We start from the raw sequence: 121,896 nt of genomic DNA, 5'->3' as shown, positions 1-121,896 counted from the left end.
TTGTCATTTGATGACCTCGAGAGTGTATGAGCATGCGAATGACCAAAAGAGTGATCTAGAACGTGCAAGTACGTGAATAATTAATAGAGAGACATAGAAAGTTAAACCAGGGCAGTGAGCGACAAAAAATAGAGCGTGTGAGCATGTGCGAATGACCAAAAGATGGATTTAGCACACTCTCGAGATCCCTCCTCATAGGCGGAGATACACTTCAAAGTCTGGTGGGGTCCAAGCATGATCTGTATGATCAAAAGAGTGACCTAGATATTGTGTGAGCATCGGATCGGCCGAAGAGACACGGGGCCAAGCGGCTGATACCACAGGGTGGCGAATTCGAGGAGTGACTGGTCAAGAAGATTATACTAGGATGGGAGAAGAGCGGCAAAACTCGTGTACCCCATAAATCCGCTTTCGTACAGGGTCGTATGGGACGATCACCCCCTCGAAGACGGTAAAGTCAGAAGTATTCTAAATCTCCACCAACAACCGAAAGATGAGTTAGAATCGGAAAAACAAAACTCATCAAGACCTACCACGACGACCATGAAAAAATTAACAACAGCAACGAAGACACCAAGGAAACAACGGCAAGACGCTCAGAGTCGAGAAGTCAAGATGACAGAGACAAATTGCAGACACGAATTGCGTGTCATCAGCTCAATTTCATGACTCGTCAAAGCCATGACCAGAGAGAGAGAGAAAAAAAACAACAAAACAGAGAAGGTTTTTCACGTGGCAATCAATCCCAAGGTGATTGAAAGAGTTGATACGCCATGGTACAGAGAGAGAGAGAGGGTCGAGAAGTTACGCCACTGCCGAGAGAAGAACAAGAGACAAGGGTTTCTAACCACCTTCGCAGGCGCCATGTTTACAAGAATGTTCCCGGTCTGTTATTTTTAGAAGGTTTTTCAATTCCGAAGGGTGAGAGACTTTCTAAAAAAGACCACAGAAGCAATTTCACATTACTTACTCTCTCTCTCTCATTCTGTTTTCTTATTTTATGTGTCTTTGGTGCTTGCTGTTTGGCACTGACTGAGTAAGTGAGTGAGTGATACGTACGGCCGCCATTTTTTGTTCAGTAGGTCATGTGATTGTGTGACTCAGGGAAGAGATATCTCTTCACATTCTCCGAGTCTGTTTGAGTCGAAAGAGAAAGAAAGAAAGAAAAAAGAAAGAAAGAAAGAGCAGCAAGAGCGTGTCTTCCATCCAAGAGCCGATTCTCATCCACCGGCAGAACACGAAAAACCACGACACGCGGTTGACGATCGTCGTCAAGTTCCACAACCACCATCATATCTACTACACCACTGGATATATATTCGAAACGCCTTGTGTTTTTGTCTTTTTTGGACTTTAACAGGTGAGTCCCGTTTCTGTTGTTTGTTTTGGATGCGGTTCACACAATGGACTACTACTACACGCGCCTAGTAAACATTGCCTAACGAATTGATGCATGTCGGAAAGTGTTGTTGTGTATGTGCGTATATCGTGTGCAGCCTGAGAAAGTTCACGATGTCAGAATTTCTAATGTCCAACAGCATCTGGCTTGAATTATTAGATGATTCTAAATAAATTAGATCAAATTAACCTGCGTTGCGCACAACGTCCGTGCTAAATCAAGCGCCCAATTATATGCGCACAAGTCAATCGCCCCCAATCTTAATCGTCAATATAAATTGGAATTACATGATGGACCGCAATGAAGTAAGTATTACCAAATGGGTAAACTGTTTTTTTGGACATTGAACGCGTAGCTTTGTCTAGAAATGCACATGCACCATGAGCGATTGGGTCTTTCTTTCAAAGCGAGCACAACAACGGTCCTGTCGTTAGGAGCTATTCAAATAATACGTCAGACGGACAGACATGACCGCTGACCGCCCAGAGAGACCATCTTGGATGGTTAAGTAATACGTCAGCGGAACTCTGTCATTTTTGACCCCCTCCCCTCCCTTCTACCCTTGTCAACAAAATTAAGTGTGAACTGAGCTAGAGGTGTTGGCTGAGCCAAAACCTCCTAGACTGGTACTGGTCCCCAGAGACGCCGGAACATATGTGCTCATGTTGCTTAAGCAACATCAATCATTTGAATGGTATTGCTCAGCAGCACCAATCATCATTCAAATATAGCTCATACCCCCCCTCGGTTCGGGCGATGGGGGGGATTTACCAAAAACGAGACATTTTTGTTGAATGTGTGACGTATGGTCTTCATACATATCCAAGTGAACATCATGTTCATTACTCGAGCAATACCAAACATTTTTGAATTCCGGGGTCCCTGCTGGTTCCCATCTTGGAAATTTCTCTACTTGCTCTGGAGAGCACGTACGGACATAGTGGACCCTTGCTCCCGCAAACCTAAAAATTATACTGCCGAAAAGAATACTGTAAAAAGAATGTTGTTTTAATCAGTTTCTGTTAATTTAGAATGCTTTTTGAAAGATAGTAACTTAAAACTTCTCTGGAAGATTTACACCCTCCCAAATTACCAGTTCGTTCTACCAGTGTAACTCGGCCTTCCCTTCCCCCCCCAAAAATTGGCCTAATCCTCCAGATTTTCACCTCCGGCATGTAACCGTCGAGCTCCGATCTTGTTATAACCCATATCTGTAAAACTTACCAGAATCATGGAGCCCCTAGGCCAAGTGATGTTTTGAGGACCCTCTATCCGGTTGCAAGTACCAGAGGGACAATGTTATTTTACATACATACTTGTGCTTTCGGAAATTATAGGTAATTTCCCGATTTCGCATACCAAATTTATTACGTAATCATTATTCGAAACCACCCCGCCATTAAAAGGCAGCAAATGTGAAACTCCTCCCCCCCCCCTTTCCCCCATGGGTGCTGGCTGACGTAATACTTGAATGGCCCCTTATGGGAAATTTACTGCCGAATGAGTTGTGCCGGAATTGTGAGTGAGTGTGTGTGCGTACCTAAACAGTGCCTGAGTGCGTATCTAGTGTTGTGTCTGGTTTTTCGGTACTGCCATCTGTATTTCGAATTGAGAGAGAAGTGTAATGATTGGATATTTATATACCTGTTGCTCTCTGGGGCGAGTCTTTTTAACGTGGAGATCGGCTCGCATTCGCTTCTCGAAGAGCGATTGGGTCTAAGAACCTGGAATATTAAATTTAAATTCATGCTTTTGTGTCCAGGGCCTGGAGGATGGAAGGGGATGTTTGATGCTCCGGGCGCTGAACGAGTAAAGACGCTAGGTTTAAGCTTTGTTCGTTCAGGAGTACAGGGCAAGAAGCAGGGGATCCCAACCTATTCTGTTCGCCTGAACCTTTGTGCCAATAAGATGAAGTCTACGAACCCTTTGTGGCAATAAGATGAGGTCTATGGACGCCTTCGTAAAAAAAATGAAGGTCAAGGAGCCCCTTTACAAAATGATACTTGGTACATAGTGATTAAAAACAATGAGGATATAGTTTTCTCATCCAAGCTCAAGGACCCCAAATAACTTCCCAAAGAGTACGTAGATTCCTGGTTGAGAGCCCCCATGGGCGGAGATACGAGGGGGGTGTAGGGGCATTGCCCCCTCCCCCTAGCGTCAAAGGTGAAGTTGACTGATCTAATGCGTATATGAATTGACATCATCATCATCGTGGCCCCCAGAAATAATTACCGTGCCCCCCCCCCAGACTTCCAAGTCTATCTCCGCCTATGCATCCCCTCCCCCCCGTCCAAAGGCATTTATTCCAATGGGTCTTCTGACGGAATCTTTCCAGCTTAGTCCTGCCTGATTGATACGCGGAGACTGAAATTATCTCAAGTTGATTTCCTATCACACAGGGCGGCAACAAGGGGGATCTGGTGCCCCGGGCGTTGGAGCAGGAAGTGCGTCAAGTTTACTTTTTCCCGTTCAAATTTGCCGTGGGTGCCAAAATGTACACTGTCCCAGGGCGACAGAGTAACCTATAATTTTTAGTTGCGATTCTATTTCCTGGAAAAAGGTTTGTATTAAAATGAACTGAACTACACCGTCCGCAATTTTGGTTAACTGTTATGTTTACTCACTGTCGGTATCCTTTGTGGTACGATATGTGTTTGGTAACCTCAATCTGTAGCCCCCCCCCTCCTCCGCCTTTGTGTACGCCAGTGGACCGTCCCAATGTGATTGGAGGCGTTGAGAAAGCTAAATTTTGACGGTGGAATATTTAAGCCTATCTACAGGGTGTCCCAAAACTCATGGGCCAAACTTTAAGGGAAGGTAAAATACACATAAAAAGGAGATTTTTTTTTGGGTGGCAAGGTGGGATCGGGAACGAAAAGGGTTGGCGGGTAAACACGGATTGCTGAGGAAGTGAAAAAAAAAAGCTTTTTATTTATACATTAATAATTACAGTAAGTGCTCAAATGTACCACCACCAACATCGATTCAGGCCTGGTAGCGTCTAGCAAGTGATTGGCGTGCCCTTTCGAAGATGCCTGGTGTTTCACGAACAGTTGCAACAGTGACTGAAAGTTTTACTCAATGAGATCCTCTCATCAGAGTTAATTCCGCCAACACTTCCTTCAAAGTTTGACCCATGAGCTCAGGGACATCCTGTATGCGTTACTTGTTTCAGCTCTTTATAGATTAGGCTTAAATCAAGCCTTTCTTTCTGTTAACTTGTACGGGTTTTTGGCCCCACCAGTAAAGATGAAAAAATGTCCTCCTTTTTTGCAATGACCTATAGGTATTTGTCAATCATTACGATTCCCGCCACACTGTTGGATGCCCTCACGTCAAAGTGGCTCACCAGTCAGTGCCGTCTTAACGCATGGACCCACCCGGGCACGGCCCGGGGCCTCACAAAAATGAGAACCGGTTCAGATTTTCGACAATTCACCAGGTAGGGCCTCAGAAAAATCACTTGTCCCGGGGCCCATGATGCTCTTAAAACGGCCCTGCCACCAGTTTGAGTTTCTTATGAAATGGTCTGGCTTAAATTGGATGACACCCTGGGCTGATGCCTGTGCTTTCAATCCAGGTCCATCTCAACGTATCTGTATACCAGAAGTTCATGGAGTTTTACTTGATAATACGAAGTTTTACTGTGGTTAACTTCCAATTATGCGTTCAAGGATCCTAAAGATCAACGTAAGGTCTCCCGCGATATTTTTTTATAAAACGACCCTACTTTGAGCAGGCCGTCATTCAAAATAGCAGGGTTTAACCCTTTAAGAGCGCCATTGCAGAAATCACGAAATCCCCTATAAACTGCTATACTGTATATTTTCATGAAGTAATCTTTCTTTCAATTTTCAGCAAAGTGCAAAATAAGAGGGTTTTAGCAGAGAAGTATTTCGTGGAGAAATTAACTTTACAAAATATCATTTTTTTGTAATTTTCAAAATGTTTTTGCATTTTTTGGTAGTCAAAAGTGCATTAAACACATAAATATGTCCGCAAATCTTAATTTTTTTCATTAATTAATTTATTTATTTTGTGCAGAAATGATTCACTTCGTTCAGATTTTTTCAGACAAGATGATACAGGGCATGTTCATCGTCACATACACTTTTTTCCAGAATCTTATCGATGGGACTACCGATAAGATTCTGGAATACTATATACTATACTATAATACTATATAATAAATCACACTTTTCCCCGCTGGACTTTTCTTTCCTGGAAGCCATCTTAAAAACTCCCCGAAAGTTAAACTTCAAGTGCTGCCCTCTGATGAAAGCCTAAGAAGTTTATATCGACCGTACAACTAACTGAAAACTTACACAAACCTTCAAGTCAGGGCTTGATTCCCTGAGGTCGGAAGATAAAAATTCTACAGCCAGAAAAAGCAGCCCGCACATTTAGGGCACCAGGATCTGAAAAGAGATATTTGGAAAGTAATATTACTAGAGGCGTATTTATGGTTTTGCCGCCCTTCTCCCATTCTAGTCTAATTTCCTTCAATACCCTTTCCTCGAATTCGCCATCCTGTGCTAATGTTATAACCCGCACGGTATCCCCAAGTACGCTTTGTGTCTCTAACTCCCTCTTACGATCACTCGCACGCTTGCACATTCGCTTGGTCACTCGCATGCTTGCACATTCTTTTGGTCACTCGCATGCTTGCAACACTCTTTTGATTGCTCACTGACACGATTCCTTGCTTTGTCACTCTTTTGATTGCTCACTGAAATGGTTCCGGCTCCTTTTAAGATCCTTTACACCTTTACGCTCTTTTGTCACTTTGACTATTTGGTCATTCACATGCTTATACACACTCTGTCTAGATCCCTTTTTCGGCCATTGATATGCTTTCACACTCTTTAGGTCACTGCTTTAGTCATTCACAAGCTTGCACACTCGCTAAGCACCCCCCCCCCGTACATATATATATGTACCCACTGAATATTACTTCAATACATTTATTTTATGTGTGATTTTTGAGGCTTTGCGCGTCTTCAGTAAGACCCTATACGTACAAGCAGTACAATTCACAATATACAGGTTACTGCTTTGGTCATTCACAAGCTTGCACACGCTCTAGGTCACTCGCTGACCTGTTTCCTCGCTCTGTAGAAAATTCCTTCTGGTCGTTCACAAGATTGCTCACGTTCTAAGTCATCTTTTGCAAACTCACGTGCTTGCAAACATTCTGGGTTACTTTTTTAGTCACTCACTGACTTAGCCCTTAGATGTCTATGTTTAGAGTTGGATTTATTGAGGGTTACAAATTTTGCCGCCTTTCCCCCATTCTACTAATTTTCTTGGCCAATCATTTCTCAAATTTTCCCCTGTCCTGGGCTCGCTAAGCACCCCCCCCCCCCGTATATATATATACCCACTGAATGTTACTTCAATACATTTATTTTATGTGTGATTTTTGAGGCTTTCGCATCTTCAGTAAGTAAGGCCCTATAAGCAGTACAATTCACAATATATTTTTAAAAACGATTTTTCCAGCTCTTTTCAATACTTGTCATTAACTATGAAAAAAGCTCAATCGGGGTTAAAATGGCCTTACATAAAATAGGCCTTCAGTGAACAGAGAGGTATAAAATGAAAATTTTTCCTGTAAATTTTCTGAAATGACCAGAATGATTTGAAAATGCAGTGAAATCTCGATACAACGATAGTCGGCGGATCAAGAAAAATATTGTCGTAGAGAGGCTAGCAATATATCGATAGGTAGCATATAATATACGCTATCGTTATATCGATAGGTAGCATATAATATACGCTATCGTTATATCGAGAGGTAGCATATAATATACGCTATCGTTATATCGAGAGGTAGCATATAATATACGCTATCGTTATATCGAGAGGTAGCATATAATATACGCTATCGTTATATCGAGAGGTAGCATATAATATACGCTATCGTTATATCGAGAGGTAGCATATAATATACGCTATCGTTATATCGAGAGGTAGCATATAATATACGCTATCGTTATATCGAGAGGTAGCATATAATATACGCTATCGTTATATCGAATAATTATCGCCCGGTATCGTTAACCGGGCAATCCTGCAAAATTTTCGATAGATGCATCGTCAATCAGTTACTTCCATTTGACGTCGAGATGGGCCTAATCCCTCAGTTCAGTTTGGCTTCATTCCTGGCCGCTCCTTACCAGTGCAGCAGTTGATTTGTCATGATATATGGGAGAGTGCTATAGACTCTGGACAAGAGATGGATGTAATTTATGTCGATTTCCAAAAGGCATTTGATAAAGTAGACAGATTGCTACTACTGAGGAAGCTAGCTTGCATGGGGGTTCCGGATAAAGTTGTGAGGGTAATTCAAGAACTGCTGTCAGACAGAGTTCATCAGGTTCGCGTAGCCAGCGTGATGTCTAGAGAATGTCAGGTGCCGAGCGGAGTTGTCCAGGGATCGGTGTTAGGCCCGATCTTATTTACTTTGTACACTTACGATATTACTCAGGCTGTGTCACCCATCTCTCTATTGCAATTCGCTGATGACGTGAAGTTATTCTCTCCAGTGGGAAACACTAGGGGCCTAAGAATTGCACGCCAACAACTTTTCAAGTGGAGTTGTCAGTATAAGCTACCTATTTCATCATCAAAAAGGGGATCAATTCATTTAGGTAGACGCACCGATCCTTAATATTATCAACTAGGTAATGAAACGTTACAGCAATTGGATACATGCGTGGATTTAGGTATTGCGATTTCACTGATCATTATCATGGCATAGTCTGCAAAGCTAATAGAATTTCATATATGTTATATACGGCATACCCCGTAAGTGTGATCGCATACGTTGTCATATGCTTTCTGTGTGTACGTTCGCCCGACTCTGGAGTTCTGTTCGCAAGTATGGAGCCCTTACAAAATCAAGGGCATGAAGCTCCTCGAAAAGTCACAGAGATCGTTTACTAAACGAACACCAGGCATGAGCGGTCTATCTTGTTGTCAGAGACTTCAATTTCTGGGTTTGCACGCGCTGGAATGGCGTAGAATCGCTGCAGATCTGAAGATGTGCTACAAACTAGTTAACCAAACTGTTTATCTACCATCGAGAGAACCTTTCTTCGAGATCATAGACAGGCGAGTTGACCTACGTAGGCATCGCTTCCAAATAAGAATACTAACGCCAGAAGAGATTGCTTTTTCCACGGATACAGATGCCGCGTGGCGAGAATATGGAACAGTCTGCCATCAGAACTTCTATGCGCCTCCTACGCAAGATTTGTTTCCGCTATTGAGGATTTCGACCTGACTCCGTATGCGAAGTGCTTCCCGTTTTTTTTTTCTTCCAGTATAAGTGCATTTCATGCCTTCTGGGGTTATTGTAAATAAATAAGCATATATACATTATATACTATTGTTATATCAAGCAGTAGCATATAACGAGAGAAAACCTCTCTGCAACGATATTTTTTCCTTGAGCCGCAGACTATCGTTATATCGAGGTAGCACTGCATTTTCAAATCATTCTGGTTCCCTTTCAGACTCTGGTGTAACAAATGCGTGGCTTGCTTTTTTTCCTCACTGTATAATTTTTTCTTTTGACCTCAGTGAGTTAAGTCCTGACTTAAAGGATTGTGTAAGTCTTGAGTTAGAAATATGGTGAATATGAACTTTGGGGCCTTTCATATTAGGGGAGGGGGAAGGGTTCTGAACCATTCAGAAAACTGGATTTGGATGAGAAGGGAATTAAAATAAATGGAGAATTTCTCACTTATTTGCGTTTTGCCGACGGCATTGTTATTATCAGCAGTAATCCAGTCGAATTAGAAGAAATCATACAAGAACTAGCGAAGGCAGGTATTCAGGTGGGTTTGAAAATGAATCTGCAAAAGACTAAAAGTTATGTTCAACCCCTTTGCGTTGAAGAGGTCAATCTTGCTCAACAACACAGAGATAGAAGAAGTATAAAGCTATGTATACCTGGGACAAGAACTTACCATGGACAACGGAATCATTAATGAAATAAACAGAAGGATCAGGATCGGATGGAGCACTTTTGGCAAAACTGTGTAATTCTGAAGAGCCACATGCCATTATGCCTGAAAGAAAAGTGTTTAATCAGTGTGTGCTACCAGCACTGACTTAAGAAGCTGAAACATGGACACTCGCAAGCAAGACGATACAAAGGAATACACGGAAAGTTGTATGTTAGGCATTACGAGAAGAGCACTTGGATAAGGAAGCACACAAAGGTATATGATATCATGAAAAGAATTAAATGTTCAAAATGGAAATGGGCTGGATATATTGCAAGAAGACAAGACAACAGATGGACCACAAGTATTCTGGGTTGGTAGCCCCATGGTGTTAGACGTTCGAGAAGGGCGTCCCCACGCAAGATGGATCGACGGGATCCTAAAAGTGACCGGAGTCAACTGGATGGCAAAAGCATCAGACGGAGTAAAACGGAAAAATTCAGAGACCTTCATCCAGCATCGGATTGAAAATGGTTGATGATGGCGGATATTATTATCATCAGTTGCCTTCAAATTGATGCTGTTGTTGGCATCTGCCCTCACGGGGACACGAACCCCGGTCTCTCGTTTGCCGGACGAGTACTCTACCCACTAAGTTATGAAGACAGACAGAATTTTCTTTCCTTGGAGCGTGTGTATATGCTGAATGGCTCCGTGCAATGGACAGTGGCAACATTCTACTAATAGCTCGCAAATGACATCAGGCCCACCAGATGGCGGTATATGACGAAAGACGTCGCTCTCCCTTGTTAAAACGACAGATACAAGAAACTGGCTACGTGAGGAGATATCGATGTTTCAGGAAAAAGGAAAATTCATCTCTGCCCTCACGCGGTGGCCCTGATGTCATTTGCGAGCTATTAGTAGAATGTTGCCACCGTACATTGCATGGAGCCATTCAGGATATACATACGCTCCAAGGAGTGGAAATTCTGTCTTCATAGCTTAGTTGGTAGAGTACTCGTCCGCAAACGAGACCGGGGTTTGAGGGCAGAGATGAATTTTCCTTTCCTGAAACATCTATATTTCCTCACTTGGGCAGTTTCCTGTATCCGTCGGAGTATCGTTGTAGCGAAGTTCCACTATGTGAATTTTTACAAACGGCATAGACAATTTTATTGATTGCTCAACCTTGTTGGGAAGCAATTGAAGCTTGAACAGAAAGCCATCTTTGCCAGCGCATTCGCTATAGTTTTTAGACTCCAACAAGTTCCGGTACAATTTATGGAACAGCGAGTTTCGTTTTTGTATCATTCATTTGAACCTTCTACAGCTTTTCATTGGACAACGAGCGTCAGATCCGAAAGATGAGAAATCTTTCGCCACGTTCAAATCCAAGACTCTTTTATGGTGTAAAAAGTTTACACCAAACTTTTTAAATCACCATCAGCAGGAGTTAAGGATAAACATTCGTGTGGGAAGCCGGAAGCCTCGTTTATGGCCGTTGGCATGCGTTGAAGCCATTTACTCCCCCTACTTTACCCGTTCACATAATGTTTGTACACAAAGAGATATCATTCGTGTGCGCCTTTTTTAAACGGCCAAAGACCTCCTCAACGCTTGAGATAAGAGATAAGTGTTATCAGCAGGTCCTCCTCTTCCATAAATCTCTAAGGTTACCATAACGCGGAGTACGTACTTGTATCATGTCTTTCTGTATGGTGCTCGTAAATATCTCGTCTCTTTGTGGATGTTTACACGTGGAGCGAGAGGTTTTTTGCAGAGGTTCAAACGAACGAAAAGGAAATGCTTTTAACCACAGACCCTGTCTGGTGCGATACGAGCTGGTTATAAGTGGTTGTTGTTGTTTTGGGCCCGAGGATTCAGTTGAAAAAGGCCGCCCCCGTATATATCTGTCCATTACAACGTGTAAATATTTCATCCTTTCTCTTGTTCCCTTCAAATTTCTGAGCTCTGTTTTAAAAGGAGTAGTGTCAGTGGCTGTCGAGTTCGACGCCCTTTTTGTAGTGGGAGGTTATCCAACCCGCTGGATGATACACGGTCTCATTCAGGACCCGGAAAGCTGTTGGAAGTTTCAGCAAATATTCTACATCGCTAGGATCGTGATGAAACATTCGCTAATAGCAGGGGGGTTCTCGAACTGTGCCAACCTTTGTCAGGGGCGCCGCGGCAAAGGTTCTTCGAAGCGATTCTTTGTTAAACTGCTTTAGGAGCCGCTGATAAGCATTTATTAGGAAATGCGCTGCCAGTGGAAAGAGTGCGAGAATCCCTGGCCCAGAGATTTTTCTACAAACACATAGAGCAAAAATGCTCAACCCACGCATGGCCCGCGATCTCAAACCCAATTTTGTAAAAATGAACTAAGCGGCACTTCTCCGAATCACTAAGGGGGAGCCGTGGGATATAATAAAGATCACTTGAGTGACCGGCGGCACAATTATGGGATGACCGAGGTATACGTCTCACCTTTCCATTGAAAAATCATGCCGAAGAGGGGAATGGTTCCCTTTGCTGTTGTTTTTTATTAGTGTTTAAGTTCAGTTCTACGAAAAAAAACCACTTCAGGTCTTAAATCTACCCCAGAACTATCAACATGGCCTCCCATAAGGTTAGGGCTGATAGGGCTCCAGTCGTGGAGCCCGGGATGATCTTTATCATTTCGAATAAAAATTCACTTTACAGGAGCTCGGGGGGGGGGGGGCACGACTATCAAATACAGTAGAAGTCCGTTATAACGACAGATCACAATCACAGGAAAATTTTTTGTTATAACGGACTTCTCGTTATAAGCGGATATTTTCTGTAACATTAGCCCTTTGACAATCACCTTCAAATCAGTTATATCTTCGTTATATCAAGATCGTCGTTATAAGCCATACTTGTTATAACTTTCACTGAAATTTTAAAAAAATGTCCAACGTTTCATGCTACGTGCATCAACAGCGGGGCCGTACGCAGGATCGACCTCTGGGAGGCGGCGGAAAAATTGTTTTCCCGGAAATTTTGAGTTTTCACCCTTCAAAATGCATTTGAATTAACCGAAATTGGTTAGTATAGCATATATAAAGGGTATTTTTCTTTCGATATTTTAATTTTTTCACAGAAATATTAATTTTACTCCTAATTTTGGTCGGCTTGGGAGGGGGGAGAACACGGGCACTCTGTGTTCCCCCTCTCCCCGAGTACTCCTGTAATCAACAGTATCCTGAATATATAACCAAGTAAGTCCATCAAGTGACTGATTAGACCAGTGGTTCTTAACATGTTGGTTCCACGGACCCTTTGGCGTATTTGTGAAGGTTTCGGAAGTCTCTGAGGTTGGATGAGAAAACAATTTATTGTTGCTAAATATTATTCGGTAAAGGGGTCAGCGGCCTTCATTTCATTGGGAGTCCCTGGCGTTCACCTTATTGACACCAAGGGTCCGTGAAACACAAAAGTTTAAGAACCCCTGACCCTTAGACCTTTTAGTATTGAACCTCTTAGTTCAAATAAGGGAGTCATCAGAATATCTTCAGACTTTTAGTCAGAGTTATAAACTTAATCGGAGTACACTCAACAACCATCACTAAATTCATTTTGTGCTGAACAAAGAGCTCGTGAATCAAAGGTGTCGCACTTTTAGGAGAGCGCGGGTCACTTAATTAAGTGGTCTAGAGCAGTATTTTTCTACTGCCGGGCCATGTCATCAGTCTAACCGGCCCCATGAGTGAGATTAACTCTCTTCTCCGTTTTTCCTCATTCATTTTCCACAAAATTTGGTTCTGGATTTCGTGCAACAGACATCAGACATCAGATAACTACGGGGGGGGGGGGCCCAATTTGTAATTTGTCCCGCGGAGCCGTAGGCCGTAAATCAATGACTGTAAACCCTCTCCGCCATTCTACATATGGCCAGGCCTCCTTCTAACCAGAACATGGCCCACCACTCTGTCTCAACGAGGAGATATAAGCAGGTGGCCAAATACCTGAGCTATGCTGGGAAAACTTAGCCGTGTCCCAAAAAAATGACCAGGCCAGTATCGAATCCATTTATCGATACCAACGACCCCACTGAGATTCAAATCCAGAAAATCGTTAATTCAAACATGTGACCCATCCGCTGACCATTACAACAATATCGGTTTGAATCTAACCGAGAATCTTTGAATGAATGGTTTAAGGGCCGACCGAAATCCGTTCATCCGCCCAGTTCATTCTCGAACATTCTATTCATAGTCCCTTAATTGAGAATCGCTGATGAAAGTAAAGAAAGAATCGTCCTCGTGTGTGTGTGTAAATGTTTCCTTTTCCTTGGGGGAAAGGGAATAATGTGGAACATGGATGTGTTGTAAATAGCAACGCGACTAAGTTGAACGGAACGCCAAGAACGCGGCAAGAAGAAAGGAGTTCCAGTCGCGCAAGGACTCGCGTTCCAGAAATTTCAGGCCAATTGCACGTCGATCTTAATTGTCTGCTCCCGTTGGGGTGCCATTAACAGAGACATTTTCGAGGGTGGTAAAAGATATCTTTGTTGCTGATAATGACAGACAATCGGGGCCTTTCATTCACAGAAATAGAATGAAGAAGTGACAACTCTCTCTCTCTCAACGGAGACATTACCGTCCCTTTATGATTCTTCACGCTTTTCGCCGCTGAGAGTTCCTTAACCCGTGGCATCAAGGATTGATTGCTTTTAAATAGATTAATTCCATTTGGCCTTTCTGGGTCGCGGGCTTCCCGGCAGATGGCGCCACCGTGTGCCAAATTGCTGTCATTGGGCTACTTATTGATTGTACAAACGGTTTTGTGAAATCTAATTACCTGAACAGCACGACTTGGATGACTTTTGATAGCAAATAGAGAGGATCCTTTGATTTCAAATAGATTAATTCATTTGGCCTTTCTGAGTAGCGGGATTCGTGACAGATGCCGCCATCGTAGGCCGAATTTCTGTCATTGTGATACTGAATGCTCAAATAGTTTTGTGAAATCTATTTCTTTTCTTTCTTTCAAACCGAGCACAACTCAGGTCTATCACCATAAGCAATTTAATGTTACTATCTAGTGAGTTGTGCCGGAAGAGTGTGTGTGTGTGTGTGTGTGTGTGTGCGCGCGCGTACCTAACAGTCTGGGTGCGTATCTGCTGTTGCGTCTGATTTTTCTCTCTGTGCTGCCATCTATATTTCAGAAGTGAAATGAGTGAAGTGTAATGATTGAATATTTGTATTGTTTGTAGGTCTGTTGCTCTCTGTGGCGAGACTTTTTAAGGGGGAGATCCGCTCTCATTTGTGCCTTGAAGTTTTTTTTTTCAAACCGAGCACAACTTAGGTCTATCGCCATAGGCAATTTACTACCTAGTGAGTTGTGCCGGAAGTGTAAGTGTGTGTACCAAACAGTCTGAGTGCGTATCTAGTGTTGTGTATGATTTTTCAGTGCTACCCTCTATATAAGAATAGATGGCAGCACTGAAAAATCATGCCTTGAAGTTGAGAACCACAGAAAACCAACTTCACCACTGTGGCGACGGTGGGGCTCGTGTGAAATCTAATTACCTGAACAGCACGGCTTCGATGATTTTCGATAGGAACACTGGAGAGGATTCTTTGCTTTTAAATAGATTAATTCATTTGGCCTTTCTGGGTTGCGGGCTTCCCAACAGATAGCGCCATCGAAAATTTATAATCGTTAAACTTCTATGCTTTTCCTTGAAAATCATATCACCAAATCTGATCATCACTCAATCCCCAACGAATTTGAGACCTACTGGCCATGACCGGGCAGACCCTTAGATGTATGGCACACCATCTGTAGATGTTAGAAATACACTGAGATTCTTCGAACAGTTTTGTAAAACCAATTAGCCTCATCTGCATAGCTTGGACATAGTTTGAAAACAGATGAAGGATCCTGTAAATCATTCTCTTCTGCAGTTTTCTGTAGTGTTTGGATTATCAAATTCAACCATTAAATTTCATGAATCGACTGCAGAGGGCGCCGAAGAAAGAGTGAAGAGGATTATACTACACCTTGACATCACTTTTGCGGCTGCATGAACTTTCGTTCGGTTGTGAGGCAAGTGTTTACTTTTCAGTGTTACTTTTTTTAGCAATTGTTTATTTCACTCCTGTTGAAAATTCCCCCACGGTGCATCGACTGACAGAAGAAAGCCATTGTTGAGTTGAGCCAGCATGTAAGAAGAATTCGTACATTACTGAAAGTAAGTTTGGTCTTTTCTACGACAGCGACGTCTGGTACTACACGTTATTTGGAAGTGGCAAAAGTGCCATCTTGCGGTCAATTCAGTCTACCATATCGATAACCAAGTTAGATAGAAGAAAAATTCAAGCTACATTGCCGTTAATTATAACACATGTGTACATTGACGGTAGAAAAAATTAGTCTCGATTAAGATACAGTGACGAATGGCAGTTTCGGAATACAATTTTCACCTTGAACGAGAGCAGTCACGTGTTAATGAATAGCACCAACCCTAAATTATTCGTCAATACTAAAGCCTCAAAGAGAAATCTCAGTAAAAATCCGAAACATTTTAGGAGTGACGCCAGAACGCATACCACCAGAGGCGGATTTATGGCTTTGCTGCTTGTGAGCTACACAATTTTTAGGTCATTCTTGGTCACTCGTTTAGTCGTTCACTGACTTGGTCCATTGTTCTCTAGGTCACTCTACTGGTCACTCAATGACTAGGTGTTGGCTCTCTCTAAGTCACTGTTTTGGTCAATCACATGCTTGCATACTGTCTAGACCACTCGTTGATCAGTTAATGACTTGGCCCCTCGCTCTCAAGGCGGAGGTAGATTTATGTTTTTTATGGTGGGTTCTGATCTGGTTCCTTACTCCCTAAATCACTCTTTTGGTTACTCTCTGATCCGGTTCTTTGCACCCCAGGTCACTCTTTTCTTGGCCACTCACTGATCTGGTTCTTTGATCCCTTGGTCATTCTTTTGGTCACTCACATGTTTGCGAACTCGCTGGGTCACTAGCTTCGTTGCTCACTGGCCTAGTCTAACACTACCTATAACAGAAAGTCTCCGCACGAAGCTCGTGACGTCATTGAAGAAGGCCTCCTCATCTATAGCCATTAGATATAGCAGTCCGACCCATGCGCCATCTTTACCCTTTCTTGTAGTATATCCAATGGCTATAGGTGAGATAGCCTTCTTCAGTGACGTCACAAACTTCGTGCGGAGGCCTTCTTCTACAGGTGGTGTTGCCTAGTCCCCTCATCGGAGGCGGATTTATGGTGTTTCCGCCCGTGGGGCTCCTTTCTCCCACTGAATGAATTTTCTTGACCAACCATTCGTAAAATTTACCGACCCTCTGAATTTGCCGCCCTGGGTTACAGCCCGATAAGTCCCTTGTAAATACGCCTCTGATCAGGATAGAATTTTTACTTTTGAACGTGTACAGCCACATATACAAGCAGATATGTGGTATCTGCTATCTGTGGTAATCACTAACCCTTACATCATTCGCCAACTTTAAAAGTCCTACATGTCAAACAGAAATCTTCATAAAAATCCGAAAATTTTCACGAGTGATGCCAGAATCCTACCACGTCCCAAAAACCATAACCGTACAGAACGAGTTCTTTAGATATAAATTCGTTCCCCCCCATGGATTCACTACATCTTGGAGTCCCGGAAACGATTGTCTCCACCAAAGATATTCCTTTGACTCAAGGGTCTCTATTTTGAGGGTTCTTAACAATATTAGAGATGACGATGATGGTGGTGACGATGGCATCCTAAAAAGAGAGAGAGAGAGAGATAAAAATCCTAAGCAACGATCCAAAAAGATGGCGATGAAGATGGTTGGTTGGTGGTGGCATCATCATCTTTTATTCTTGTTGATTCTTTTGTGCGGGATGGAGCCAAGGTTCGTTCGCGAACGAAAGTGACTCATTGGGATTCTTTCAAGGACCCGTAACACATTCCAGCTGTTTCTTTTTGGGGGTCTGTGAGAGGTTGTTGTCGACACTTTTCAGCCAGACCTTGGGGGGAAAAGAAGCATATTCTACCGAAGATGCTGCCAAATTCTCTCTATGGTGTGTATGTGTGGTAAACAATATTATTTTCGAACGTCGCCGCCGGAATATTCGACGAGACACCTCCAGAAGGCGTCAATTCATTTTTTTTCCCCATTTGAATTCATAGATACCATTAATTTTGAACTGTTTGGCGAATAAAAATTTGCTTTCCTTTATTTCTTTTCAATTGGAATGTCGCCAAGAGTGGCCATTTTTGGGATAACTGATACGAGTTGTCTAAAGATAATTATAGGTAGAGAGTAGTGGCGTAATATTACGGGGAAGGGGACAATTTTGAGAGAGGGCTTGCCCATGGTGGAAATTTTGAGGAATGAGTGACTCTGTGACGAAAAAAAAGTAGAAGAATCAGAAAAAGGTTTGGCAAAATTTTTACAGGCCCCTGCCTAGAGAGCGAAAGACCAGTTCAAGTTCAGTGAGTGACCGAACGGGTGATCTAGAGAGTTTGCAAGCATGTGAGAGAACAAAACAGTGTACAAGCGCGTGAGTGACAGAATGTGTAAGAGCGTGAGTGACAGAATGTGTAAGAGCGTGAGTGACAGAATGTGTAAGAGCGTGAGTGACAGAATGTGTAAGAGCGTGAGTGACAGAATGTGTAAGAGCGTGAGTGACAGAATGTGTAAGAGCGTGAGTGACAGAATGTGTAAGAGCGTGAGTGACCAAAAGAGTGGCCAAGAGAATGAGCTGCTGGTCAGTGAGTGATTGAAAGAGTGAGTAAGAGGTGCGCCAGGTTAGTGTGTGACCTAGAGAGTGTGTAAGTGTGGGAGTGATCTAGACATTGTGTAAGTAAAAGAGTGACATAGAGATGGTAGGTATCGGAGTGACCGAAAGAAGATATATAAGAAAGTGTGTGCGCATGTGAGTGATCTATTAATGAAGTGAGTGACCTAGAGCTTGTGTGAGTACGGGAGTAACGTAGAGAAGTGTGTGAGTGACCAGAAGAGTGATTTTAGGACAGAAGCATACTTACAGGGGGAATTAAGTTAGCCATATCTCAGGGCAGCAAATTTGAGGATTGAGTGGTCAAGAAAATTAGATATTAGAATGGCTAAAGGGCGACAAAACCATAAATTTGGCTCTGGACGTCTGGCCACCCTGCATTGAAAAATCCCTTCGATTTCAACATCGAGGTAACGATAACAATAACAAAAGAAACAAATGCAATCACGGACACGAAATTAGAAACAATAACAGGGTCAAGCGATAAAAACGGCCATTTTGTTTCACAAGAAAACGATTCGATCACGAAAACGTTATTCTATTTTCAGAAACCGAAACTAAAGTGTGTGGTGATGGTGGCGGCCATTGAACTCTATTTTTATTGTTGACCACGAGTGACTAAACGATGCTTATCGGTAAAATATGGCTCAACACTAAATACATGTTGGGAAAGTGTTACTTTCCCTTAGCGTGGCTTGTGAACAAAAGGGGATCTTATCGATTGATCATCGAAGGAAAATCGAACTGAGATTGGCTTTACTGATGATTGACTTTTCTCCAGTGGCCGCCAACTAATAGTTTTTCACAAATTATCCCCATCAGATGATTGACTTTTCTCGCAAATTTTCGCGGTCTTTTTCGCCAATTACCACCAACTGATGGTTGACTTTTCTCACAAATTTTCGCTGTCTTTTTCACCAACTGATTTGACTTTTGTCGCAAATTTTCTTTAGCTGATGGTAGACTTTTGTCGCAAATTTTCTTTAACTGATGGTTGATTTTTCTCGCAAATTTTCGCTGATACTTGACTTTTTCGTCAATTTCACGTCAACTGATGGTTGACTTTTCTCACAAATTTTCGCTGACTTTTTCGCCAATTACTGCCAACTAATGATCGACTTGTCTCGCAAATTTTCGCTAACTGTAATAGTTGACCCAACTGATAGTTGACGTTTCTCACCAATTCCCGCTGAGTGATGGTCGCCTTTTCCCCCAAAGTCTGCCCGACCCAGAGACTGCGCAAGCATGTGAGCGACCAAGAGATTAACTTAGAGGAAGAGGAACAAAGTCAGTATGAGATTAATAGAATGAAATATAGAGTTTGTAAGCATGTCTGACCATAGTGATCTGGAGAGGTGCAATCATGTGAGTGTCCAAACCATGTTAATGGCTAAAAGAATGACCTAGAGAGCGAGTGGTCAGATCAGTAACTGATTAAAAGAAATACCTAAATATTGTGAAAGCATGTGAGTGACCAAAAGAGTGACTTAGAGACAGAGACATACATACTAAGCATGCTTTCTTTTAGTGTGGCAAATATGAGGTATGAGTTGTTAAGAAAACTAACCAACATGTGTAAAGGGCGGCAAAATTTTGCACTTCCCTGAGGCTGCTAAGCCATAATTCCGTCTCTAGTGGGTACGTGCTTTTAGATCGAAGGTGCTCGACCTCTAGTAGAGTGCGGGCCACTTCACTGATTTGAAAACGTGTCGCGGGCCACTTCACTGATTTGAAAACGTGTCGCGGGCCACTTCATACTGGTGTGGAACCACGCTGCAGCTTACTTATGCGATATGTAAGTGCTTTGGAAGTGTGTCACGGATCACTCAAGTGATCTGTAAAAATGCCGCAGGTCACTTAAGTGATCTAAAAAATGTGCCAAGACTCATTTAAGTCATCTGGAAATGTACCGCGTGCCATTTGAGTGCTCCAGAACTATGCCGCGAGGTCGCTTTAGTGATTGGGGAATAAACCATGGGCAGGGCCGTCTCAAGAGCATCATGGGCCCCCGAGCCAAGTGATTTTTTTTGGGGGCCCTATCAGGCCTATTGGTCTTTTCTTGTCTGTGGGGGCTGTTCCGGTGGTTGCGAACTGTGGGGAGCCGATGGGGTTGTGGTGGTGGGTCCACCTCTGGGATTCCTTGTGGGGATTGGCTGCTTTCCAGCACACTCCCTATACGTTGGAGGTTCCATAGGAATAGTAACGTGGGAGTGTGTCTGGTTTTCCAGGTTTCAGGGCCCTATCAGGCAAATTCTCCAAAATTTCAACTAATTTTCATTTTTGTGAGGCTCCCGTGCCATGCCCGGGTGGGCACTCATATGATGTGCAACTGCACCGCCGGGTCACTTGAATGATCTAGCAATGTACCGCTTAGTTAATTTTTACAAAAGTAGGTTTGAGATCGCGGGTCACATCAGATGACTCCGAGTGCCACATTCGGCCCGCGAACCATAGGTTGCTGAAGTGTGTTTTAGATGGCCCGGTTGTTTGATCGCCAACGAGATCTCATCGTACACCAAAAAAAAACAAAAAAAACAAAGAAGCCGCCAAGAAGCCAAGAGTTGCCGTGATTTGCTCAGCAGAAAACTTTCTTAATCAGATTAACGCATCTTTCTATTTCGATTTCAAGAGGAAACGGAAGGAGACTTGTTTAGTTGTATGGATGGATTCCCATTCTGTTATCCTTGGATCTCCGTCAAGCCCTCCTTGAGAAGCAAAACAAAATAGGATTAAAAAAAAACAGAGAGTCGACCTTCATTGAACTTGACATTAGAAACACTCGCTTCTTTTTTTTTTTTTACCGGGGACGAATTTGGAAATGGCGCGTTCAGCGAAATTCCATTTATTTCGGTTCCTCCTGCTTCGTTGGTTCCAGAGATCGCGTCGACAAGAATCTGTTCCGACCTCCCCAAGGCGGAAATACTGTGGAGGCAAATTGAAATTACAACAATGAAATATTCGCGCACAGAACGTCCCAAATTATTTGCACATAGGATATCTCTGCAACCGTTGGCTTTAGAAACACGTACTTTCAATTGCAAAAAGTTTTCAAATGACTCGAAATGTCTTAAATTTCTCAAGGGGTCGTATACATAAAAAATATATATATGTTACGGTGAACGTGAAGAATCCGGTTATTATACATGATAACCGTTGTTCTGTATAATCGATAATTGTTTTGGTAAGTTTGATAAATTTATCACTTTTACCGGCGATTATGCTTAGTACCCAAGCATTGTTGGTAAATTTAATGAATACTAAAATAATTTTAATTAATTCCAAATTAATTAATTTAAAATTAATTTTAGAAAATTTAGAGTGAATTTGAGAGAAATTTTGGAATTAATTTCAGAATTTAAGAAAATTCAGAATGGTTTCGAGAGGAAATTTAGAATTAATTTCAGAAAATTTATAATTTATTTTAGAAACTTTAGAATTAATTTCAAAAAATTCAGAATCAATTTAGAATTTCTGAAAATTTAGAATAAATTTCAGAAAATTTAGAATAAATTTCAGAAAATTTAGAATAAATTTCAGAAAATTTAGAATAAATTTCAGAAAATTTAGAATAAATTTCAGAAAATTTAAAAATAATTTCAGAATTTCGAATCGATTTCAGAATTTCAGAAAGCTTAATAATAATTTCAGAATTCCTGAAAATTCAGGATTAATTTCAGAAAATTTAGAAATGATTTCAGAAAATTTGAATCAATTTCAGAAAATTTGAATCAATTTCAGAAAATTAAGAATTAATTTCAGAAAATTAAGAATTAATTCCAGAAAATTAAGAATTAATTCCAGAAAATTAAGAATTAATTTCAGAAAATTTAGAATGAATTTGAGAGAAATTTTAGAATTAGTTTTAGAATTTAAGAAAATTCAGAATTATTTCAAGATAAATTTTGGATTTCTGAAAATCTAAGAATCAATTTGAGAGAAAATTTAGAATTAATGAGATAAATAACTTTAAAATTTCAGAATCAAATAAAGAGATAATTTTCCAAAATTGATGAGAATTAAGAATTAAGGAAAGAGGGACTATCTCTCGTTATTTTTTGCTTTTCTTGGCGTTGAAATTTTGAGGGCCAGAGCTGTGTGTTTTTTTGGCAGGGGCCCCAAATCGACATCCCACAAGGACCCCCCCCCCCTCTCTTCCGAGGGCAGGATATTGTACGAACCATTAGTAGATAGTTGTTAAAAAAACAACATAATACACTGGATAATCAGATTGGTTTTAAGGACCACAAGTTTTACATCAAGGGTGCTCACCCTTTAGGAGAGTGCGGGGCCACATTTATGGCTTGAAACGAGTCGCGAGGCACTTGATTAAGTGGTCCGGGACAGTGCCGCAGGTCACTTGAGTGATCTATAAATGTGCCGCGGGTCACTTAAGTGATCCGCAAATGTGCCGTGACACACTTCAGTGACCTGGAACAGCACAGAAGGGTCAAATGATCTCCTAATGTTCCGTGGGCCGTTTGAGGATTTGTAACAGCAACGCGGGACACTAAGTGATCTGTTTGTGTGCCGCTTAGTTTTTTTTTTTTTACGAAATTATGTTTTGTGGTCGCGGGCCATGGGTTGAACATGTTTGTTGTGCATACTTGCAGACTAATGGCGTGACACGTGGGACAAAGCCAGTGCCAACAGCATCACAGTCCGCCGGTGATTTTTCTGGGGACCCCTAACTGGCTAGAAATATCTGCTACCCAATTCACATAACCACCTGTCGAAAATTAGATCAGATCTATTTTTCGTGAGACACTTTCGGCCCTTGAGGGCTTCCCCTCGGGCCGCGACGGGAGGGCTCATATGTTAAGACCTGACTTTATGAATGACGATGTCGGTAATACTTGGCGATAATATTTTACGTATGTATACTCCATTTGGCATATTTTTGTTGTTGTTGGCGCTCGTTACGTGTTTTAGGTCACGGCCACCGTTTTTTCTACATGGAACTATATACATGGAATAAAATCTCTCTTCCTGTGAAGGGGCCCCCATTGTCATTAACGTCCGGTGTCCTCCCCCACGAGCAATCGAAAATGGATAAGTGTATTTGTCAGTCATTTTCCATGCCCCCCCCCCTCTACATGGCTAGGGAGGGAAGCTGTGAGAACTCTGTAATGGAGGGCCCCGGGGATCGAAATCTTATTATTAAATATTCCTGCACAACGGAATGTTTGGTTTTGAAATTTTTGAAATCAGCCAGTGACGTGTTAACTGGTAAACTACTGTAGCCGGGCTCCCCCGAGTCAAATAGGGGCCCCAAAATTTTTGAACGCTTTCAATAACTCTGAAATTGTTTATTTTATAAATTCTGAATTTTCGACAGAAATTGAAGAAATAATTTACGGACCATTAAAAAGTAAACAGTACCAGCAATTAGCAGACCAAAAATTAATGAATAAAACAAAAAATAAATTGTAGAAGTAATCTGCGGGCCGGCAAAAAATAAATTAATGAAATTGAGAAAAAATAAATACTAGAAGTAATCCGCTGGCCAAAAATCAATTATTAAATATTAATCAAGTTAATAAATAGGAGAAGAAATATATTGTACAAGTTTTTTGCAGACCGGCAAAAATAAATAAGTAGGAGGAGAAACAAATAGTTTATGTAATTTGTGGATCGACAAAAAATTAATGCATAGGAGAAAAAAATAGATTGTAAAAGTAATTTGCGGACGGCAAAAAAACGTAGGAGGAAAAATAAATGCAAGTAATTTGCAGACCGGCAAAAAAAAATAAATAATAGAAGTAATTTGTGGGCCAAAAATTAATAAAAATGAGAAAAAATAAACGAAAAAAGTAATTTGCGGATCGACAAAAAATTAATACTTAGGAGAAAAAAATATATAGTAGAAGTAATTAGCAGACCGGCAAAAAATTAATAAGTAGGAGAAAAAATAGATAGTTGAAGTACTTTGCGGACCAGAAAAAAAATGCAGAGGAGAAGAAAAATGTAGTAGAAGTAGTTTTCAGAAAAATAAAATTGGATAAAATAAATAGTGGAAGTAATTTGCAGATCGACATAAAATTAATAAATAAGAGAAAAAATAGACAGAGCAGAAGTAATTTGCTGACCAAAAATTGATAACTAGGACAGAAAAAGAAGGAGGAGAAATTTGCGGACAAAAAATTGATAAATAGAAGAAAAAATAATCAGCAGAAATAATTTGCGGACGTGCAAAAAAATGAACAATAGGAATAATTTGCAGACAGGTAGTAAATAACTAAAAGGGGGAATAATACGGAAGGCAGAAATTAAAACCAATATGCAGTATAATATTTAAAATTAAATCTAAAATTATGTATTACACGTATCGGGTGAAATGCTTCGCGGACCGGTAGGAAATTCCCACGGACCGAGGACCAGAGGTTGAAGAAGAACACTGGTGTAGAATTTGGGTCCAGCCCCTATTTTTCCGTGTGAGTCCTATTTCGACTAGATCAATGCTTTTCCCATCGATTTAGATCGATTATTACCGGAGAGGTGACCAGTTGTACTTGCTCCAATGATATCAATAACAACTATCTCTAATGATACTGACACGATCACGAACAGGAAGAGAAGATGCCTTTCTGTGCAATGGTTATAGATATTCCACTGTAGATGGTTTCGGTACCATCCCGTGGCCCTGGGCAGGACTAGTTCTGTATCATCACAATCAACGAAACCAGAGAAGTATGGCACAGAAAAAAACAGTGGCCAAATGACTCGGTGTGGCCTTGGCTTCTTCTTCTTCTTCCCTATTCAGAGGAAAAGATAAAAATTTCGCTCATTTGATAGGAATAAATAAATATAAATAATAATCAACTATATTTGGCTGTTGATTGCTATATTTGGCGTGGAAGTATCTTGAGACGCTTTTAGTTTCAATTTTACTCGTAAAATACGGAGCCAAAGAACATCTAAGGATCCTCAACGAGTGGCCCGCGAGTCACATTTGGCCCTCGGAACTTTTCAGAAAATGGTTGAAAACATTAAAAAAAAGATTAATTCTAAAATTAATGAAAGAACTAGAATAAATGAAAGAAATAATTCTAAATGAATGAAATAACGGAACATGAATAATAACCCGGAACAAACTGATGAAAATTCAGAATTACTGAAAGAAGAACCGCATGGACCACCGGGCGTGGCTCGGGTGGGCCCATGCGTTAAGAAGGTACGGCTTGGAGGCATAAATAAGCACACAAATCAATATCTCCTGCTTACTGCGACGCCTCTGACGAAAGTTGGCGAGGTTCCCTATTAGCCGCGACGCACACTTCGGGAAACCCTGATCACAAAGAAATCAAGAATTTTTTTTATCGGTTTCTACAAAATTTTCTCGGACGAAAACCAAACGATTTTTTCATAGCGGGATTTTTCGTTCTTGGCGCCCTTTTGGTTTTTTTTCGGCTGGATTCAACATTTCACGCCAACCAAAAAATACGGTAACAATTTTCATTGGGATTTTACACATGCACGTGAACTATTCAAGGTCCTGTATTAAAATATTACATGGTACCTTGAATCGGTGCCTTCTTAATGCGTGGGCCAACCCGGGCACGGCTCGGGGGCTCACAAAAATGATATTTGGTTGAAATGTTTCAGGAACCACCAGGTAGGGCCTTAGAAAAATCACTCAGCCCCATGATGCTCTTACGGCGGCCCTGCCTTGAATCAGGCCGGTATTACGCTATAAAAGTTTGATAAAATCCCTTTTGTAAAACTCAAAAAATTCAACCGATAAAGCTCATAGGTTACATTCGAGCAAATACAGCCGATAATCTTATTGGTTGAATTTTTCAAGTTTCATAAAAGGACTTTTAGAAAACTTTTATAGTATAGTACCGGCCTAAGAAGTGTATAATCACATAGGAAAGTTTTACGTACCGTGATACCGTGTTTTTTGGTTGGCGTGAAATATTAAATCCAGCCAAATAAAACCAAAAGGCGCCAAGAACGAAAAAAGCCCACTAAAAAAATTAGTTTTCGTCTGGCAAAAATTTTGTGGGAACGGATAAAAAATATTTCGGTCTAAATATGGTTATGATCTGATTTTTAAATTTATAAAAAGAGGCTTTAATTCGATATGCAAAACAAAAAATTCCGTTGTAATTTCTATTTTTAATTTTTAAAAAAATTTAAAAATTTTCAAAAAAAAAATCTCCAAAAAATTTTGAATGTTCGAAATAGAACATGTTTAGACATTCGTAAATTTCGCAATAAAAAAAATCGGAATTTCTCAAAAAATTTCCAAATTTCGCAAAAAAAATTCTACATCGAATATTTCGCGAAAAAACTATTTTTCATTAACCAAAGGATTGATTAATGGAAAATCTTTGGAAAACCTTCCATATTCATTCGCAAATCAAACGTGAAATTGAAATTTCACAATCATTAGCGAAAAAAAAAAATAATTCAGGAAAAACAATTTCATATGCATTCGCAAAAAAAGATTTCCAATCAAAAATTCTGCATTTAATCCAAAAAAGGCATTTTTAAAAAATATTTCGCATTTAATCCAAAAAAGACATTTTTAAAAACTATTTTACATTTAATTCAAAAAAGACATTTTTAAAAACTATTTTGCATTTAATTCAAAAAAGACATTTTAATCAAATATTTTGCATTTAATCCAAAAAAGGCATTTTTAAAAAATATTTCGCATTTAATCCAAAAAAGACATTTTTAAAAACTATTTTGCATTTAATTCAAAAAAGACATTTTTAAAAACTATTTTGCATTTAATTCAAAAAAGACATTTTAATCAAATATTTTGCATTCAATCCGAAAAAGGCCATTTTAATCAAAAACTTTGCATTTTATCAAAAAAAGACATTTTTAAAAAATATTTCGCATTTAATCCAAAAAAAGACATTTTCAAAAAATATTTTGCGTTTAATCCAAAAAAGACATTTTTAAAAAAATATTTTGCATTTAATCCAAAAAAGACATTTTTAAAAAAATATTTTGCATTTAATCCAAAAAAGACATTTTTAAAAAATTTCTGCATTTAATCCAAAAAAGACATTTTCAAAAAATATTTCGCATTTAATCCAAAAAAGACATTTTTAAAAAATATTTTGCATTTAATCCAAAAAAGACATTTTTAAGAAATATTTTGCATTTAATCCAAAAAAGACATTTTTAAAAAATATTTTGCATTTAATCCAAAAAAAGACATTCTTAAAAAATATTTTGCATTTAATCCAAAAAAGATATTTTTAAAAACTATTTTGCATTTAATTCAAAAAAGACATTTTTAAAAACTATTTTGCATTTAATTCAAAAAAGACATTTTAATCAAATATTTTGCATTTAATCCAAAAAAGGCATTTTAATCAAATATTTTGCATTTTATCCAAAAAAGACATTTTTAAAAAATATTTTGCATTTAATCCAAAAAAAGACATTTTCAAAAAATATTTTGCGTTTAATCCAAAAAAGACATTTTTAAAAAAATATTTTGCATTTAATCCAAAAAAGACATTTTTAAAAAATTTCTGCATTTAATCCAAAAAAAGACATTTTCAAAAAATATTTCGCATTTAATCCAAAAAAGACATTTTTAAAAAATATTTTGCATTTAATCCAAAAAAGACATTTTTAAGAAATATTTTGCATTTAATCCAAAAAAGACATTTTTAAAAAATATTTTGCATTTAATCCAAAAAAAAGACATTCTTAAAAAATATTTTGCATTTAATCCAAAAAAGATATTTTTTAAAAATATTTTGCATTTAATCCAAAAAAGACATTTTTAAGAAATATTTTGCATTTAATCCAAAAAAGACATTTTTTAAAAATATTTTGCATTTAATCCAAAAAAAGACATTCTTAAAAAATATTTTGCATTTAATCCAAAAAAGACATTTTAAGAAATATTTTGCATTTAATCCAAAAAAGACATTTTAATCAAAAATTTTGCATTCAATCCGAAAAAGGCCATTTTAATCAAAAACTTTGCATTTTATCCAAAAAAGACATTTTTAAAAAATATTTTGCATTTTATCCAAAAAAGACATTTTTAAAAAATATTTTGCATTTAATCCAAAAAAAGACATTTTCAAAAGATATTTTGCATTTAATCCAAAAAAAGACATTTTCAAATATATTTCGCGTTTAACCCGAAAAAAGCAATTTTCATCAAAAATTTTGCATTCATTCGCAAAAAATAGATTTAATCAAAAATTTTGCATTCACACACTCGCAAAAAGTAATTTCCAAATGAATGATCTTTGCTGTCATCCGAAAAAATAATTTTCACATCTAAAAACTTTGCATTCATTCGCTCAAAAAAAAAAAAAAAAAAAAATTAATAATTGCATTCTTAAGCAAAAAAAAGATTTTCAAATCAAAAAATCCGAGTGCCAAACGTGGCCCGCGGGCCATGCGTTGAAGGCCCCTGGTGTGTTGTACTTTTTTATCATTAAAGACAATTTCAAAAGCTTCCAAATTCGATTTGGTGCCTCGAATAGATCATACGAAAAACCATATTCAAATTCACAAATGTATTTTTGGTTGGCGTGAAATATTTTACCGCGCCAAAAAAAAGCCGCCAAAAAACGAGAAAGACCGCTAAAAAAAAAGTGTTACACACAGTTATGATTGTAGTTGTTGCTGAATGGAGGGCAAAACCTTGTGCCATTACAATAATAATACAACAACAACAATAATAACCAGTCGGTCCACCTGATCCGTGGATCCAGGAAGCAGCCAAATTACTACTACGTTTTCTTTTCCTACATTTATTCTCCTTTCACAAGCTCAGTCATTGGCGAGGCGTTCGCACGTCGAGATGGCGGTCCGCCCGATAAGACGTCACTTCTAATCACTTTATAACGTGTTTGTGTGTACGTAATAAGTGTGTGTTTGTGTGCCTTTGTGGATTTATTTGAATCGATCCCGATTGGATATACCGCCCTGTGACATTTGATTCGATTTTGGTCGTCCATAAAGAGAAGTAAGTAGTAAAATTTCATAAATTTCGTCGCCAAAAATTAACCCATTGATTGATGGGATCCTAATTGAGGGGGTTAGAAAAACTCGGCACCAAAAATTAACCCAATTAACTGGTGAGTACGTAATTAAAGGGTTTAAGAAAATTCGCCGGCAACAGTTTGGTGAGGTTCCGATACAACATTGAACTGGTGATTTTTGTATTTCTCTGTTCTTTATCGTTTATGACAATTGTAGGAGTCCCGGATGTTTTTTTTTTTTGGCATTTTGGCGATCGATCATGTGTTGACAGTGAAAGGGTTAAATCAAAAAACATGTTCGGGTGATCATGGTTTGTGTTGGATAGTCAAATACGGATCATCCATCCTTCCCCGCCAGGGCCTGTTTTTCACATGTGCAAACGAGGCACTTACTTGCCCAGGGTCCACAAAATTTCGGATGCCAAAACAGGCATCTTCTTTTGTTACTCTCTATCCAACGTTTTACGAAAATATTAATAAGTATTTTAAACTTTTGATTGTCATGAGGGTGAGGGGCACGGGTCCTGTATGCCCCCAAAACCCCCCTATTCCCAACTAACGCCTCTCCTTCAAAGAATGACCGGGCCCCGAATTCGTGTTTCCCCGGTGCCCGAACTCATAAGAAACAGACCCTGCCCCCCCCCTTCCGGTATTATTATAATGATAATTATCCAGCTGTACTACTTCCTCGATGCTATAGCGTCAGGTTGAACCAACACCAGCTTTAGTAGAACCACCAAAGCTGGTGTTGGCTGAACACACTTTGTTCAGTCGAACGTTTATTTCTTTCATTGTCTCATTGTCGGTGATCAGGGCTGTCAAAACGTATGTGTGGAGATACGGGGGGGGAGCCTCCCCCCCACAATGACGGAGCCGGTATATGCATATCCCCCCCCCCCAGCCTTTCACGTATGTTTCCCCCTACGGTGGAGATACGTGGAGTCATGAGGATAGGGCAATATGCCCCCAACAACAGATGTGTGCAAGTGACACATTAAAATATACGTATTGACACCATTTTGTCCCCAGACTTGCAAATATATACCTCTGTTCATGTGGGCTTATTGGATATACTGCAAAAAAGGGTAAAGATGGTGCATGCGGTCGGTCTGCTATAACCAATGGCTATAGGTGAGATGACCTTCTTCAGTCACGCCACGACCTTGGCGCGGGAGACTTCTGCTATAGATAGTGTTGCCTGAACTCAGATCCGCAACTGGAGGGGACAGGTGGGTTTTATGCACCGAAAGCCGACCTGGGGTGTGAATTTCACCCGTTAACAGTACCAGGGGACACGAAAATGCGTGATTGTCCCGGCTGACTAAGCACCTAGTTGCGGCCATTCGGGATCACTGTTTCGCATCAGAGGTTTGACTTGAAGGGGATCTGGACCTTTCATTAGGCCTTTTACCTACTGGGGGCGAAGATATAGAGAGAAACGGGACGTCACTCTCCGCTGTTCATACGAGGTACGAAAGGCCGGATAACCAAGCGGAGATGACGATGATGCTCGGAAAGAAAATTCACATTCCTCTGCGGGGAATCGAACCACCAACCTCTCACTGTGTGGGCGAGTGCTCTACCATTAAGCTACAGAGTACAGATGTTTCCTGTCCTTAGAGCATATGGTTAAACGCTGCACGGGACGGACTGAGAGCGTGGACAGCCTCCAAACTCAGCTAATAGCTCTCACGACGTTAGCCCCCCTCCCCCCAAATGACGACATCTAGACACAAACAATGTAACTCTTCCGCTGTTCATACTGTAGCTCAATGGTAGAGCACTTGCCCGGCCAGTGAGAGGTTGGTGGTTCGATTTCCCCCAGAGAAATGTGAATTTTCTTTCCGAACTTCATCTCCTCTGGGTTATCCAGGCTTTCGTAGTCCGTATGAGGCAAAGATGTTTGACGTTCCGCTTTGATATGTCCCGTAAAATACTGGACGATCGTAGGAACCTATGCAACATGTCTCCACATTCTTGCCCGACTCACCCCCCCCCCGTATCCACTTCTACCTTCCCAGGCAACGCTATACAAACAAATTTGGCTGTATACTGAAAATGCCTGACGAGGAATATCGATATTCAGCAGCGGCGTCGCGAAGCCAGGGACGTGGTGAGTGCACGAGCACCCACAGTATTTTGCAACACTGGTCTGAGCACCCCCTACAATTATTTCGGAAATCAAAATCCCCCCCCCCCCCATAAAGTCAAGCACCGAGTAGTGCAGGAGTTCTTAACCTATGGGTCGTGACCCAAACTTGGGTCGCTGAGTACTCCTTAGATGAGTCGTTATCTAAGTCCACTGACAAGGGACTCAGAGCTATGGGAGTCCTGACTTGAATGTGATTCGAAGGGGTTTCCGTGAAGTGTCGTACAAATCCACTTGCACAGCCGCGGATTCTTGAGCTTTTGGATCGCGACCCAACCTTCATTCGTCCGGACTTCCGAGTTGGGTCGTAAGAATCAACTAAGCCAGGGGCTCGAGCTACGGGTCACAACACATACTTGATTGTCAGGGGCTTCCGAGATGTGCCAAAATATTTAATAACAGCTAGGGGGATCCTGAGCTATGGGTCACTAACCGGACTTGATTGCAGGGGCTTCCGAGATGGGTCGTACAAATTCACTTAAAGCCAGTGATTCTTGATCTATGAGTCACGTCCCAAAGTTGTTGTGCAGGGGCTTCCAAGATGTTTGTCGTGCAAATCCACTTACGGTCCTGTTATAAATGCACTTATTGCGTCACTGTTTTGACTATAATTTCGAAAAACAAAGTCACATGGGTCGCGAAGCTGGTCTTGCTGCTGGTTTTGGGTCGCGGCTGAAACGAGAATTAAACTAGAAACGTGGTCAAGAAAATTAAACTAGAACGAAAGAAGGGTGGCAAAATTTATGTAGCCCACAGGTGGCACAAAACCGTAAATACGCCTCTGAGTAGCACCTACCGATTTGCATACTTATTCTCAAAAGTTGTGGGGCCATGACCCAATATCATGCAAGACTCTATCGTCACCTTAGGATCCTGGCATATGCGTTAAGGCGGTCCTGCATATGGCCAGCTTGTGACCATACTATGGCAACTGGAAAGGAGGGTAGATTCATGGTCTTCCACCTTTGAACAAAAACATTTTTGTCACTTGAAGTGACAAGAGCACCTTGTCACGAAAGGTTAAGAACCCCTGGACTAATCTAAAACACTTCGGATGCCTCTGATATTTAGTGGGAATAAGCTAGATGTCCCGCGGTTTCGTTATTCCGAAATCTGGTCACCTGACTTGAGACGTACAAGAAATCCTGACGATCTCAGCGCATCAACCCTTTTAGACCAGTGCAATTCATTTTTTGTAATTTTCGAAACGTTTCTGCATTTTTGACTGAAAAAATGCATTAAAAACATAAATGTGTGTGTGTGTGTCTCTGCAAATATATATATATATTTTGTGAAGAAATAATTTACTTCGTACAACTTTCTTCAAACAAGATGATGCAGGGTACATTCATCTTCACATAAAATTTTTTCCAGAATTTTATTGATAAATTTATTGCAATAAATCACACTTTTCCCGGAGGCACTTTCTCCTGGAAACCATCTTAACCCCCCTCCCCCGGAAGTTCAATTCAAGTGCTGCCCTCTGATGACAGATCCCCGAAGTTCACATTCCATATTCTAACTCAAAACTTACACAATCCTTTAAGTCGGGGCTTAATTCCCTGAGATTAAAAAAAGAAATTCTACAGTCAGGGCCGGACTTGGGCAGGTGCGGCCGCACCGGGCCGCGAAACGGGATAAAAATACTTTGCTTACAATTTGACTCAAACATTTTTAACGTTAACAAAGCAAAGAGCTTGAAATTCAGACCCACGGCTCCCCACAAGGGTGGGGCTGACAGGGCTCCAGCTCGGGACTTTTTTTTTTCATACTATAAATTCACAACGGTGGGGCCAACTAAAGATCCTAGCCTAGAGGTTTTGCTGAAGGGTGTGGAGCCCATGCCAAGACCTCTAAAAATTCAGGCATCGAACCTTCTATAGCCTGGGGTTTTTACAGAAACCCCTCCCCCCCCCCCCACAAAATGCAGGCGGATCCAGTGCCCGGCTCTGGACCACAGATGACATTAAATTCTCTTTTCAAAATTATTCAAAATTACCCCAGGGAGGCATAATGCAAGCTTGCCCGGCTGAAAGAGTATGTAGTTGCCTCCAGCTCCGACAGCAGACCCCTCCCCCCCCCCCCGAACCTTCAAGTTCTAGGCGTACATTTGCAATTTTTCAGCTGAGCAGCGGGCTGTATAGTGCAAATTTATTAATTCAAACCCGGCGTGCACCAGGGGTGTTCATGAACACTGGGGGGATTGGGAAACCCCCGTTTTAGAGGGCCGCAAAATACTTCAGCCCGTCCCTGTCTAACAGTGAGAAAAAGCAGCCCGCACATTTGTGGCCCCAGGGTCTGAAAGGATCATGCCGTCTTTCTCATACTTCATCCGAATTCGACTCACTCGACTGTTCAGTCAATATTGTTACTCACCTTGTCTAGAGGTCATTATTAAATACTTTTGTTCTCTATATAAAAAACCTACTCCGAAAATAGATGTAGGAAACTGGACCGTGGCCACCCGATGATGCTGATGATGAATGGATGAATCGAAAGTTCTGATTTCCAATCGATACTAAGCCGCTGAGGAAAACATCACATGCCTGACTGCACGTGTTTCATTTCGGCCCTAAAGACATGCCTATTGTGTGTGTTTTTAAGTATGTGTGGGCATCGAGTTACGGTGGGCGCCATCTATTTAATCCGATCCGATTCCTTTTGTTTGCGTTCCAACAACTTGGTATCGGTGTCACCGAAAAAAACATCTTTTTCAGGAATAATAAATCAAACAGAGCATGTGCCCAGGGCCGTCTCAATAGTTCGAAGACCTAGGCGGTGCCGCCATTGAGGGGTTGTGCGAAAGGTGCTGTCGCACAGAGTCCCGCGGGGACCACGCACTCTTACGGTAATAGAAACGAAAAAAAAAATTATGTATCGAATGCATTTTTTTTATTAAACGATAGTTTGAGCTTCAACTATTTGATTCTGGAATTAATTTCCTTCATTATTTCTGAATTTCATCAATTGAGAAATCTTTTTTCCCATTGATTCTGAATTTTCATTAATCCTGGAATTTTTTTATTTCATCAATTCAGGAATTTTTCTCACGTTAATTTTGAATTTTCAGCAATTCAGGAATTTTTCTCATGTTAATTCTGAATTTTCATCAATTCCGGAACTTTTTCTTGCGTTGATTCTGAATTTTCATCAATTCAGAAATTTTTTCCCATTGATTCTGGATTTTCATCAGTCCTGGAATTTTTTTTTCATCAATTCAGGAATTTTTTTCTTTTCTTGATTCCGAGTTTTCATCAATTCCTCAAAATTTTCTTGCGTTGATTCTGAACTTTCATCAATTCAGGAATTTTTCTTGCGTTGATTCTGAACTTTCATCAATTCAGGAATTTTTCTTGCGTTGATTCTGAACTTTCATCAATTCAGGAATTTTTCTTGCGTTGATTCTGATTTTTCAGAAATTTTTGAATTTTCTTCACTCCTGGAATTTTTCTTTAATTACGTTTGAATTTTCATTGGTTCTGCGGGATTATTTCTTTGAATTATTTTTCTTACATATATATATTTCCATTAGTTTTCAGATATATTCCTTCTTTAAGTCCTAATTTTCATCAGTTTTGGAATTATTTCTTTTATTAATTTAAAATTTCCTTCAGCTCCGAATTTTCATCCATTTGAAATTTTGTATTAATTTGAATTTTATTGTGTATACAGCCGAATCCCGTTATAACGAACGCCAAGAGACCGGACGAATCACTTCGTTAAAACGAAATTTCGTTATAAAGGAATTCCAGGTTACCTAGCATTGTTCCTATGTAAACGTATTTCGGGGATTAGAAAAGTGTTCGTTAAAACGAGATTCGACTGTATACTTTTCTTACAGATTTTTCTCAACATTCTTGTGTATTTTGTAATAATGTATTAATCTTGTTTTTTCGGATGCCGATTCCCACTACGCAGAAAATAGACAAAATCTGAGCTTAGGGGCAACAAAATTATCGACACCTATAGCCCTCTATTATTTTCGAATTTGCCCCGCATCAGTAAGGGCTGTCCCGCTAAAGAAGAGGGGCGGGCCTCTCCCTTGTTTTTAATTTATGAATTAAAGATCTTGGAAATTTTCAAAAAATTTTTGGACCCTCCCCACTGTCCATTAATTGGGGCCAATCTTCTTGCACAGTAGCGTTTTAATGATTTCCGGGGCTCCCAGAATTTTCAAGGATAAGGTTAGCCCGGGCCCCCCCCCCCTTTTTATACCGATATTTCTTGGGAAAGAGAACGGTGAGGCCGCATCTAAAAACTCATACATTATTACAGAATGCACATGAATGCTGAAAAAGATCAGTACAAAAAAAAATTAATGAAAGTAATAATTCTAAAATTATTAAAAATTCAGACCGATGGATATTTGATAAAATTGATGAAAATCCTGAACTAATGAAGGAAGTAATTTCTCGGAATCAATGAAGGTTTCCAAATTAATGAGAGAAATTATTCCAGAATTAATGGAAATTCCTAATCGATGGGAAATCCAAAACAAATTGAAAAACAAAAAGAAATAGTTCCTGAATTAAATGGAAAATGTTAAAATACTGAGAGGATTCTAGAAATGATGAGATTAATGCTTGAAATACTTCACTAATTGATGAAAATCGAAATTTTATTGAATTAATTCAGAATCACTGGAAATATCGAAGTTAATGGCAGTAATTGCAGAATCAATGAAAATTCAGAATTAATGAAAAAATTATTTCCAAAATTAATGAAAAAATTATTTCCAGAATAAATGGAAAAAAAAATTTCTAGAATTAATGAAAAAAAAATTCTGGAATTAATGAAAAAAAAATTCTGGAATTAATGAAAAAATTTCTAGAATTAATTAAAAAAAATTCTGGAATTAATGAAAAAATTTCTAGAATTAATAAAAAAAAATTCTGGAATTAATGAAAAAATTTCTAGAATGAAAAAAAATTCTGGAATTAATGAAAAAATTTCTAGAATTAATGGAAAAATTTCTAGAATTAATGGAAAAATTTCTAGAATGAATGAGAAAATTTCTAGAATTAATGAAAAAATTTCTAGAATTAATGAAAAAATTATTTCCAGAATTAATGAAAAAATTATTTCCAGAATAAATGAAAAAAAAATTCTAGAATTAATGAAAAAAATTCTAGAATTAATGAAAAAATTTCTAGAATTAATGAAAAAATTTCTAGAATTAATGAAAAAATTTCCAGAAGTTATGAAAAATAGTTGCAGAATTAATGAAAAAATACTAAAGGGAATTAACGAAAGAAGTAATTCCAGAAGAAATGAAAATTTGAAATTAATCGTAGAAATAAATGAGAAAAAAAAACTAATGAAAAACAACAACTGAAACAATCTAATGAAAAATCCCAAAATTAATGGAAAATTTCCCGAATTAATGAAAATTTGCAATACAGGAAAGAAAAAATAGTTACAGAATTAATGAAAGAAACCATTGGAAAATGAAGAGGTAATTCCTTGAAAGCTTTCAATAATATGTGGCCCGTTTCAAGCGGAGGGGGCCCTCTGGGCTTGTTAAGACGCCACTGCCCATACGAAAAACAAACATGGCGGCGTTCGTGATTTGTATACTCTCACACCTCTCTTTCTAGAACCAATTACAGCGTCACCGTATGCACGGAATTATTAATATGTTAGGCGTACGAGGTGTCGCAACTTCGAAATAATTAGCATGAGACACACACAGGGGCGTACCTGAATGGCGACGGCGTAGGCGATCCTCTTCGCTTTCAACACAGTGTAATAATAGTATATCTCTAGTCTGTGGCTTTCAACATACTGGCGACACTGGATACAATCCTCCGCCTTTCGACGATGGCCTTTGAGTTGAGCAAAGGCCTTTCTGTTTTTCCTACTGCTAGAAGGCTCCTGGTACATACACACTCAGTTGCAGACTCATTTAATTGATTCAAGATGGTGCCGCCGTACCATATCCTGCAGACGATAGTTTCAGCAGAAATTAGATTATTTCATCATCGTGACCAGACGTCCCGGTCGAAAGCACCTACAACAGCCGATGTTTTTGAGTCGTGTCGGAATTCAAATCGTAATCTAACAATATTCGAAAACTTACGATGCCAGACGTCCCGTAAATACACCCCCCCCCCTTCCCCACGGGCGCACAACCTTCCAAGTCCGCGGGCCAGAAACTTGTATTTGTATGGTGACCCGTATTTTACGGGATATTCCCATAATTTTGGCCGTCCTTGAATTTGTTTTTATAAAATATATGTCCCGTTTTTTTCCTCTATTTTCAACAAGGCTAAAATGAATTTTTGAAATCGGGAATTAAGATTATAATGACTCGTAAATTCATCATAATAAATTGAAATAAAATAATTATGACTAGCATAATTATTAATTACAGGCATGCAAAGATATTTACCTTACATTTATTTGTATATAGTAGTCCATATCTGTAGTCCTTTTGACCCGTCATTGGCGAGTTTTCAGCAATTTTCTTTCACGCTGTAATTGGCAAACTGAACTTGCCTTTGGCAATTTTTTTTTCAAGCTCTCAAGCTTTTTTTAAGCCAATTTTACTTGCCTTTGAAAATTTCTTGGCAGTAATTGGCAATTTTATTAACCTTTGATAACTTTTGGGCAGTAATTTTCGCCTTTACTTTTGCCTTTATTATTTTTTTTCCCACGCTGTAATTGGCAACTTTACTTGCATTTGGCAACTTTTTCGGCTATGATTGGTGATAACCAGAATGAATTGCGATTTCCCGTATTTTTATAGAGGCAATATGGTCAACCTAGATATTTATCGTGTTTCGTGTATGGATACTTTTCTACCGGGACACCTATCGCCAGAGATCACAGCTCATGGAGCCTGCAGTAGTGGGGGGGGGGGGTATGTTCTTTATTCGTGCTAGATATGCAGGGCCCGACACTGGAAAAGACAATTAGTGGGTAGGGTCAAAGATGTTTGGTCACTCAGTGGATGTTTAAATTTTGGAGCCCTAGGCAATAGTTCCATTTGCCCATGCAGACATCGAGCACTGCGGGAATTTGGACACGGGACTTGTACAGTAGAACCCTCCTACAATGGAAAATTCCCGTTCGTGGGCACCTCCCGTTAACGGACACTTTTTGAATAACGTCAACTGGCTTTAACGTATAATGGGCACTATCCGTGGACAAAATTGTCCCAAGGAAGACGTTATCGAGAGTATATACTTCTTGAACAGGAACTTATTTACCTCCGAGTAAGAGATACCCAAGGGCTGCTCGAGGGGGGAAAAAATCTGTACCCGTGCGAGGCATATTTTCGGCGCCCAGGGTCACGTGTTCTTTTGGTCCAGCAGCCTTTCGGCTCGGATTTAAGGATCTCTCCTAAAGCGGCGCCCCATGCGCCTCTAATAACACCTCTATTTAAGAGGGGGGGGGGGGTCAAAACCAGGGTTACCATCAAAAGGCTGGTCCCTAATTGAGGGGTTTCACTGTATTAACCTATTGTATTATAGTGATATAGAAACCACAACAAGGTTATTGTTAAACTAGATGCAGGGCAGTCTTAAAGTGCAAGCTGGGGGGAATCTGTGGAAATAATTATGTTGCAGTTGTCACGCAAGGCTCAATGGCATTGCTTTGAACGGCTTCAGCATGGCCCGCAAGAAGAATGCGGGCTTTATGCTCTCCACGTTCTACCGTAGATGCAACGGGGGAAGATAAAGCTCTCTCCAGGGCGGCAGCCCGTGTTGATTCTCTCTTCCTCCTCCCCACAAGTTCACTATAAGGGGGGGGGGCCCTGCTCCAGAATGTGGGAAAGACATGTTCATAGTTCATGCTAGATGTGCAAAGCCCGAATTGACACGAGGAGACCCTGGGTAAAGCAAGAATCGGGGGGGGGGGGGGAGAGAGCTGGCGACCAGGGTCAAAGATGTTTTAAATTTTGGAGCCTTGGGCAACCACTGCACTTGCCCATGCAGAAATCGGGGGGGGGGGGGCTATAGACAGTGGGCTCAACACTTTTATACAGTCTAACCTTCATTCAAGGGACACTCCGGCTGCGGGATGGATGTCCTGACCCATTCACCCTGAAGGTGACAAAGAGACACCTCTACTTAAAGGAGAAACTGAAAGTCTAGTCCCGCATGGGCAAGTGCTCCGCATTTTTTTCCAGGGGGCCCCAAAATTGTTTTTCGTGTATTTTAGACACAGCCCACATGCCCCGCCCCCTCCTTCCCTTGCGTGCGAATGAGCCTCAAAGCCTTTAATAAGGGACAACATATAAGGAACCCTCCCTCACAAAAAAAAAAAAAAGTTCGTATTTACCTAGGCCGTGGTCCCATGGGCATCCCTTATTGAAAAGTTTTCACTATATAGAAACCACAATAATGCTGTTATTTTACTAGATGCAGGGCCGTCTTAACCGCGCAAGCACATCCATGGAGGTCCTGGAGGGAGGGGGTGGGTGGGTGAAGGGCCGTGATAACATAACATTGCAGCTATTCAGTTATCACAAGCTCTGAACGGCTTACGAGTCCGTTAAGACGGCCCCGTCCTGACTAGATACGGTATTATGACTTTTCGAGAGTATGGAAATTGGAAGGTAGGTACTTCGAACTGGGCAGGGGCCTCGGGACATCAATTGCCGTCCCCCCCCCCTTCCCAGAGACCCATGGTGCTGTTAAGACGGCCCTGCCCTGACTAGATTATATTAACCATGGCTGTCGATATTTTAACGACATTTATTAGCATATTAATGAAACTGATTAAGCAATGATGATAATATATATGTCCAAGCACGACAACAACATGGACAGTTTAGACGTGAACACGTATCGGCACTGAGAAACGCACACTCACTAGTCAGGAGGGGGGGGGGGAGGGGTGTGGCCCGCCCTCAAATGGCGGCGGTGTGGTGGATGACGAGCCGGAACACGTCGTGCTCGACGTAGAACGAACTGGGCCCTTGCTTCAGCAGGAATGACTGGCAGAAGGAATGGGCGTGCTGCTCGTCGTCCGTCTTGAGCTGCCCGACGACGCAGACCAGGACGCCGCCGTCGAAGGTCGGGTGGCAGTCGACCGTCGTCACGGCGTGGGCGATGTTCTTGAAAGGCAGGCTGCGGATCTTCTCGACGATCTTGGTCTTGCCGAAGATCTGCTGGCCCTCGAACGTCATCAGCGACTTGTCCTCGATGTAGAAGTTGCCGAGGTTCAGGCGTTCCGCCTTGTTGGTGCTGTCGAAGCAGGCGTAGTACTTCTGGACGAACGTCTTGCCGATCGTCTCGTACTGGGGATTCAAAGCTGCCATTTCTTTTCTTAAAAGTTTCCTCCGCTCCCTCGAGAATGGTCACTCTTCTGAAAAAGTCACAGTTTTACTGCGGAAACAGCACGCAGACGAGCTCTTTTTATCGCAACTTCTGCACAGGAAACACCCGCGATCGTCGACAACAAGGATTCCGTTATGTCGTCTGGTGTTGCCAATCGCTGTCGGAATAATTCAGGAAGCCAACGGAAAAGAATTCCGACCGTTACTGCGGTACCGAAAACTAGAACTCTTCAGCAGTGACGTCACTAGACCTGTCCAAACGGGAGATAGCTCAGATGTGTTGGACTGCCTGTATAATCAAGTTGATGTAGAAGAAACTGAAACCAATCCGACTTCGATTATTATTCCAAATTTTCTTAGGACCGGGACAGGAAATAGAGGACGGGAGGGGGAGGGGAGAGCAACTGTCCCGGGTGGCAAGGGTGAGGGGTGCACAACCCTCGACCCACGGGCCCAAATGCGGCATGTCGAGCTGCTCCACCAGGCTCGCGAATGTTGCTCCGGCAGAAGAGTATCAAAACACGCAATAGTAGGGTGACCATACGTCCCGGTTTTCTTTCTTCCCAGAGGGTCCCGACTTTTTTGCAAAAGTGTCCCGCTTTTCTCGTTTTTTACATGACGCCTACTTGGATTTTTATTCTTTATTGAAGTCAACGATTGAAACGAATATTTTTTTATAATTTTATAGTTTTTTTATGCAAAGTAGCTATTCCCTGAAAAAAAGTTGTAGGTGGGGTCCACATTTGACTCGCGGGCCATGGGTTGAAGCATCACCTCCTAGAGATAGAAGGTCTCCGCACTCTACCTGTGACGTCAGTAAGTAGTCTATTTTCCATCAGAATATCCAGGGAAAAAAAATTCCCTGCTCGTGCCAGTATCAATGTTGTGAGGAAAAGAAATGATCGGGCTCAGAATTGGCGATTTCTATGCCCCACATCCAATCACTATGCGGCTTTTGTGAGGCAATCAGGAAGATTCGACGCCAAAATAAGAAGAAACGAAATACGATGCTGTGTGGCAAACTTGCTAGGTAGTCTGAATGACGTTTATGGCAAACACTGCAGGGGCCTTCTATCTGTAGGAGGTGATGGTTGAAGACCCCCTGTCCTAGATGAAGAGACGTATGTAGGGTATCGCTGTAAATGCGTACGTGCTGTACGCACTACCACTGTGGTGGTCGAGTAGTCATAGTGACGGACTCGCATCGCGAGGACCCAAACCGACCATGATTTCCGCTTTGTCCCCATAGGGTATATAAGCTGATCACCCAGAGGGTTTCGGCCATGGGTGGAAGAGCGATTCGACGCCCGGAGCAATAAGCACCGAAAGACCTCCAGACCAACCATGGCCCCCACTCTGTCCCCTTAGGGGATATAAGCTGGTTCGTCTCAGGAGACGTGGGCCATGGTGGAAAAGCACCGAAAGACCACCAGCGGGCAAGGAGACACAAAATTGAGGTTATGGGTTCCAACACAACCGCCGTGGCTAAAGTTGGTTTTCCGCAGCTCCCAACTCTGAGGCGCGAATGCGAGCCTATCTACCCGTTAAAAAGTCTCGCCACAGAGAGCACAAATATTCAATCACTACACTTCATTCACAATTCGAAACATAGACGGCAACACAAAACTCACACGCAACACTATATACGCACTCAGGCTGTTAGGTGTTCATACACACTCAACACTTCCGGCAGAAGTCAATCGGTAGCAAATTGCCCATGGCGATAGACTTGATATGTGCCGGGTTAGAATGAATGAAGGGTGTGCGCACCCCACGACGGCGTCCCTTTCCAAATGGCGTGCCACCGCGGCTCACAGTTTTAGAACCCCCCTGCCCTATATGATTCAATCTTAAGACATTCTTGCTTCAAAATCTGGATCCAGAAGAACCCTTTGCCAACCAACCACCACGCGGCCAATCTTCTTCACAAAACAATGACCATCATGATGGGGGAAAAGATCGTTCAGCGAAATTCCTGCAAGGATAAAAAAAAAAGCAAAGCCATTGTTGTCGGTTCGCGCCATGACAGAAGAGGTAACAACTCCCTTTGTGTGTGTGTCTCGTGGTGTCTTTCCATCTCCGATTCCATTTTAAAATAAAGCAAGTGCAGAAACAGTTCCGGACGGAGACACCACGGCAAAAGGGGTGGGGGGAAAAAAGACATTTCGTATAATAAATCTCTGGTGTGAAATTAGGGACAAGGATGTGAATCCTTCTTGGCGCTTCTTTATATTTCTTCTTTTGAGGAGTCTCATTTGGATCCTCTCCACGCCAAAAGACGTTGTTGTTTCAGCTCAGATCTTATTTAAGAGCTTCTCCGTAAGCTTTTTAATTCTCGAAGCACTCAACCTTCAAAACTGGTTACCAGACGCGCTGCTGTTTGACATTGAAACGAGCTAAATTACCATTTAAATAAATAAATAAATTCACAGGTAAGTGTTTGTCGAACATCTTGTTTTGTTTCTTTTCTATCGGTCCGACCCGACGCGCGTGCGTGATATCTGGATTCCATTCCAGCTGCTGATCTTTGGTCCTTGTTTGTTTGTTTTTTTGCTATTTATCGCTATTTATCAAGTTAATAATGTTATCAATTTGATATATGCTTGTGTTATCTGTTGCTCTGCTAGTCATAATTTATGTAAGTGTCGGAAGAATTGCGATTCGCTCAGACGAATTTTTGGTTTTTGTAGAACGAATTCAGATATCGCTGGAAAAATGAAAGGGGAAATAAAACGGCAAATGAAGCCTGAGACGAGCTTGTCCGCTAGTTTTTTTTTTTTTTTTTTGCGGTTCTTTCCCTCATTTTCAGTGGTTTTGAACTTTTTTTTAAATTTTATACTGATACAAGGCCACAACAGGCAAAATGCCTAACGAGGTGGCTGAGAAAACAGGTGCTCATAGCAAATATGGATGCCATATACTTCCAAAATACGGTAACCCATTAAAAAATTCGGTTATAAAAACTAAAAACGCAGTGAATATCTCAGCGGATATTTCACCAGCATTTTGTGCTTCACAAGCAGCCTAGTCACCCCTAGAAATGCGTAGGGGGGGGGGCATGCGTTGGCTACCCCTTGAGATCATAAACGGATGTGAAAGGCTGCGGTGGGGGGGGGGGAGAGGCACGATGATGGAAGCTGTCAATTCATATATATGAATATGCATTACATCAGTCGGTCCGCCACTGACGCTGGGGAGGACGGGAGGGGGGGGGGGTAATGACACTCATGCCCCCCCCCCCTCGTATCTCCGCCCATGCTTGAGATGTGTAGAAAGCTTGCATGATGATGGACCCTAGAAATGCGTGACAGATGGGCGTAGCGATAGAAATGCATGGTGGTTATGAGTAATTCTAGAAATGCGTAGAGACGAATTCCTTAAAACTAGAAATGCGTTAGTTAGGGACTGGCGTAAGACTAGAAATACATATGATAGTATGCGTTATGCCAGAAATGCATGGTAATTATGCGTTTTCCTAGAAATGAGCGGCAATTTTAACGGAAATCATATTCCCAGGCTCGATCACAGCCAGTGGCGTCCGAGATCTCCCGCGGGTGCTTTATACCCATATAAATATGCGCCTGCATAAAAGAAATGTATAAAAGAAACGCGTTCTGCGCGCTGAAAAAATTGCGTTAGAGGCGTACCTTTTTGAAATGTGTGTAGAAATCTGGAATATTCCTCAGAAATGCGTAGGAGACGGGCGTAATACTCGAAATACACGGTAGTTATACGTAATCTTAGAAATGCGTGGTAATCATGCTAACCCTAAAGATGTTCACGCACACTTTCAATATTTCATACAACTAATGTGTGTGTGTTTCGTCCTTTTCAAATTACTTTAATCGTTTCTCCTGAGTATCAGTGAATGTCTCGTCACGTACCCAGAAGTGCATTTATGGTTTGGCCGCCTGTGGACTGAGTGAATTTTACCGCCCTTCTCCCATTCTCTAATTTTCGTGACTACTCTTTCCTCGAATTCGCCACCCTGTGCTTGGTCTTCCCCCCCCCCCTCACTCCTGGAAGTACATAGGTCACTCACGTGCTTGCACACTGTTTTGGTCGCTCTTTCGGTCACTCACTGACATGGTTCCTCTCTTCATAGGTCACTCTTTTACACGTTTACACATGTTCTAGGTCATTTTTTTTGGGTCATTCACATTTTTGCACGAGCTCTAGATCACTCTTTTGGTCATGCACATGATTTCACACGCTCTAGGTTACTCACTGGTCTGAACCCTCACTTTGTAGGTCACTCACTGGTCTGAACTCTCACTTTGTAGGTCACTCACTGGTCTGAACCCTCACTTTGTAGGTCACTCTTTTGGTCATCCACATGCTTGCAAACGCTCTAGATCATTCAGTAGCCTAGTCCCTTACTGTCTCCGGAGAGGCGGATTTATTTAGGGATGCACAAAATTTGGCCGCCCTTCTACTATTCTACTAATTTTCTTGGCCACTCATTCTACAAATTTTCCGCCTTCCTGAACTTGCCACCCTCGGCTACAGCCCGCTAACCCCCCCCCCCTCCTCCCACACCCATCCGTAAATACGCCACTGCACGTACCACAGGTCGAGACCCACTACCCTAGACCATGAATACATCGCTTCAAGTGTCTCTTATAATAAGAATATTGTTTCGCGGTGTTCGCTGGGACATGGGAATTATTTCAAAAGTTCCGCTGGTGCAGAAAAAGTTCGAGAAACGTTTTTTCTAAATGCATTTTTAACATGAACCGCTGGCCCGTCTCTAGTAACTGGCCCGTGACAATCCAAAGCAATAATAGAGGTCAAAACGTCCGAAGAAGTGACGGTAGTTGAAGGACGCCACCTCTCTCTTATCTCTCGTAAGTGTTCGTTCACACTATGCACGCGACCAACCTGATGTCTGTATAGTGTTACCATGTAATTACACAGAGAATTGGGAGTCAATGGAAATAGCCGTCAAGAAAGAGAGGAAAAGGTAATGGAGATGTGTTCTTTGTGGGGGAGGAGGGAAGAGGAGGAAAAGACATGACCGGATGTGTGACCATTGTTCTAGTTTCCATGACCCTGGGCATCACCGTCAAGACCTGGACACACAATAACACTATTTCGATTCTCAACGCTCCACGGGACTGAGAAATACCGTCACGTAATTTAACTCGACGCGTCTTAAATCTCGTTATCGTCGCTGTTTTGAATTGTGTGTGAATGCAGTCAAACTCGGTTATAACGACCTCGATTGGAACGACACCTCTGCTATATTAGCATTAAGTAGAAGCTGCAAACTGATTCCCACATATGGAATAACGCTGATGAACCTTGCTTATAACGACAACGAAACGCAATGACCTCGGTTGTAACGACACATTTCTCTACATTTGTCTTTCCCGAGGAAATTCCTAGAACTGAAGTCCAGAACATGGAGAATAGCTACATCTGATTATAATTTTTTGTACTTAAACTAGTCAAAACGTCAACCTCGGTTTTAATGACACCTCGGTCATAACGAAAAAATTCCGCGGAATCTAACATATCGTTTTAACAGAGTTTGGCTGTATTTTCTAAATCGAGGGAATTGGCGAATAATAGATTGGTAAGACAACAACGGCGTCGCAGTGAATTTTTGCTGAGTAAGGCAAAGAATTCGTTAGTAAAAGATGGCTTGGTCAGATGAGAGTCGTTGTAAATGATGTCTGAATAAGGTAAGGCGAGTCGTTGTGAATGATGGCTAAATGAGGTAAGAGAGTCGTTGGTAAGTGATCGCTAGGGAGCCGTTGGTAAATTATAGGTTAGTAAGACGAGGGAGTAAGACGCTGCAAATGATGGCTTGAGAGAGAACCACACGCACTTCCACGTTAACATTCCAACAGGAACCTCTGAATCGGTTTCCCAACCTTTTTCGTCCCATCGCCCCCCAACGCAATCTAACCCATAGGATCCTATGTTATACCCGTAGCTTCTACCGGCTCCCCTGGAACATCCCATCGCCCCCTAGGGGGGCGTTAACTCCCACGTTAGGAAACACTGCTCTAAATGATGGGTGAATAACACAAGGTAATCGCTGTAAATGACGGCTTTTCGGCAAGAGAGTCAAACGATGGCAAGTCGTTGATAAAGTTTATTTATCATAATCGATAATGCCTAGCATATTACATAGCATGGAGCTTCATGCATAGCATATTACTGCATCTGATTATATATATTTTTTTGTACTTGAAAAAGTCGACCTATGTTTTAACGACACTTCGATTACAACGACAAAAGATTCCACGGAATCTTCGATGTCGGTATAACCGAGTTTGACTATATATTGAAAATCGAAACTAGAGCTTATTTTAATTTTTGTCCTTTTATAAACACGCGCTAGGGGGAGAAATGGAAACCTGTTAAGGGTGACGCTTGGAATTATGGGATGTGTGGTTTCTTTGAGGACCACGAGATACGCGTCTTATTTTTCTTCTACTGAATGATGGAAGCTGATAACCTTGAAGGATCGACATCATTATTATGCGGATGATGATGATAATGTAGTCGTGTTGGGCAGACATGAAGGATGACGAATGATGTGTCATTAATGTGTCTGTCCTACAGGTTTCCTGCTGGTATTAGTAGCATAATTTGTCAGGCAATTATTATTTTTTTTTTTTAGCCAAATGGGAGAAAAGGTTCGCCAAATTATCGCGAAATCGGTACGTGGACAGGGACACCCATTGCACTAGCGTGGTGGTTCTGGAAGTGTACTTCGTCGCTTTTAGGGGGGGAGGGGAAGGAGGCGAAAGAGTAAATGATGGCTGAATCAGGCAAGAGAATCGTTGGTAAATGATGGTTTAGTAAGGCAAGACAGTCGTGGTCAGTTTTGGCTGAGTAAGGCAAAGGATTCATTGATAAATGATGACTTAGTAAGACGAGAGCCACTGTAAATGATGGCTAGACAACGTAAAGGTAAACTTTGTAAATGATGGCTAACAAACGTAGAGAAGCCACTGTAAATGACGGCTTAGTAAGGCGAGGAATTCGTTGGTAAGTGATGGCTAAATAAGACTAGGGAGTCGTTGGTAAATGATGGCTTAATATGAAGACGGAGTCATTGTGAATTATGACTCACTAAGACGAAGGAGTAGTGTAAACGATGGCTTATATATAAGAAAGGGAGTCATTGGTAAATGACGACACAGTAATACGAGGGATTCGCTGTAAATGATCAATGACTGATAAATAAATGCGAGGGTACGGAAAATTATGGCTTGTAAAAGACAGGGGAGCCTTTGGAAAATGATAGTCTTTGTAAATCATGGGAATAGTGGGTAAATAATGGTAAATAAGGCTACAAAGCAGCTTTTCTTTCTTTCTTTCTTTCAAACCGAACACAACGCAGGTTTCTCACCATCTATGGGCGATTTACTACGTAGTGCCGGAAGTGAGACTGTGTGTGTACCTAACAGTCTGAGTGGGTATGTACCTGTTGTGTTCGATTTTTCAGCGCCGCCATCTATGTTTCAGAAGTGAAGTGAGTGATGTGTTATGATTAATACTAAACTAGACATGCGCGCGCACCTCATCCATACTCCTCTGCGGAACCTCTAACGAATTTGTGCATATTGGAATGTGCGTGTACGTGTAGTGAAACCTGACGTGAAGTTTGTTTCTGTGTAATGCTTGTTATGGGTAGTGCTGCCATCTACCACCATTTTTTCTAACAATGAGTGAAGTGTAATGATTGAATATTTTATCGTTTTAGGCCGATGTGTTATGACTGAATTACATTTGTACTGTTTGTAGGTCTGTTGCTCTCTGTGGCGAGAGCAACCTTGAGGGGGAGATCGGCTCGCATTCGCGCCTTAAAGTTGCTACAAAGCATCTGGTAAACGGTGGCTAAGCAAGACAAAGGAAACGTGGGGAAATGATAAACGTCAGGCAAGAGAACTAACTGTTGGCAGATGATAGCTAACTAACGCATAGAAGCCAAGGCAAGGATACTGCTGTTAAACGTTGGCTTGAGTAAGAAGTCGAGGTGAAAATAATGATCAATTAAGACAAGGGAGCTGCTGATAAATGAGGAATTGGACAAGAAGCTGCTGGAAAATAGTGGCTAATCAGGACAATTGAGCTGTTGATAAAGGATGGACAATTAATACAAGGAAGCTGCTGATAAATAATGACCATTTAAGACGAAGGAACTGTTGGTGGCTAGGGTGAGATGCCATGGGAAATGATGACTAGGAGTCATCATGTCAATGGAGACCAAAGGTTTGAAAATCACTGTATCAGCAGATTAAATCTCCTATTTTCTCGCCAAATATCTATCTCCAGAAAGACCCTTGGCGCACTTAATTTTACAATTTGCATTTTTTTACTCCATTGACACCGATGTATTATGTATGTACATAGATTATACGAGTGAGTCAAAGTATTCCTTTTTTGAAGGAAAAAAAAAATTGGCATTGTAAAATCAATTTTGATTGGTTGTCTATAATGACGTCATCGATTTGAAATTTTAAACATAACTATTTTTAGAAAAAAACTTCATTTTTAAAAAATCGATCGGTCGTGAATAAATTACGCTCTGATAATTTCGTAATTACCTTTTTTTCCCCCCCCCCCTTTGTTATGAGTTTATTGAAGTGCTTAAGGGCCTTGTGAGATCACAAGTGTTATCCGTTTTACACGGCTTTATGGGTTTCGATCCGTTATATTATGCATTTTTCGTGCGCCATTAAATAGGGTTTCGTATATAATTGAGATTCCCGCGGGTGTGTTGTGTCAAAAAAAAAAGAAACATGGCGAATAAAATTGAAGATTACGCCATTTTTCTTTAAGGGTTAATGTTCGGTTGAGTTAACGCGTTAAGAACTTGCGATGATGATGCGCCAACTGAAGCGCGTATCGATGATAATAATAAAAAAAACGAAATTGTTTTCCTCAGGTGATTCGTTCTATGCATCAGGGATTTACCTGAAACGTGTGAAAGTATTTTTGAAGTGTTAAAATAGAAAAAAATGATTGTAAAAGTTCACACGGAAAACGTTATGATATCGGTACAATGGAATCAGTAGCGGCCCAAGGCCAATTTGGCCGGGCCTCGTGTGAATTGAAATTTTATTTCATATGCTAGGCGAGGGGTTCTTAACCTATGGGGTCGCAGTAGCTCCTGAGATGGGTCGTACGAATCCACTTTCCACTTACAATCTGGTTAGTAATCCGTTTGTGTGTTGTGTCGCTAGTTTCAGAGTTGCCTTAACTATTTCGGCGGCCTGTGCCCAACACACTGTGTTGTCTGTGCTGGGACCTGGTCATTTTTTGGGGCTCTTTTTGTGCCGTGGTTTTTATATACTGTATTTTTGGGAAGAAATCGGCATCCAAAGTGGCATGACATAATTACGTGATACACAGGAATGCTGAAATTCTGTATATGAAGAATATGAACTCATTTAATGATAATAATGAGAATTTAGATACGACGAGAATTTCAAGTTAATGGAAGAACATCCATAATAGTTCACAGAATCAATGAAAAATATTTCCGTGATCAATTGAAAACTATTTCCGTGATCAATTGAAAACTATTTCCGTGATCAATTGAAAACTATTTCCGTGATCAATTGAAAACTATTTCCGAATTTCTGACAAATAATTCCAGAACTAATACAAAATCAGAATTTATGGGAAGAGATATTTCCAAGTTAATAAAAATTCAGAATTTATGGGAGAAATAATTTTAGAATCAGAAGGCTTTCAATAATTTTTGGTTCCCTGTCTGATTGAAGTCTGTGCACCCAAGCCCTTTGGCCATCCATTTCGACGCTACGAAATGATTCCAATTTCGGAAAATAAACACTTTGCTAATTAGAAATATTTGTCATAATTTTTAAATCAAACATTAGACCAATGCATCGCTGAGATAGGTACCTGAATTTATAAGACGAAATTACCGCTATCCCTGTACAATGTACACATTATTTCCACCAATCAGTATCTTGAAAACACCACAACGAAATGACGTCAGTCGCGATGTCGAATGGCTTGTTTCGTTACTGTCGTGAAAGACGTTACCATGGATACGCTCCTCCCACTTTTGCATTATTTGTCCCTCAAAATAGATTTTTTTATTGATTTTGAAAATTGTTTGATTTCTTATTCGTATTAGTCATTCGTCGTATTGAAATTTTCTTTTCTTAAAAACTTCCCGTTCTTTTAATTGAAAAAAGAAATACAGGTTATTTAACATCTTGATTAACGATAACGATATTTGGTTTACAGTTGGGAAGAAAACGAAATGGGGTCATATTTTTGAAAATACGGACTATTCATTTAATATAATATGTTTTCTTGACAAGTTAAAAGGTTTCTGGTTATTTATTCCATTGTCGTAAATGCTATTAACATCGGAGACGTTGTAACCTACTTTCTATGTTTCGATTTCAGTTTTTTTTTTATTTACGTTTTTCTCATAAATGGCTGAATGACCGTAGAAATATTGTCGTATCCCTAAAATGTCGTCTTCGATGATAAAGATGAGACTGCGTTTTTAAGAAGCCCCTTCAGGGTTTTTCTCGCTCCCATTTTTTTAGTACTTAATTTCCATATTTTCCTTTCAGATGATGAGGAATATTTCGTGAGCATCTGAAACGCGTATATATTTATACGTTATTTTCCCCTTCTATTCATTTTCCTGACGTTTCACTTTCACAAGGAAAATGTTTGATGGCTACCCGTTTTTTGTTTTGTTTGATGTGTCATTTTTTTTTTAGTCTTGGATGGCACTGATGTTTACCTGCACCGTGATACTTTTCGAGTTACAAACGTTTAAAGTCTGACCTGCTTTGGTGACGTTACATTACTACCTGTCTGATATCAAAAGAATATCATTTCGTTGAATTTACGTTAATTATATAGGCATGCCTGTAGCTACCATGAAATATGGACTTGCGACGCGTATAAGCGTTTAAATGCATTGCATTCTCATTTTCCGCAAAATCAATATTACGGCTTTAAGATATTTTTCAGAAAATGGATTTCTTGATACAACCTATATATTTTCTCTTTAATCTTGAGAAATCCGTGTGACTATTGCTTAAGTAACAATTATGATAATTATTATCAGCGTTTATGGTCTTAATGCTTCGTCACGAAACAAAAGGGTATTGTTTCGTAACTAGTGTTGTTCCCAATCATTGTCTCTTCGTGGAAACGCTATCTAGGGGCCTCCCCCCTGTTAATTACCGTCAATTAACACGTTTTGGCCACAGGATTATCGGTGATTATCATTGAGTAATGATAGGTATTTGAGAACAATACGGGTGTTTGATCTCGTTTCCGCAGATACGAGTCGTTTCTGACCACGCCTGTATAAAAACAAGACGCACACTGAATGAATGATCAAAGACAATGGATAATTTTCCTACGGAGCGGAATCGAAAACAGTTGCCTGTTTTCATCCCGCCGTAAGAAGAAGACGAAAAACTTTTTTTGGAAACGACTCCAAGAGACGGGAAAGTTGATAACCCATTCACTTCAGCTTATCAATCAAGACGTCGACAAGGCGCTTGTCTCGGAACGGGTGATAAGTTAAAGGATGCATACGCAGCGACATTATAGCAAAATCGTAGAAATCTGAGATAACTGTTGCTCACCTATTTAATATGTCTTGTGAAAATGGGTTCTTTTTTTAGTTCTCTCGCTCTAGATTTGTATTTTGTGTTTATCGTGAGATTTACACACCGATTCTCCGTTCATTTCGGAACCAGTTTCAACCGTATTTTTTAAACTTATTTTTACTCTGATGTCCCAGAATGAGTGCATTATCAAAATAAATTGCCTAACATAATCGAGATTTAAATCTGTTAAGTCGGAGAAATACGCTTATGTCATTGTTTTAAAGATTCTTGGTTTTTTTTTCTTTCTTTCTGGGATTGATGATAGCCACATAAATCTCATACGCTGTGCAATGCGAGCCAGTTTGTAAGCAGAATATGGGGTCTTTTTGAGCCAAAAACCTGAAAATGATTCGTGTCTGGTAGCCATTAATACTTTGGATCAGTGATAGCCATGAAGACGCTCACGTTGTATCAGTGATAGTTGAAAATACTCGAGCATATATTCGATCAATGATAGTCGTAAAAACGTTAGTTTCGGATCAGTGTGATAGCCATAAAGACTTTATTTTTGATCACTGGCAGTCGTATAAATGTGCATTTTGGATCACTGATAGTCGTATAGATGTGTATGTCAGATCAATCAGTGATAGCCGTAAATACGTGCGTTGGGGATCAGTGTGATAGCAGTAAACACGTTAATTTCGGATCAGTGACAGCCCGCAAGATGTTCACTTCTGACCAGTGATAGCCCGTAAAATGTTCACTTCTGATCAGTGATAACCATGAAGACGTGGATTTTGGATCAGTGACGACAATGAAGACGCGGATTTTGGATCAGTGATATTTGAAAGAATATTTATTTCGCATCAAGTAAAAACCTAAAAAGGCATTCATTTTAGATCAGTGATAGCCATAAAGACTATAGATCACTGTGAGAGTCATATAAATGTTCGTTTTAGATTAATCAGTGATGGTAGTGAACACACACACGTTAATTTAGGATCAATGACAGCCGGAAAGATGTTTGTTTAGGATCAGTGATAGCTGGAAAATGTTTTTCTCACATTAGTGACTTCTTAAAAGACATTCACTTAGAGTCAATTGCTATCAAACTTTCGTTTTGAATCAGTGATAGCCATCTAATGTTTATCTCAAATTAGCGCCGACGCTTCCATTTTGGAGCAGTGATAGCCATACAGACTTCATTTTGAATCACTGATAGCGATATAAAGATGTTCATTTTAGGTCATTGATAGCCATGAAGTCATTCGTTTTGGATGAGTGATAGCTATCAGCACTTGTGATAGCCACAACATGTTCGTGTTTAATTAGTAGTAGCAATTGGTACTTTCATCTTGAACTAGTCTAAGTTGTCAACACGCTCATATTAGATCAGTGATGTGTCTGATGTATTTTATCTTGTCGATATGGTAGGACACTTTCCAGTCTTGAGTGTCTGAGGTATCTTGCGTAGTGTACAAAATGGCCATGGCATATCAACCATTTTTTTTCCATCCTACAAACCTACAAGGAGTTCTATGAAATGTTGATTCAATTGGAATCGCCAACACGGCCGGGTGGAGAGGGATGTTCAAGTAATATTATATACCTCTCACGCAAATAATAAGGGTAAAAACTTTGCCACGGATTTCACTATTTTCGTCGCCATTGAAAATAATGAATGCCTTTTCCCATTCGCCGTTTTGTTCCTTTGCTCGTTACTCTAACAGCGTGTGGCTAATGAACATCGAAGAAAGAGGTACTCGCAACTTTTTAGGTAAACTTGGCGATGGAAAAAAAAAAAGATCTAGGAAGGGTTTTTGCCCCATCTTGGAAGAGAGTCAAAGTACACACACAGAGATTCTGATTTATATTCACGGGAAATGGTCTTTATGATTGGGTTTCGATGACTCATACAACAGTCGTGAAGTTTTCGTGACCTAATGAGCAAAGGGATGGATTAGAATAGCATTTATACGTTCTTGTGAGGTTGTCGACGATAGCCTTTACTTCAGAGGCTGTCGTAGTAGTGTTCCTTCACCGAAATTTGACACTTCTTGTTGACAACGTTGCGTTTTTTTTATAGCTCTATGTCACGTAAAACAAAAGCTATAAGCACGTTCATTCTTAACGAATGATAGCTGTTAATACATGTAATTGTCCTAAACACGTTCATTCTGGACCAGCGATAGCTGTTAATGCATACGACAGCCTTAAATACGTTTATTTTGGACCGGTGATAGCTTTGATACATACAAAATCCATAAACACGTTTATTTTGAACCAGTGATAACTGTTGATACGTACAAAAGCCATAAGCACGTCCATTCTTTACCATTGACAGCTGTTAATACATACAATGGCCCTAAACACGTTCATTATGGACCAGTGATAGCTGTTAATGCATATAACAGAAACATGAACGCGTTCATTTCATGGGCGGAGATACGGGGGGGGGGGTGGCTGGAAAGGTGGAGTCGACTGATCTAATGTATATACGTATATATGAATTGACATCATCAAAATTCTTCCCCTCCCCAGACTTCCAAGTCTATCTCCGCCTATGGTTCATTTTGGACTGGCGATAGCTTGTTGATACATAAACACGCTCATTCTTTACCGATGGCAACTGTTAATAGGTACGTAAATCATAAACACGTTGATGATAGACCAGTGATAGCGCGCGCGCTGTTAATGCATACATACATCTATAACAGAAACGAAACTTTTGCAACACTTCATTGGATTTTCGGGTAGAAAAACACTTTTTAATTCATTAATTTTTTTTAATAACATGATCTTCACGTATTCCCAAGAGATCCGTAAGATCTGTCAGGGAAATTTGTTAGTAAACATCCATGCCCGAACCAGGATTCGAACTCAGACCTAGAAAGTCAGAAGCTAGCTCCGTAACCACTGGACTGCCAGGCTGCAAACAGCTGCTTTCACACATTATAAAACCCAGAGATATTGTTATTCCTTTTGGTTTTTCATTTTCATTCCAAAACAACAACAAGATTTCTATTTTGGTAGGTTTTGTGTATTCAAATCAGAAAAAAAAAATTCATTATTCCAATTGTGATTATGATTGTTATCGAGTATTTCTGTATATTTTTTATTTATATACTTATTATGTACATTCTTATTCAACTGGTCGCCATCTTTACAGATAGCCTTCATCGAAATTCAACAATTCTCTCACTTTCCATCTTTGAAAAGCTAGAAAAAAAAAACATGAAGGTAAATATTTTTAGAATAATGACCAAAAAATAATGACCTCTCTCTCTCTTTTCTTGTCCATCAACTAAGAGGGATCGCCATTAGGAAGTTCTTCCCTTCGTCCTATTTCGGCCCTCGGGAAACAAAAGACCCTTTTGTTTCGTTGTGATGGCCACAACACTAACAAGAGATGCGAAATGGCGATTGTTTGTATGTCTTCTAACCTTCTCCTCCATTGTATACTCTCCGGCTGAATATTATAGCTGCCAGGCTGAGGATTCCGATCTTATCCGAGTGCTGAATCGACTTTCAACATGGGAACCGAAATGATCATTCAAATCGTGTCAATTAGAAAAAAAAATAATTCGACGGTGTAACGGGGTTCAATATTATGGTCAGATAAGAGGGTGTGCTGTTGCATTAATTAAGTCGGCATTGTGCGTTGTTAATTAGTCGAGCTGGTTATCGGCCGTTGGTCAGACGTCGAACAGTTTTTTTTGTTTTTTTTGATTGGTGTCTGGTATCGAACCTCGAATCGTTCATCAAACTCATTGATTTTCACAGGCTGCGGTTACTGAGTGCACAGAGGATGAGAAGAGACCAGACCCCTGTTGGTAATGAATGTGTATTTTACGGCTTCCCGATCCATCGGACCATGAACAGGAAGTGAAAGGAACATGTGGCCGATGTTAATGAACTGAACGGCATTCGCGAACCTATCGCTGCATTGCTTTTTTGTGATGTTCTCCCGTATAAACACGTTTCCCGCGGATCAATGATGATGGCTGTTAATCAAAGCGTTTTGTGTCGTACCCGGAAAATTGTGCTTTATTTTTTTTGTTGTTGTTGTTGTTGTTGTTTTTTTTTTCTTTTCCTGGGAACATCGTCGATGGCGGATTTATAGTTTTACCGCCCGTGGGTGGGCGACACGAATTTTGTCGCCGTCCTCCCATTCTCGTCTGAATTTCTTGACCATTCGTTCCCGAAATTGGCCTCCTCGTGCTATAGCCCGCTTCATCCCCACCTCCAGTGTAACTTCGCCTATGTCTTTAAGTCGCTCTTTTCGTCACGCACATGCTTGCGTACCTCTTTTGGTAATTCCCATGCTCACACACTTTCTAGGAGGTCGCTGTTTTGGTCATTCACATGCTGGTTAACTGTTTTTGGCACTCGCATACTTGAACATACTCTTTAGGTAAGACTTTTGATCATTCGAATGCTCTTGCAAGCACATTCTTTAGGCTATTCTTTTTGGCAATCACGTGCTAGCTAACTGTTTTGGGCCCTCACATGCCTGCGCATTCTTTTTAGGTTACTCTTTCGGTCATTCATATGCTAGCTTACTGTTTTGGGCCCTCGCTTGCTTGCACATGCGCTTTAGGTTGCTCTTTTGGTCATTCACATGCTTTCACACACTCTTTAGGTTACGCTTTTGTTCATTTACATGCTCACATACTCTGTATCTCTAGCTCACTCTTTTCGTTACACTGACCTGATCCCTCTCTGTCCAGGCCACTCTTTCACTCATTCGCATGCTTTTACGCACTCTTTTGGCCACTCCCATGCTCATACATACACTCTAGGTGACTCAATGACAAGGTCCCTCGCTCTCTAGGCCATTTTTTGGTTATTCACATACTTGCTCACACTAAAAGTCATTTCTTTAGTCATTCACATACTTGGACATGTTCTTGGTCGCCCAGGTCGATAAGATACTCGCCTAAAGTACCAAAGGATGTTCAGGGGAGCCGAGTCTTCGATACCTGATTCATTCCAGTCAGAAACTTCTCTGACGTGGAGGTGCAACAGAAATGACGGTAACATGACTGAAGAAAAAGATTGATACCACAGGGAGTCCCACACAGAGGGGTTAGTGCACCCACCTCTCCATGAGTACAAAAAAGGGCTGCCATTCGGAATCGGCAATAAATTGTAGGTCCCAGTCTAATTAGGCCCGAGTGCTTTGGAACATGGATATCATTCCAGAGATTAGTTCGGACATTGTTACCATTTCAAGGACACCGAGGACATGAATATCATTGCATCGATTCCTTAGGACATGAATATCATTGCATCGATTCCTTAGGACATGAATATCATTGCATCGATTCCTTAGGACATGAATATCATTGCATCGATTCCTTAGGACATGAATATCATTGCATCGATTCCTTAGGACATGAATATCATTTCATCGATTCCTTCGGACATGAATATCATTTCTTGGAGATTCTTTATCATTCTAGGGCGCGAATACCATTGAATAAATTCTTCAGGACATGAATATCATTCCAGGGGCTCCTTAGGACATGAATTAATGCCATGGACAATCAATTAATGGATATGAATTACAAGGGTTCCATAAAGCAGAAATATTGTCGTAAAAAAACTCTGTTCTGTATCCATTAAGGAATAGAGTCACGTGACCGACAGTGACTGATCGGCTGCCTGTCAACAGAACCAACCGCGTCATCGCCACTCAATACGAATCAGCTTCCCACGCAAACAAAAGGGGGATGTCTGAATCTATCCGGCCATTCATTCATTATTCATCACTTTGCTGAGTAATCACGTGGAATTTGAAAATGCCATATATATATATATATAAAGACCCACACACACACATACGTATGTAACAACGCTTACAACAATATAAATAATAAATTACTCCAAGGAAAAACAATACGCCGCTTTGGAGTGTCGAAAATAAAGGAAGCGTCGTGCGTGTCGTTGCGTATGGGACATTGGAAATATGGAAGACTATATCACGACTATGATATCTCGTGACCTATATATTACTATTATTACCACACTACCATATATATATATATATCGCAATGTTATGCCGGGAGTTTGACGAGAACTGAAGTTCAGATGTGTTTAAGAGACTCCAGGGTGTATTATTTACACGAGAAACGGAAGTTTCGGAATATTATGATTATTCATATGCCCCGAAGCAGCAGCAGCAGCGCGAGATAACGAACAAACACGGCGGCACTGGTAAATCGTTAAACCGTGTCCGCGTGTAACTACAACTACGAACGTCAACTTTGTCGTAAGGCGACAAAAGAAAGAGCCCTCTGGTGTATGGGATAATTTTGTACCGATATCGTCGCCATCTTATCGTAGCGAGACCGCCACAGTCGTTTAGCCACGACCTCAACATTGAGCAATTGGAAAGCCGTTAAAAAAGGAAAGAGCAAAAGAGAATGATCTAGTCTTGGAACATTTATTATATGTATATGGTTGGTGTGTCTCGCAATTTTTTTGCCAGGCTTCACGCACGATTTAGCGTCTGGAATGTGTCTTGAAACGAATTATTTTCCAGCAAATATTCGTCTGTTTGAATATTTCTGAGGGGTGTTTCCCACGATGGAAATTCGGACAGATGGCGCGCCTCGACGAGGTTAGATGGAACATTCGGAATACTCGCCCTGAGCCTAAGCATGGCGAGTCTTGGCGAACGTTATAATAAAAGGCTCCGTTGAACCGAACTGTACTAAAATATTTTTTTGAGCTTCATAGGAGATTTTTTTTTTCCAACCACTACTAAGAACGTAATATTGCGTCCAAACGCCAGTGGAATAAATTCAAACAAAATCTCTGTTTTCTTTCATCTCTTCCCATCATCGCGGAGCTTTGTTGTAACCCTATGAAAAAAAGTTGTTCTTTTTACCTCCGTCTATTTCTATATTCCTATTAGTGATTTCCTTTTCCCACAAGTGATGTATCATTCTACTATCTGTATATATAAAATTGATTTTCTCTGTGTGTGTGCTCTCTATACAAATCTACATTTTTTTAGACCTATCGTTGCCAAATTTTGCATATATGCCAAACGTTACCCGACTTGAACGATAGGTTACTTTAAAAGTTTGTAAGAGCTGCGGACAAATGCCCGAAATGGGAAAAAAACTGTCGGGCAACAATAGTTTCTGTGCCTCCACGATCACTTTCGCAATGTTTACTTTGGTTACCGTGGTTCCCTAGCAATGCGTTTCAGACATATATGGGGGTCATTCAAATATTACGTCAACATCGAGGGAGGAGGGGATCAAAAATGGCTGAAAATCTGCTTACGTGATACTTGAATGGCCCCCTATATGTCTTCACTATGGTTTGTCACCTCTTTAATGCTGCCGGTATCATGTATAATAGTTTATTCCTTTATAATGGTTTGACACATAAATCCTCCCAGTAATTGAAGAAAACCCGGGCTGCGCCGGATATTATAGCTAGTATACATATGAAAGCGAAAGATAACAGGTAGGGTGAGGGCGAAAATAGAAGTGTACTTAGAAGGTTTTTAACAGCTGGCTGATGCGAAGATGTATGTAGGAAAGAGAGAAAATTCATCTGCTCTGCGAGTGCTCTTACTTTCCACATCTTCGCATCAGCCAGCTATGAAAAACCTTCGTATGGATAGCGGAGAGTGACATCATCCTCGGAAACCTACTTCGTACGTACTTTCTTATCAACTTATCTATTATACTGTTTTCCTTTGTCCTACTCCTTTTTCCCCTTCTACTTCTTTTCTTTTTTCTAACGGACGGTTAGCTTAGGACAAGGTTGCAATATTTATCGCTGATTCGTCAAATAGAGATCTTCTGAACTTCTTGCCAATAGCTTGTAAGCGAAGGGGTTGTTAAGCCAACTTTATTCCGGAATCGCAAAAGGATTATGGTGTAGTTTACATTTAAAAAAAATTTACATTGCTCTATATTCTCTGGATCTGACAATACTTGACTCGATGGTCTCAATATTCAACGAGACTTGGCTTGATTTTTCCCACGATTTACCGCCGGCTAACATTTTGCGGATGTCACAAGACTATTCCAATATACCGAGATTTAATGCGATTGTGGCTATTATTCCCAAACATTTTTATCATGACACTTGGCTTTACTTCCAGGATCTCACGAGACGTGGCCAAATATTTCTGAGATTTCACGAGAGTTGGCCAATTATTTCCGAGATTTTCTCGAGACCTTACCTTGTTTTCTTTCTGGATTTAGCGAGACTTCTTCTTCTTCTTCAAACCGAGCACAACTCAGGTCTATTGCCATAGGCAATTTACTACCTAGTGAGTTGTGCCGGAAGTGTAAGTGTGTGTACCTAACAGTCTAAGTGCGTATCTAGTGTTGTGTATGATTTTTCAGTGCTGCCATCTATATCTCAGAAATGAAGCGAGTGATGTGTAGTGACTGAATATTTGTACTGTTTGTAGGACTGCTGCTCTCTGTGGCGAGACTTTTTAACGGGGAGATCGGCTCGCATTTGCGCCTCGAAGTTGGGAACCACAGAAAACCAACTTCAGCCGACCACCACTGTGGCGACGGTGGGGCTCGAACCCGTCACTATGACCACTCGACCACCACAGCGGCGATTTAGCGAGACTAGATTTTCACCGAGATTTGGCTTAATAATTCCAGAACTTCAAGAGGCACAGCTAAATAATAATTTCCCGGATTTCAGGGGACTCGGCGTAATAATTGCCGGCCCATTGCCGTATAGCAGTAGTACTTAGACTTTTATCACTCGCGGCTCCCTTGCTAAGTTCATGGTTCATCTGCTGCTCCCAAATGTATACCGAACAATAGTTTGGTAGACATTTTTCCATATTAAACAACTACAAAGCATAGATAGTCACACAAATCAATATCTCCAGCTCTCCGCGACGCCCCTGGGAAGCACTAAGAGAACAATCCCCGCATGGCGATGGGACTTGAGTGTCACTTGGCTCCAGAGGCGCCGAATGATACCGTCATTTCGCAAGACTCATCGGAATATTCTAAAAAAAGAAGAATAAACGAAGCTTTATCATATGTGTATCTCTAGACGGGGATGTTTCGGAATGCTCTCCAATTTAACTTCGATAATATTTTTCACCCCTTCACTTACAAGCGATTGGCAATGAATTCGAATAATCTATATTTGACGAATCGGCGATAAATATGGTAACCTTGTCTTAACCTAACTGCACGTTAGAAAAGAGGAAAAATAAAGTAGAAGAATAAAGGAAGAAAGGAAAATGCATATATTGATGAGAGTTTAGGTACAAAGTAGATTTCTCTTTTCACTCTCACCCTACCTGTTGTTTTGCATCCTTATATGCATATAGTAGAAAAATACAAAGTATGTGAAGGGAAAAATCACTATCAGAGTATAGAAAAAACGAAGAAGGGGGAGAAAACATTATAGGGTTGCGACAAATCTTCGCGATGATGGGGGAGAGAGTTAAGAAAACGGAAAGAACTTGTTTCAATTTATCCTTAAGGCGTTTGGACGAAATTTTTTCGTCCATGAGCGTAAAGTGGTTAATATCACTCTGAAATCATCACGTACGGGGACGTAGTATTGCGTCCGAACGCCAGTGGTATAAATTCAAACAACATTCTTATCTTTATCTCTCCTCATCATCGGGAAGGTTTGTTGTAATCCTACGAAACAAAGTTACCTCTGTTTACCTCTGTTTGTTTCTCTATACTCCTATTAGCGTAGGAAATGTATCATATGTGTACGTATACAGATAAGAGCGTATATTAACAGTATATGTGTATATATTATACTACTGTATGCATATACCACACAGTATAATATATATACTACTGTATACATATAAGAGCGGAAGAGATTAGGTAGGGTGAGAATGAAAAAAGAAATCTACTTCGTACCTTCTTATCTACTTATCTATTGTACTGTTCTACTTTTCTTTGTTTTTTTCCTCCTTCTTCTTTTCCCTTTTGTAACTTGCGGTTAGGTTAGGACAAGGTTGCCATATTTATCGCTGATTCGTCAAATAGAGATCATCCGAATTTCTTGCGAGTAAATTGTAAGCAATGGGCTTAATCTCCCCCACCCCCATACATCTTCGCAACCTAATAATTTTATTCTAATACGGATTCTGGAAAGATTTAGGGATAATAATGATAACATAATCCCGTATCTTCCTTCCGAATAACCCAAAAGAAATGATAATGATAACCATTATTCAGATTATTCAAGAATTATCAACGAAATAACAATCAAGAAAACGGTTTTTTTTTTTTTTCAGCTGTTCCTCTCGGATTACAATCAAGATGGCTTCCGAAAATGATAATCCGACTTCGACCGCCTTTTTTTTGTTTCAATGATAATCCAGTTGTCAATTACTTCCTGTGTATTTGTAATGCGATCGTCATCACCATGTTTTATAAGAGAGAGAGAGAGAGAAATTGGTATATATGAAAGAGTTGTTACACTCGTGTTGTATCGGCTGATGGACACGGCCGATCGCGTAGATATCAAGGCCTATCACAATGGGAACGATTTTGAGGCCCGATGGCGGACGATTACGAACGACTGGAGAAAGCCTCGTGGGAAGAAATCGGTGTGATTTCAATAACATTGTTCAATTGTTTTTTGGCGCCATTACAGTGCCCGGAATGGGGTAAAAGAGGCCGTGTGAAAAGAAATGATTAGGTCGATACATCTGATTGAATATGTAGATAGATTACATTGCCGGAAAGCAACGGTTTTCAACCTTTAGGAGAGTGCGGGCCACTTTATTGGTTTGTGAACGTGTCGTGGGCCACTTAAGTGATATGGAGCTAGTTGAGTGATCTGCAACTGCACTGCGGGCAGGTCAAGTGCTCTGGAACTGTGCCGCAGGCTACGATCTGTAAATGTGCTGCGGGTCACTCAGTGGTATGGAACTATGTCACACGGGACACTCAAGTGATATGGAACTGTGCTATGAGTTACTCTGTGAATATGCCGCGGGGCACTTAAATGGTCTGTAAATGTGCCGTTTAGGTCATTTTTACAAAATTATGTTTGAGGACACGGGCTAAGCTTGTATGGCCAATGGGTCTTCAAAACACTGTCCACGAGCTAGCTCATTGAAATGCCGACCTCCCGTTAAAAAGCCTTGCCAAGAGCAACGGGCCTACAATGGTACAAATATTCAATCATTGCACTTCACTTCTGAAATATGAATGGCAGCACTGAAAAATCAGACACAATGCACTCAGACTACCTGGGGCAAGCCAGTTATCCATTATAGGACTGGGGGGGGGGGTTGCCCTTTCAAACTGAAATTACTGTAAGTACAATACTGCGTAGTACAAGCTTGCTATACGAATGCGTGAAACTAGGGTGATTTCAATCATTTGTACAAAGTGTTTAGTTGGAACTTTGCTCGCGAGCATACTTAATCGGACACGAGCATCGAGCACTCTGGGTGCTTCAGGGAGCACCGTGGGGCTCCGCGAGCAACGGTTTGAATAGGCTGACCATATTTCCTCGAATGAAAAGGGAAATTAAAATTCCAAATACTGGAAAAATACGGGCCATTGCCAATTATCACCAAAAATTATGCCAAAAGAAATTTAAGTTGCCAATTATTGTTGAAATCACGGAAAAAACATCACCAATATCGGGAAATGAAGCGCTACTGCAAACTGCAGTAGGTTAAAATGAATTCCACGAAATACAACATTCACCATGACAAACAACACATCAGTATACTTATTCATAGTCATAATTATCTAATTATCATAATATAATTTATGAGTTGGAAAATAATTTCTAATTTCGATAAAGAATAAAAATTGAAGTTGGTCTTGCTTAAACCAGGACGGCCAAAGAAAAAAAAAACAAAAAAAACGGGACAGTCCCGAAAAATACGGGACGTATGATCATCCTAGGTTTGGAGGTTGCTCCTCTACTGGATTGGGGGTTCTCTACTTTCATATCACTCAGTATATTCGGAAATTCATCTCCTGCAAGATTCCAAAATGAAAATACAATCGAATCCCGTTTTAACGAACGCCAAGGGACAAGAGGAATCAATTCGTTATAAAGGAATTCCAGGATACCTAGCGTTGTTCCTATGGAAACTTATTTGGGGGAATTAGAAAAGTGTTCGTTAAAACGAGATTTTCTCTATAACGGTATTCATTAAAACGGGATTCGGCTGTATAGCATGCTCAAAACACGTCCTGTGCTTCAATTTTCCTCATGGTATCGCATTTTTTTTTCCTGTCGAATTTCGTAACCCATTGTTCCAGAAATTCGATCTAATCATCTGAGACTGCGCAGATTCGTCTCCATCTTATAAAAGCGATCGCTATCATATACAGCACACTGGGCACTTCAGGAGAGCACCGTGGGGGCTCACGAGCAACGCGAACGAATATGCTGACCATATTTCATCGAAACAAAATACGGGACATTGCTAATTATCGCCAAATATCACAGACACAGCAACGATCTATGGAAGGGAATTGGAATCCGTACTTCCTGGAAATAATATTGTGCGTATTTGAATCTGACTGCCCCATCATGAGAGATGATCATGATCATCGATGGCATTTGGAGGATGAGAAAGAACGAACAGGAACATCATAACAAATGTCGCGAGGATGTGCCGAGATTCGCGTTAATGACTTCTTCATGAATGGCGCGACGAAGTGTGTGTGTGTGTGCGAAATAATAATAAAAACAAGAACAAAATGCCGCTGGTTCGTAGCTACTGATAATATAATTCGTGTTCATTTGAACGCTTGACCTCACTCACAATGGCCTCGTGATACCACTACCTGGTGATGGCGGAGAGAAGAGAGCAAAAGCTTTGGCGATGTCGTAGTCGTTTTTTTTTTTGGGGCTCTATTACTACGTGGGCTGAAAAAATAAATAGCATCTTAAAGAGCGTCGACGCGTTGACGAATCAAAGCACTTCTGTTTTCTGTAATTGCTTGGATTTTCAGTGACAGATTCTCACTGATTGGTTTATGCCCTTCCCCCCCACCATCGAGCGTTTTATGGTAAATTCTTAGATGCAATTTTCACTGGAAACGAGCTACGTCATATGTTTATTACCTTAAATCAGGTGATTTATAGCCAATTTCGGATTCAAGTAAGGGAAATGAGTAGGATTGCCTATTCCTGGAGATGCCTTATAGGTACGTATCCCTAGAAATGCACAGTGGACTCGTGCTTACCCACTGGAAAGCCAGTATATACGGAAAACTGGCTGTGTGAAGAGATATTGATGTTTATAGGAGAGGGAAATTCATATAAACGGTGGCAACATTTCACTAATACCTCTCAAGTGACATCAAGGCCATCAGATGGTGACGTATATGTAGAGAAAGACGTGTAGAAATATGTAGAAATCTCCTTTGTTGAACACAATATGTACAATTATATTACACAATCGACTCTCGATATAACGACTGCCGTCGTCCCGCCGAGAAGGGACGTTATATTGGGAGAATCATTATATCGAAAGTAAAACATGTGTGATAGTTGTTCTGTGAAAAATTTAGGATTTATCCTACCGGTCGTTGTAATGAAATGGTCGCTATAACGTGGGGTAGTTAAAACGAGCGTTGACTGTATTAACAAAGGAGGGGACGTATTTTTCTATATACACTAGTTTACTGAATCCCAGCTCAGGTCATATATCGCTATACGGCAATTTCCAACCAGTGGAGTTTGGTGGAAGATGAAAGCGCCATCTATCGGCGGTGACCCCAGGCGCGGTAGGCGAAGAACCTTTTTCTGACGTTCTTCTCCCCCGGATTCCTAACCCGTGGACTTTAACGGTAACCTTCATAGTGGAAGAGGAGCATCTTACCACTGCACCATTTGGGCGGTTTCACTACACGCGGACTTGTGTGCTTCAAAAATGCGTCGGAGGCTTGCGTACCCATAAAAATGGGTGACAGTCTTTTGCTTACCTTACTACTACTACTACAGTCGAATCCCGTTATAACGAACTCCAAGAGACCGGAGAAATCACTTCGTTATAATGGTATTCCATATTTTTATTTTGTTCCTATGTAAACTTATCCGCAGGATTAGAAAAGTGTTCGTTAAAACGAGATTTTCGCTGTAACGGTATTCGTTAAAACGAGATTCAACTGTACTACTAAACCACTTACTTATCGTGCAAAATGTGTAGCAGTGTAGCGTATCCTTAGAAATACGTAGGAGACCTGCTTGCCAAAATTAGTAGTAGGCTTCAGAGGCGCCGACGTGAAGAGGCGCCTCTGAAGCCTACATTGGAGGGCTAAAAATTGATGGTCGTCCCGTGTATACGGGACTCAAGCCTTATGCAGGAGGAGGAAAGTGCACTTTAAAGTAATTTTTTCAGAAATTACTGGGGATAGGGGGGGGGGCGGCTCAAATGACCTCAGCCCCTACATTCCGGCGCGTATGCTAGGCTTATGTTACCCTAGAATGCATTGAAGACTTGCGCACCCCACTAAAAATGAGTATGAGAATCTCCAGAAATTCGTAGAAGAATATCGTTACTCTTGGAAATGTATAAGAGACCTGCCAACCTCTAGAAATTCCTAGGAGACCTGCTCAACCTAAAAATGTGTGGGAGGTTTACATATACCGGCAAGTGCGTGGCAGTCTTGTGCATCCCCTAGAATGCGTTGAAGATTTTGTAGGAGACTCGCGTGTGCAAAAATGAGTGGGAGGCTTGCGTATACCCAAGAATGGGTCTTGCGCGTCCAAAGAAATGTTTTGAAGACTTTTTTTGTACCGCCAAAAAAAAAGAGTAGGTGGACACCCCCCTCCCGGCAATAAATGCAAAAAAGAACTTTTTACCTCTTATTAAGAAATGCTTGGTGATCCGCCGACCCTAGATATTTGTAGGAGCAGTGCCGTAACTAGTCATTCCTGTGCGCTGTGCAAAAATTTGCATTTAGGTCCATTCTGCCTCCCCCCAAAAAGAGTAGCCCTGCTGTAGAAGGATTTTTTACACTTAAAAATGCATAGAAGACTTGCGCATCTATAAAAATACATAGGAGGCTTGTGTATCCTCGTGAGATGCGTGGTACGCATGCGCAATGTTGGTTCCAAACTTCGAGGCTCGATCGCCCCGTTAAAAAGGCTCTGCAGAGAGCAACAGGTCTACTATAGTACAAATGTGCAATCATTACACTTTACTCACTTCACTCACTTCACTTGTGAAATATAGATGGCATCACTGAGAAAATCAGACAACACTGTACAGGGTGATTCACAAAAAGATGGAAAAAACTTTAAGATGTGATAGTACACACATCTGATAGTACAAACAATTATCATCGAAGAATGCATGGTCTAACATAAAACGCAAGCGCGTTTCGAAACGGCCGCTCCGCAGACGTTAAAACGGCATTCCTGTTGAAATTTATCGGGAGAGAAAACACTATGCATGCAAATGTAACCTGGGTAAGAAGAATAAGAAGAAACCGTATGCAAATCTGCGTCACAGTGAATAAAAGGCGCGGACGCTAGCCCTGTTAAGTTATTCCAGCGTGCAACTGTTCTAACAGTCGTAACATACGGGATGGCGTCTGCGCGTTTTATTCACTGTGCCTCAGATTTGCATACGGTTTCTCACGCATTCTTTGATGACAGTTGTTTGTATTGGTGTGTATTATCACATCTTAAAGTTTTCCCCCCATCTTTTCTGAACCATCCTGTATACGCACTTACACTTCCGGCACAACTCACTCGGTACTAAATTGCCCGTGGCGATAGACCTGAGTTGTGGTCGATTTGAAAGAAAGAAAGACCTCTTCAATTGGCGCCTTCTTCGGTTGTGTAATTCGCACGATTCAAGATCCGGTCCTCCTTCCACCCCGAAAAATGCGTACGGGGCCCTGCGTACTCCGTTGAAACGGGTAGCATATCGATTTCCTGATAACATTTATAGAGTCAAATGTTAAAAAAGCATATAAGGCTTGGCCGAGGCAAAAATTCATCATCAGCCTCCACCCCATAGGAATGCCGAAAAGCTATTTTTGTCACCGGGCCGCAGAAATCTGCCATCCTGGCCACGCAGATCATGAAGCGAGCTTTCATTAGAGGCGCAGCACTTAAATTTGAAAAGAAAGCTGAAATTTTCATCATGAATAATTTCATCGCATATCCGCAAAAAAAAGGAAGCGTTTGCACGACGTTGCCTTACGTTTACGGCACGGATTCCTGTCTGAGTTCAATGCCGAGTCGAGAACTTTGACCCGAGAGTAATTGGCCTTGAAATTTATATGTCAGTCGTGCCAACGGGCCACGCATAAATCAGGAGCGATGGGATTACGGAATGAATGGAACTCGACTCGGGGTTTGTTAAAATAATATAAGCTAGGCATGTAAAAGGCCTATAATGTATCATCAGTGTCGGTTTCGCTTGGGTTATGCCGATATCTTTAAAAAAAGCACGGGGGCGGGGGGTTTGCCTATCAGCCCTCTGTATCAAATAAATCTCTCGGCGTGGGAAAATTCTTAGGCAGCTAACACGGGCATGAAGAATTCGGGGAAAGGACGGAAACAATTCTCCCCCCCCCCCCCGATTACCCTCTGGAAGCCCCGAAAAATGTCCGTGCTTGAATTTCATGGGTGCAAATAAGATACCTTGCGACACCCCCACTTGTGTTGGAAGACATTCCTTTGTGAAGTTTACAACGTTTCCTTTGTGAAGTTTAGCTGCATCTATTGCGATGGGTTGGCGAGATTTGGCTCGGTCTTTGCACAGCATCTACTATCTCTATGATTTCGTTTCATTTATTTATTGTTTTCTCCCACTCTGGTTCTTTGTTTACGCTATGGTGAAGTGTTTAGATAAGGCTCGTGTGGATGGGAGGAGGTGATGGAAGCTCAAATGTCTCGTTTATGTGTGAAATGTCTCGAGACCATTGCAGGCCACGGCCCCCCCCCCCGCCTAATAAATTTCGTGTGAGGGTTGAGGCCACCCCCATCATCCCAACCAAACGGTGACCCAGTCCATATTCCGGACTTATATCCGAGGTTCTGGCACCATGCTTTTCTCTTTGTTTTGTGGGGGAGGGGGTCATTATCTAAGAATATTCAATTGCTTCTGGTTCCCACTGCCTGAAAATGGCGTCACACATTTTACATGAATTATGCAGTTTTTCTTTCATGAAGAATTTACTGGTTCGGTAAGACTTTTTTACTTCTCTAGCGATTAGTTACCAACGGCTTCCATTGCTTTGGCGGTTGTACTATATTCATGACACTCTCCGTCGCGCTCCTTCTCCCTATTACGCGGAGAGCGCCATCTAGTGGTGAATGCTGTTGCCACAACACTCTGGTTTTGAAAATCAGCTGGGGAAATTCCGAATTCCGACTTGTCTCGACACGTATAAACGTACATTAATATCCTCCGCTGGGTGCGACCCCACCTTGGAGTTACGGTGACATCCAGCATTAGTGCTGTCGATCGCCGTTGCGCCAAATTACGACGATATGTATCATTTGGCGACATAAACGGATACAGGCACTTCGAGCAGGGGAAGGGGCAGATTTTACATCTCCACCCTACCGCCTATGCTAATAATGCAAATGTTTTGAGAAACGGGGCGAGTTACCCATACCCCTCACCCCCTGTATCCGGCAAGAGGATGAAAAGAAATTCGCCAATTTTGTCTCTAGCGAAGAGAGTTCAACGTTTAGTAGAGGGCGGGCCACTTTATTGATTTGAAAAGGTGTAAACGTGTCGCGGGTAACTAAATTAATGCTCTGGAACTGTGCTGTAGGTCACTCAAGTGATCTTGGAATGTGCCACAGGTCACTTGAGTGATTTGTAAATGAACTGCGAGCCGCTTAATGTGTGAATATGTCACGGGTAACTCAATTGATGTGGAGCTCCACAGCGGAAAATTTAAGTGGTCTGGAAGTGCCGGTTAGTTCATCTTTTACAAAATTAGGTTCGAGGTCCCGGGCCGCATCAGATGACTCCGAGGGCCACAATCGGCCCGCGGGTCATGGGTTGAGCATGTATGCTCTAGCTCAAGGGGTTCTCAAACTGTGCGCCGCGGCGCCCTGGTGCACATCCAATCTTTGACAGGGACGTGGCTTAGCGGTGGCTCTGGCCCGGACAAATATTTTTCGAAGATATTCTTTGTTAAACTGCTCTGGGGGAGCCACGGATAAGCGTTGATTAGCAAAAGGGACGCCGCAGATGGAAAGGACTTGAGGACCCCTGCTCTAGGCAATGGAATATTTACGCATAATTCTCGCCAAACATGGTGTCAGTAGTCGAAAAATTGCCAATTATTGTTGAAATTTCATGAATTTTCGAATTAATCGACTGTTTTTATTTTCAGAAGCCGACGATTCCTTCCGATGCTCTCTACCCGACGACCCTGAAGCCCCTACAGCGAGACAGACGATGCCAGGAACGACTCGATACTCCGCGACTTTCGATCGCCCCTACGACGAAGACGAGGACGGGCCATTGGCCTCGGACAGGCCACCCGTGGTCGCTGCGAGGCGGTCGCGCTCCCAGAGCCTGCAGGTTGAAAGCTTCGGTGACCACAAGGGTCTTTACTGTCTCAACGGGTCGCAGCAGCAGCAGGGTGGTAGCCATTCCAGGTCCTCTTCTACGGAGAAGCCACCGAAAGGTGCTGCACTAATACCTACGAGGACCGTTATTAAACCTACGGTCAAACCTCACAACAACCCTTTCCAGTTTGTCAAAGTTGGGACATGCCCTCTATACAAGAAGGTAAGTACTGTATAACACAATCAATTGCAACCGATTATGTGTAATCAGTGTGAATAACATCGTCTAAAGCAGTTACGCAACTGGAGGGGAGCTGGTGGATCTGGTGTCCCTTGCACTGGACGCAACGCTGCAGCTGATCATCAGATGGGCTCACGAACAGAAAGTTGACCACCTCTGGTCTAGAGCAAAGTGGGCAATATCGCCCACTGGTGGGTGATGGAATGATCCAGGGGGGGGGCGATAGAGGCTACGAGTATCACATAGGATCCTGTGGGTTCGCTTAAAGTCGGGGGGGGGGCGATGAGAGGAAAAATTTTCTGAATACAAGGGCGATGGAACAAAAAGTGTGGAAAACTATGGTCTAGACATATATATATATAGGCGGAGATAGACTTGAAAGTCTAGGGGGACACGATGATTGTTGGGGGGGGGCATGATGATGACGTCAATTGATATATGCGCAAATATATTATATCAGTCAGCCCCCCATGCACCCCCCCGTATCTCCGCCTATGGGTCTAGAGCAGAGGTCTTCGACCTTTTTCCAGTCGCGATAACTGCTGTACTCGTCCTCAAAAGAAGAGCACCATTACGACAAGTTTGATATACGAATGCATGAAATCAGGATGATTTCAATCACTGAATGCAATTTTTACAAGGTGTTTCAATTGGAACGTTTATCAAGCGCTCGCGAGCACGAAATCGGACACAACCTTCGAGCACTCTGGGTACTTCAGGGAGCACCGTGGTGCTCACGAGCACCGGGATGAAGATGCCTGGTCTGGGGCAGTAGTTTCCATTCTTGGAATGCGAGTCTGTCTCCCATTTGAAAAAAAAAAGGTATCTTCACAGTTATTTCGCGATACTTCCATATTTTGGCATTTGCCATTTTCACTTCAAAATATGGAAGACAGATAGGCACCAGTAAAAGGGGAAACACTCATAACTCTGACAACATAAATACGTCAGAGCCACATGCACACGCTCCAGCATTCACCGATTCGTTAGAAGTTCATCCAGAGCAGCGTTTCTCACCCCTATGGTCCGCGACGATGGTGCAGGTGGTCCGCAGGGAGATTTGATAAAATTACTCATTGTGATTGATATTAGTAATATATATCAATATGGGTTCAAAAATAGAATTATGCCTTCAAATACCTAGATTCACCCATATATCACCGAGGAAAATGCAAGAAATTGCGATCTTAAATACGGGATATCACTAAATTTTGCGAAAAATCGCAATTTGTTGCTTGAAATGCAATTTCATAATTACTGCTAAAATTACTGACGGGTGTGGGAATCTAGAGGGGGGGGGGGGCTACAAATCGCATTAAACAAAAATGTATTTCACGGAAAAAATATTCAAATGATCTGATTACCATATTTCATTTTGAAAAATACAGTAAAAATACGGGACACCGCCAATTATCATCAAAAGCATTGTCAGAAATGTTCACAATCACCAATCGCCCCTGGGCCGTTCCCGGGTGAGCCCCTGCTTTGAGACAGTACTTCCCTCCAAGGCCCTCATCTCTGTAAATATTCGTCTTGGGGGGGGGGGCGGCAGGCACCAGTTTAAATTTCTTATGAAAACGACCCGAGACTAGTTTAGGTCTTACAATAGTTTTTGGTCTCTCTTTACAGGCAGAAGAACAGCTCAAGAAAGTCCAAGAAATCAAGAAACCGGCTGTGATAAAAGAAGACGAGGAAGAATGGCAAAGTGTGAGTATATAAGATGGCTAATGTCTTTTGATGTCTTCGCGTGATAGTAATTAACAATCCGTGTCCAAAAAGGAATAGGTGCCTCGAGGAAGAGACACCAACAACTACTACTACTACGCCATTAGTACGCGAGGGTCTCAGCAACATCCAGAACAGCAGCGACACGTCATCATCTTGCTTATTTTTAAACACACACACACACACGCATCATCGTTGTGTGTGTGTGTGTCTTGTCAGAGAGAGATTAATTCCGGGCACAGAACTGATGACATTAGCGATTTGTTTTTAAGGGGATGGTGGATGAATGGGACTCAATTAAGGCACTCCCAGCAATGAATACGTTCGTCTGACTAATTGAGAGATCTGCCCGTACACGGTGTAAAGTTCTTTTTTTACGAATGGCGATTTTTAGCTGCTTCAGCAACCTGGAAGTTTGTCTCGTGAGTGAGTGAGTGAGTGAGTCATCGGCCTGCGTCAGGGCTCTGTCTTAGTACTCCTTTCCATGCTTCTCTACGCGAGGCTTTGTCCATCTAAATAGAAATGTTTGGCAAAATCGTGTGTAGTTTTGCGATGATTCGTATCTCCATTGTCTCAGACTTCCTGATACCGATCGATGACTATTTATATACAATGTATACATCTTTAAGCCATTTCGACATTTTCTCCCAATGACTCATAGGCGGAAGATGCGGCTGAAAGTTCATTCTGTTTTTCATGGCCGTAAATACGCTGCATATTTCGATTGATAAGAGTCTTTGAATCCCCAGTGGTGTATTATCACGTAGGGTAAGGGGGCGTCCATGGCCCCCCACATCCTGGAGTAGGGTCCCTAGGCTGGGATCTTTTGCGGGGGGGGGGGCCCGACCAGACTTTCACGGGCCCCTTTATGATGGATTTATAGTGTGAAAAAACAAAAAAAATAACGAAAGTCGTCCCGGGTCCCAGGGCTGGAGCCTTGCCAGCCCACCCCTTGTGTTGTTGCGAGGAACCGGGTTCGAACCCCACAGTGGTGGTCGGCTGAAGTTGGTTTTCTGTGGTTCCCAACTTCAAGGCGCGAATGCGAGCCGATCTCCCCGTTAAGAAAGTCTCGCCACAGAGAGCAACAGGCCTACAACGTTACAAATATTCAATCATTACACTTCACTCACAATTTGAAGTATAGATGGCAGCACTGAAATATCATACACAACACTAGCTACACACTCAGACTGTTAGGTGCACTCACTTTGTTCCAGACTCTGCCACGAAGCTGGGCTGGAAGAGATCTCGGCAACGGGATAAGTCCGGTGGCAGAGACCCCGGCGTTCATTCATTCAGCCCACCCCTTGTGGAGGCACCAATAGAGGCGCCGGAAATATTTATCTTGAATCTCTATATATATATTCTCATTTTTTTTATCCTGTAGGTACATTTCAACATTTTTGTTCATTTAAAGTCAATGAGGGGGGGGGAGGATTTTCTTAAAAAATAAATGGTTGCAGGCAGGGCCAGCGCCATCCATGAGACGGTCCCCTAGGGCGGCAAGATTGTTGGGGCGGCATTTTTATGACCGATTTGTTATGTGACGGTGTTTTCACTCTCACAAGTTTCAAGTTTTTACACGTAGATATAATTTTTTAGTGAAAGCGTGAGTGGATAAATACAATACTTTTCAGTATAAAATGCTATTCAACACTCTTTGCTATTCAATGCTTAATTCATCTCAACACACATCCTTTCTTGCACTTCCAAAAAGAGCCACCTATCCCTAGAGAAGGTGGTTCCGAAAAAAAGGTTACTTCTCTTTCTTTGTTGAGGATCTTTTCACTCTTTATCAACATTTTTCCCAATAAATTTCCTTTCGTTAGTCGATTTCTCCAGCACAAGATTAGATTCCTTGTTCATTTTCCGACAAATGCCTTTTTCACCCAACACCATACTAGAAGAGTCTCTAGTGTAGTATGACTGTATGACTCCAGAATGTGTTCTATAACTGCCCATTTCTCATTTCTGTATACCTATATCTGTTCTTTATATCGGAGTTTCCAACATAAAGTTTCTCGCGGAACCCTTGCTATTGGTAGTGTTGATGCTGTTCCGCGGAACCCTTGATGATGATGAGACTGTTTTAACAGAACTCAAATAAAGTTTTGAATATTTATCCAAAAAAGTGTGGTTCCTAAAAGTCATAGCCCCAAGACAAAATGAAAGAGGGCCCAGGCAGCACCTCTTAATTTACTTATTTATTGTCATGAATAATTATACCAGATCTTATCGGAGACACTTCTATCCAACTGAGGTCCCTGCATGCCCCCACAAAGAAGGGGAGTCTGGCAGGGCTCCTGCCCAAGGACCCGAGATGATTCTCATCAGATATAATATATGTATCATCTATTTTTGTTTTTCACACTAAAAATTCATATTGGAGGGGCATGTTAAGTGGTCCGACTTGAGAGCCCACCAAAGATCTCAGCCTAGGGGCCCTACTACGGAATGTGGGGCAACGGGTCTTATGCCAAGCCCGGTTGAACTCTTGGTTGGAACTCATGAGGTTGGAGCCCTATAAGCCTATTGGGAGGCATATTCACAAATCAAGAGCTTCGCTTATAACCATCATCAGATGAAAAGTTCCAGCACAAAAACTCTGACATATGCTTTAACTGTAATAATCATGATGCTAATCATTGAATCATAGGGGTGTTCGTATAAGTTGTCGGTGGATATCTCCTGATTAAGAAATCAAATATCTACCCTCAATGGTTTGAGTGAGCACTATGACCCCTACAAGGGTAGGGCTGGCAGGACGCTAGCACGAAGACTCAGGACAAACCTCATCGTTTTTTTATTTACACTATGAATTCACTATAGAAAAAACTCTCCCACAAAAGATCTCAGTCTTGAGGGCACCTAGCTCCAGGATGAGGGGGGGGGGGCGGTGAAAAGGAAAAATTACATTCTTACATGAATTTTTTTTTTTTCAGATAGAGGGTGCATTGCCATTTATTTCACCTGCACAGACCTGTTTCTCTGCTCGCAGAATTCGTGTGGAATAAGAAAATATCATGTTGCCTTATATAATATAAGGAATTTTTTTCTGCGCACCAAAAAACTGTGTACATAGTAGCATTGTCAGTCATTCTCAGACTCTAAACATCCATATTTTGTAAACTTTTTCCGCCATGAAAAACTGGTGCCTTTCTTAGGCGCTTTTGTTCATAACCAACAAACGGGTAAAAATAAAATTTCATCAAGAAAAATATGCCTTCTGGAAAACATAAAAAACAATAATACAGTACAGTATTATAATTAATTATACATGTGAGAAAGACATCTATGAAGTAGAACCGCTTCCGCCACCTATCAAATAAAATTTTGATTAATGTACCGTACGGGAAAAGCAATGTGATATGATATATACATATATATATATATATATATATATATATATATATATTAGTTAGTATTTTATAAATAACTAGCTATAATACCCGGCGCTGCCCGGGTTTTCTTCAATGAGGCTCTTTTTTTGGATCACGTGATATCTCCCTCTCTTTTTCTTGAGGGACATACAAACCGTGTCCAAGTTAACCAATATGGCGACTTCCTGCGCGATTCATGAAATAAACAAATTTAGATTTACAGAAACGTAGAAATGAATATATATTTTTCCTTTTTTAAGGGGCGGTAGGTATTTCGATAAACCTCCACCCCCTGAACAGGCAGTTACCCATCTGCCTGTTTTAGCTTTCAAAAAATGCTTAATTAAAGCTGTGGAATTTTTTCGATCCACTTTTTACGGGCTCATAACTAATTTTAAAATATCCTAACCCATATGACTTTATGCAAATAAATATCAAAAGACAATACGGAGAACTGAATTTTCATGCTTGAGAAGATATAAATAAAAGTTGAAATCAATGTTATTGCATGGATATTCAACTCAAAAGTAGGTCAGACTAATTACTTCATGTTTAATCTCCTGGGCTTCATATATCTCTAAGCGAACTGAATATTTCAAAAATCGAGAATTCAATACAATTTTTTAAAATTATTGATGGGGCGGAAAACCCCACCAAATTTCAGCATTTCTACAGTAAAATCGGAAATTTTAACACTGATTTCTATGAGGATCACCCTTTTCCTGACCCTCAAACTGATGCTGATGATGATTATGAATTCTATTCGAAAAGCCTCATTACTGAGAGGATTGAATAAAGTGGCAAACCATTATAAAGGCATAAACTATTATACATATGGTAACAGGATTAAAGAAGTGACAAACCGTTGTAAAGGCATATACACGTCTGAAACGCATTGCTAGGGAACCACGGTAACCAAAGTAAACGTTCGGAAAGTGATTGTTGAGGTCCAAAAACCATTGTTGCCGGACAGTTTTTTGCCCGTTTGGGGTATTTGCCCTGGACTGACGGAATTTTAAAGTAGCCTACCGTTCAAGTCGGGTCCCATTTGGTATATATGAAAAATTTGGCGACGATCGATCTAAAATTGTAGATTTGTATAGAGAACACACACACACACAGAAAATCAATTTAAATTTTATATATGTAGATTAATTATACAATCACAGTGAATCTACACTTTGCGAGTTTTATTAATGTTATCTTACCACACACAAATAACAACTGTTAAAATTTTCAGGTAAACTTGATAGTTTAATTGATATTATTATTTATAAAATATTAACTAGCGTTATATCATATTGTTTTTTTATACGGCACATTAATCAAAATCCGGTAGCTAATTTCAATCAAGGAATCGTTACAGTTTTAATTGATAGGTGGCGGAAGTGGTTCTAGTTCATTGATGTTTCACTCACATGCAATACACGGTGATTCTAAGTTCATAGGACTAACTTTAAGAGGTGAACTAAACAAGCATTTGTGATCATAGACTGTTCCGTCGAATCGCAATAGCGAAGGCGATAGAGGGTGTCTTTTGGAGAGTGCATAACAGCACTTCACCAAAATACAAATCATATTTTGCCGACGGATTTGTTGCGATATGTGCCAGCAACCATTCGCGGGTGTATGTGCTCCTTCGGATTAGATTGGAGTTTGTTTTTTATTGGTGCAAGGACCAACAAGGTTATGCTGCGCCAAACAGTAATCAAGCGGTACAATGACTGCTGGTAGAATTTGGCAATTTGCGTTACACCATGAACCATGAGAAGACCTAACACATTACAATATCCTGCGACCTGGAATGGTTGATTGCAGTTATTGCAGCAAATAAGTCAGAAAAATACATATGGTGTTTGCTTTTGATGACGTGCTGTTGTGTACTGTCATGCTATCACAGTGTATGACACATACTCCCCAAAAACACCCTCTACCGCGTTGCATTGTGTATTCATTAATTCTTGGTGGGAGGGCGGCTCAACTCCTTCGTAAAATTTATTGGGAGGGGGATCCAACGGCCTCAGCACCCCCCCCCCCCCCCCAGGTTCCAGCGCCTATGTGTTGTTAAGATGGTCCAGCTTGGGGGTTTAGAGATGTATAATACTTGGGAATATTCGAGATATACATTCGAGAGAAGAGTCTATTTTTTCACACGGACGGTATCCGGGTACGGCTCTAGGTTCTTGGGATCGCTCAGTATTTTACGGGACAGACCAAATTTTCTTATACAATCCGGCTCTTTGGGAAGGGTGGAGGGATGATCACCCCCTTATCATCTCTCTCTGTATCCCGGCTCCGCGGGATGCATCCGCGGTGGGCCCATTGAGATGGCACTGCACTTGCCCACACGGAAAACAATCCAATCCAGAGCATCACTTCTGGGAACCCACAACGCTAATGAGACGGATCCAAGTCTGAAGCACGGATTACACTATAAAGTTTGATAAAAGTACTTTTTTATAAAACTAGAAAAATGCAACCAATAACCGTACCAGTTACATTCGTGAAAAATGCAACCGATAGGCCTATTGGTTTGTATTTTTCAAGTTTGTGAAATATCTTTAATCGAACTTTCATAGCGTAATCCCGGTCTAAGCCTATTAGTTAAATCCGCTCAAATGTAACCGATACGCTTATATGGTTTCGTTTTTCAAATTTTATAAAACAATTTTTCTAAAACATTTATAGTGTAATCTCGGCTTAAGGTCTGCAAATATATCGAATAATTTCTTTTTAAATCTCCAATTTCTGATGTAATCAGGATCCCTGACATTAAGACATGAGGGGGGTTCGGCATTGTCTCCACATAGGGGGGCTGACAGGGCTCTAGCCCTGGGCCCGGGACGGTTATCATCATTTTTTTGCTTTTTCACGCTATAAATTAACTGCAAAAGGGGCCCACTAAAAGTCTGACAGAGGGGCCCGTAAAAGATCCCAGCCTAGGGGCCCCGCTACAGGATGTGGGAGCCATGGGGTTCTGGGCATGGCCCCCACATACTGCATCAGGGCCTCTAAGCACTGGGATCTTTGGCGGACTTCTAGACAAGATTATTCTACGGGCTGCACTATAATAAATTTATAGTGCGAAAAGCAAAAAAAATGGTAAGAATCGTCACGGCTCTTCATTCTGGACATGCCCCTCCCACACACACACACACATCCTGAAGCAGGATCCCCTAGGCTGGAACCTTTGACGTGCTCCTTTATAGTGAATTAATAGAACTAAAAAAAAAAAAAATGAGGAGAATCACAGTGTCGGTTCCACCCTTGTGGAGGGGGGGGGGGCAACGGGGTTGAAGTCTTGTCAACCCTACCTCAGTGCAGTATTAACGCTGGAAGGGGAGAGGGGCGCCTACAGTGAATGATATTTTACATAGTAAACATGTAAATTGGTAGGTAAAAATCCGTGGTCAGATATAGGGCCTCGGAAAAATCAATCTACTCGTGGGTCCACAATGCTTTTAAGATAGCCCACACCCCCCTCTGTGGGAGCCATGGGTCCTGGGGCAAAGCAGTAATTGGAGACCCTACTCCATCAAAGATTTTTGGTTTGAAACAAAAAAAAAAAATCGATGGGTCCCCGGGCAAATTATCCTCCGACTCATGCATTAATCAGGCCCTTGATGTAACCAATAACCTCGAACTTAAACCCATCCGATGGGAAACGCACATCTTCCTGGGAAACACATTTTAAAAATCCCAAGTTTGACACACACACATACAAACCGAATTTCTCACAACATAATTCAAAAAAACCCCCCATCATCCCAATGTAACAAGAAACACACACAAGAAAAAATGTAAATCTGTTCATTTCTCATCCAACATTAACCCTCTAAGCGCGCGTATCTTTCCTGGATCTCTCGTCACGCACCAGTAAGCCAAATAATACGAGATTATACACCCGAGTTCACATCGAACCGGTAGATGGCGGCACAAACAACACCAACCAGAAAGGGGCGGGAAGAAAGAAAAATACATGGTTTTTTTTTTTGTTAAAGGCAAAAAAGGTAAAGAACTTGTTGGAAAAAGGGAAAAGAAAATCCTTGGAGAGAGAGACATAGAAAAAAAAAAAACAGCATTATTATTTTTTTTTTTTACATATGTCTATTATACAGACGAGAAAATGGCGGCCCTGCACCTGCTTTTGAACTTGTCTTTATGTATTTATTTTTTTTTGATGTGTTGGTGAAGTGAAGTACTGGTTTTTTGTTTCTCCCTTCTGCTCTTCTGCTCTCCAAGTACCTGTTGTGGTGTGGGTGTGTGTGTGTGTTTTAATGGCCGTGCATCATTTTTCGGCTTCTCTGTTTGTTTTTCCCTATAGTTTCCTGTTGATTTAAGATCGTTCTTATACTTCTTTTTATTGTTGCGGGAGTGATTGTTGTTGTTGTTATATTAGTTGTAGTAGCGATTGTGATGTCGCGTCTTCCTCAAGAAGTTGAGTGGAAAGAGGTAGTTTCTTCTTTTCTATATTGTTGTGGATATTTGTATACATTTTTTAATGTTGATTTTGTATTTGATGTATGTTTATTGTGTATGAATTTTTTTTAAATCTTGGGAGATCTAATGTTTTGATAAAGTGGAAGGATTTAGTACTGCGTGTGTGTGTGTGTGTTTTTCGTGGGTTTTACATTGATATAGGAGTCGAGACTCAAAATTGATTGTTATGTTGTGTGTGTGTATTCAGTGCTGTTTCTTGTGGATGTAGGGTTTTTTTAATAGTTGATGAATGATGTATATACGTGAGAAGAGCTGTTTTAAGGTATGAGTTGAAGCATGGGGGGTGGGGGGCCCCTCAATGTGGTGTATTATAATTTTTAAGAACATGTCCAGTAGGAACTTGGTTATTATCTTATACAAATACAACGCCACAACAGGTGAAATGCCTAACGAGGTGGCTGACAAAAAGATGACCATAACACAAACATGTATGTTATATATTTAAAAAATACAGCAACCCCCCAATTTGTGGTCATAGTGACGGACTCGCACTGTGAGGTCCCGGGTTCGAACCCCACTGTCGCTGCAGTGGTGGTCGGCTGAAGTTGTTTTTCTGTGGTTCCCAACTTCGGGTTGCGAATACAAGCTGATCTCCCCATTAAAAAGTCTTGTCGCAGAGAGCGACAAGCCTACAACGGTGAAGTCTTCAAACATTACACTTCACTCATAGTTCGAAAAATATGTGGTAGATGGCCGCAACTACACGTAACAAGCATTACACATAAACAAACTTCGCATCAGGGTTCACTACACGCACATTCCGACATTTACCAATTCGTTAGAGGTTCCGCAGAGGAATATGGACGAGGTGCATGTGTGGTGTAATAGTAACCCGCAATTAAAAATACAATTACAAACAATGTATACATAATAAAATATTATACAATACCCCATAAAGAATACTTATGGCTGTCTAATTCTAATCATGGATAGCTTCTCGATTTACCCCAACATGTTTATTGTATTTCTTTTTAAACGTCGATTGTTTTAAAATTTACTACCTCCTGGGGTAAGCTATTCCATTTATTAACAACCCTGTTAGAGAAAAACTCCCTGCGACACCACGACCTAGAATTGTCCCTTACCAATCGATACTGCTTCACCAAGCACCAACTCTGCCGTATCATTATATTACAATTTACTGCTGTTAATGAGATGAGTGTTGGAAATAAAGGCACTGTCTAATAGACATAAAATATTTCATCCTTTCTCCGGGTTTGGACCCAAGACCGTGACAGCAATCTTCACTGTGGTAGACAAGCATTTTACCACCATGCCACTCGGGCCCTAGTAACTACTACTTTACCCCATACCAACTCCAATCATATTGCCATACAGCAATTTAGTTCTGATTAATTAATGTGCAAACTCTTACAATGGCAGCATTTGCCAAAAAGTATGATGGTTACTGTGGCAAGAGGCTCAAATGGCATTTCACCATTCCAGAAATATTTCACAGAAATGAGATTTTTATGAAATTTTATCCTACACCAATTCCACAGAATCTCATATTCACCCAAATTTTGCAATAATGCGAACAAAAATAAGTGATTTTCTGGGAAATCATCAATGAAAGTGAATAAGCAACTCATTTTTTATTTCCTGCACTTTTTCACCTACCCTTTCCATTTACGAGCTAATTATCTAGTCTGTACAGGTTTATAGAAATGAGTGTCGGTTGTATAAAAAGATGACTTCCACAAGGAACAGCATTCAATGAATCGTAACAAAAAATATTATGTAGGAACTCTCTTGTATGACGATACTCAAGAGACTAGAAAAAAATGTCTTTGTATTTTTTGAGCCTTGCTTATCAAATGTGCCAATTTGATCTCTCTCATCAAAACCATAAAAACAAGGAATAGTACCGAAGAAACAATTTTCCTTCAACCTGGAGACAAGAGTTCACTACGTCGCATTGTACGATTTTATTCAATTCTTTTAAGTAAAATGATTGTGAATTGAAGTTCATCAGTGAATGAGCTTTCGCAATTGGCTCGTTTCCTTAGAAAAAAATAGAATCAATCAACATATGTATATATATAGCATGGCATGCTTTTATAAACTCATCATACAAAGATGCAGAACGTTTTTTGTCGCTTCCCCCCCCCCCTAAGCAGAACGTTTTGCATTGTTCTGCAGTAAGCCCTTGGCTGACTGAAAATGTTTTATGGTAGAAATTAATTTAGAGCATTTTCTATGCAAAAAAAAAACTTATTTTCTTGTAATACTTCCTGAGATTGTTCTGCAGTAGTACTCATTGTTCTGCGACATACGGCACAGATTTCAGCATATTCTGCTTTGGGGCTGCTCCCCCCAGAATTTTCTGTAATGAGCCACCACTGGATATAATAATTACATAAATAATTGCCATATATTACCTGTATATATTGCCTCATATATTTTCTGAAAAAAACCTGGGTTTTCGCCAACCCTGTTTGGAGGACTGCATTTCTGTTGGTATTTGCGGCTACCTCTATCAGTACTTTTATTGATTTTGCGAACGCTTTTGCAAATAATGAGCATTTATTGTCAGAAGTGTGTCATTTAATTCCTTTTGTTTTCATTCAGAACCTTGACAGTTGGAAATCAAGGAGGCGAAAGATGTCCGAAGGCACGTTCAAGAGGCAGGAGGAGCTCAGACGTTTGGAGATGGAAGAGATGCTCCAACAACATCAACAGCAGCAGCAACAAAAGAAGATCAAGACTTTCACTGAGATCGTCGAAGAAAGGTTCGTGTTATTACGTTTTTCCAGATGTTCCCTCCCCCCATTGTAAATTCTAGTATATGGGCTATATTGACATTAATATATTATTTGATGAGATTAACAGAACCAATTTTTGGCTGCTTGTAATAGTTTTTTCTTTGGGGATATTTTTTCTTCTGCAAAATTTGTTTTTGTGACTGATGGGTGTTAGGATCGATTTTCTGTCTAGCGAGGGGTTGAAATGGGTGTCTCACTTTTTTTCTGAGCTGGTGTCATGTTTTCTTGTATGACAAATGTTTCTGTATATAAAACTTGTTAAAATTCTTTGAAACATGAGAAGCTGATTGGATAATGGTGCGATTTATTATAAAAATCTATCATGAAACATTTCTATACTATAGCTAAAACCCATGTGATAGCGACCATTCCATTACAATGACCGGTTTGATAAGCTCTTAATGTTTTCACAGGACAACTATCATATATGTTTTACATTCAATATAATAATTCTCACAATATAATGTCTGTTTTCAACGGGACGAAGAGAGTCATTATATTGAGCATCAACTGTATTATTTTAAATTCTGAATTGGGCCGGATAGAACCTCTAAGCAAGCTATAGTTTGCTCATCACTGATCTATATGATTGGGACAGTTTACAAAAAGTCATTGTAAAAAAGAGATCGAATTGCTTTACTGAATGGTTTATTCTAACTTTATTAAAAACGTGTTTTGTTTTTGTAGAATAAGAATTCATTATCAAGGTTGTTTGACAATTTATGTTGTACCCGATGCACTAATGTTAATTTTTCTTTCTAATTCTAGAGCTCACAGGGGTAGAGCGCTCAGTCTGTGTTTGTTTTCTAACCCACTTGAGTCTAGCGAGTGGGTTTTCGAAAACAAGAGGGCCAGCTTGAGGTTATCTCATGATACTCTTCATGCTTCAGAGGAGTCCGCTGAGAGCAGTAACATGAACAGTGAAGATGACAATGTAATTTCATTATTTTTGAGCAGTATAGTGGAATCTCAGATTATACAAAACTCTTAACCAATGTTGCTTCGTCAGTGACAATTTTTTTCCTTTAGTGATGAAGGAATTCATTCCTAAAATCTAAAACCCCTATTAATGAAAAGTACAAAATGTAATCATTACGAAGTACAAAGTAGAGACATTTTCAAAAGGCATTGATTAGTTGGAACACCAAGAACATTGTGATCAGGGCTTGACAAATCAAAAAAATATTTAAGCACCAGCCCGATTTTTTAGGAACCAAGCATGATATTTTGCTCAAAAAAAGAAAAAAAAACCAATCTTAAATAATATTTTCCTGTACTTTTCCCATGTTAAAAGATGTAGCGTAATGAAATCAGAAAATTTTGTGTCACCTTTAGACTCCAATTTAGCAACCACATTAAGAAAATTTAAGGTACCAATACTGATATTCTAGTCACCACTGTGACCTGGGGGGGCCTGGGATTTCTCCAGCCCAGGCCCGTCATTTAGGGGGGGGGCGGCTTTCGAAAATGCACTAAAAATGGTAAATATATATATACATTGAATACATGTGCTTTGTCCCCCCTCCCCCCCCCCGGAAAACCAGCCGTTATTGCAACTCATCCAAAAAGAACCTTCCTAGGGAAAAATTTGCAATACAGCTGCAAACCAAAAGATGATTAAATTGTGTACATGTCTGTTGAGTTTGGTTCCAATAAATGTATTTCCCCGCATCAGCCAGCATTCCGTGAAATTCAAATCACAGATTCGTGATAATTCTCAAAAAATATCTGGACTCAAAAAATCGATTGAATCTGCTAATTTAAACCTTGCTTGCTCTTTGCATTGTAGGATTCAGTTTTATACATTATGTTCAGATAATTCTAGATTTATGTTTTTGCTACCATACCACAAATTTTGATTTATCAAAAATGTTGGATACTGAGCATGTACGTTCGAGTAAATTATGAGTTGTATGGAAATAACATATTAAAAGTGAAGTATTTTTGTAATCCTTGATTATGTGTATGTAAAATTTGCGATAAGTAGAGTGAAATATTAAAGAATTTCATTGCAAATTATGATTTTGTAATACAAAAGTGGCTGCATATTTATTCAGTCTTTGAACATGCAGAATCAGGGTCTGTAAAAACCTGGGTTTTTTTCAGAGAAAACCCAAGTTTTTTTAGGGTTTATCATACTAGAGTGTGAGAAAAACAAGTTATATATGCTGTAGCCTACATAAATATAACAAACCTAGTAATATATGACAATTACTTATGTAATTATTATGTCCAGTGGTGACTCATTACAGAAAATCCTGGGGGAAGGGATCATTTTGCATCTTGTGAAAATTGGGTTTTTTCAATGGTTTTCCTCTCTAACCCCTATAATCTAAATAGCATTGGATACCTAGATTTATTAATATATTTCTCTTTAGATAGAGTATAACAATGCAATAGCGCCATTAGAAAGCATACTGTTTGTAGTAAGTGCAGTTTTAAGGTGTAAACTTTTGTGGGTTTTTTGGGTTTGGCAAAATCAAACCAACCCTGTGCAGAATAAATTTTTTTTATTTCACATTGTATTGATCGTAGTTAAATTAGAACTACAGTCGAATCCCATTTTAACGAATACCGTTGTAGCAAAAATATTTTAATGAACACTTTTCTAATTCCTCAAATAAGTTTACATAGGAACAATGCAAACAACCTGAAATTCCTTTATAACGAAATTTCATTATAACAAAGCGATTTCTCCGGTCTTTTAGAGTTCGTTATAACAGGATTTGACTGTATAAGTAAATGTTCAGCTTTTGTTATAATTACCAAATTTCCATATGGAACATGTTTGCTTCAGTGAAAAACTAATCATTTAAACTAAAAACCATTTTATTCTTATTGCTTTCAGTATTTAATATAAATTGATATTGGCCCTTTGCATGTATTCTGTGATCTTTATTCTGATCAGAAAATAGGCCAGACTCCTACATTCAAAAAGCTGGTGCCCTCCAATTTTAACAGCATGTTGGCCAACACGGGAATACAGTAACTACACATCTAGTATAGGGATTATAAATAAATTTGTATTTGATTATCCAGAAGTTTTTATTTATTGATGTAGGCTCCTTCCAATCATGTCAGAGAATCAAGGTTTTACTGCATGAACCTTCTTGAACTAGTGGAAATATGATGATTAATCACTATGGTCAACGCATGTTTTTATGAACTCTAATGGATCTCTAAGAAATAGCATTAATGGGACCAAACAACTAGTTGGCGAAACCATGTTGGTTCTTAAAATCGAGCAGTGACCATAAAAAAAAATGTGTTTTGCGTGGTCATAATTTTTAGGTCAATCTCCAGATTATTGCAATTTTTTCCAGTTACATTAATTTCCATGATAAAATGAAAGATTTTTTTTCTATTGAACACGCTTTTTTCTTTTTAGGAATGTTTTCAAAAGCAAGTGGACGATTTCAACAACAAGAGGGAATCGCCAGATCGATCAGATCATCATTCGAATGGTGTCCAAACTAGCACCTCTAATTCAAGCTTATCCAAAATATCAGACCTCTCTGAATTAGATGTTAGCCCGGATTCTGTATCCCACAAGGATCATATATCTAGCAATGCCTACATTGATTCCGGTTTAGAAAGCCTCAGTAGCAGTCATCGAATGGGCGACGTTCCTGACAGTGGCTCTGACTTCAGCCAGGACAGTGCGAGCAGCATCAGTTGTGACTCTCCTCGTGTTTCGGGAATCATTACTACTGGCATTGAGTTGCTGGAGGAATTCAGTTCAAACGAAGACCTTGTGAAGCAGTCTATAATGAACATAAAACAGGTTAGTTATGTATCAATATGGTGTATTTACGTGCATTCAAATTATGATAATAAATTTTATAACAGGTTATATGTGTATGTAACTGAATATTTCTTTCATTTATGATTATTCTTATCTAATTGCAGGCACTAAATTACTAAAAAATTATTCCTACAAATAATACGTGTTTCTTTCATGAAAAAAAAAGTTTTAAACAATACAATTGTATTATGAAATTTCTCAGTATTTTTACATGTATTATACCATTGAATAATTTCAGAAATCCCCAGAAAAGTTGACGAATGGCACTAGTGTCCACGAGAACAGCTCAGAAACACAAAAACCAACTTCAACATCTGACGATAAGAAGCTGCTCAAGGAGAAGCCTTCCAAAAAACCAAAGCCATCCAAAAAAGCATCAGCAAAAAAGAGTCCATCCAAAAGTATTGCCGATCAAAAATCTGTACCTTCAGTATGCACCGGAATCGAAAATGTCAGCAGTGAACTGGGAAACTTTGAATCAAATGTGAATCAACAAAAACTTGAAAGTGGCAATGCTGATCTGTCTGAGGTATGATTTTTGGATATTACATGATGGTATGGATATATAAAGCACAATTTATCAGATTGCAGTGAAATTGATTACGTGATGTGATAATTATAGTCATAAACAAGTCATATTTCATGATCAATATTTGTTTTTAGCATTCAAATAACCTAGAAAGGAATGTTGATTCAAGCTCATCTGATTCAAAAATTAATGTAGACTCGGAAGGTTCTGGCTCATCTGCTACAAGTTTGTGCAGCAAAGGAAGCTACACATTAATTGAAGAAGTTCCTGTTGATAAAGTCACAGAAGAAATGGAGAGGCTGATCTTACAGCAGCTGGAGGAGGAGGAACTTGCAAAAGAAATGGACGTAAATGTAAGAGCAGTTTGCTGTCAAATTATTGTAACAAGCATATAATTTCACGTTTGTATTGAGGTGGATTTTATGCCAAATTTTGAAGCTATCCGTTCATCCAAAAGGTGAATGGACTTAGTTTAAGTTTGAAGCTATGAGGTTTTGTCACCCCTAGGAATGATCACAGCGTCTAGAAAGGCAGCGGCTTATGCTACTTGGAAATCACTAACCTGATAGATTGAGTTATGCCGGGAGTGCCCAACCCACTGGGCACAACAATTTTCAAAAATTAAAGAAATTCTATTTTTTAGTCAAAGAAATTCTTCAAATTTAAAACAGTCCTTCTCTTATGAATAATGGTCTTATCAGTGAACAAAACTATATTTATTATAGTATAGGCACTCCTAAAATAATAGTTATGACTTTCTATCAATTCATTTCTGTTCAGTTTTTCAGTCTTTGACCATAGTTGCTGCATATCCCATGTGTATGAGATTCAAGATTATCCACATAGGGGACATGCATTGTATAATACAATTATATCATATATTCATGAATTCTTTGGGGGGGGGGGGTCGAAGAATCCTTAGTCCGCAGGTTCCAGTATCTATGTCCAACATAGTGTAAGTAAGATGAACTTCTACCGATATACATATATACACAATCTGCATTGTGATAATCAAATTTATGATTTAAAACTAAAATAAAAAAATTAGACCTCAAAAGAATGACGATCTGGACATTTTTATGAAATAAGAGGACAGCCAAACAATATTTTGCAAGAACGAAGAAAATGCTCATGTCTCGTGAAAACAGGATGTATGGGCTGCATATTAAAATTTGTGGAGTGGCAAGCGCATTGACAATCTTGATTATGGCATGGCTTGGAAAAAGGGTGGCCTGAGTTATTTAATAAAAGTGTGATATTGGACAATTTAACCTCTTAAGAGCAAAACCTGAAGAACATTTCTAAATAGTTATCGTATTTTTTTTTGAAGAAATATTATTAAAAGAAGAAAAATATATTTTCCAAAATCTTTGACTGATTTAATTATGTGATTACAATATCTTTATTACTACAAATATCTTTTAATTTTTCGTGCATTTTGTGTCACCTTTAGGTTCCATAAAGGTACCCAAAGGGTTGTGAGAGGTTAAAAAAGCTACCAAATTCACCATTCTTTGTAAAATAATTTGAAAATTTTTGTAAGCGGTTTCAATCAGGAAATTTTGTTTTGTATGTACAGTGGTCCGCACAGCTTTAATTTATATGGTTCTGTCCTGATTTGTCTTTTCCTCTTTTAAGTGATAAAATATTTCCTGTATATCACATGCAATTTCAACCATCAGAGGATTTCATTTCAACCTAAACTCTTAAATTTTGGGAATGACACCATTTCTGTCTATATAGAAACATGCATCACTGTTTGTTGGGTGAGGGGGGGGGGGCATAAACCCATCACCGAAATCATCTTTGATACAAACTTGTTACTTTGCTAGCTACTTGACTGCACACCAACTCTGGTTATACTTCAATTTCCAAGCTGTGGAGTTGGGTGGGAAATGAAGACATCATCTATCGTTGGTTGCCCCAGGTTCAGTAGGTAAAGAACATATTTTCTTGATGTTCTTTCCCTGGATTAGAATCTGTAGACCTTGATGGCAACCTTTGTGGTGGAAAACTAGCATCTTACCACTGCACCACTGAGAGGGTGTGTAAGTGGGAGATTACTGCATTGATATATTATGTGCTAGTAATCTTTATATAATCAGAATACTGAGGTGATGTTATCCAAATTGGGATTTTTCTAGAAATTTGTAGGTAACATTTTTTTTAGACGTTCAATTTATTTTATGTTTTTGTATATTCAGATGGTTTTTAAAAAGAATCCAAAAATACAATCAGAACATGTTTTTTTTTCGATAATAGCATAGAGTTGTGACAGTTGTTCACGTTAAACCAAGTTTCATTTGAATGACCACCTCATTTAAATGGATTTGAATTGGTCACTCTGAATGTCATAAATGCAGTTTCTCTGTATAATATGGTTCTTTTTACAATACAATTATGTTTCTTGAAAGTTCAATCTTTTTTTGATTTCAGTTGAAAGCTGTAGTCAGTGATATTGATGTTCAGAAAAAGCATGTGATCCCACCAAAAGAGAAACCGCCCCCACCTCCTGTAGAATCCACAAAAAACGAAACTGTGAATTTAAAGGTATGCACAAGACGTTGAATTATAGTTCTCAGTGTTTTGTGTTCTGACAGTATTTTGCAGTTTCAGTTCCAATATCTAGACAATGGTGGGTGGCTGAAGTTTGTTTTCAGTACTTTTTAAAATTTAAGGCTGGAATACGAGCTGGCTAACCCTTGAAAAAGATCTCACAAATGACAACGGACACAAAATACTTGCAATGATGATTATGTTGTCAAGTGCTGGCATCTATTGGCATATAACTAATAATAATAGTATACACAAACACAGTTATATGCCAATAGATGACAGCACTTGACAACATAATCATCATTGCGTGCTAGTAATTTTATGCTGTTGTTGCTTCTAAATTGGTGTGGTGTCAGTACTACCTGAAAATACATTTATGTACATTTCTATTCTGTATGAAATTATAATAGGCTAATTATAATGAAATTGTGATAATTAAATTTTTGATGTTTCACCCCATAGAAGGGTTTATCATATTTTTACCTTTCGTGATTATTTCAAGAAGTAGCTAGAGTGGGTGATTTGCTAACACTTTCAAGATTGGCAGGGGGTCAAAAGTACAGATGTTATTAGATTCCCCACAGAAGAATAAAACTTGCTGGCGAGGAGTTTAAACGTTTAACGTTTTGAAGGTGATTTCGAACAAGGTAACAAAAACTATAATTTCAAGAGTTTGAAAATTTCTTTAACCCTAGAATGCTAACTAAAAAAGCTGATAAGAACAGCATGTTAACTGCCTATACCTCTGCATTTCTCAGACGTAGAGTTAATATTCTAGGGTTAAAACTATTGGGGAGGAGGGTATTTATCATGATGAAGGATATCATTGCATGAAGAGGGGAATTTAACATTTGATTAGGAGATGACAGTTTTAAACAAGATTTTCGAAGATATTGTAAAGAGATTTGTTGTCATATAGAGTTCTATGTATGTTTTATATATTTGCATTTATTTTGTGTATCTTTTGTATATTTTTCTAGAGTTCATCTGTGAAACGTACAAATTCAACCAAACGAATTCTCAAAGAAATCCACAGGAGACGATCTGACTTTTTGGGAATCGATGAACCAGAACCCATTGATTCCATTCATGGTGAGTTTTAGATTTCTCTGTGTTATTTGATACATGTGCGTGAAATGACATTTTTAGTAAACAGTAGAAATTTCTATAACCTGTTTATAAGCCAACCCCCTAAAATGAAATGAATTTTAATGAAAAAATTTATATTTCTTATGTATGAAAAGAATGAAGAACAAAAAAGTATACAAAACCTTCAAAATATATTTTTTCCTCCCTTATTTATTTGATAGACACTTTATGAGATAGAAATAATGTGTTTTTCTAGTGTTATCGAATGCTACTGTATGGGCAAGAGGCGTGGGTAAACAATATGTTCAGTTGGCTGGTCGGATGTTAGGGGTGGGACGAATAGTGATTTTGCTGAATAACCTAATATTCGGCTAATGCTTTAACCGAATACGCTCGGATATTCAGCGGCCAAATATCTGATTCACGCAGGGCAGTCCTAATTCATGGGCTGACCTGGGCACTGCCCGGGAGCCTCTTAGTGCATGAGGAGCTTTAAATTACTTTGTATAGCAATTATCATTAATTGTGTTCAACTTGTTGGGGGTTTCAGTACATTGCTTGGCATGAAGGGCCCCCATGGTTCAGCAAGAGGTCTCTCTTCTAGTGAGCTGGGTGGAACAGAACTTTGCAGTCTGAAATTAATGTAACCCTGCCATAAAAAGTGGGAAGATGTTGGTAAAAACTCTGTTTTCTTGCTAAAAACACACTTGTTTATAATCTGACCCCCCCTTCCTTAATATAGGAACAAATTTACAAATTTTTGGAAAAACAGCTTACATTAAGTACCATATATGAACATATACTGTAACTGTGTTCAAGGGATCGTAAAAACGGGCATAGACTAATAATATAGAGTAGTGCATGAATATTTGTATTTTTGATGCAGATATGCTTGTCTTCAAAATCTGTACTCTTTGTACACATTTGAAAATAAAGCATTACAATGAAAATAAAACATTACAGTTTCAAGTTGCTTTGCAAAATATTCTATGAAGTGTTTAAGTTTGGTAAAAGTTAAGTGCCAATTAACTCTATTGTAGTGTGTCAAATAAATTAGGATTCATTTTTATGCATTCAGATCATCTATATTTTATGTTTTCATATTTTACTTCAGTCTTTTCAATTACAGATGAGCAGCTCCCTGTGCAACCACCTCCTGCCCTAGAAGAGTTTTTGAAATCGGAACAAGAGGAGACTAAGAAATTCCAGGATGCTGTGTTTGAGAATCTGGCGTCAGGTCCATCTTCGCCCTCTGAGGAAGACGAAGAAATTGCTAGAAAGGAAAGAGAAATAATTGAAAATCTTGAAAAAGAAGAGCAGATGAAAATGGTTCAAAGTAAGATAGGAAATATTTATGTGATATTATATTCAATCTCTCTAAACTTGAAGTAATGCCATAGAAAATATGTAACTTGCAGCTATTTTAAATCTTTTAATGCATATATATTCCTAGGGGAGAGTGCTGTAGAAAATTTCGCATCAAATGATACTAGTCTGGAAATAGAGGAAGACAGAATAAAGAGATTGAAGGAAGAAAGAAAGAGGAATGAAGAAGAAAGATTACTCGCAGAAGAACAAAGGATCCGGATGGAAGAAGCGAGGCTTCTTCAACAGCGAGAGCAACAAATAAGAGAGCAAGAGGTTAGATTTGTTTCCAGAAATTAATTTAATTAAATAATTTATAAAAAAGTTTTAGGAGAAAGTTTGACTTCAATTTATGAAGATTTTTAAAAAACGAATAACAAATCAGCCGTACTATATATATGTTACTGCCAAAGCCTGAAGTTAGGCACTTTGTGAAATTGCCAGCTCAGTTGACCCTGCCGATGTCCGAAATTCTGGATTTCACCAGCCCCTATACGTTGATTCCTATATATAGATTACTAAGATATTGATATTTAGATTCCTTTGATCATTAGGGTTGTCATAGCTATGGCTAATTATAAATGATAAATGTCCATAATTACCACAAAAAAAAAATACGTCAATGCTGTGATGACCCCAAATCATAGGGATTGATATATAGGGGCTGGTGAAAGCCTGAATTTTGGACATTGGCTGGAACGTCTGGGCTAACTTTGGGCTTTGACAGCAAGATATATATATATATATGCCTATCAAAATCTGTAATTTTTATGAATTTTAGTGTGATTAATGCTTAGTCATGCTATAAAACGGGACATGCACATGCTATGTGAATAGGCCAAACATACAGGGAGTGGGACTGGAACACTGTCAACAAACTTCTAGGAAAGATCGTACATGCCAAGACAAATAACTTTTGCTAGGAACCTTGCTTTGAAACATGATTATTTAGTCAGAAATAGCAATGGCAATGGGAGAACTGCCAAATAATGAGGACAATATCCAGGACAGTGGATTAGCCTTAGTGGACCTGTGACATGGCCTGCATGATCCCTGGCCTACTTTTTTTGGAGCCACCTAAAAAAATGTTGTCTACGACACACCAGTAGACACAGTGGAAGATCTTATTGTTGCTGACAAGATTAACTTGGCACCAGACCTCTGTGAGCGGGTGTGTCATTCCTTCATTCACCATGTCAGTTGTGTAAGACAGAGATGCCGCCGTACTCTAATTTATCTGGCTCCCTGGACCCAGGTTATTGGCAAAATCTGTTTTTTCTCATTAAAATGGGTCCCTCTAAAAAAAAAAAAAATCAACATATGCCTCCCCACCAAACTTAGATTTTCACAAAAGATGAAATCCGAGGAGGGCATAATGGCCCTCACCCCCTCAAAATTAAGATGAAAAATCAAAGATATTTTTAAATATTTTTTGTAGAAAATTAAAATATTAAAAAGAAAAAGCATTCTTATATACTATCCGTTAATTTAAAATTCTTTTTGTGTCAGTGACCCATATTTCTGTAGAAGAAATCCTTGTGTCCCTCCAAAGGCAGATTTTGTGTGCACACCCCTGATTTTCGCAATGCGAAATGATGATGACCTTATGGTAGTTAGATTGCAGAACTGGATATTCAAGATTCCTCCCTCCCAACGATCTCGGAAATTTTTTTTATCATTTGAACAAGTGTTTCAGTCCTTTATGATTTTTAAAAAAATGTGCATTTGCAATCTCGTAAGAAAAAAACGGAATTTACTCCTTATAGACGCTGTCTTTGAATGCCGGTGTATAGCCGCGAAAATACAGTAATTTTCAGTATATAATCTGCAGGGGAGAAAAATGCAAATTAGATTATTTCGGTATATGGCCCCTCATTCAAGGACACAACTAGATATATTGTCATCTTACTCTTCGACAACCCTGCAGGTTATATTATAGGACGTGTGAACCTAATTTTTATGCATCCTCTTCTGAAATTCTGGGTATTTAACATGCTGTAGCACATCAACGGCATCTCTTAAGAATACCCTCAGGTAGCAGTTAGAGCATTTACTAAGAGTGCTCACATAGCTTGTTACATTGGTATGTTTTATTTTCTCTGATATCCACAACTTACGGCTTTTTCTGTACTTAGGTTTCCAATTGAATAAATGTATTTCGTCCCAAGGCTCCATTGGAAAAGTTATTTGTCTTCATGTGTACAAACACTCATAGAAGTTTGTTGGTGGAGTTCCAGGCCACCTTGTAAATTGCTTTAGTTGTAGTAGAATGATCACTAGTTTTTTGCGATACTTTTTTCACTTGAAGTCCTTTTACATTCATTTAGCATTATTTTCCATACTTGCTTTTTTTTTTGCTTCAAAATATTTTTTGTTTTTGCACTAGGCAAGTCATAACTCTGGAGCTATGCTTAATGGCGCTTCTTCGGAAAACAAGAAAATCTCTTCTGAAAGTTGTGAAAGCTCTGAAGCTGTAACTAACGAAGATAAAAAGTCTATGCTTTCAAATGGTGATGGTTCAGATGCTCTAAATACTTCTTCATCTCTTCCTTCTTCTTTGCTTGCTTCTGATAATGAAACGGCAAAACTTTCAAAAGCTAAAGATGTTAATCCGCTACCCACAGCTCCAAAACCGCTGAAGAAAAAGGTGATAAAGGAACCTTTTTATAAGAAACATGTTGATAATAATTAGATTAGTGGTTCCTTACCTCTAATATGCCTGGGGGAGTGCATGCGTAATTTTACACAAGCATGATGGATGCCAATGTCCAAGTTCTCACTGGTAAAAGCTGTTACATCATTAACTCTAAAATATAGGGCTGGATTTGGGCATTTTGCATCCTGGTGTGAATTTTTTTTTGTTTGTGCTCTATGTACAATATCTTTACTCATGGCCTCTCTTTAGAGAGAGTCTGATAGAGTTTCAGTGTCGAGGTCACACATGTGCAGGTTATCAACATTATTAGACTTCTTTTTCACTCCATACATCTACAGTGATATCTCAACCAAAGAAGATTTTTTGTTCTGTAGAATGACATTTGTAAAGTTTGTCAAAATCAGATTTCCTATAGGTTTCTATGGAAAACCGTTTAATTCATTTCAGGCACTATACAAAATCTAAAGATATGTTTTATAAACACTCAAAAAAGCCCTGTAACAAAGTAACTGTAAAATCTGACCAAAGGCACAATTGGATGCATAAGAATTTATAAGACGAGAACCTGAAGATTTTTTCATTTTACACTATGTACAAAACCTAGTCGGGTTGTTAGTGTCCTCTTATATGATGTGGCCTGCTCCATTCTTTGTCTCGTACTTGCAGATGGAAAAGATCAGCTCCTAAAACTTCCAGACCATTCAGTTTGATGCTAAGAGTCTTGCACTGAAAGCATGTGCATCCAGACCGTTCAGTGTGATGACTTGAATGTGTACAGTGCACACTAAGATCCTTGACATATTTCTCTCTTAGCTTAATCTTTTATTTTACTTGAAATGATTAAGAACATTATGGAAGAGAAGTGGATATACATCTGGAGAAAGTAATTCTGAGGCAGACATACAACAGTTGTATATCAGGCTCTAAAGACTGATTCTGATGATGATTGTGTGAAAATTTAGCTCGCAACTCTGCTGTGTTATGTGAATGCATGCATCTATGTCAGCAAACGTTTGTTGGCCGAGGTAGGAACATTGCGGAAAAAATCTTAAGTTAGCTGAAAAAGTTGTAAGCTGAGGCATTTGTTAGCAGAGGTATCACTGTGCTTGAAAATCAGTGTAAAAGGTTTATTTTATATTGCAAGTCGTTTTCATCAGTAAATCATCAACTAAATGAAGAGCTCTCAATCTCGATAACTTCATGATTTTCTTATTGACTGAAGTCATACACAAACTGAGAATGTCTAATGGCTTCCATTACATTCAGATTGTCGTGACAACCAAGCAAAGCGTATTGTTTTTACTCCAGGAATAAGCACTTTTATCTCCACTCACAACAAATTCATTATGCAAAAAAATACAAATAAATAATAAAAAAATCACAATTTACACGCTCTTACATTTTCTGCCTTGGGTTCCTTCCTAACCAAGAATTACCCAGAAAATTATTAACTAATAAATTAACTATTGCATAACACTGTAACCAAATAGGAACTAAGTTGGGGTGGGATCTATGTCTGAGTATGAATTGTATGACATGTTTTTCATGCAACACATCTCAGATTGTTAGATTTGGAAACGATGGCTATGTTGAGCAGTTATTCAGTCAAAATGAAGTACAGTGAAATCTCTAACAATACTCTCTGCTTACTAAGGGAAAAAAATGTCATTGTAGAGGGATTATTGTTAGCAGTGTTATCCATTGCCCCACAAAGGTAGGGCTGACAGGGCCTCGAGATGATTCTCATATCTTTTTGTTTTTTCACACTATAAATTTATTATAGAAGAGGCCCTTATAAAGTCTGGCTGGGGACCCGTCAAAGATCTCAGCCTGGGGGGGGGGGGCTTCATTTCCAATCCATCTCATTAACGGCAGTAAATTGCAATAAAGCGATATGGCTAGAGTTGGTGTTTGGCAAAATAGCCTAGGGGCCCTGCTGCAGGATGTGGGGCCATGGTGTTGTTATTGAATCCCACTAAATATATGTTGTAATTGACTTTTCTTCCAAATCGGTAGTGTTCTTCCAGAAAATGTTGTTATATGTATTTATTTGCTGAAAAATATATAATTTATTAGTTGAATAATAAAGTTCAGCTGGATGTATCATATCTATCTAGTATCGTTGTAGTGAGGTTTCATTGTGTTTCCACTATATAATCAATAATTTCCAGTATGCAATCGATGAATTTTTAATACCACAGTTTGACTATTCAGTGCAGCTGTACCTTTAGAACCTGATTAAGTCAGATCCTGGTGGTAGTCCTATGGTCCCATTTTGCCTGTGGCATGGGGTCGGAGACTACTGTAGTAATAATCTTTTCAATGTTGCCTGCAAGGACTGCACATGATAAGATTTTTGTATTACTAATCTTGTTCCTTCATGTTCTTTGATCATAAGCAAGGCCCAGATGTTGTTGACCTTAAAAATCCTGAAAAATGACCCAAAAACTTGAAAAAAAGCCTTAAAATTTAAAAGAAAAATTCCAAAAATGTTATTAGAATAACAAAACAAATTTCTTTATAAACTGAACCAGTTGTTATATTAACCGAAGGTGAGAGAGAGAAAAAAAATATTGTAGTGTCTATTGGAAATCTTGCATTCATTCTCACCATTAGATTTCATCAAAAATTGTCAATGGAATTTTTCAAATTAACAATTCATAATTTATGAGTGGGTTAGGAAATCTAGACAAATTGAAATTTCTGAAAAGACAAGATAAACTTCTTTCAACATGAACAGATGCTATTAGGGATATTTGGAGGGAAGGAGGAGATCTGATCTACTCACAGTGTTAATTTCTCTTCAATTTTTCTCAAAACTTTTAGACATTCCCGAAAAGACAAAAATTCTCTGCAAGCAATGTCTGCTTTTTCCCCCTTTATTTTTCAAATTTCATGATAGAAAATTCGCCTTTCCCCCATGGCTACCACTTGTTCTACTTTTCCTACTTCACTTTCTAGTTTTTGTCCTACTTTTCCTACTTTTTTTTTTTTATCAAATCCTATCAACAAAATTTGTGTAATTGATTTTAATTGAGGAGGAAATCATCTGTATATTGTCAAACATTACAAATGTTACGGATTGCAATTAACGATTTTGCTAAAGCAAAAATTGTATCGTTTTTAAGGTTATTTGGGGAGGGGGGGGGTGTATGCGGACCATTTGGTTTATTAATTTTTCATTAGCTTAGTTTGAGGGTTCAACAAGTAGAGTAGCCATTGAAAACTTTGTCTGGATGGAAAAATAATTTTGTATTTACTACTTAATGGTCTTGGATAGTAACATTCAAAATTATAGTGCAAATTTTGTGTATAGGTGAAACAACATTTTGCATTAAAAAGCAGTTGAATATATGGGCCTGTTCTAGGTTTGGTGATTCTTATGCTACCCAATAGCATTCAGTTGTCTTCTGTATTTTTAAGGCACGAAGAGGTATAAACAATATTTACAATGCTCAGCAAAGAGCTAGAAATGAACGTGCTTCAAGAGTGTCATTCTTAAAAACTTAACATGTCTTCATAATTTACTGTGAATTGCCGAAGAGAGCGGACAGACTGGACTGTGGAAGACTCCAAAAAGGAATGTGATATACAGTATATTGTGAGGAGAGACAAAAGAGAATTATCCGTGTTTTGGCCAAAAAAAAAAAATTTGTAACCAAGTTGTTTCTTTCATTTTGCTTTGACTTGATTCAATCTTATAAGATGCTGAAGTAGTAAAATAAAAAAGAAAAAAAAATTTAAAATTGTTTTCAAAATAATTTTTATTATTATTATGCTATGATTGTGGTGTTTAAGGGAAAGGGGTACCCCCTCCCTGTCCTACTATTTAGTCCAACTCTTCCCTACTTTTTCTAATTTTTACGAGTGGGTGCCCTGCCTACCCAACTTTTAGCACACTGACTTTATCGATAGTATCAACAAGCTCCATACTTTTCTGCAAGACTTAATGGTGGAAGCCAGAATGCTGAAGATTGTTGATCTTATGTATGTCATCAGTTCTTCAATATTCCCAAGGCAAAATAAAGCTTACAAAATGTTACTGCATGCAGCTTTCTTATAGATAAAAATCATTCAACGTGAATTTGCAGATTTCAAAATTCTCTCTGTAGTACATACAAGTACTATACGAGCTCCCTTTTATACTATGGAAATTCCTCTCTCTCTACATCCCATGTAGGATTGAATTCACTTTCATTTAGTTAAGCGTGGCCAGCTCTTTGAGTTTTTAGTAAACAAACTAAATTTACCTGGAATTGATTCTAAACTTTGTCATCCATAGAGAAAGATGAAACGTTGGGTGATGAAAATAATCCTTTTTTCCTTTTTTTTTGCTTAAAAAATTTTTTAGTCTACTTTTTATTATGAAAAAAATTTCAAAAGTTAAAAAATATCCTAAAAATTCCAAAAAAATGTCCTATAACCTGAAACAATGCCTAGAGTGAAAAATTACCATTGAAAATTCAAAATGTGAAAGTCATCAACATCCGGGCCCTGGTCATAAGTTATTGTTTTAGGCCTATATACAGTTGATGGCGATTATTAGAATCATGAATAATGTTATCATTCAGGTATTGTGTTATCACTTTTGCAAAGAACGGAGTGGATTAATATCATGAGAAAAAATTTTTTGTTATCGGGACCTCGGATAATGTTATCAGTTTTTTGCGCATTTTGAAGCTAAGGTTTAACTAAAGTTATTTTTTATTCCTGTGAGTTGCCATAATTAGGCTGCAAGTCCATGTAGAAGGCTAGAAAGTGTCCCTCCCCCCCCATCCCCGCTGACAAACTTTCCATACTTGATGATGTAATTGGTACATAGTATTTTTTCACTGTGGTCCGTGTTGGTGTGCAGCTTTTGTGTAGTCTTCCTATAGTGAAAGCAAATGCATGATGGAAAAAAAAAAAGCCCTTTCCTTCAGTTTTTGATCAGTTGACTACATTCAAATTTATTTTTCCCAGTTACTTCCTCAAGGGATCTATGAAACGTATTGTACATTAAAAAAATATTATAATTTGTGATATACATTACACAGTTCCATTCTGATGCCACCATTCTAGTGAGTAATAAAAGTGTAGGATTTCAATTCGAAGAAGAAAAAGTTCTGTTTTAGAATAGAATTAAAAAATATGGAATGATCTCTCACACAATTTGCAACCAATTATGTCGGAAAGAAACAGATTTCAAGTTCTTGAATTAAATGAATTAATGAATTCAAGTTCTTGAATTAAAGGAGAAACTCTGCAGGGGGTTTCTGTATGCAATACTAGTGTAATTTCATCTATCTATGGTTTAGGTTGGATTAACATAATTACAGGCTCGAAACATTGTTGAAAATTATATCTTCGAAATCCTTGATTTTTCTTTTTTTGTTTCATTTTTACAGCAAGCATTACGAAAAGAAAGGGAGAGACTCAGATATGAACAAGAGATCTTACAGAAAGAACAAGAAGAGCATAGACGAAAAATACAGATAGAGCAAGAACAACTTGAGAAAAACTTGGCAAAAGCACAGCACCAGGGTACATTTCATCCCTCCTATGTAACTTCTCTGTCTTTAGTAATGACCATAATCTCTCTATCCCTCTACGGCTTCTCCTCTTACATAGGCAAACTAAATGGCTAAGGTCAGACATCTGCTCCAATCGGCCTAGTATTCTTGTGGAAGTTAGCAGGGACAGAGAATTTTCTTCATATGACTGCCATTACTTATTAGTTTCTGAAGTTTTTTTTAGCTTTCCTTTCGTGCTATGTTTAAATCCTTTCCTCCTCCTCCGCTCTGTTTAATAGCAAGTTGCTTTTCTCCTTCATAATTTGCATGTTATATAGCTTTTTATCATCACTTATGTATAATCAATTGTCGCAGCATGAAAGCTTTTGTGTTGTTTCGTGGCTTTTAAGATTTCCTAAGAGTTACTTGGACCCAAATATAATTTAAAGGCTATAATGTTCAAATGCCAGTGATGGGGATTTTTTAACGAGAACTTGTAGTTACTGTCTTGGCATGAGTTATGGTATATTATCGCTGCTACAGATTGTGATACGAAAGCAGTGCTTTTGCCTTTTCCATCCATATCGCTTCTTGACTAACCAATAGATGCTTTAACAAATATTTTTCTTTTTTTAATGTGTGTAAATCTTCATCTTGTTGCATGGCGAATTGAAATTGAAACACATTTAAATTTTTAAAGAGTTCTCTAGTGCAAGGGTGCTCAACCTTTACAGCAATGTGGGCCATTACATTGGTGTGGAAATGTGGCATGAGTCAATTAAGTGATTCGGAACAGTGCCATAGGTTACTTAAGTGCTAAAGTTTCTTACTAAACTTTCTATAAATGTCCTGTGGGCTGCGTGAGTGATCTGGGACTGTGCTGTAAGTCACTAAAGTGATCTGTAAATGTGCAGTGGATTACTTGAGTAGTCTGGAACGGTGTCATGGGCTTATTATTATCACCACTTAAGTATTGTAAAACTAATATCACAGGTCCCTCAAATGATCTGTAAATATGTTGCGGGGCCACTTGAGTTATCTGGAACTGGGCCACAGTCATCTGTAAATATGCTGCGTGTAACTCAAGTGATCTGGAACTGTGCAGTGGGTTACTGTACTGAAGTGATCTGTAAAGTACCATGGGTCACTCAAGTAATCTGGAAATGTGGCGCTTAGTTAATTAAAAAAAAAATTATTTTGAAATCGCGGGTCACAGCAGATGATTCTGAGAGGGTGACATTTGGCCCGTGGGCAATGGATTGAGCATGTATACTCTAGCGTGTTTTTGGCTTTGCATGTTTTTGGTCATGGAATATGAATAGTTAAATATGTAATTTTAGTTTTTTAATAAGTTTTCATTTATCGGCTACGAAAAATGAATGTTTCTAAATGAATTACCTAAACATTAAAAAAAGAGAGGAATTTTGTGCTTTATCTGTGCATGTGTTGTAATTTCTTCAGAAACTGCCCTTTATTTTGATATTTGAGAAATTGATATGTATGTATTTTCAAACATTTGAATATGACCAGTCTATGTGTTTAAGTGCAAAAATTTGTTCAGAAAAGATCGGTACTAATTATGATATGAACATTTTTACTGATCTTCCATCAGCATCTCAAACATTCTGTCGTATTATTATGAATATGTAACTCGAAATTTGTAAACTGGATTATATGTCCTAGGTAATTTTATAAAATCTCGATATTTACTTCGAGGGCAGTTTCTATTGTGCATCCTTATGTAGATATAAGCGTCTGATATTGCTCCCTGAAATCTAATGCAATTAATGAGTATAGGTAATTGTGATTTTTATTTTTGATCAAAATAGATTTTTAGCTGGTGTTTTTTTTTGTGTGTGTGTGTGTTTCCTCGAAAACCATTTTTTTTTGTTTTTGCAGTTCCCGGTAAACCCTCAATTTGCCAAGTAGCACCCTCTCCTAGCATTACTACAAAACTCCCACCACCACCTGCCCAATTAATTTCTCCTTCACACCACACAACAACATCGTCATACAAAGAAGCTCCTGGTCAAGTTATACCTTCAAGAGTTCAGAACGGATATGGTAAAGGACCTGCAGGTGAGTCCTTAATTATAAAAATAGGCATTGCAATGCATGCAAAATATTTTGACTTTTAACATTGTTTTTTTTCTTTGTTGAAAACACAATATCTCAATTGTTATGTGATGTTTCAGGTTCATATCCGCAGTCCCAGGTGAAAGTTGCTGCGAGTTCAAATAAACAGAATGGTCTGCCCTCCGCAAGATCCAGAAATGCTCCTGACGTTAGAACAAAACCAAAAGTAAGTTTCTTTGTCAGAGATTTTCAATATGTTTGTATGTGCAGTTGATAGATACCTCTAATCATATGCGAGCCTTTGTATTACATAAGCATCCACAGAAGACTCTTCACATTTGTTGACTTTTGATGGCAAGGCAGCAGGAGGAGTTCGAATAATGATTATGCAAGCATTTAGGTTATGAAATTGGAAAATAATCTATGATTTTCAAACAAATGTATGTAAATTAAAAAGCCTTATGTTTCTGGTACGTAGAGTGCACACTTGGATTGATATAACCTGTAACTTGACTCAGATTGTTAAAAAAAAAACAAATTCAGATTTTTTCTCAATGGTGGTGATGGAATGGAGCATTTCCAGTGATGTCAAAATTTCCTGAATAGATTTTCCGCAATGACTGCATACCATTACTTCTCCTTATTCAAAGTTAGCTCATTAAAAGAGAAGTTCTCAGTGACATCAGTACGAGTTCATTTGATCCAATATTTCTACCAATGCTATCAGTTGGCATCATCGGAAGATGTCGTAACTTGATACTAAATTCGAAGATTCATTTTGTTTAGCTGGAGATCTAAGACTTTTCTACAGCTTATCGACTAATTACCACACCCTGTTGAAAAGTCTTGGATTTCCAGCTGAAAACCAAATCTTCGAATTTGGTATTGTGTTATGACACCACCTGATGATACTGACAGATGGTTTTGGGGGAATGTTGAGTAAAATGCACTCGTATACCAACGTCAGCCCCCTCAGAACTTTTCTTCTAATTAACACTAGCCGAAAAAATCTTTTCTAGTATCAAATTAGCTAATGTTTTCTTACCATTTTAGCTTTATGTACCCTGAAGAGGTTGGTATGAGTATCTATATTTTCTAACTAGTTCCATGTTGATAGTGTATAATAGCTGGTCTATGTTATTGAGTTGTTTATTTACAAATTATAATGATGGCAACAAGAAAACATATTTTCTGTATATTACGCCGAGGTAAGCTCAGAAAGAAGAGTCATCTGGTCTCCACTGCTACTCAAACCCAGGCCCCTCTTGCAAACCAGGCAAGCATTCCACCATCTACGCCAGAAGCAAGACTCTGCCTTTCATATTTCCTGCACTGGGGTGTGAGGTGCTGAAGTAGAAGCATTAGTAGGCTCTCTTAAACTTCGACAAATCCCCCCCTCCCCCCCACAGGTGGGATGGTAGAGGAAGATAGACAACTTTTTTTTGCCGGCCAATATATCAAGGAAACATATTTCCTAGATATTTTGCCAAGGCGAACTTGGAAAAAAAAGTTAAGAGAGGCTACTAATGCATCTACTTCAGCATTTCACACCACAGTGCATGAAATGAGGAAGGCAGGGTAATGTCTCCAGTGGTGCAGATAGTGACATATTTGCCCGGTTTGCAAGAGGGCCTGAGCTTGGGTCCCAGCGAAAACCAGATAACTTTTCTTTTCAAGTTCACCTCTGCACAATATCCAGAAAATATGATTTCTTGATATATTGGGCTGAGAAAAAAGCCATCTATCTCTCTATAATGAGAGTAATTAATAAAACTTGTGACAATGTAATTTATTTTTGAAGCCAGTCATTTTGCAGTTCAAACTTTTTATATATCTGTCGTTTTACTCATGTTTCTTATGAATTTGATAGGTGCCATCGGCAAGAAAACAACCAGAAATACCTGGTGAAAGTCGTTACAATCAAAACCATTGGCTCATTCAAGAAGCTGAGATGAGGAGAATAGCCGAACAGAAAGAGCGTCAACGCAGCCAGTCTCAAAATGATCTGAGGCAAGGAAATCCATCGCACCATAGTAATCATCATCATCCTCCAGCAATGTACAGTGACTCGTGTAATAATCCCAGTGTCGTACCATCCCATAAACCAGTGCAAAGGCCGTCAGCTCTTCCGATCGCTCAAAATTGTGCGAACTATGCAGTGCCCATGCAGTATTCGCCAGAGAAAGTGTGGAACTCTGCCTCGCAAATGAATCAAGGCATCCAGGGTAGGAAGTTTTTATCCCAGTCTGCTCAACACGTGAACTTTGTAGATACGAATCAACCGAACTTGATCTATTCGAGTAGCTACGATTTAAGTGCTGTGAAGACACCGCCCGCGAAGCCGTCGAGAGGTGCTCTTCTTGAAAAACAGCAGGAACAAATGCTGTCTGTTAGTGGCCGCAAGCGATGCTCTCATTGCGGTGAAGAATTAGGTTAGTAGCTTTGTGAAATCATTTTTTGCTCTTGTCTTGCTTAAATACATATGATATAATGTTCTAAATACAGAGTGATACCTATGCTAACAAAGATGATGCGTTCTAGAATCACATTTGTTAGTTTAGTTCTGATGAAATGAACACTGGCAATAAAAGACTACTTTTTGTGTGATCTGTCAGGTGTCTGCAGTAGTCGCATGTCCTGTGTGTATTTTGTAAAAGCTTAAGAATAGGAAAAGAAGGTTAAAAAAATTAAAGACTGTTTGTGTTTATTCCTTGGGGAAACCCTGGCTATAAGCTCCAATTTTTTATTTGTTGATATAATGAAATTCTGTTATAACGACAGCTCACAATCACAGGAAAAATTGTAGTTATAACAAACTTCTTTTTATAAACAAATTTCAGTTTTTTTTTCTCTGTCAGGTAAAACATTGTAATTCTTCACATGCATTGTAATCGTCTTTCAGATCATTTCCTTCTGATATCAGTGAATGAACAGGATTGATTTCTCGACTTGTAACAGTTTCTTCCCTAAAACATTTTAGCACAAAATTTTGTATTCTCAAAACAGTTTGGCCGACTTACCAAACAATTAAAATTCTATATTATTATTACACTGCTCTGTTCCATGATTTAATGGACTTGCATCATTTTTCGGCAGAGCAAAGTTTTTTCAAAACGCGATTTGTCTAGCCATTTGGAAATAACAAATTGTATGTTCTGGTTAAGTAAACTCTAGGAGTGAGAGATGACCCTGTGGGTGTGCGCGGTGCCTGTCAGTTACTGGAAGTTGCTGTCACATGTCCATACAGTGGTACCTTGGTTAACACCTTAGCTTATAAATGTTTTGACTAACGCAGATATTTATTGCAATATTTCCACCTTAGTTAACACATACTGATTTGGCTGACGAACATTTTAGTTGACATATGCACACACTCACATAACACAGCAGCGTTGTAAGTTGAATTTTCACACAATCGTCATCAAAATTACTGTTACTTGATCCTGATTAATTTATATCCACCTCTGAATCATTTTCCATGTCTCCATTTCTCTTCCAGAAAGCTTTTGAGTCATTTCATGTAAAATAAATGAAGCAAAGTGAAATAGATATACAGAGCAAAAAATGCAATAAAAAATTACAACATGTTTGAATGTGTTCATTGTACATGTTCTTTTTGTGCAAGACTCTTAGCATCGAACTGAACGGTGTTATAGATTATCTTTTCCCTTTGAATCAGCAAGAGACACAGAAATAAGCTGACCATATCACATAATAAGACACCTGTGAACGTGGTGTACGTAAGGTCTTCAGTTTTTCATCTTCCTGTAAATTCTCATTAATCTGATTGGTGAAGCTGCTTACGTCAGCCTTCTGTCAGTTTTTTTCCCTTTTCTAGTGGTTTTTTTTTTCATAGAGCTTCCCTTCTAATTTTGTAGCATACCTTGAACAAATAATTGAACGATGTTACATAGAAACCTATGGGAAATTGCGCTTCAGCTAGCGAATGTGATTCTGAAATGAATTATCTTCGTTAGCTGAGGTATGACTGTGTTAGTGAGGCCTAATAATAACACAAGGAGGTGAAAACCGAATTTTTCTGTGACCATCCTTTGGTATATTTGTCCAGTACACCACAGAATGTTTACAGGAAGCATGTGTGATTACGAGCGATTAGTGACCATACCTAGCTCAATTGTTAAAGAGATAGTAAGAAGGGGAAAAATAATTTTTAAGAATTTTGTTGACATTGTAACTGATACTTCCTGTGATTTTCAACAAACCATAGAAGAATATTTTTGTCATTTTTAACATTGGCGTTTTGACAATCATTTACAAAAGCAAGATACTCATTTTAAACCGTACTCGTTATAACATACTTTTATAGTATTTACTTTTGATTGCTAAGCAATATATGATTAAGATGATTAAATTGCTTTTGTTTTCTCCTAGGTCGGGGTGCAGCAATGATAATAGAGTCCCTACAGCTCTATTATCACATCCAGTGCTTCAAGTGCTGTGTCTGCCATGCGCAGCTTGGAAATGGTTCCTGTGGAACTGATGTGAGAGTCAGAAGCAACAAGTTGCATTGTCATAACTGCTACAGTAACGATGAAGGTAAGGGGTTACTTACAAAATTAATATCCAACCCCAAACTTCCATTTGTTTTTCAAAAAAATTTATGAGTTTTTTTGGTACTTGGAAACAGAACCAAATACAGACACAGTGGAACTCGGTTAATTTGAATTTCTGTATACATTGGAATTTTCGTTTATGAGTATAATTCTTTTCATGAATATGATTTTAATCAGAAAAACTTATATATATCATATATCAGATCAAAGTTTCCCCATAGGAAATAATTCGAACTCAAATGATTCGTTTCACAACCTTTTCCCTCACACCAATTATGATTCTTTTCAAAAACGATGTTCAGGCGATTTGTTTTAAATTACTGTATTGTTACTTATTTTATATTGAAGGTTGGAGTATTTCTTATTGATTCAGAAGAGCATTGTCTCTACAATGAAATGGTTGGTGTTTGAAAAATATTACATCTCTCTATATTGATTCACTAAATCCTACTTGTGGGGGGAAAAAAAAACAATGCTATATAAAAATATTATGAGCAATATTCATTTGGAAAATTATAAAAAAAAGTGATCTAGCACTATATCTATAATAAACATTCGCTATCATGCATACACTATATCAAACATACACTATCTATAATAAACATTCAAAAATATGTCCTTATTCTGAAAATTCTTTTATTTTAGGCATTTACATGCATTAATGCTAAAAAACAAAAATATATATACAAATGCACATACAGGGTTATTTAAAACTCAACGTACAGACTTTTAGAGGAGGTAGAAAACACAAAAACAAAAACAGAATCGCATAGGAATGTATGACCAGAAACCCCAACCTGATCAGCTGGAGGATAAACAAAGATGCGATATATTTTTGCTAGTCTTTTGAGATATTGCTCGTTAATAGAGTATAAATTTCTTTAAAAAATTTTCTTGTCTTGCGAAACTCTTATAAACCGAGTTACCTTTTGATAAATAAACTTTTGCTTTAACTGAATTTTTCAATGAATTATTCCTCAGTTTCTCGCCTAACTTAGTGCAAAAATCACTTGTTATCTATTCTGCAATATGATTAAGTTTGTCATAATAAATGTAGTTAACTCTATATGAGTTTTAATAAATTTATTAATCGCTTTTGCAGCTGGTTTGAAATTCAGTCAAGTCTGAAAGGGCGAACGTAATCGTAAAACCCAGGTGCTTTATTTGAACAAGACAAGAAGAATTGTGGTATCACACATCATTTATTTTTCATATTCGAAAGTCATGCTCTGTACAAATGTTTTAGGAAGAAAAACTTGGTGTGTTGCGTGTGTAAATTTAATTTTAAAGAAATCTGTATGATTCACACTTTGTTCAAAGTACAGTAAATCTTCAGTTTAACAGAGCATCAAATCCTAAGTTCATTTAGGAATATCAGAAACATTATGCTGTGACTCAATCAATATTGTTGCTGTAATAACGGAAGAAAAGATTTATGCCATTTTCAGTTAGGATATGCTGTTTAATCCTTCATTAACATCTAGAAGAAATCTTCAGATCTGTTTCAATAAAATGATTTGAAACAAAAAAATCCATTTAAGAAAATTATAGAAGCAGTCAAATATTGCAAAAATGATGTCTGTTAAGTCGAGGGTTTACTGTATCTCACTCATATATTTTCAATTTTCTTGTGACTGTACATAGGTGAATGTTCCTTTTTCACAGGCCTTCAACCTTCCACTCAGTGTGCAGCCCGTATTGAGATTTTCAATGAACACTGCATATCTGTATCCCATGTGCAGTGAACAGTGGGCAGGGCCGTAACTAGAGGGGGGGGGGGGCAACTGCCCTGGGCGGCAAAATTTAGGAGGCAGCAGTTTTAGGTGAGAACAAAAAACACTATTACAAAATGACTATTTACACATGACTGCTGCCTGGCAGTCGAGTGGTTAGGGAACTAGCTTCTCACTGTGCAGGTCTGGGTTCGAATCCCGGTTCGGGCATGGATGTTTACTAACACTAACAAATTCCCTGGACGGATCATGCTGATCCCTTGGGAATACGTGAGGATCACGTTATTATTTAAAAAAAAAAAAAAAAATTATCAAACTTCGAAGTTGTGGAAGTGGCAAAATGATATTTGCTCCAGGCAGCTGAATCATGTTTGTGTGCCCTGGGTGGCAAAAATTCTAGTTATGGCCCTGCAGTGGGTTCAAAGATCATTCGAGCGAATCCTTGATTAACATTCCAATGGTCAAGCCAGATCTCTCAGATACACAGCTTCTTATTTTTTGTGACAGGTCGCCTATGCAGATCAAGCTCTCCCCTCTTCTATTCATTGGACTAGTTGAGAGGCTGGTGTCAGTCATGCTTTGACCTTGGCTGCATCAAGTAGGGCTTTTTTGTTGCTATTTTGTATCTCATAGATACCACATGACCATATTAGCAGGTAAGCCAATCGTGTATCTCACAGATTCGAGGCAACCACCCATATACCTCTTAATGACATGACCATTGGAGTGCTAAGATGTGCTTTTGTCGTTTTTACGAATCTGGACACACTTGGTTGTTATGACATGCTCCAGTACAAATTGTATGTTGCGGTTCAGGATTCCGATTGGTCTTTGAACACCTCAATAACAGCTTCTGTTTAACGGTTTACAAATGAAGTGCTTCCGTTGATATTTGCATCACAGCGCTGAGCTCCTACAATAGTTCCGTATGCAAAGTCTGTCGAATCAGGTTGTTTACCCATATGTTTCCAAACTAAATCTCTCTTACTAATGTCGCTAGCATTTGGTTTCAATTTTTTTTTATTCTCACCCACTAGCCAAAAAAATTGATGGCCTAGTTAATTAGCTTAAAGGTATTAGGTGGTCATAATAAATTAGCCAATATTAATTGCCATTAAGCTGTAATAACCGGTTAATTTTTGAAATTGTGCTGCTAGAACTCTAAATGCAAAAAATGACACACTGGCCATGTGTTGAGGACCCGTGTTATATACCTAAATGTTCTTTCCCCTCTCCCCCGAAAAAAAGAGTTCTTTAGTTGCAACAGCTCTGTAACAACTGGAAGTATTAGTGAGTTAATGTAAAAAAAACTGTTGAGCCAGGTCCACACTAGCAGCGCTGTACAGTGGAAAACTATTTTTTTGAGGTGGAGTTTCACACAGCGCAGGCAATGTCGATAGTGAACAGTACAACATTGGGTATCCCAGCTCTCGTCAGAGCATCTGCCTCACATTAGCAGTCAGTACATAAAAAAAAATTGCCTCATTTGTGAGCATTCTATCTGGATGGCTTTTTCTTCATCATTGTCTGGTGTAATGATCGTACTAGTATGCACTCCACATAGGAACAAGCTGCTCAACCACTCAAACCTTGTTCCGTTCAAAGTTTCTGCATTACCTTCTGCTTTGCTTTGAGCTGCTATCTGTTTTTGCACACTGCAGTATTACATAGTGCAGGGTGTGTGGATGCGGTTTTAGGGGAACATTCACTTATGTATCCGCGATGTTGAAAAATCATACTACAAGCTACTTTTGTTTTTGTTTGATTGCAAAATTGATTTTTGAATCGGAAATTTTATTTTCATATGATATCTCAGAAATTAGCGTTAGTTATATATGATTAATCAATGTTTTAGTTCCGACATTATTATTTTTTTGCAGTGGGTGTTTTTCTTCGTTTCAGTTACTCCACATTAAAGTTTCAATAGGCATATGCATCTTGATGCAAAAGTGATCTATACTGTATATACAGCGAAATCCCAAATAAGTGTACATACACGTTTAATAACGAGAGTTTGTTGTTATCGATTGTTGCGTGGTAGGATGTTTAAAGTTAAACGAGAAATGTTCAACAATATTTTTGGATAAAAGAAGAAAAAAAAATGTTGCAAAATTCTGCAGATGCGGTTTCTACGGTTGTTTCTTTGTAAGAACTATCGGCTATGTTATAAGGTACATTATATACATATTCATGTTGCACCATTTCTGTGATAACTGTTGTTGATGTATTTGTTCTTGTGAGAAGCGCTGTAAAAATAAGTTTTAATAAAGTTTATTTAGCTTGAAAAAAAATTGTTTTCTTGTTAGTGTTTTTCGAGTTAAGATGCTCCCTTTTTATGATTTGGCCTTGGTTGTGCAGTCAGAAATCAAACCTGCCTTGTAAGTAATCTCAGACAATTGCAGAGAGCAGGCTGATCTTGCATACAATATTTACATGAGACAAAATTCAAGCACTTGCTACTTTGCCTTCAGCATATAGAAACCAGATGGCAGCACTAGTAAAACACGAAATAAACACAATTCTGACAACATAAACACGTTAAGACCACGGATATATATGAGCCTTGTGTAAAATGATGTTTTCAGGTCCCGTAATAAGCTGGAAGTAACAGCTTAAAATCACGATGTTGATGTTTTTATAGTAAGTATATTAATAGACTTTTTCGAAAAGCATGACGCCAGATCTCGTCACGCAGGCCTTCCCATATAAACAGGAGGACCTCAGTCATGGCTGGATGGATCCAGTTCCGTCTTAGCACATAGGACCACCTGGGCACAATCCGTGGTGGGAAGGGGGGGGGGCTGAAAAATTTGCTTTGCGCGCGGGGGTCTTTGCTGCTTTTAAGACAGCCCTGGATGGGCCTATGCCTTGAGATGATCCTGGTTTTATGGACGTTACTGCTGGGATGCAGAAGTAGTCACACTTTTCCCAGCACATTTCTCTTAAAAACTATTTCTTGCTCATCTGAATGTTCACGGGTCTCTGTGGGTCCACCTGTTATGGCTCTCCTTCCATTTGATTTTCATCCGTGTCCCACTTAGAATGTCCGAGGACCGTAAGGGGGGCCCATGTGACTCGTAGTGGCGTATCTGGGGGGGGGGGGTGGGCTTAGACATGGACTGTAGTCCAATATATAACGGGAGATGTGAAAATTTTATAGCCCACCATGAATCCGCCTCTGTCTAGACAGCGATGGAATTTCGAGAAAACGAATCAAGATATATTTGATTATAACCATCATCACAAAGAAGGAAACCTCCCGCACAAGAGAACTCTGACATATTCTTTGACAGAACATAATCATGACGCTAATCATTGTGAATCTTAGGGTGTTCATCCGAGTTGTCGGTGAATATCTTCTGAGTGCGAAATCAATTATACATGTTCAATGGTTTAGGTGAGCATCATAACCCCCACCCTCAGGATAGGTCTAACACAGGGACCCGGGAAAAATCTTATTTTTTTACACTATAAATTCATTATAGAGGAGGCCCGCACACAAGGTCGTAGCGGGGGGGGGGGGCTTAGGGGTTTCGCCCCCCCCCGAACGAAATTTCTGGCTACGCCCCTGCCCACACAGACCTATTGTTTCTCTGCGCACAGAATTTTGATATTTCGATAGCTGTGCGAAATGACAACGTAACATGCAACCTTATACAATACAGGAAATTTTTCTCTGCTCAGCAGAAAAAAAAACAAACTTTGCACAAGATAGCATTCTGAGTCATTCTCAGACTAAACGTTTTGCAAATTTTGCAAACTTATTCACCATGAAAAAATGGTGCCTTTCTTTGTCACTTCTGCCCATAACATATATAAACGTGTAGAAATAACATTTTATCTGTAAAAAAAATGTGCCTTCTGGAAAATATTGAAAATAAACGTGGGGTCTACAGTATCTATACAGTGCCGCTGTGGTGGTCGAGTGATCATAGTGATGGACACGTACCGCTTGGTCCTGGATTCGAGCCCTACCGGCACCACAGTGGTGGTAGGCTGAAGTTTGTTTTCTGTGGCTCCCAACTTCTAAGCGCGAACGTGAGGCGATGATCTCCCCCTTAAAAAGGTCTCGCCACAGAGATCAACAGGCCTACAAACGGTGCAAATATTCAATCGTTACACTTTACTCATTTACTTCACTTCGAAACATAGATGAGTGTACTGAAAAATCAGACATAACACTATTGATACGCACTCAATCTATTAGGTGCACACGCTTACACTTCCGGCACAATTCACTAGGTAGTAAATTGCCCATGGCGATAGACCTGAGTTGTGCTCGGTTTGAAAAAAAAAAAAATATACAGGGTGGGCAAAAAGTCCGCGGAAACTTTAAAAATTCATAAAAACCGGAAAAATAACCGAACTAAAAAACGGTTTGCAGGGTTAGCATGGCTAGGCCACGGGAAAAAATTCCCGTGAGGAAAAAAAAAACCTGTTTTACGTTGATATAAGCTGGTGGTCACGTAAATATGACTCGACGGTGTAATTTCTTCGATTTTTTTCACACTTAATATTGGAGACTATATTCTACATAAGAAAAAAGAAGAAGAAAGGAACGCTTTATGTTTTCAGCAGCTGGAACGCGTATAAAACGAACGTGTTTATAGTTTTCAAAATATGATTGTGGTGCAAAAAAAAACCGGAAAAAGTAATATTTTAAGACTTTCTTGGGGCGCCATCACATCACACGTGTTCGGATTCCATTGTCTTCCGAAGCAAACAAACATCGATAAAAATCCACGACTTACAAGCTACAAAAAAAAAAAAAACAAACAACAAACGTTTGTTCGTTCTCGCGGGCAACACTTCGTGTAATATATTACGAGTGTTTTTGGGAAACAGGAAAGTCTTTCTCGTGCTTTTACGAGTTTTGTTGTTTTATAGCTGCTCAAGCTGTTGGTTCGGACTTTGGCTAGACACACACACACACGTGTAATAAACTGTGTGTGTTCAGGTAAACACGCAGAGATATTCTTAAGAGAGGGAAAATAGAATGTGTGCGAACATTCGTTTTCGGGATTCGTCTTGCTCCAGGGCAACGGAATTCAAGCTTTTTTTGTAGATGCTCCCAACAGATGTCGCAAGTCGAGTTTTTGAAGATTCCCCCCTATTTTTTCCTGTCTAAGATGAAGGAATATCCGTCGTTATAACTTTTTTCCTAAAATGAAACCATTTATCGAGGAAGTTGCGGTTTCTTCTGAGATTTAACGAAGAATTTGGAATGTTTTTCGGATCAAGTTCTGTTCCTCTCCCGAAGAAATTTGGTTTTTAGATTCCCTAACACTACCAAATGAGGACCCCACGCGTGCGTCTTTTCTTTGCAACTTTCGCTTACCCTTTTTCAGCAACAGATGCCAACACTACTATGCTGATAAAGAGCAACAATAGTTTTCTAACCGAAATCATTTAATGAAGAACTCGGAACATTTCCGAATCAACTCCGATTTCTCCTAACAAAGTGGAAATTTTCAGGTTCCGAAACTCCCAAATGATAACGGACCCACGCGTGCGTTCTCTTCGTAACTTTCGCTTACATTTTTCCAGAAACAGATGGCACTACTATGCTGACAAAGAGCGACAACTACTAAGCCTAGTTTTTCCTGCGACGTATTAAAGAATTACGATTATTTTCCAGACCAGAATTAAATTTTTTTAGCCGATTCCTAGCCCATGGGGCCAACTGCCGGCATAAAAACTGGCCAAGAAGGCCTGTGAAAAGATTAATTTTACCAGAACCACCAGACCAGAATGAAACTTTTACTCCCGGGCCTGGCTCAGGGGAGCCATCTGCGGGCTTAAAAATTGTAGCCACGGAGACCACGTATGAAGAAAAAGACAAGAGAGTATGTGTGAATTAAAAGTGCATGTGTGATTAGGAAAAATTTTGTCAAAGTCGGGAAAAATTGTCAAAATCGAGAAAAATTGGTTGGTCATGGTAGTGTTTAAATTTAAACCAAATTTTGCAGGTAAAATGCCGGCAGCAACCTTCTTGTGTTAGTTAAGATTAATTTTCGAATCAAGTTCTCAAAAAAGTAGAGATTTCAGATTCCGAAACTTCCAAATGAAGACCAGTGCGTTTTTCCCGTTTTGCGAAATTCCTCTTACATCTTCTAGAAACAGATGGCGCTACTATACTCGAAAGACCGGAAACCGCTGCAGTATAGCTTTTCTGAAGACAACAAAAGAATTCAAAATATTTCCGAATCAAGTTCTCCAAAAAAGTAGGGCTATCAGATTTGAAACTCCGAATCGTGTCTCTCCTTTGCATAATTCTCTTGTCTCTTCAAGCACAAGTAGGGCATAGGCGGAGGATAAACTTGGAAGTCCGGGGGGGGGGTACGATGATGATGATGTCAATTTATATATACGCATTTTCATTAGATCAGTCAACTCCATCTTTGACGCTGGGGGTGGGGGGCAATTGCTCCAATGCCCCCCCCCCCGTATCTCCGCGAATGAAGTAGGGGAAACATGTCCCGTATTTGAAGGGACAGTCTCGGTTTTTTCTGCTTTTCTGGCTGTACCGACTTTTTTTTGCAAAAATGTCCCGGTTTTTCACGTACAATATTTTCAACGAAGCCTACTTAACTTATATAAAAAAAAAAAAAATAAATATACAGGAGAAATAATTTGCGGACCGGAAAAAAATAAATATACAGGAAAAATAATTTGCGGACTGGGCAAAAAAATACATCAATAAGAGAAATAATTTTGCGGACCGAACAAAAAATACACGAAAAAGTAGAAATAATTTGCGCATTGGCATAAAATACACAGAAAAACAATTCGGGAGCCGGTAAAAAAATACAAAAATAAGGGGAAACAATTTGCGTACAGAATACATAAACAAAAGAAATTAATATCTAGCGGACCAGCAGAAAATTCCCACGGACCTGCACCGGTCCGCGGACCACTGGCTGGAGAACACTGGTATATACCAACACCATAAGCGGCTAAAAAAATGTCTTCGTTTTCCCTAAAATAAGTTATTCAATCGATTACACGATGGAGGACAGGAATCATAAATTTTTGCTCCTGGACGTCGTTTCTAGTCCAGAAAACACGTGTAAACTGTCGCACAGACGGGATTTTCTTTATTTTTCCGGGACAGAAAAAAAAAGAACCCTTAAACCTGGTGCTTCAAAAGAAGGTTTTTCCCCTCTTATTTTCCCGGGTTTTAAAATGTATAAGGCCATTTGTCGGATCGGCGACACCCTTTAGTATAAGCTCAGTTCAGTGGTTTTTCTGGATGGGGAGGGAGTTCCTTATGGATTTCTATCGGCGACTCCTGGAAAATCTTTTTTTTCCTCCTCAAAATACTGGAGAAGAGAATGATGCTTGTTTTTTTTTTTTTGATGCTGTATAAATATATAGGTTGGAATGTAGAATAATGTGGAAATGATGTCACTTTCGTCTCTATATTTCCATTTTTTTCTCTTCATAGAATTTGAATGGGATTCTTCAATGATGTCAACATTGGCATGTGGAGATATACTTTCGGTGGCAATTTTTTTTCCGAGGGACAAACTTCCATGTTGTCTGGTGTGGGAAATCCTTTAATGTACTGTTTTAGTTTGGATAAGAGCTATTTTTACTTTCTGAAAATGGCGAATTGAATTTAGCACTTAGAATTGAATTATTGATTAATTTTTTCCCTCGCTGATGTTAGTTAAGCCATGACCTCGTTACAATGCTGGCCCAATACGTCCCAAGGGCAAGTGGTATCACCGCTCCACCATTCGCAAAGTGGCAAAGATCGTCAAATTGGAGGCTGGATGGTATTGGAAGGCTGGTCCAACAGAACGACCCGTACCTCCCAGCTTCCAACACAAGTCAGAGGGTGCCGCCTTCCTTTCCCATCTTTTAATCCGTATGGCCATATATTGATTGAAGAACACCAATGGTCACAACCAACACCTTCTAGAGCATAGTTTCCCAATCTTTTTTGTCCCATCGCCCCCTTCCTCAGAATTTTTTTTTCTTCCAGCGCCCCCCAACGCAATCTCACCCATAGAATCTTATTCTATACCCGTAGCTTCTACCGTCCCACTGGAACATTCTATCGCCCCCCAGGGGGCGTTAACGCCCACGTCGGGAATCACTGTTCTAGAGCAAGACCTTCTGCTTTAGAAGGTATTATCTCAACACGAAGAATGTTCTGGAAAAACCGACAAACGATCACAGCACGAAGAGTGTTCTGGAAAAACCGGTTCTATTGTTCTTGGCAAATATTTTTTCGCCAAGAAATATTGGGCCAAACTGGGCCACTGTGCAGCCAGCCTATGTCGCTGCTGCTTCTTTGCATCCGGGAAAGGCAAATACTGGAAGGACATATTTGCGAATGACTATTGGGCCAGCCTTGACACGAGTGTGGCGCCATGGCTTTATTGCTCTACAGCAGTATTTTCCAAAGATGCCCAAAACGACGGAACTGCCCTCAATCGTTACGAAAATACTTTTTTTTTTATATCTAATTTTTTACAAATATTCTCTGACGTATGTTATCCTTCTGAATATTCTGAAGACAATAACGGGACCATATGACCGAATTTTTCTCATACGAAACGCAAATACTCACACACAACCTCAAACAAAAAAGAGCTGGACAGTCCCGTTTTCCATTCTTCATCGGCTCTGCATTATCAGTTTTTAAGCCGACTGCCGACCTCAGTGCTCCAGGCCTCGGCTCAATATTGAATTGTGGTCTGGTTACAGCAGTAAAGTGCGAATGCGAGCCGATCTCTCATTTAAAAAAAGCGTCTCCACAATAAGAAATCACGCCTAAAACATAATTAATAACACAATACACAAAAATGACCAGCCGAGTTTGTTACTTCCGAATTCGTGAGAAAGATGGCGACACTCCTTGAACACACACACACACACATCTACAGCACTTCACATGAGATGCAAGAACACATATGCGCACATTCCGACGCGTACCGATTTGTTAGAAATCGCTCAGGGGAATGTCTACGAGTTGCATGTGAGGTTAAGTAGTGAAAGAGTGATAACAGCAGCAGCTTATACCTGCTTGTATGTAGTAGAATATGACCTCACCCTTATGGGCAAAGGGGATTCTTAATTTTTATCTTACAAGTGGCAGCAATAATGAACGTTTAACCACTTCACGTGCAAGCTTTTGACAAAAAATTTGGATGATCTCTATTTGAGGAATGGATGATAAATCTGGTAATCTCATCCTAACTTTACCTCACATTAGGATAAGGAAGAAGAAGAGAAAGGAAAAGAAAAGGAAGAAAAAAAAAGTAAAAGGAAGAAAAAAAAAGTAAAAGGAAGAAAAAAAAAATAGTAAAAGGAAACCAGTATAATAGATGGGTAGGTATACAGCACCAAAGCCTCCTAGTTACTATAATTTAGAAGGATTGACAGCACCTATTCTTTCGCTCTTACATGTATAAAGAAGGAAGATACATTATATGTGGGGAAGCAAACCAGAGTATATAGAGAGCGGAGGTTAAAAAAAACAACAACTTCGGTTCTTAGGGTTACAATAAAGCTCCGCGATGATGAAAAGAGAGGAAAGAAAACACACTGGATTGAATTTATTCCACCGGCGTCTGGCGTAATATTTCGTCCGTGATCGTAAAGGAGGTTAAAAGGACCCTTAGCACAAATGCAAAGCATTTGAGGCTTAAATGAATTTGTACGCGATCGAAATCGTATCAATCTAGATTATTTTCATAGATTTTTATAAGAATTTAAACGCCTTTCTAGAGACATCATTCGTATTTAAAACAATGATTTTTTTTTTTTCGTATGAATAATAACATAATCGCGTCAAAAGTTTTCTCGAAGTTCAAGAAAATATAATTCGAGTGTTTTCCCCTTTTTTTTTTCCCGAATTCTCCGAGAGGATTCTCTGGCCTCGTGCAGTTTCCCCATCGCGATTCTTTTTCCGGGAATAAGTCTCTTCTCGAGAAGAAGATGGCGAATCCTCGTCCGATTTTTTTTCATACATATATATATTTTTTGTTTATCCTTTTATTTTCTTATTTCTCGCCATCCATTTTAAAAAGTTACCTGACATGCTGGCAGCGCTTTTTCTTTCTTATTCTGCACTACACTTTGATAAATAGTCGCCAAAGATTCGCCCCCGCGCTTTCATTATGCAAATGCATCTACTCGCGCTACGTATGAGAAAGAAGACATGGCTGCCGTGCGCCTTAACTTGGAAAGGTTTGATATAGAATGTGGGAGAGAGAATTTTCTTTTTAAATTTGAATTTCGGGTTTTATTTTTGTTTTTTTTTTGGGCCCCCTTTTGAATTACTTGGGAACCAAATGAGAACCAAATATTTTTTCGTTTTATTTAGGAACCCTTTTTCTCTTTCTGTCACTCGATTTCTTATTTACATTTACTACTACTACTGTTTCGATCTTTGCGGAAGATTGGATCTTTCTGTATTAGGAATGAAGTGTATAATACTTTCTTTGAATTGAGATATCAAAATTATTTAAAAAAATTTAACATGTTTTTTACCAGAAGGTGAAAAGTAATTCAATGTTTCTTTCTATAAGTCAGTTCTTTTAGAGTTATAGTAAAAATTTGACAAATTTTGTCTTTTTTAGCAAAAGAACTAGTTTTTCTTCGAAGTTTTTTCTAATCTTCGAAGTTTGTACTATTTGATTGAAATAAATTAATTGTTTTTATATTTTGATTTTGTTTCATATTTCTCAGAAGTTTTTCATTTTTATATTTTGTTTCTTACTTTTTACATTTTTTTTTAATTTGACATTTTGGTTTCTTATTTCTTTCAAGTTTTAGTTTTTTATTTATATGTTATTGTTTTATTATATGTTATTGTGACGGACTCGCGATGCGAGGATCCGGGTTCGAACCCCACAGTGGTGGTCGGCTGAAGTTGGCTTTCTGTGGTTCCCAACTTCAAGGCGCAAATGCGAGCCGATCTCCCCGTTAAAAAGTCTCGCCACAGAGAGCAACAGTCCTACAACGATAAATCATTCAATCATAACACTTCACTCATAGTTAGAAAAACTAGTGGCAGATGACAGCACTACACATACCAAGCATTACAGAGGAACAACAAAATTTCACGTCAGGTTTCACTACACGTACACGCACATTCCCGCATGTACCGATTATTTGGGGGGTTCCGCGGGGGGGAGGAGTGTGGGCGGGGTGCATGTATGGTGTAGTAGTAGTAGGTAGGGCCTCCAAAAAATGGCTCGGGGATGCATGATGTTCTTAAGTCAGCCACCTCGTTGGGCAATTTGCCTGTTGTGGCGTTGTATTTGTATTTGTATTCCTAGTTTTAAATTTTTGTTTCTTATTCTTGCATTTTTTTTCTTGTTTTTACACGTTTTTGTTTCGTATTTATATATAAAAATTTTTCTTTATTTATATATTTTATAGGTTCTTATTCTATATTTTATAGGTTCTTATTTTACATTTTATAGGTTCTTATTTTACATTTTATAGGTTATTATTCTATATTTTATAGGTTCTTATTTTACATTTTATAGGTTCTTATTTTACATTTTTGTTTCTTATATTTATTATTTAAATTGCTTTCATTTCATTTAATTAATTTTATTTTTCAGTAGTTTTGTTAGCTATTTTTATACATTTGTTTTTGCAAATATTATTTTTGCTCTTTTTTATTATTACTTTTATTTATTTCATTATTATTGTTCATTTTTATTTTACTTTGATTTCGTATAGTTACTGCTGTTCTATGTGTTTTGGATTGCTTTTCTATATTTTGTGATTCTTTTTATGTTTCCCTTATTTTTAAAACGATTATGATTATTTAACCTTCATTTGATTACTGCTGGTACTACTACATTTTTTTTTGAAGCAAAATTATTACCATTATATAAGATATTGGGAATTTATTAAATTTGAAAAAAACACTAAAAAACAGTTCCTTTAATAAATTTCACTCTTATAATTTTTTTCATACATTGAATTGAAAAAAATAACTTCAAAGATTTACAATAAAAGCGTATAATTATAATTATTTGAAAAAAAAAAAAAGCTTCTCCAAAAAAATTTGGGCTAAAAATAGCATTTTGATAAATTTCTCGAGGGAAAAAAAAAAGAGAAATTATCTAATGAAATTCAAATGGATAATGAAGACGAAGAGGTAAAAGTCAAAATAAAATTTAACAAAGACTTCGTTCGATAAAATTTCCTTTTAGAATATGTTATTTTTTTGGGATTGTATTCATGTAGCACGAAATACTTTCCTAATTCCAAAATTACCATATAAGGCACGAAGTGAATTTCTTTCTGTTCTTTTGTATGTATGTTTATTTGTTTCCCCTGCGAGGGGGGAAAATAAAACGAAAAATTCTTGGAGAAAATTTGCCTTTAAATAGGTTCATTATCATATTCAGATTTTTTTTGTTCTTGCACATTTTCACTTTCTTCTTCAAATTACATGGACTGCTCTTATTTCCCCCCTTTTCTTTGTCATGTTGTTATAATGTATTGTAAAAACCATTCGATTGCATTTGAATATATTTCCGTGGTTTTTCCCTTTTATTCGGTTTTATCACGGAAAGAGAGAGATTTTTATGATGTTTTTTTTCTGTTTTGCTTGTGTTAAAGTAGTTGCAATTTGTGCCGAAATTTTCTGTCATTCGGTTGATGTTTTTTTCGATTTTTTTTGAAATTAAATTTAATGTGGAAAAGGTTTTCGCTTGTTTTCATGACCTTTGATTTTTTTAAGACTGCGCTGAATGAATTAAATCCTGAAGATGTATTTTCGCTAACTTA

The 121,896-nt window shown here is 39.3% G+C and overlaps 2 protein-coding genes across 7 annotated transcripts; one reads left to right on the top strand and one right to left on the bottom strand.

Annotated features, from left to right (window-relative positions):
• The first annotated feature begins 1,088 nt into the window (after positions 1–1,088).
• LOC149064999 (uncharacterized) lies at positions 1,089–109,469 on the top strand. Of its 6 annotated transcripts, none has more exons than XM_089254916.1 (19): positions 1,089–1,360; positions 70,465–70,865; positions 72,513–72,590; positions 83,060–83,220; positions 84,022–84,187; positions 86,642–87,037; positions 87,297–87,587; positions 87,722–87,940; positions 90,024–90,137; positions 91,124–91,235; positions 92,362–92,568; positions 92,686–92,873; positions 94,984–95,244; positions 100,641–100,776; positions 102,645–102,824; positions 102,941–103,047; positions 104,692–105,253; positions 107,214–107,378; positions 108,498–109,469. In XM_089254916.1, exons 2-19 carry the CDS (start codon positions 70,530–70,532, stop codon positions 108,521–108,523), a joined length of 3,705 nt encoding a protein of 1,234 aa, XP_089111042.1. In that variant the 5' UTR covers positions 1,089–1,360; positions 70,465–70,529; the 3' UTR covers positions 108,524–109,469. The 6 variants fall into 6 exon arrangements, with proteins under 6 accessions (XP_089111042.1, XP_089111046.1, XP_089111044.1 ...); XM_089254918.1 differs by lacking the exon at positions 1,089–1,360 and adding an exon at positions 28,689–29,105; XM_089254919.1 differs by lacking the exon at positions 1,089–1,360 and adding an exon at positions 42,804–42,988.
• LOC149065000 (uncharacterized) lies at positions 40,128–40,590 on the bottom strand. The gene has a single exon (XM_089254644.1). It carries the CDS (start codon positions 40,536–40,538, stop codon positions 40,128–40,130), a length of 411 nt encoding a protein of 136 aa, XP_089110770.1. The 5' UTR covers positions 40,539–40,590.
• Positions 109,470–121,896: the final 12,427 nt, after the last annotated feature.

The sequence above is a fragment of the Pholcus phalangioides genome, unplaced genomic scaffold (genome assembly GCF_987345545.1).
Source record: "Pholcus phalangioides strain wild (caught in Gottingen) unplaced genomic scaffold, Ppha-v1.0 ptg000042l_1, whole genome shotgun sequence".
NCBI classification, from domain to species: Eukaryota; Metazoa; Arthropoda; class Arachnida; order Araneae; family Pholcidae; genus Pholcus; species Pholcus phalangioides.
The sequence above is the reverse complement of the archived record's forward strand: the minus strand, read 5'-3'. Positions and strand labels throughout refer to the sequence as shown.

Excerpts from the sequence above, each read along its gene's own strand:
- LOC149065000 (XM_089254644.1), bottom strand. The coding sequence starts at position 40,538 with ATGGCAGCTTTGAATCCCCAGTACGAGACGATCGGCAAGACGTTCGTC.
- LOC149064999 (XM_089254916.1), top strand. The coding sequence starts at position 70,530 with ATGCCAGGAACGACTCGATACTCCGCGACTTTCGATCGCCCCTACGAC. Across the intron at positions 83,221-84,021 it reads ACTGAGATCGTCGAAGAAAG|AGCTCACAGGGGTAGAGCGC; the intron begins GTTCGTGTTATT and ends TTCTAATTCTAG. Across the intron at positions 87,038-87,296 it reads CTATAATGAACATAAAACAG|AAATCCCCAGAAAAGTTGAC; the intron begins GTTAGTTATGTA and ends GAATAATTTCAG.